The sequence below is a fragment of the Lissotriton helveticus genome, chromosome 7 (assembly GCF_964261635.1).
Source record: "Lissotriton helveticus chromosome 7, aLisHel1.1, whole genome shotgun sequence".
Classification (NCBI taxonomy): Eukaryota; Metazoa; Chordata; class Amphibia; order Caudata; family Salamandridae; genus Lissotriton; species Lissotriton helveticus.
Genome location: NC_136068.1, coordinates 1,930,418,986 through 1,930,563,164, shown reverse-complemented (window position 1 = coordinate 1,930,563,164; position 144,179 = coordinate 1,930,418,986). Strand labels below are relative to the sequence as shown.

The window sequence follows — 144,179 nt, the reverse complement described above, 5'->3', positions numbered from 1 at the left end:
GAGCGCTGGCTCCACCCCCTGCTGGGTGTCTGGACACCATCATCCCGGCACCTCGGACCCCCAGGCGAGAGGGTCCGGACATCAAAGGACTCCAGACCTATATCTGGGCCAGCCCCGGAGTAGGACGGCAGTTGTATCCCAGAGTCGAGAAGCCCTGCTGATGCTGTCGGGGCTGACCCCGAGACAAACTCACCTTGCTGTTCTACTTGGAGCCTGCTGGCGCTGCCGCGGTCCACACTCGCTGAACCATCTTGGAACCTGCTGGCGCTGCCGCGGTCCACACTCGCTGAACCATCTTGGAACCTGCTGGTGCTGCCGCGGTCCACACTCGCTAAACCATCTTGGAACCTGCTGGCGCTGCCGCGGTCCACACTCGCTGAACCATCTTGGAACCTGCTGGCGCTGCCGCGGTCCACCCTCGCTGAACCATCTTGGAACCTGCTGGCGCTGCCGCGGTCCACCCTCGCTGAACCATCTTGGAACCTGCTGGCGCTGCCGCGGTCCACACTCGCTGAACCATCTTGGAACCTGCTGGCGCTGCCGCGGTCCACACTCGCTGAACCATCTTGGAAGCTGCTGGCGCTGCCGCGGTCCACACTCGCTGAACCATCTTGGAACATGCTGGCGCTGCCGCGGTCCACACTCGCTGAACCATCTTGGAACCTGCTGGCTCTGCCGCGGTCAACACTCGCTGAACCATCTTGGAGCCTGCTGGCGCTACCGCGGCCCAACCTTCCGGAACCCCCCAGCTCGAGGATTGAGAGCTGTGCGTAGGGTCTCCTTGCTACCGACCATCTATAAGACTGTCCCGCTACCTTGCCCCTTGTCACGAGACTTTCCAGATCTCGGGATCTGCTTTATATATTGAAACGATACTTATTGCCAGATAAAGATTGAAAACTCTATCTACGTGTGGTGTACATTTGTAGTGGTGTGGTTACTCTGCTGTACGATTCTAGGAGAGGGCCCTCACGTCGGAGGCCTCTCGACATCGCTCGGTCCCTTCTCTGAAGGAGGGGTAGACCTAGGGGTGGTCAGTCAGACACCTTCTGCCTCCCCCGGGTTCGCCTTTCTAACAATTACAAGTCAAGATATCCAATGATGTTCTCAATGACAAAACACTCTTTGGTTGAAGAATATATCCATTTTGTCATTGATCAAGCCAGACCGCCATCTTTCCCACTGGAAGCTATCACTTCGGCTACTGCAAAAGATGTCACTATCCAGGATGTAGAACGTCATCTTAGAACAAGCTTGTGGAGACATCTCAATGTTCACTAGGGTGATAAGAGGATTGACACCTGTGAGCTGGCTACTTTTCGACAAGTCAAAGATAAACTAACGATCGCTGACAGTGGATTTTTAGTCTAAGATAAATGGATTTTTATACTAAAAAAACAGCATCAAGGACTAGTCAACCTGGCACATGAAGAGCGCGGGCATGATGGCCACGAAAAGGGTGCTACGGGAATGAGTCTGGTTCCCCTCTCTTGAGCTGATGTTTGAAGCCACACTCTAAGATTGCCCTCAATGTCAACTGGTTGGTCAAGAAGAACCACCGTCATCACAACACGTCTGACTTACCGAATGACGTATGACAAAATGCGGCTATTGACTACATTGGTCCCCTACTGTCTGTGAAATATATCATCATCATAATGGATGAGTACTCATGGTTCCCACACTGTTCGTCAGCCCTCTGATCATGTAAAGCTGGCGGAGTTAGACAGAAACAAGAAAGCCAAGATGAAGGGAAGTACGGATGCTCACTGGAAAGCAAGAACATCTTCTGTCCAGGAAGGAGACTGGGTGTCGGACAAAAACAAAAGAAAAAGACTGACAGCCGGTACTATAAACATCCAGTACAAGTAACTAGCCTTAAAGGAGCAATGGTCACAGCTGCTTCTGATGATAAGAGAGTCAAGTGAAACATGTCTCACTTCAAGAAGTGAGATCCCGAAAACACATAGCTGGTGGATGATTAAGAAAATGATACTGAAGAAAAGAGTCATGAACCTACCAGCAGTGATAGATTGCACGTCTCTTCGGATCTGACATAACCAAGCCCACTATGCCGATCACCGCGAACACGTCGGCGACCCACTCGGCTTATTGAAGAACCGTAAGACTTATATCTCGCTGAGAATACATTTGCCCGGATGTGATTTTGTAGTTGCATTCAAATTCCCCGGGCACTTGGACCATGTTGTTAAGAGAACTGTTGAGAGCAGGAAGGCAGCAGGAGGATCCTGAAAGGGAGAAGCCAGGAGGGTGGAAAGGAGATCAGTGGGGAGTAGTATGAGGAAGGCTCGGGTGAGCTCCCATGTGAACGTGGAAATAAAAAGGTATTTTCCACGAATATCCAGTGTCTGTCGTTATTGCACACATAAGACACGACGAGTAATTGTTTCTTTTTCATTCAGCACTCTATGGGAGTGCAAGTGTTTTCTTGCTCTATCTCCCCCCGAAGTGCTGCTACCCTGACCCCATATGTTTCTCCCTACGCCTCTAAACGTCTCCGTAGGAGGTCAGCAACAGGTATATTTTTGCCAGGGTTTGACTAAAGAGCAGACTTAAGGTTGGTTTTATCTCCTGCATCCCATATGTTCCATGAAAGCTCAGGCCTTAGCACACAGGGGCATCACCCTGCCTGAAATCCTGTGTATTGGAGTGTTCTCCAACGCACTTGTAGCATTCCTGTTTGCATTTGTACTGCACCCTATACTAAAATCTTCTATTAAATCCCCAGAATGCCCCTGAATTAGTTGATACTGTGTTCTCTTGAAACCAACTCCTGCCCATATTGGGAGTGTGTACAGCTGAGGCAGGCAAGGTAAGTACCATCCTTTGCAGCCGGGGGTCGCCATGATCTTCCCCCCAAGTCTTATCAGCGGTCATTCTCATTCTGACCCTAAACCTCTTCGTCTTAAAGCAGCTAAGCCTGCTCCTTCGCCAAAACAGAACTGGGCTTTTAATGAACTCTATGCAGTTAAAAAAGTTGAACATCTCTCAGAATACTTCTCACAGCGGATGTGAGCATAACATTTAAGATAGTCATCTAGGTCTTGGTTACCTGGCACCCCTGGAGAGGTGCACCCATTGGTATTGTCCTCCTTAAATCCCTCTTATGCTTGTATTTCCATATGTAGCAATTTATACGTCTATAAACCCCCTGTTGTATATCTTTTCCTTAGTAGTGGACAACCAACGAGTCTGCGGCGACTGTGATCCCCATGTATGCAGTCTTTTTTTACGCTCGCTCCTAGCCTCCGTGACATTTTTCTTTTTATCATACCTCTTGACTTCTCCAACTTACCTCCATCCACACTGGCTCTTTTCCTGCTCTTCCCTCTAGTCGCCCCTCTTAGCGAAACCTTCACAGCTTCCTCGCCTTGTTTTGTCCCATCTGTCGTAACTGCCTCTGTTCCCTCGCTGTGTCCACAATCCCACTACCAGTGCCGGAAATCTTCAGTTTGTGTCTAAGTGAACCTTCTCCCACACCTATCTATTTTAATCAACCCCCTTTACATTCCCAGTCCGCCATCATCCTGATATACCTTGTGGTAGCCTGATTTCTCCCCCCTCTGACTGTGTCCTTTCTGACCTCATCCTGTCTGTCTCAAGTAGCTTGAGCGAGCAGTCCAAACTTGCATCAGGAGTAGATTTGCGACTCTGATACATCCAGACACACTAATCACACCCCTTAACCCCTTCACTGCGGCGGCTATTCCGCCGCAGTGCTAAGGGGGCGGGGCGGAAACACGGCGGGCGCATGCTGATGACGGAACCGCTCCATCACCAGCGTCGGTTGCGCTGTGCTTGTGACGGAGCGGTTCCGTCATGGCCCGCCCCGCTCAATAGAACGCTCAGCGCAGGCACGGAATCCGCGCCGTGCAGGCGTGCCGGGCGGGCCGACGGCACCGCTCCGTCATCAGCACAGCGCAACCGACGCTGGTGACGGAGCGGTTCCGTCATCAGCATGCAACGGGTTAAAATCAATATCCTGCCAGAGATGTATATTTTCAAAATATCAGATCTATATTTAGAGAACAGCATTTAAAGTAAAAAAAAAAGATTACAGCAGCTTGTGGGGATGTGGTATGACCCCCAAAAGCTATTAAATTGCTTATGTGCTGAGGTGTTGTAGCCAGTGCCCTGCGCAGTGTTTACCTCCTAGGAGTAATCACAAAGACTTACCAGCTTTCGAATCCCTTTGGGTATCTTTGTTTCATTTTAGGTTTCGGGCTGTACTCTCTACTGGGAGAACTCTGGGTGCCAGGTGCGGTTAGAAAGGTTTAGAGGGCTTTGATACAGTGTCAAAGTTTCTCTTTTTCAGTTCTCTAGCATTTAGACTAACACTGAGTAAATTTACCCTCCGTGTGGAACTGCGGATCCTCAATCCACTGGAACGAGTGTTAAGGGATTGGTACAAGAAACCGGGCACGTTCCAAGCCAGGCGGCGACTGGCAGAGCGGGGCCTCCTGGGTGCAGCATCTGTAGCCGGGGCTGCTGGATACCACGTAGCGACCCAGTGGGGGGATCAGGGTGCTCACAGGTGCAGATACATTGAATATCACTTCATTGATGGCATCAAAGGAGTCAAAAACCTCCCAGGTCCTGTGTCTTGGAGCTGATCAGATTTGAGGTGTCAGTGACTCCGAACAGTCCATGGGTAGGCTGGCACCAGGCAGGAACGAGTAAGAGTGTCATAATGTGGGGCTACGTATGAAGAAAGGCGTAAACAGGATATCCTAGGAAGCATCATGGGTGGTTCCGCTGATACGAGGTCAGCACTTGAACGGGGGGATCCCTGGTGTTCTTCTGGGCTCCAAATCAGGCGAGGCAGGCAGCTCAGAAACGGAAGGTGGTGAAGTGACCCTTTCAATGTTCCGCTTCCCTCTCCAGGGAGTGCAGGGCTCAGACACTCCACTTGAGCGTTCGCAGGTGTAGATTTGGGCCATGTTGAGGAGGCATTGGGTGCGTACTGGAGATTCCTCTATGGCACAACCACAACCCTTCGGGTTGATGAGCAGGTTAAAGCGTTGCTCTAAGTTTTCAGATCAGTTTCATCCGGATGCTGTTGCTGGATAGGTCTCTAGACCCGGCAAGACATGTTAGTGTATTCCCCATCCCTGCATGAGGAGCACAGGCAGGGTCTCTGAGGGGCAGGCCCCAGCTCTTGCAACAAGCAGGTAGAACCAAGCTAATCTGAGGGAAACCTTGCCCATTGTGCCCCTTTTGCTGTGTCTCTGGAGAAGTCCACGGACTCTCCCCCTTGTGTCCCCTGAGCACAGCGCTTCTGCGGCACATGATCTCCCACTCGCTCGCCAGATGAGCCCAACACTTGTGCCACGCAACCCTAACCACAAACTCTATAATGGGGCCACACATGAACTGTCACACGTGTGCCGCAAGAGCCCGATAGTTGTGCCACACATGATCGCCTACATTTGTGCCACCCAAGCCCAACAAGTGTGCCACACATGGACTCCCACGCTTGTGCCACGCAAGCCTAACAATTGTGCCACACATGTACGTCCACACTTGTCATACGAGCCGAACACTTGTGCCACACACGGTCTCCCCCAGTAGTGCCACGTGAGCCCAACAGTTGTTCCACAGATGGATTCCCACACTTGTGCCCAACCACAGATCTTGCACTTCAGCAGTGTAGACACCCGGGTACAGTGGACTGGCTAGATTATAACAAGAAGTTAACTCACGCCTCTCCCTTAAGGTAGAGGGAAGTGCCCTTCGCTTCTCCCTACCTTCCATAGCGTTTTTCACCAGAAGTCCAGCTTACGATCACCTGACCCAAGAGCAGAAGCCACTCTCAACTTCTTATGCAGCTGTGTGTGATTTGGTGGTACGACACGAAAATATCACAGAACTACCTATATTTAGATTCTGCCAGTTATTTTTGTTTTTGTATTTTCTTATTGCTTAGTTTTTATATAGTTGTTACAAGTAAATTAAAGGAAAGGTTGGGTTTTCCTTTGTAGAGAGTCTGAAGTGAAGCCCAAGGACCTTTCTGTTTTTTAAGTTTTTCCTTAACATTGCATCAATACCCTATTGTGTTAGAAGACTTTCCATAATGTAAGTTGTCTCTTTCCAGATTATGCTTCACTAGTAGGTGTTTCTGTTAAGCTTTGTTTTCTTTCTCTTCTCAGGTTTCTTGTCATCAGGATTTTGCCACTTCCTTTGAGAGCCTCCAGTTTCCCTCCAAGGTAGGTTCTTATAATTAGTCTTGTGTTTTCCTTTAGCAAGTGAGTTACTATCATTAATTTTGCCATACTTGTTATTTTACATCGAAATGAGTATACAACCTTGAATTACTCCTGGAGGTATCACTAGACGTGGGAAGCGCTGGATATTAGAGGGATTAGGGATTGTTAAACAGCTTACATATGTAGTTTTGACCAAAATTGCTTCCTTCTAATGACCAGTGGTCGTTGTGCATCCGTTGGGCCGCAAGGAGGAGAAATGGTGCCTGGTCGTGTCTGCGTTTTCCATTCCAACCTTTTAATGGTCCATGAAAAGGCCAAGCTTGTCTTTACCTGTGGTGTCTTTTGTTCCCTCTTTTCCAACAGCGTGACAGGTTTCTTCTTGAAATCCCCTAGGTTCTTTTGCCTTATAGAAAGCGTGGAATCATAATCATAGTTCTTTTTTCTATACTCCTCTAGTTGGGGCTTACTCTCCTGTTTGTCCTCTTCTCTCAGTTGTCTGTTCCCAAGGGTTTTTATTCTTCCGAACACCTCACTTGCTCCTTGTGGTTTTGTTTTGTAGATTCAATGGATGTATGACGGTACAACGCGTGGTATTACCACGCGTACCGTTACAACGCGTTTTTACAACGCAAGTCATTACCACGACTTGCGCTGTAGGGGTGCTGGACTTAGAATAGTTAAATTTACTATTCCAACACCAGCCTACGTACAGTAGGGAAGGTGTTGGAATAGTATATCTACTATTCCTTGTCCTTGAGCGCCCTCCAGCGCAAGTCGTGGTTACGACTTGTGTTGTAAAAGACGCGTCGTAACTGTAGTGCGGGGTAATATCCGCGTTGTAAAGGATGTTCCCCAGATTCAATTTACAACTTCCAGGACTCTATGAATCAGTTTTTGGAACAGAGCGATGTTCCTTACTGGTGATACTAGGACTCCGTTGCACCATGGACCTGCTGAGAATAGTGCTATTGCATGACCGGTTCCTGCCTTACAGGTTCTCCCCTTCACACATCCTGAATCTTTCTCCTTGTCTTGCCTTTGACTCTCTTTCACTTCTGTTCAGTAACTCTTCCTAGCTGGGACTCATTTGTGTACAAATATTTCCAGAGCTCTGAGGGTTCATCGTCATTATTGCAGTATTGTTCTACCTTTAGGTATTTTGGTTCCTGATGGTGACACCGGCTGACAGTCGTTCTGCTGCCTCTTGTACCACCGCTGGTTCTTCTCCAGGGAAGGTCTGGCGCTTCAGTTCCTCTTCCTGCTTTGTGAAGTTAGCGCTGCTGTTCATTCATCGTGAGATCCACCTTGATCTATCTGAGGTCCTGATCACATTGTTGATGTGTTCGGTCTTCTGCTGCTTTTCACGCCTGTCTGTGTAACGTTCATGATCCCTATCATATTGTGGATGGTACTGGATTTGGACATTGATTGTCTGTCTTACGCTCATACATTGTCATCATAGCCTGGGCAGCAAGATCCCTCCCTGGTTCACTACAACCAGGACATGTCCTTGAGAAAATGTTCTGCTCACTCAAATGCAACCCGGAGAGTTTTATTTAGAAACCGAATCAACAACAGCCATCGCGTGATAGACACACTGTGACGTTGAGGCAAGATGGAGGACAGTGTCAACACAAGCTAATGTTAGCACAAGCTCAAGTCATAATGCTCTTTTTATTGACAGAAAATCGACGCTCACACCCTGCTCCTTTGACTGCAGTTATTTCTAAATGATATATGGCCCATGTCACTTCTTCTTGTGCCCTTTATTTAAGCTCACTTTTCAAAGCACCTCTATTTAGGTCCCGTCCTTTGATTTATTTACTTACGCACGCGGCTTTTCGGACCCTTCTCCAAGAACATAACCTACATGTTTATTTCAGGTAAAATGGGGTTGCCTTATCCTATTCCATCTTTAGCGCAAACATTTTTTTCAAAGTAAAGATAAATAGGGAACAATTTCTGACCAGGGCAGTCTGTCAGTTCTCCCACAGCATTCCTCCTCCAATGCATCTGGCCTGAAGCTTCACTAAATGCAGGACACTACACTCTCCGTCGCTATTAGGAGAGTAGACGGGGACAAGGTACTTCCTTCCCTTCCTTTAGGTCATGAGTGTCCATCATTGGCCCACGAGGCCAAGCGTCAAATGCATAATCTTTTTATCTTGGACATTGTCCCTGTCGTGTATTTCCTAAAAATCTATATAGGATCTGCATGTTTAGACAAACTGATCGGTGTCCAGACTGATTGCAGACACCCCCACCGGATATGTCGCCGGTACACCAGCTAGCTCACAGTGCCACTATGAACTCCTCTTACCCAAGAGCGAATGGTTTTTGGCAACTATTGAACATGACAACCCACCCCCTCGGAGATCGTGGAAACCGTACAGTACTTTTCGCTCAGTCACTCGTGCTCACGTTGCCTCAGAGAGATACACAGAATAAACTATGGGGACGTTTTCAATAAGCATTTGTTGAACCAGCGTCATTCTCGTGTAGATTACGTGTGGCGCAACAGCCATAAAACAGAAACAGATATATATAAATGATTATGAGCACCAACACAGTAAAAGGATGGTAGATTTCTACCTTCGTGCTAAAACAGTGAATATATGCAGGTATATGAATACATGACAGTAATAATGCATACTCCTGTGATCCTAACCCTAACTAGATGTACCTAAATGTACCTAGCATGTATAGCCAAGAATTGGATATGACCAACCCCATTACCTGCTGTGAGAGAATGAAGGACCCCGTCTTCGTCTCGAGATGGACACCCCGTGAGGGATGTCAGACCACTGCGTGCTGGAGTGTCTACGTGCAGGAACCTCAGCGTCTCGCATCAGTGTCTCAGCATGGAAGTCTTTCTCCTCTGCCTGCCCCAGCTAAAATATGGTGCTTATATACCCAAAATGGACCCTTGGGCGTTCTACCTTGCTGTGTCATATTGGCCGAGGATGACGAAAGGGAGGACCCTTATGCATAGTTATTATGCATACGATGTAGGTGATGGTAGTCCCGCTGTGATTCTGAGAATCCTCGTGCATAATAAGTGAGGCTAGTTTTCTGGGGAAACCACAGATCATTTATGCAGTACCTAACTAGGTAAAAGGTCAGCACAAACCCGTTATGTAGTACAATGGTACGGTAAATGTAGGTGAAAGGTTAGGGGACTACCCAAGCCTATATTGGGGTACATTATGAATCATAACACCCCTTTTGTTTATTTCTTTTTCCCCACACTTTTGCTTCAAGTGCATGTCCTTAACATTGATTTTTTGTTTCTGTTGCATTTTGTAATGTGATGTGGGAAATAAAAATCCGCATTACAGCACAAATGACGGTACAGCACTAACAAACAGATTTAGAAAATAAATTGTTGGTGCAGCTAAGGAAAGGCAAAGCGTTTATTGCTCTTTCACTCACCCATGCTTGTGAAATTCGTGCAAGCAATGACCACAAATGCCTTCATGTCTCTTAGCTTTTGTTTTTAGATTTATGCGCCTTTATGTTGCTGTTCTTTCTGTTTCTTTTCCTAGCAGAGTCCTAATTTTCCAGGACACACTCCCTGCAGGTCCCTGTTTTGATTTTACACCTGCCTACCTACTCAGGATTATCTTTATTTTGGACATTGCCTCTCTGCTTTTTCACTGCTTGGTTTGTTTATTTTATTTTCCAATATACGTGTGTCCTTTAGATGTATTTTTAGGACAAAGCCTACTATCTTGATTGCTAATGACATCTTGGGGACATTCAGAAAGTTTCCCTGAGAATGCATTCCACCCGTTGCCTACCATTGGATTTGTGGTTTGTAACTCACATTTCTGGCTATCTATTTGTTTCAGGCTGTCCAGCCTGAGTTTGTCCCTCCCAAGGAGCAAAGCCTTATTACACTACCTCTCCTTGTATTCTTCGACTAGTGCTCCTTTCTGTAGACAGGCCTGTAAATTGTGTTCTTATCTTGTCACTGTTGCTGTCCATTCAAAGACAAAGGTCAAATGTCAGGCTCTGTCTTCCGAGAGAGCTTGGTGTTTACTTTTCTTTCTCTGACTTTAAAGTGAGAGGATTTATGTGGCAATCTTGCTGGATACTATGGAAGGAAAGGTATTTTTTCTAGCACACAACAACATTTAAATGAACTGTGCAAGTATTTAGAAAAACTATCAGAATTAGGAAAGCACAAACAAAGCAATTTTTTGTTAATTCTGAAGTGTGTTGAAAACAAATACTTTATTATGATCAAAACAAATCAGTACTCTAGGTGGTGACATTTCCACACCTCGTTTGTGTTCTGTTTAGGTTTATTAGTAAAATCGTGTGTCTGTGCAAATGTAATGGTCATTTCAATTGAAAATGTGCTGTCTGAAATAGCAGTGCACTACTGCAACATGCAGAATTCACTCCACCCTACCCCATTCCACTCTGCTCTGTACCACTCAATGCCACTGCACTCTACACTGCACCACTCCACTTGAGGCCATGGTATGCTACCCCACTGCACTATATGCCACTTCACTCTACACCTCTCTACTCTACCCTGCACTACTCTACTCCAATGCACCCTATGCCACTCTACTCTACACCACTGCACTCTGCACCACTCCAGTCTGGGCCACGCCACTGTACTCTGCACAACTCTACTTTGTGCCACTACACTCGACTCTGTACCAGTCGACTGTATGCCAGTACACTGTACACTACTTTAGTCTACTCTACAACACTGTACGCTATGCCATTACACTCTACTCCGCACCACTCCACTTTATGCCACTTCACTCTACTCTGAAACAATCTACTTTGCGCCACTCCACTCAAAACCACTGCACTCTACGTTACTGTTCTCTGTCACTGCACTCTACAATGCTCCACTGTACTCGACACCACGGTTCTCTACGCCCCTCTATGCTACACCCCTGCACTCTACACCGATGCACTCTACACCGCTGCACCCTATGACACTCTACACTGCTCTACTGCATTTTACACTAGTGCACCTCTATCTCACTCTACTATGCATCACTTCACTCTTTGCCTCTCAACTAGGCACCACTCTGCACTCCACCTCACTGCACTCTTTTGTGCACCACTCTAAACTATGCCACTCCATTCTACGATGCTGTATTGTACACCGCTGAATTGTATGCTGCTACAATCTACGCCTCTCTACTCTACACCACTGCACTCTTCTCCACTCTACGCCACTGCACTCTGCAATACTCTACTCTACAACATTGCACTCTACAACACTGAACTCTGTCACTCTACTTTGTACTACTGCATTCTTTGCCACTGCCCTGTTCTGCACTCTGCACCATTCCACTCTACGCCAATGCACTGTGCAGTACTCCACTCTGCACCATTGAAATCTATGCCTCTGTGCTCTACAGCAGTATACTCTATGCCACTATACCCTGCACCGCTGCATATTAGGCTAGTGCACTTTACTATGAACACTCTAGTCTATGCCACTCCGTTCTACGATGCTGCATTGTACACCACTGAATTCTAAGCCAATGTACTCTACACCAGTTCATTCTAGTCAGCGCCTCGCCACCCTACATGACTCAACTCTATGCAAATCCAATACACCTCACTCTGTGCCACTCCACTCTAAGACACTCAGCTCTACTGTTTGTCATTTCACTCAATGCCACTTCACACCACTCTCCTCTGTGCAACCAGCTTTTAGCCATGCTGAACAGCAGCCACGCTGATGTACAACATGGCTAAAACACATTGGCAAAGCCAATAGCTCTTGCATTGGCGAGACCTATTGGCTTTGCCAATGCTTGTTATTATTATGACCCTTTATGTACATGTTTTTTCCGTTGCTTTTCATAGCCGTTTCATTATGCCCTCTCTCCCATGTTCCTCTGTTGTTGTTTGCCCCTGTCCCCCCGCCTCCTCCAACGTTCCATTGTTGCTTGCCCTCCATCCCTTGCGAGTATACCTGGGTGCTTTATTTCCCCCAAAATGAGCCTTGAAGAGGAGAGAATCCACTTCCCGGTGTGCTTGAACACAAGTGATCAGTCTTTTGGTGAAGGCTGGGCAAAAGTACCACAAAGTCATGGACAGGCATGCCTTACCATCCTCGTCGCCAATGTAACGATAGTCAGCACACTCGTGAATTAGATAAACAGATCCATCTTTATTTAAGATTTATCGTACACCTCAGCATCCTTCCCCCCTCCTAGGAGCAGAGTCCCATATTACCAAGCGGCCCCATGTTGTGTGACATTCGTTGCCAGTCCTGCCTTTTGAATTTCACTTCAGAACTACAAGTTCAGGAAGGAAGAGTGCAGCTGGAGCGGCTGAAGGGCTCTCCCCTGACGTAGCACAATCACCTCTCAAAGATGGGTAGAGTCAATGAAATGCACACAGTTACTCCTGCAAGGTTGGCAAGGCCAAGGATTAATAATGTACGAGCAAGGGTTACCAGGAAAAGGGCAGTCGGGCTGGTTAAGTGTCATTCTCTTGACACGTTTGTCTCTGGACAGCTGCTCGGTCTGTTTTAGATCCAGGTTCATCTCTGATAGACAGGTGGGCCGGAGCAGAATCGCGTTGGTCTTGATGTGAACAGGTGACAGAGTTGTGGCAAAGGTAGTCCTGTCACACTCTTACACATCTGACTGGTGTTGCCAAAGCACGACTATTATATAAATAAACTTGCAATACTTTTTGCAAATAAAAAAAATCCTTTAACAAAATATCTGAAAAGCAGGTCTCGTGGAGGAAACCTAACGTCCACTTGTTTAAAGGTGCATTCTTGTTATATGTGTGGTATTTACTATGTATTATGGTATTGGGTTTCTGATCTTTTCTATGTACGTTGCTCTGATACCCTTGGGTCATGTTCGCTCTATATAAAACCCTTAAATGAATAAATAAAATGTGCAATAATCAAATGCATGCACACATTTGAAATTCGGATCAAGGAAACACCCACAGAGTAGTAAGTTATTGCTGAATGACAGAGGTCGGTGAATGTATATCCACACCTTCTCTGGACAACTGCTTTACACTCACACCATAAGTAGTACACTTAGGGCCTGATATAGAGCTCGGCAGACGGGTTACTCCGTCACAACCGTGACGGATATCCCGTCCGCCGAAATATAAATCCCATAGGATATAATGAAGTTTGTTTTTTGGCGGATAGGATATCTGTAGGCTGTCCGAAATTCGGTTAAAACCGACTCTCCCCGACAGTAGACCTCCGGATGAAAATCAGGTGTCCCGGTTTAAACCGAGTGTCACTGATTTTCATATCTGACGTGGGGGAGAGGAGCTGTTGTGGTCTGCCGTCTGTTTTACTGCTGCCGCACCCAGTACTTCACAGGTCTTTAAAAAGATCATTCACTTAATGAGGCTTTGTTGTTCTGTCGCCCCTTCTCAGAGTCCCTGGGGGCGGGTCTGAGCACAGAAACAGTCTTCATTGCTTGCGGTTTTGTCACGTCTGGCAGCCGGCCTTGCACCAGGGAGCTTGGAAGCAGAAACCTATTGGGCGCAAACGGGCTTCAGTCCCGTCCCCCCTCCCACCTCCTCCTCTCGTAGTGTGTCAGCCCTGGCTGAGCAGCCTCCAAGGCACACACAAAGACACGTTTTTGATCTGCCAGCCACACCCGAGTACTTCACAGGTCTTTAAGACCATTGACTTGTTAATGATACTTTGTCCGCAGCCTCCAGTGACTTTCCACAAGAGGTGGCTAGCGGCGTGCCAAAGCCCTCATTCGTAAGGATGTGTCAGTGTCCATGTGATGTTTTGAAGGTCGGCTCGCATTTCCATCACAGCTCGGAAGCAAGGATGGAAAACAGAATAGCGGGTGATGGCTGTAGGAGAGGAAACTGGGGTCGAGGGTGATGCAACAGATGCACCTGTGAGAAAGTGGGTGCATTCTGTGACAAGCCGGTGTCCCTAGAAAGACATGTGGGCTGGGGCAGGATCAGTCACGTGCCATTTAGTTCCTTACAGTTTATTTGATCTCAGAAGTGAAGGAGTGTGAGGGGATGTTGGGGGGAGAGGAGGGAACGACAATGAGCAGTGAAGGATGAAACTAACTCTGCACAGAAGTTTGGGGTACTTAGGTGGGGGCGGGGGAGCCAGCCAGGCTGCAACTGTTCATTATACCACCAAGGATTAAAAGTACATTTCTAGCCCCTAAACTCTGGAATGCTTCCCTCTCTCTCCGAGGGACCTATAAAACCATCTTGAGGCCATCCAGAGAACGCAGGAATGGTCTCTCTAAGCTAAGGGGGAGCAGAGACCTATAGACGTTGATGTGCATGTTTTTTTTTATTCTGTAGCACAGAGTGCTTTCCGCGCTACAGGAGAACACACCAACAAGGTTAACACATGGCTGGTAGCACCATGCTATGGTAGTGATATCACTACCATAGCATAGTGCTCTTGCTGGTGTGTTCTCCTGTAGCTCGGAAAGCACTCTGTGCTACAGAGTTAAAAAAACATAAGTGCAGGGTTACGTTTCCATCTTTATTTACTACTTGAGCTAATTCACTTGTAACCATTCAAAGTAGGTTGTTAGTTCAGGAAGGCATTCTCTCACGGCTCCAGAACCACAGGTCTATCTAGTTAAAAATTCGGTAATGGTGACTTGTTTGAGTAAGTGTCTGGCATTTCCATAATTTCATTATTACGTACAGCACGCTAATTATTTGAAGTGTGCTTATTACTAAGGAGAAATCGCACACTAATAAAGATAAAATTGTCTTTCTCTGGGCTAATTGCAGAGCACCCGGCCATCCTTCACGCCGAGAGTGGTGCTGATGTCCAGCAGGCGGGGTCTGGGGTAGATGAGGGGAGCAGGAGTTTGATTTATAGTAGTGCTTCTTTCTGCTCGCACTTTGCTGGTACTCTTCGGTTGTATTTATCTGATCATGTTGATAGGCACCTACGGCTGAAATAGCAAACCAGTTATCATTCTTTAACAAAACATGTTTTTGTAATCAGTGTGATGCTGCAATGGCAAGATTTCAACTTCACAAACTCAAACACTTAAAGCATAGACTCTTCCATAAACCTTGAAAATAACAGCAGCAGAGGATGTAGTCTAATGGTTAGGGCGGTGGACCTTAAATCTGGCGAACGGGGTTCGAGTCTCGGCAATGACGCTCAACATCCTGTGATTCTGGGCAAATCACTTAATCTACCCGTCCCTAACAAAAATGAATGTGCTCTTGTGTAAGGCAACAGGTGCTCATGTGAAGCGCTTCAATACCTTCAGGTCGAATTAGCACTATATAAATCTGAGGGGGAAAAATAGCAGTGAAAACCAGCCTAGCTTTACTCAGAGCCGTGCCATCATGCTACGTGATTTGTGAGGAGTGCCCAAAACCATGAACATGCCACACAGCTCTCACTTTCTTCAAATGACAACACATTGATTCTAAATGAACTATGAGAACTGCCTGCCATGCCTACAATGCCCAACGCCCAGAAATCTCTCATTTCCAAAAAGTTCTCTCTCTACCCAGTTCAAGACGTGTGCCTTGCACAGAGCCTCCCTTGTCAGGCAAATTTCTGAAAGTGCTGACTTAAACTTCGACTTGTAAAAATGTATTTGGACCTCATATACACTGTACATAGACTGTCTATATACCATGCATCAATGAAGAAAGCAAGCAATAATAAAAGCAATGCGTTCCATAAACACCGGTAAAACACCATTTCAATTGTTTTATATGGTGCAAAAATGAGTAACCACTGAAAAGCACTGTTTTTGGAGGTATTGAAATCACTGGAAAACACTGAAAAAACACCACCAAAATTTACCAAAAATATAAACTGAAAACAGGAAAGCCTAGATATCTGTCATCATTGTGCCGAGTAACCAGTCCGCCGAGGTCTAAATCCAGTAGGATATAATGAAGTTTATATTTCGGTGGATGGGATATCCTTCACCATTGTAACAAGTAAACAAGTCCTCCGAGATCTAAATCCTGTAGCATATAATGAAGTTTATATTTCAGCGGACAGGATATCCGTCACCATTGTGCTGAGTAACCCGTCCGCCTAGATGTAAATTCAGTAGGATATAATGAAGTTTATATTTCGGCGGACAGGATATCCGTCACCATTGTGCCGACATCTAATTCCTATAGGATATAATGAAGTTTATATTTCGGTGGACGGGATATCTGTCACCATTGTGACAAGTAAACTCGCCCACCAAGCTCTAAATCCTTTAGAACATAATGAAGTTTATATTTCGGTGGACAGGATATCCGTCACCATTGTGCCGAGTAACCCGTCCGCCGAGATCTAAATCAGGCCCTAAGTATGGGAATGTGTCGTACAGTGTCCAGTTTACACTTTGTTGGGAAAGGACCATGTGCAAGAAAGTAGGCACAGGTGAAAAGGGAACAGATTGACATGTGAATACACTTCACCTGTTTTCAGATCCTTGGGCACGTGCAGGTTTGTGGACCAGCATTTTGGCAAAAGAGGTAACCGCAAAGGAGGCACATTTTGCGGTTATCGTTTAGGAGCCCCACTTTCCTCTGAGTGTACCTAGAAGGTAACTGCACAGCTAAATACAAAATCATGCTATATGTTGTAAACCGAAACATTTGTATCCATTTCCGTTGTATTCATTGTAGTTTTGGAAATTGTAACTCATTGACCAATCCCCAGTGCTTAATTTTCAAAACATACGCCTAAGGAAGGCACTGCAGCTTGCACCACCCATTGCCCCTACCACTACCAGTAACAACACAGCTCCTAACCATTACCTGCCTAGAAGTGTGAAAGTTCAGACTAGTCCAGGCCCCTAAAGCTATAAGAATGGCTTGGGCTTCAGGGTTAAGTATTTTTTTTTTATTTTTCATTTCAAATCATCTTTATTGAAAAATGAAAAATGAAAACAGTAACATAAAATAAAGAATAAGGCATACATACATCAATACAACAACCGATTCTGATGCAATTAAATAAAGAAATACACAGTAAATAATGAGAAAATGAGAGAAATAATCAAATACAAGGTATACAATGCAAAATGCAGACTAGAAAGTATAGGATGCACATCAAATACCAAGGGAAATGACTAATATGCAGGCGTTACATGGAAGTGGATTGGTATGCACATATGATATCCTCTAGGGGCCAGGGCTGAATTTATCGCTGTTAACTAGCACCTCAATAACCAATTTGGAGCGAGCGCCCCAGGTCAGTGTTCTGTTGTATATTCCTCGCTGAAATAGACAGTTATTATTGTATCAGTAGCGTAATGCCTATATTGTGGTTTGGTATTCATGGGGGATCAAAGGAAAAAGATGAGGCATCAAGGGTTTTCCAAAGTTTCTTATTTGTGGAGCGCCAGACCTAATCTGTGAATTAATGTCACATGGAATAGCATCTCACCATTATCACTTGCAGTCACGTGGTGACACCTGATATCAGATGAATTGTCTGTCTCTCTATGCGATCGGCGAGCATGCAATAGCCAATAGCAATGAAAGATGCCTAGCATTTTATCAAAATAGCCAACAATAGTACAGCTATGCAGCCTAATAACGTAAAATGGAGAGCATACATATCCACAAAACCGTTTAAAGTTTACACAAGTAAAGGATACTCATTTACGTCCAGAAGCAGACATCCCAGATGCCCCCGCTTCTTCTGCCTGTGAAGTGTCCATAGACAGATCTCCCGCGCCATTAAGGAGCCGTTTGAGTCTATTGGGGTCTGTGTAGATTTGAGAGTTTCCTTGGATAGTCACCCTGAACTTATTTGGTCCCACAAAACCAAATTGGTGTCCCAGCGATCTCAGTTGCGGTCTCAGGGCAAGGAAGGCCTTCCTCACCTCTACGGCTTCCTTGCTGTAGTCTTGTGAGATATATACTTTGTTTTTCACAGGACGTGCTTGTTCTTCCGCACGAAGGCGAGTATCTGTTCCACATGTTGGTACCTTAGGGGTTTGCATATTATGGCTCTAGGACCTTTTTGGTCTTTCATTATCCTCCCCGGTACTCTGGGTGCCCTGTCAAATTCGAGCGGTTGGGTGAAGGTCATGTTAGTTGCTTTTGTAAACCACGCTTCTAGGAATGAGACACACGATTCATAGGCTTCTTCTGACCCTTCCGGTATGCCAAAAATTCGAAGGTTGCTCCTGTTCCAATACTCCAACTCAGACAGCTTTCTCATCATCTGGTCTGAGGTTATAGTGAAGCACTTGAGATCCCTGCATGTTGTAACTTCCGCGTCTTCCAGCCGACTAATCCTTGATTCCGTTTCTGATAGTCGGGCGTTAGTGTCTCTTATATTTTGTCGAATGGCTATGATTTCTTCTTTGGTGGACTTAGCTAGGTCACGTACCTCATCAAGTCTGCTTAGTATAATGTCTATGGCCTCGTTGACCTCTTTTTTACCCTTTATTGGTGATACGGGGTTTGGTGGGTCAGCCTTAAGTCCTATGAGATTTTTCAGGGTTTCCTTCTCCCCCATGATGTTTTGATGCTCTTGGCGCGAGCGTGCGATAAGTGATGCTTCGGTCTTAGAAGAGGCTGAGGAAACCAGTTGGATGCAGATGTGTTCGAGTGAGTATACCCACCTAGGCGTACCTATTTAGTGTTGTCGGGTTAGTGTGAGGTGCGTCACGGTTGGCGTATTACTATCACCGTGAGCCGCCCATCTCCAAAGTGATCTATCTATTGTTATTGAGCTTATTCAGTACTATTCAGTGATATCCCTTGCATGGTCATAAAGCACGTCGATTATCCACCTTCGCTATACGTGTATCTTCTGCCCGCAGTTAGTGTCCGTGGAATATAGGTAAGTTCGTCTTGCGCCACTATGTGTCCAGCCAGTGTTCCACCTTGATTGCTGTTCGCCACTTGTAAACTTTTATGCTTTTATGTTAGAGGATTCGCTGTTACACTCCAACTACTGTCATAGTGTATAGTGTACACTCTCTCATTCCCGCACGATCATTGGCATGCGCAGCGCTTACCACTCTTCCTCCATTAGGCGCCCCAGTATCTTTCGGTTTGTCATTCAGATTGTGTACTGCTTACAGCGTCAGTACATGTCTAATCTACCCATTTCCTAGGATTGAGATAGGGTGGCTAGGGTGGTTATGTGTGTCGTAGGCTTCCTTCCCAGTCGGCTTTCATTTCAGGATGATTGCGCCCGCCATTTTGTAGGTCCCCGGGGCTCCGTGATAATTACTGTAATGCACCCTTCGTGTATAGATCGTGTCGGTCAGCAGCGTTGATCTCACTGAAGCCCACAGACTCCCAGGATGCAATGAATGCGGGGGGTTGGCATTAAAGTTGTCTGTGTGTTCTACTTGCTCCGTTCTATCTGAATCTTAAAGCCGATCGGGTGCGCCCGCCATTTTGTTCGTGCCACTCGCGAATTGTTTATTTATAGCATTGGCTTAATGGAGCCGCGCTGTACTCACTCGGTATTCCTGGGTAGCAGCTGCTTCCATGGGCATTTGTATTGTGGACGTTGATGCCTCTATTAGCCGCAGTTTGTTTGTCCCGGGGACCGTCTGCGTCTCCGAGCTCCGGATTCCGTCTCTGTTAGACTTGGCAAGGGCGACTCACATTTTTCCCCGATTGCCACGGTTGTACTCAGTCCGGGTACAACCCTCAGGTCGTTCCCCTCTTCCGATCGACAAATCTTCCCTTGGATCCGGTTTTCAGTGGGGGAAAGTGTCCCAAAAGTCACGTATGATCGACATCCACGGGAGGAGAGGTGCTCTTACGCCGCCATTACTCCCGGCGTCCAAACCTCGCCCCATCAGGGTTAAGTAATTTTTTATGTATATTGAATTAATAAATAACTGTTGTGCTGATCTCCAAATTAGACGAACAGTGCCACCATGTCATATGTGCTGTTGTTGTCAAGTAAGTGCCGGTGATAAATGCCGGAAACCACTGACTCAAATTAAGCACTGCCAATCCCGCTCTTTTACCAAAAAATGTGTATGGTGCCATTTTCAAAACCTGTGCATAGCAGCAATAAATCTAAAAGGCATGGCTTCCTGCATCACAGGCTCCCTACATAAACTCGGCATGGAGTTTGTGAATACTGCACACATGTGGGCATACTGTCCAAATTACTTTACACATATGTATGTACAAAAGGTATATGACTGTCCAAAGCAGCCATAAACATTACACACACCACATTTTACACACAAAGTATGCCTACCTTTGTGAATTTCCACAGTCTTTGTACAATAGGCTAAAATGCTGTGACAGCGGCGGGCCATGACTTCCAGACACAAAGAAGCACTCCCCAAATGGAAATTATGATCTTTTGGATCAATATTGGATCCAAAAACTTGTGGAAGGGAGCTCTTGTCTACCGCCCACCAGGGCCAAGTACTAACTTCGCACTCTCTCTAGTGGAGGCATTGGCCCCGCATTTTAAAACTGGAACCGACTTCCTCCTCTTAGGTGATTTTAATGTGCATTGGGAGCTCTCTAATAATCCCGAGACACTATCCTTCTTCACAGATCTGTCACTATTAGGGCTTATACAGCATAATAAAGGCCCTACTCATCTAGAAGGCCATACTCTAGATATGATCTTTTCTAACACATCCAAGATCGTATGCCATCCCTCCACCCAGGTGAACTGGTCAGATCTTTTTGTCATTGATTTCTCCCTATTAGGGTTGGACAAGCCCAGAAAAAGGTCTTTCCTCCCCTCATTGTGGCGTAGGCAATGGCATGAAGTTACCCCAGAGGACTTTCAGAGAACTCTAGTTGAACCTTCCATAACTGCCTCTGACAATATCGAAGTGGCTTTATCCAAATTGAGTTCAGCCATCTCAACTGTAGTCAATACTCTGGCCCCTCTGAAATTATGCAAACAGCGCCCTCCTTCTCGTCATGAAATGAGGTACATTGACCAACTGCGCTCAGAGAAGCAGGCCTGTAGGAAACTAGAAAAAACATGGAGGAAAAGTCACCTGGAAGCAGACAAAAAGGGCTACTATGCTATCCTGTCCACGTACCATAACAACATTAGATCAGCCAGGAAAAATCACATAGCCTTGCAATTAGCAGAAGCGGGCAACTCCTCAAAGGCCCTTTACCAGATTCTACAAGCCTTTACCAAACCTACGGCTTGTGAAAGCCTGGATGTTTTCTCACAACCCCTATGTGATGACATCTCTCTCTTCTTTAAAGATAAGATAGAGCTGATCTACGACAAAATTATCAAGACAACCTGTCTTATGAACTCCCTTCCTACAGCCCCCCCCCCCCCCCAGTCCCGGGTCATGGACACTGAGACACTCACAATCTTTCCAGCTGCCAACTTAAGTGACATTGAGGCACTTATTGGTCATATTAAGACAGGGTCTCCGCTTGATCTCATTCCGGCCAGAACTGTTTCCACCTTGGGCAACTCCCTTGGGCCTTTGATCCAAACTCTGGTGAATTACTCTATTGCTGAAGGCCAGGTACCACAGGATTGGAAGAAGGCCATTGTAAACCCAATCCGGAAGAACTCAGCTCTCCCCTGGTCGGATTTATCCAACCTCCGCCCTATATCGCTCCTTCCCTACCTGAGTAAGATGACGGAAAAACACATCAACACCCACCTGTCGAGGTTCATCGAGCGGTCTGGTGGCTTAGACCGCTCCCAATCCGGATTTAGGCCCAACTACAGCACGGAATCAGCACTCCTATCTGTGACAGATACCATCAGAATGTCACAGGATAGTGGGAGCTCTGTGATTCTAGTGCTGTTGGACCTCTCCGCGGCCTTCGACATGGTATCGCATGAAATCTTACTCAGTCGACTGAAGGAGATTGAGGTTGGGGGTTTGGCATGGTCCTGGCTGAAGAGTTTCTTATCGGGCTGCTCACAGAGTGTCAACCTGGGCACCTTTCGCTCAGCCCCGATAGAGCTCACTAGGGGGGTACCACAGGGCTCATGCCTAAGCCCCACACTCTTCAATGTGTATGTGGCCCCCTTAGCGGATCTCATGAGAGATCTTATGGATTCATCCCCGTCTCATACGCGGATGATACCCAGCTGCTCTTCCCTTTCAAAACCGTGACAGCTGCTGTTAAACACTCCTTCTCGGAAGGGATGAGGGCTGTGTCCCAATGGATGGCCGCAAACTTCCTGCAATGCAATGTAGGGAAGACTGAGGTCATGCTATTTGGAGACGCACCCCTGCTATGGTCACCAGACTGGTGGCCATTAGATCTGGGCCCCGTCCCTAGCCACAAGCAGACTGTAAAAAACCTGGGGGTTCGACTAGATCAGGGACTATCACTTAAGGATCATGTCAACCAGACAGCAGGATCCTGCCTGCATGTAATTGGACTTCTTAGATGAGTGTTCCCCCTGCTGCCGGATACATTCAGAAAGACTCTAGTCCAGGCCCTAGTGTTTAGTCGCCTGGACTACTGTAATGGGTTATTGATAACATCCACGGATAACTCATTGGATAGGCTTCAGGTGGTCCAGAACACCGCTGCTAGGCTGGTTCTCAATGCCGCTCCGAGAACTCCCTCGCGCCCTCTTCTGGATAAATTGCACAGGCTACCGATTCGGCCACGCGTGCAATTTAAAACCTGCTGCATAATCCACAAGGGTATTTATGGCTCGTATCCTCCGTACTTAGCTGAGAAATTTGTCCCATACAACCCAGTACGTACTCTCCGCTCCAGCAACCAATACCTACTTCAGGTTCCCTCAATAAGGAGGGCAAGACTGGGTGGAAGAGCTCTTTCATTTTTAGGTCCCACCCTTTGGAACAAACTACCTCTCACCCTCAGACAGTGTACCAGCCACTTAGCCTTTAGAAAAATGCTGAATACCTTTTTGTTTTGATTCCATCTCTGTCTTCAATTTGGCGAGTACCTCACCTGTACCTGTAGGGCGAACAAAGCGCAGAGATAGTCCTTCGGGAGTCGAGTCCGGCGCTATATAAGCCTATAAATAAATAAATATAAGGAACAGGCTTAATAATGTAATATCTCTCTAGAATGTTTTTGTTTGTTTGATCTGTTTATTAGTTGATTTTCATAAAACAGTTACAGCAGGTAAGTGAGCTGGATAGTAATACAGGGGTGTCCACAAATGATTGTGAAATATAAACATCTGAGTAAACCAGCATTTCAGATTAAACATGCATCATCATGGTACGTAACTTAGTGAGCATATACAACTTACAATGGGGGTGAAGTACAATCCGCAAGAGACCGGGCAGAAAGAGTAGGAGTTAAAGATTGCTGTATAATCTGCTAAATACCATGTTAATAACATCAAACATACATACTCAAATCAAACAAGTGAAATTAGAGATAGCAACAAGGAGTAAACAAAAGAAAGGTTCGCTGACGCTCAATGCATTATCCGTTCGCTACATATTAAATACCAACATTACATTACATTTCTGGTTTGCCTAACTCCACATATCTCAGTGTGTGCACTCAGGAATATTGAAGCCATGGCCTATGGGTATGTTCTTTCCAAGCACGGAACATACCTCATAAGTGTCATCTGCGTCTCCTTCAGGACGCAATGCCAGTTAGAGGGCCATTATGATCGCGTCCCAACTGGACGAGATAGAAATTTGCGCAGACCCAGAGTATCCTCCCTGCGGACAGACACTCCTTCCGCTCTAGCCCAGTTGAGTTTAGAGTGCGTCCAGGCCAGCAGGGACGGCGGGTCACCGGATCTCCAGCGTATTGTGATGAGGAGTTTAGCCATCACTAAGCCAATGTTCAAGAATCTTGTAGTAGCTCTGTGTTTCTTGTCTCTTGTGAATATACCCAATATACAAACTTCAGTGCATTCGAACAGGTGCTGCGTCACCCCCTCCCAGTAGTGTTGCAGTTTAAGGCACAACTACAGCATATGTATAGTGTCAGCATCATGATGACTTTTTTCGGGAGCAGCAGTTCGCATCCTGTCTGTGAAAGTATCGAATAATTTGCCCTATGTATTATTTAATACTGAGTGAATCTGAACCTGGGTTTGCGGGTACAAAGGTAAGGCTCACCATTATCATATCCCATTCCTTGGGTGTGCATGGACAACCCAATTCTGTTTCCCAGCGATTTCCCAGGGGTGCCAAATCCGTTGCAGTCTGCATGCGGAGTGCACTTGCAAACTTCTTTCTAGAATAGGCTAGCATACTTGCTTATATGTATTTTTTTAGACATCAGACCACTTGCAGCCTCTTTGATGGAAAAATTCCTTGGTCCCTAATTAGCTACATTGTTTTAGACTTCTGTTCTTGACCTTGATACAGTTCGCAATATAGTTTTCTTTTGATCCTAACTCTAAATTGCAGTTTCTGTTTCAATGCTACTTCTCTGCTCTGTTGTACATGTGTAATTCTTAACCATCTCTTGTTTTGGTTCAGCAGATAATGAAACTATAAACACAGAAATCAGTGATGGACATTTTGGAAGACTCACTGAGAAGAATCACCTGCTCTAAGCCTACCTGTGAAAAGGAAAAGTGAATGCATCGCAGAGTCCTGATAAGCAAACGTACACTTCAAGAAAGATGTGAATCGAAAGTAATCGGGAAATTGGAGCAGAGGAAATGGATATGTGTGAAAGCAGTGTCAAGACCTCATCACATTCCAATTTGTATCACTTTTTACCAAAAATGAATGTATTGATGATCAGAAGCAATATCGAATTTGTAAAACTTTTGAAATATCACCAAGCCACACACCCAGAGACGATTCCATATATTTGCCCCGTGTGCCAGAAATCCTTCTGCCTAAAGACGACTCTTACAAAGCATCTAAGAACACATGCCACGTTGGGACCATCTCCTTGCCCTAAATCTGAAAACATCAGCATAAAGACTTGCGTAGACCACCTCACAAGATACCGGGGTGATGAACTTCCTCACCCTACGAAATGTGAAAAAAGCATTACTACAAGAAGACGTTTCATTAGCCACAAAGCACATCATGCTAGCCACGGATGTTTTCAGTGTACCCAATATGAGCAGAGTGTGGTTCGAAAGAAGAATGTGAATAGACTTCAGAAAACCCATTCAGATGGCGGCTCTTTTCAATGTTCTGAATGTGAGAAAAGCTTCAATCAGAAGGGACTTCTTAGGAGACATCAGAGAGTGCATTCAGAGGAGAACTCGTATCATTGCAATGAATGTGGGAAGAGCTACGCTTGGGAGAAGGATCTGAAACGTCATCAAAGAACGCACACTGGGAAGAGTGCAGTGACGAAGGGAGAAAGACGTCAGCAGAGTGGGACACGTTTCAGTGCACAAAGTCCCTGTAATGATCAATTCGAAGAAAGCGAGACTCTTTGCAGTGACTGTGCCAAAACCTTAAGACAGATCAATGTTCATATTAAACGTCACAGAGGTTGTAAAGGGAAGAAACCTTATCGTTGCATTGAGTGCGAGAACCTATTTGCTCAAAACACGCAGCATATAACACAAGAGAAACAAAACCGCACAGCAGAAGGAATCGGAAAAACACACATGATTATTGCCAGACTCTTGGAAGTGTCTGCCCCCAATGAATACTTCATCCTTCAACAGGAAGAGGACAAAAATATTGAAATTCTAGAAGATGCAATTAGAGAAAAATTGAGTATAAAGTGAATATTGAACTGATTGTTGTCTACAGTGTTCGGCCATGTACCCGAAGAGAGACTTGACTAGTACAGCAGACCTAGTTTCACAATAATGGCCCTGTATTCAGAGGTTTCAGGGTCTGCCACCAATTGCAACTGCAGCGTATGAACACTAGCTGGGTACAGTGTGCATATCTGCTTATACCAACACAGTCTAGTGTGTTTCCACCTTCCTTCGTTGTACGCCTAGCCATGGGTGCCCACATCTGCCTGTCCTCCGACCCCTTACCTACATCATGCTCTCACGTCGGCAAGGTCCGGCTTCTCCAATTACCACATGGTCATGCACCATAAGAGCAGAACGCTGCTGCCTGTGCTGCCAAGACACAACACTCCAACCCGATTAACAATGGCTCGTCAGAACTAACATTTCTTACGGGTTGGGAGGGAGGGTATAATACAGAATCACTTCTTTAAAGTTTTTGTTGAAAGTTATTCAAGCTGCAAACCTAACTAAAGCCAGTCTTGTAAATCTGCAAAGACAGAAAAAGGAGTGAAAGGCAGGCAGTACCTCACAGCAAACTTGTGCTAGGTTACCAGACAACCCACCCTCTGTCCTGTCAGTCAAGGATTGGCTGGTGAGGAGAGGTGTGAACATGGACAGGGCAATCTGTGAATGAGCTGCCATAAGCCAATCAGAAGGGTGTAACAGAGACCTCATCTAATTGTCAGCCACTCAGAATTGCTGAAACAGCTTGCTACAGTGTGCCAATCAAATCTCTGTCTCTGTATAATACACTTCTGATTGGCTTATAACAGCCCATTCAGAACAACATGGCCAGCCCGCTACTCTCTGGACTGCTTTAGAGCTCACAGTGGCACAGTCAGCGCAAATACAAGTAATCTGCCCTTTTTCCCGTCCACCCCTGAAAGGTTTTAGGTTGATACTATAGCCGCGATGTTCTCCATAAGCCAGCAAAACAGGTTGATTTCTCCTGTTTAGCATTTTGGTGATAACTCTCAGCTACTAAGGAGTAGAGAACAAACTGTGAAAATGAAATCTACAAAGTTCTCCATCTTCCTATGTTTTATTAATTTGTCAAACAGAAGATATGTTTCCAGTCGATAAATAGGAAACAGGAATGATTGTAAAAAGCCAAAACTCCCCTTAAGGAGTAATCGATTCAGAAATGCAATTCATTTAACTTAAAACCTGAATATTATCAAATGCAACTGTTTTATATTTCTTTCAAATCAATACTTAACAAATGAAATCGGCATTAATGGCTCGTGCTAAATAGTGTCCGCACACATGGTTCACAGCTGAAACCGTGTTAAAACTAGAAACTAAACGTAAGCTATGCTTTTCCTCCCCAAGTGTGCAGAGATGCGTCCGGGCATCGAATTGCACCAAAGAACCAGGTACCAAGACCCAAAGTATGAGTAGGCCATGAAATGGGACTGTGTGTTCCTCCCCTGGAGTTATTGATGCAGTGGTACTAGTATCTCCGGGGTAAGGGTAAACTTGGTGTGTTCTGATGAGGACCCTGAGGGTCTGCCAGAAGTGAGGCGCTTCTGGGAGAATCGATCATTCTAGGTCCAGTTCAACAGTTAATTCCGCATTTCAACTCTGACCTTCACCCGCAGATGTTGATGTTGACAGCTTGTAGCAGCTGAAATCTCTGGTGAAAGTAAATAGATCTGCTGTTTGCTTGTGCATCTCATAATACTGATAGACCGGCCCACTTTGACCGTTGAGGGGATTCTGGTATGTTCTGAATACATACTATAATATATCAGGTGCATTGACTAGATGGGTAGGGGCTTCTCCCTCCTATGCACAGAAAACACAAGTATCACAGATAATTCCCTGTTTTGGGTTGTTACTGCAGTGTTGTGTGGATCAACCTTCGATTGACGTGCGTAACCCAGATACTAACTTCAGATGACTTCAAAAGTGCTCGTACTGGAACCATGACCGCTCTCATGGGTCTCCTTGAGTACAGAAAGCGACTGCTCAGTGGCCTGCGGTCCATACCCCCGTAACTACTGTTTCTCTAGTTGCCTCTTGTCGTTGAACCTCTAATGGGCAGGCCAGCTTTCTCGCTCTGCCTTTGAAGGTCCAAAATAAGGCCTTGAACAGCCAAATAGGCATGTACCAAACATCTTTAGGGGCGGTCTATGGCCAGGGCCAGTCTGGGTGCAACCCACCAGAGCCATGCTAGCATGGCACTCTGTAACCCAGCGATACCAGTTTCTGTGTCAAAACCCGAGAGGAGGAGGGCATATATGAAGGACTATATGAATGTACATTCTGTAATTTCTTGCATTTTCAAAACCTGAACACATTAGCCTATTTGGTTGCATTTACGAGTCAGGATGTTTTGGTGTATTGATGGGGCTTCATGTTTGAGATTTAGAAATTAGCCTAACTGTTTGTACACCTCAGTGGCAGCTGGTATCTGGTGGGAAATTCGTTTTTTTTTATCTGTTAAACAAAATCTATGGTGTCAGTTTGAGTTCCGGAAATGTCTTGAGTGAGTGTTGGTTGAGATGGACCTCCCCTGAGCTCCTCCAAACATATAGTACAACAGAGAGGAAATCAGCCGTTGGTATCGCAGATGGTCAAACTCTTGATCCGTTTGGACAGATACGTACGGCCTTATTTAGATTTCGGTGGACTGGTTGCTGCCTCACAACAGTGATGGATAACCCGTAATCTGAAATATCAATCCCATATGGTATTATGAAATTTATATTTTGGCAGATATGGAATTTATATTTCGGCAGACTGGATATTCGTCACCGTTTTTACGGTGTAACCCATCCGCTGAGATCTAATTCAGGCCCTTAGTTGTCATTAAACCAAGAAGCACATTTGGGAGGGGGGGGTAAGCCCTGTTAAACAGTTATAAAGATATCTAACAGTTCAAACCCACCATTCATGCGTTAGAACTTTGTAAAGGGTATTTGCATAGTCAAGTCTTGAGTTAACTCCTGACCAGTGATGATACGGCACAATTTAGCAGACAGCGTTTGTCATTTTCTTTTTTAACCCCTTCCGTGCGGCGAACGTTCAGCGGACGTCGCGTGCACTACCTCGGCAGTGCTGGGCACGTCCGCTGAACGTTCCGGCCCCGCCCGCGCAATAGAACGTTCCGCACCAGCGTGGAACGTTTGGCGCAGCAGAGGGGTTAAATGTGAAAATTGAAAGGACTTGTTTTGGTGACATGTGGTCATTGCTTGAAAAGAGCTTTGACTTCATCAAGGAAGATTGTTTTGCTTTTTGATTCATAAGATGCGTAATGTATTGATCCAAAAACCTCAGGACTAAATGAATGTCGCAGGCCTTGTGTGATGTACCTAAGTGCCAAAAACATCACCACCCTTTTACATGTGGCTCTTATTTTCACTTGTTTGCACTTTTGTACTACAGGTTCTACTGAAATGAGTGTTATATTTTTAATGTTTTCTATGTCATGTTTACTAAGACCATGTTGGTTGCATAGTTGTTAAGTTTCTGGAACATTCTACAGTGTGGGAGGGGCTACGGATAGAGTGACTGGAGGATAAAGTGTTGCGTTGAGGGGTATTTATAAAGAGTTATGGGTAATTAATGCTAGCCTCTGTCTTGCCATAAAATCCTAGCCTCCAGTTGAAGAAGGAAGCGCTGGGATACCACTCGACGCAGCAGAGGCCGCACTTGACGGAAGACCCGGGTGAGGCTGCTCTCGGTTCACTAGCGGGTAATTGTGCAGGATATGACATATCCTCACTGAAGCCCACAGTGCGGCTCAGAGAGGAGCTGTGAACGGTCATATCTATGTCTACGACGGAGTCCAGGGGTGTGGTGGCTCTGCCTGCATGAAGCCACAGTGGCTCAATGGGAGATGCTGCTGAATGTATGAGGCTTGAATGGGGTTTGAGCGACTGAGGTGCAGTCGCATCCGTCGCTAAGCCTGAGCTCCACACAAGCTGGTGGGATCCTGCTCCTGAGTGAACGTAGGGAGTACTTAGGGCTTGAAGGAGGTGCTGTACTGGCACCATTTGAGGAGATTAGCGTTGCCTGAGTCTGTTCCAGGAGAAGTGTCCGTTTTACTTGTTGGAATTTCTTAATGTAATTCATTGATAAAAGAATTATTTGTTTTCACAATAAATGAGAGTACTTCTGTTTCCAGTGTGGTCCTCTGTTTACTGGGAGGAGATGCTTGCAAAGGTTGTGTCCGTTTAGGTGCCGCACCGCACATGATAGAAGAACCCGGCCCACTGGCCTCTCTTATGTACTAAGAGGAGAGCTCGAGCAGGTTCTCTTCTTTAACCAGCGGTACTCTCTCATTTACAGCAGCGCTTCATTTCAGCCAGTGGTTGCCTGTGGGGCCCACTGGCCCTCATGTTTGGGGATCACTTATTTTTTCTCATTAGATATTGACCCTGAGCAAGAAAGGGAAAAACACAAAGTTAAAAGAGGGGAAGAGAAAGACGGAAAAACAGACACAAAGGGGCCCATTAGGATGGCGGGCGGACTTCCATCCTCCCGCCTCCCTAGTGGTGCTGGGACCGGCCGCCAGTGGTGCGGCAGTCCCGCACCGGCGAATAGGATGCTCACAGCACACCCGCCACAATGCTGGAAATGCAACTGCTGCGAGAGACAACTGCCTGCTCCCTGCGAGTACTCTAACAAGGGAGACGACCATTACAACGCGGTCTTTACACCGCACTACCATTACGACGCGGTCATCACAACGCAAGTCATTACGACTTTCGCTGGATGGCGCTATATACTAAGGAATAGTATGATTTACTATTCCAACACCTACCCTACTGTTACGTGGGCTGGAGTTGGAATAGTAAATCATACTATTCCTAAGTCCAGCGCCTACAGCGCAAGTCGTAGTAACGACTTGCGTTGTGATAACTGCGTTGTAATGGTAGCGCGGTGTAAACACCGCGTCGTAATGACGTACATCCCTCTAACAATAATCCTAAGGGAGGCTCTGATGAGACAGCGGAGTTTGTACAATGAACAACAAATGGGGCTTTCCTGATTTAGGGCTCAGGAAGAGCCTTGTGCGCTGCGCGATTAATCTGTTCCATGCTGTGCTCATACTCAAGGCCACGGGAATTATGCAGCAGGAAAGGGACATAACTATGCGACAGGGTTGACTAAATTATGCGGCAAGAAAAGCCAAATTGTGCGGCGTAATGCGACTCATTATCTGATAGTACTACTTCATTATTTTGTCATTTTTACACTTGTTACCACTGTCTGGGCATAAGTTGCTCCTCGGTTTAATACCTAAATATAGCAATAAGCCATAGAATGGTAATGCAACCTTTCCAAAGGACTTTTGACTATGCAGCAACACGTATCACTGCGGTTTTAGTAACTTTTGAACCGTTGGAGCTAGTAACAAATGTTGTTTTTGTTAAAATCTGCAGATTATGCAGTTGATAGATTGTGCGGCAAATCCATAATTAGGTGAAAAAACGCTGCAGCCGCCCAATCGCATCATTCCAGTGGCCTTGCCCCATCTCTCCCAGTCGCTGGCCACTACGCACTGCCACCCAATTAGAACCTGCTACATTTTCAGAATGACTTCCCTGAACTACAACACACACTACTTAACTAATCTGCTGGCCATCTCACTCTGGACCACTGCAGAAGGAGGTGCTTTGCATGGATCTGTTCATAGACCAGAAGATTCAGATCTCAAGAGAATGTGCCCTAATCACAAAAAACTAAAAAGTGTAAGGCCAGCGATTTACATCTCCGTATGAACTGATGTTTCTTTTTTTGCAATTAGCAAACCTTCTCAGAAGTCCACCTGGAAAGCTGCACCAGGCACAGGTTTCCTGGCACACCTCTGCACATATCATGGGACTCCTGTTCTCCCTGGATGGAGTTGTTCACAGCAGAGTTGTCTGCACATTGGCACTTTTTATTTGAACTAATACATGTCACTTCCTAAATGAGGAGCTTTGAATTCTCTCCCTAAAATTTGCGACAAGCGTACTGGTCTTTCCCTCACCACTACCCTTAGAAAGCAGACACAGTAGTGGGAGTCGACCACCCTACTGTTTAAACCTACAAAGCCTTCAACAGTGTGCCTCTGCCTTCTCACCCATCCATGGGTTGCTCCTGACGAGAAAACTCTGCTTGAAACAGGAAGTATTGGGAGTCCTGACGGAGGGTAAAACATGCATGTAAGCTTGCGAGGAGTAAAGACCGCACAGATACGCCATGACATGTCCTTGTCAGATTCAGCTTAGCAGACAATTACAGCAATGTCCATTTGTTACACTGGTATCATGTAGTGGATATATGGACAAGGCACGGGATGTACGCGGGGCATTGGTAATATGCATAACTAACACTGAATTAATTGTGCATGTCGTAATCTATGTTGGCACTTTACTGGAACAAATTGACATTATTTTCTGTCATACGCACACACATCCAGCTGGAGATTCTAAGTGATTGTTATAATCTGGGATATGTCCACACATATGAATTATATATTGCCATTGGATACTGAGATTTTATTGTACATACCTAACATCAATCGTTATTGCCTACTGTCATATGCACTCGTTACAGATATAAGAACGTGGCTGTCAATAGCTGTGATACGCTCACACATATGGAAATATTTAATTATTCTGTGAGGCGCACACAATAAATGTATAGTTGTAAATGTACAAATTGCATGCATGTCAACTTCTGTGATATATATACACAACTAAACATGAAATATTCTGGGACACTTGTTTAGGCTCATTCTCTGCACTTTTTGTTTGCATTCACGTTTTGTGAAAAAACTGCTGTGTTACTTATCTACCGTCATGCAATTTGTTCCTAACCCCACGTTTTTACAGCAAGAAGGGGAACAACAAGACCATGGAAAAAATGGAAGGAGGAGTTTTACGACATTTGTATGCAATAGAAGGTGACAAAATGTCATTGGATGGACTCAACAACATTATTTTGCATTGCTTAGGGTCTATGGGGCAGGAATTATTCAGGACTGTACTACTCTTTTTACCTAGCAAGGGTCAAGGTGAGATTAATGCATTTCATGAGGCCATGACACATATGGAAACATATGTTCGAGGCATATGAGCTGCAGATTGTACACTTAGCAATCGATCGCCACCTGGTGTTGGGCTCGGATGATTGCAGGTTGTTGTCTTCTTGGAAGAAGTCTTTGTAGTCCCGAGATAGGTGACTCCTCCCTTGGACAATACTGCGCATGGTCATCGACTCCATCCTCAGATTGTTTTTTTCCGCCACTGGGTTCGGATGAAAGTTTTCCGCTCCGGCTAGAAAGCACTTTTCTGCATTTTCGAAGCGTGAAACTTTAGATAAACTTCTTCGACATTGAATAGACTTTTCGACATCACCAGCTATCGGCACCGTACGGCCTACGCCTCATGGACAGAACTCCATTCAAAAGATGCCCGGTATGTCGAGCAAAATTCACTCATAGCTACCATCACGAGGTTTGCAACCGCTGTCTCTCGCCAGAACACGACGAGTCGACCTGCACAGCCTGTGCCTCCTTCCGATCGAAGAAGAGCATTCGGGTTCGGATGGCCCGTCGACACGAGATGAGGAGATCAGCGCCAGCACCGGAGGCCATCTTTGAGGAGGAGATCGTCGAAGAAGACGTCTCCGAGGACGAAGATCCACTCGAAGATATCTCCGAGGACGAGGCTCCACTCGTCACCGAGGAAGACTCTCCTGATCTCCAGATCATATCGGGAGCAGAGGACTCGGACGATTCGATTCCATCTCGACAACCCGTGAGTACCCCTGCCCCTGCATGACAGACACTACCCAAACAAAAGGCAACGGTCAGCACTCCGCCCATGGGGCCCAGTCGAGACCGAAATTTACCCTCTAACGCCCCGCCTTCGGGCTCGGCTCCGAGGAAACAGACTACGCCTTCCGGTGCCTTGGCACCGAAAAAACCACATGTGCCAATTCCACCTCCTCCATTGGAACTGAAACATCCTTCGACACCGAAGGACTCGTCGACACCGAAGCCAAAACGCCCTTCGGTGCCCAAAGACAAAGACCCTTCGGCACCCGAACTAAAATACACATCGGTGCCGAAGCCAAGAACCGTACCGGACCCGAAAGCTTCGACTCCGAAACCTTCCGGTTCCAAAAATAAAGAAGGGAAGCCATATTCCGGCGCCGCATGCCCAACAAAACCTGTCTCCACGCCGAAACCTTCAATATCGGTACCAAAGACTCCAGACAAGCCTAAACCACCTTCGGCACCGAAAAAATTGCCACAGGACTCAATTACTCCTCCTAAGGCAAAGAACACTAAGCAACCCCTGTCGGCACCGAAATAATCGACGCCGAAGAAGATTATAGAAGAGGAAGATCTGTTTAGACCAGATCCTAGACAGAAAAAAGTCCATATAAATCCAAAAACTGGACATGTGGAAGCAATTCCTTATAAAAAAAGACCAGCAGACACACCACTTTCACCTGTGGTTCCTGCCAAAAAGGATTGTGCAACTTCTCCAATGCACCCTTCCTCTCCTATTATCCATATATTGAACCTATAACTTCTCCTGTTCAATCTCCTGCATCATCACACCACACTGACGAGAAGTATGATTTAGGTGGGGGATGACGTACCAGAGCCACATACATACCCTTTAGATGAGGATGTCAACCCAGAATATCCCAAGGATGACGATGCATATAATTTTCCACCAAACAATGCACCAGACATCCCTGATCCTCGGTACTACCCAACAAAACCTTCCCCTCCAGAGGATAGTATTGGGTTTAATCATTTATTAAACAGAGCTGCACTTTACCATGGGGTTTCCATGCACTCTGATGCCATTGAGGAGGATTTCTTATTAGACACTTTTGAACAGTCACAAAGGTCTACTCAAATATTACCCATGATCAAAGGAGTCATTAAACATGCTCCAGAGATTTTTAAAGATCCAGTATGGTGTAGGGTGCTAATTCCCAGAATAGAGAAAAAGTATAGACCAGCACCAGCTGATCCAGTCTACATTAAGGGACATCTGCCACTAGACTCTCTGGTAGTGTCAAATGCACGCAAAAGAGCAAATTCTCAAACTTCTGGTGACACCCCCCCACCTGACAAAGAATCCAAGATTATTGATGCGTCAGGGAAACGAATTGCTGCACAAGCAACAAACATATGGCGCATAGCAAACACACAAGCCTTACTCTCACGCTACAACAGGGCTCATTACGACCAACTAGAAAAGTTAATGGAACACCTACCAGATCAACACAAAGATCTGGCAGCAGAGCTTACAGGAAGGCAAGCTAATATCTAATGCCTCAATTAAATGCGCACTAGATGTAGCTGACACAGCAGCCAGAGCAGTTAACACTAGTGTTATTCTCAGACGTCATGCATGGTTACGCATTTCAGGTTTCAAACCAGAAGTACAAACTACCATCCTGAACCAGCCCTTCAATCAGAACCAGTCGTTCGGGCCGGAAGTAGATAACACACTGGAAAAGATGAAGAAAGACACAGACACCGCTAAGTCTATGGGTGCATTACAATCCACCCAAACTAGAGGTTCTTTTCGCCGCTCCTCTTATAGAGGAAGCTCCAAGCAAACCGGCACAGATACCACATCATCTTTTAAGACACACACACAAACCTCCTCTAATAAAGGCTACTTTAGAGGAGGATACAGAGGCAATAACAACAAGGGAAGAGGTAGAGGTAATAACAACAACCGCTCCTCTTCCACTTCCAAACAGTGACTTCCCTCTGCCTCCCCTACAGCATTCCACTCCTGTGGGGGGCAGACTATCACAGTTCCTACCTGTCTGGAATTCCATCACAACAGACAAGTGGGTAAAACAGATTATCCAACATGCTACTGCCTAGAACTCCCAGCAACCCCCCCAAACATACCACCCAGGCAGCGTCCAATGTCCGCAGAACACATAACTCTGCTTCAACAGGAAGTTCTAGCACTTCTAGAAAAAGATGCTATTCAAGTGGTCCCTTTACAAGAACAAGGAACAGGAGTCTACTCACTGTACTTCTTAATCCCCAAAAAGGATGGGACACTGAGACCAATTCTCGACCTCAGGCCCCTCAACCACTACATACAATCAGATCATTTTCACATGATCACTTTACAACAAGTACTCCCATTACTAGAACAGGGAGATTTTCTTTCAACACTAGACCTAAAGGACGCCTATTTTCATGTTCCTATACATCCTGCGCACAGGAAGTATCGAAGATTTGTCATACAAGGACAACACTATCAGTTCAAAGTCCTTCCATTCGGAGTCACAACAGCACCACGAGTGTTTACAAAGTGCTTAGCAGTAGTAGCAGCACATCTCAGAAGACAACAGATACATGTCTTCCCTTACCTCGACGACTGGCTCATAAAAGCAAGATCGTTCAACCAGTGTGTACAACACACAAAACAAACGATTCAAACATTACACGACTTAGGGTTTACGATAAACTACACCAAGTCGCACCTAGAGCCTTCGCACGCTCATCAATATCTAGGAGCTACCATAGACACATCGGTAGCTCTAGCGTATCCCAGTCCAGCCAGGATTCAAAGCATTCAGAGCTTAGTCTCCCTTTTTCAATGCCAGCACTCTCTTCAAGCCAGAGTGTTCATGAAACTAATAGGCATGATGGTGTCTTGCATCTTCATAGTTCCACATGCAAGACTGCAAATGCGCCCACTACAAGAATGTCTAGCACAACAGTGGAATCAGGCTCAAGGTCAGCTCACAGACCTGGTGTTGGTGGACAGCCGTACATATCGCTCCCTGCAATGGTGGAACACCCAAAACTTGACAAAGGGACGGCTGTTCCTAGACCCTATTCCACAAATAGTGCTCACGACAGATGCATCCCTCACAGGATGGGGAGCCCATCTCTTGCATTATACCACACAAGGCCAATGGAACAACCAACAGAAACAGTTCCACATCAACCATTTAGAGCTGCTAGCAATTTTCCTAGCACTCAAAACCTTTCAAGTACAAGTACAAAACAAAGCTGTTCTAATCCGGACGGACAATATGACAGCCATGTATTATGTACAAAAACAGGGGGGATACACTCTCTGCAACTGTCCCAGCTTGCAAAGAACATTTGGAGTTGGCCCACCCCCAAAACATACACCTGACAGTAGAACACCTTCCAGGAATTCACAATCAGATAGCAGATCTGTTGAGTCGTCAGTCACAACAGATTCACGAATGGGAGCTGCACCCACAAGTTCTCCAACCATTCTTCCAAAGGTGGGGGCATCCACAGATAGATCTGTTTGCCACCCACGAAAATGCGAAATGCCCAAGCTTCGCCGCCAGGTTTCCACACCCACAATCGGAGGGAAATGCGATATGGATGAACTGGTCAGGCAGATTTGCGTACGCTTTTCCGCCTCTCCCACTCATTCCACTAGTAGTACACAAGCTCAGACAACAGTCTCTCAAACTAATACTAGTGGCCCCCACATGGGCACGTCAGCCGTGGTTCACCACGCTACTGGATCTCTTCTCACTGGTTCCACATCAAAAATTACGGCTCACGCCATCCCTGTTAACACAGAACCATGGAGAAATAAGGCACCCAGACCCAAACCAACTGAATTTGGCGATCTGGCTCCTGAGGTCTTAGAGTTTGGCTACTTAAACCTACCCCAAGACTGTATGAACATAATTAAAGAAGCTAGAAGACCCACTACCAGAGCATGTTATGCAGTTAAGTGGAAAAGATTTGCAATATATTGTAACAACAATCACATTGACCCACTGGATGTTTCCATCCAAAATATTATTTGCTACCTTCTACACCTGCAAAGGTCCAACTTGGCTTATTCTTCCATACGCCTGCATCTGGCAGCAATAGCAGCCTATTTACAGAATAGACAACATCTATCTCTATTCAGAGTACCTGCGATCAAAGCTTTTATGGAAGGATTAAATGAAATGAAAATGAAAAATTGCACTTGTATAGCGCGTAACTACCCGGAGGCCTCGCAGCGCTTGTGACTGATTGCTTAGCGCGGGCTCAGGGTAGTTCAGTAGGCTTTAGCAAACAAGTGCGTTTTCAAAGCTTTCCTAAAGGACATATAATTGCTGTTTCCTCGGATAGGGAAAGGGAGGGAGTTCCAGAGTCTGGCCGCAGAATGAGAGAAAGAGCGGCCGCCCCAGCGGGCTCTGTTGACTTTAAAGGAGGTTGCCAACTGGAGGGTGCCAGAGCGAAGGGGGCGAGATGGAACATAAGGCGTGACTATGGAATGTAGGATTGCCGGGCCTGCTCGGTGAAAGGATTTGTGCAGAATGCACATGGCTTCGAATTGCACTCTTGCGGCCATTGGGAGCCAATGGAGTTCCCTTAGGGCCTTCTTTGCTGACTGCCAGCGAGGCAGGTTGTATAGTAGGCGGGCCGCACTATTTTGGGTAACCTGAAGCTTCTGTATAACGGAAGCCGGGGCTCCCATATAGAGGGCGTTCCCATAATCCAGACGGGAGAGTATCAGGGCCTGGACCATGACCCTCCTCGCCTGGAATGGGAGCAGAGGAAGCACCTTGCGGAGCATCCTCATTAGCCCGAAGCAGGTGGCGGCAGTCTTGGTGGCTTGGACCGAAAAGTCGAGTGATTTGTCGAGCCAAATCCCAAGGCTCTTTATCTGGGGCTTAGGGACAGGGGGCAGGCCCAAACATGGTGGCCAGATGGATGCAAGGGTAGAGGGGGGGATTACCCAGTAGAATGATGTCTGTCTTCTCCCCGTTGAGTTTCAAACAGGAAGATTGCATCCAACTGGCGACAGCCTCTAGACAGGGACCTAGGGTGTTAGACGATCCCTCCGAGTGGTCTAAAGAGACCACCAGTTGGGTATCGTCCGCGTAGGTGACAATACGCACACCAAAGGGATGGACTATCCTGTCTAGGGGTTCCATGTAGGCATTAAAAAGGGTAGGACTTAGGGAGGAGCCCTGGGGGACCCCGCACCTAAGTGGGTGTTTGGGAGAAGCCACCTCACCCTCAAAGACCTGAAAGAATCGTTCGTTCAGGAAGGATGTCAGCCATTCCAGGGCCGCGCCGCCACGCCCATGCCCGCCAGTCGTTGTAATAGCGTGGCATGGTTAACCGTGTCGAACGCGGCGCTGAGGTCCAATAAGATAATGGCGACCTTCCCTCCCTGATCCAACACGGCTCTTGCTTCTTCCGTTACCGCTAGAAGGGCGGTTTCGGTTCCGTGCTGAGGACGAAATCCTGTCTCGGAGGCACGCAACAGACTATTGGATTCCAAATAGTCCGTTAAGGTGTTATTAACGTGCCTCTCAAGCAGTTTACTCAGCCACGGAAGTAAAGAAATAGGGCGGTAGTTGGCCAGGTTGCTCTGGTACAGGGTGGGCTTTTTCAGCAATGCCTTCACACTTCCATGAGGGTGGGACGGATTTAGAGATGATGGAAGTATTGAGAACGTCTAAGATGACCGGACGAATAACGTCCAAGACCTTGATAAGGGTCTGAGGAGGTGCTGGGTCGTTGGGCGACCCAGAGGTGATCTTAGGAATTAATCTGTCTAGACCATATGCATCAAGAAGTGGAATTGTGTCAAGCCCACAAGGGACCGAGGGATCATGGGTTGTGGGAGCGGTGAGTCTCGTATCGTTCTTAGGATTGCTGAATGAGGAGTATATGGTCTGGATTTTTTGGGAGAAAAAAACGGCCAGATCATTACAGCGGTTTTGAGCGCCTTCAGCAGAAGGACGCTCAGCAAGAGGTGAGATAAGGGACTTTGCTATCTTAAAAATTTCCTTAGGGGCGTTAGCGGCTGCGTTAATTTTCCCTTCATAAAAAAGAACTTGTGCCGCCTTGATCTCTATTTTATAAAGCTTTATAGCAGCCCTATATTCAACCTTTCTAAGCTGGGAGTGGTCCTTCCTCCAGGCTCTCTCAAGTTTACGACACTCTAGTTTCATAGATCTAAGGGCAGGTGTATACCATGGGGCAACTTTGAGTCTTCTTATAGAATTACGGGGGCATTTAGGAAGAACCTGGTCGAGGGTACTAGAGATCCAGTTATCAAAATTATTAGTGGCCATGAAGGAATTAGTTGCCTTCCTAGGTGGATCTCGGGCAAGAACAGCTACCCAGTCGGGGAGGGAGAGTGAGGGCCATTTCCTTCCCAGGTGCTTGGCAAAATTTTGAGAGGAAGAGGGGGAATTGGTGAGCCAGGTGAAAGGTATCAAAAAATGGTCGGTCCAGGGTAGTGGGATAGGAGTCTCCACGATAAGATCGTCTATATTGCTGTAAATGTGATCAAGAAGATGTCCCCTATTATGGGTTGCCTGGTGGCCCCTTTGGCAAAGATCAATGGCTTGCAAGTTGGAACGGAGGTTGTTGGCTGACGTGTCGAGGGGGTCATCAAGATGTAGGTTAAAGTCCCTGAGCAAAGTAAGATTGGGCGAGGTCAGCACGACACTTGCAGTGAGATCTGTTATCTTAGTAATAAAGTTATTAAGGGTGCCAGGTGGGCGGTAGACCAGGATACCCGAGAAAGTGGTGGTGGGAGAAAATTCTAACGAGAAGTGAAGGCTCTCGCAGGCCGGTGAGGTGGTTGGAGTAACACGGCACCCAAAACTGTCTCTATATATTATGGCCAATCCACCACCTCTCCCGGTCTGACGATCAAGTCGTTTGAGGGTATATCCTTGAGGGGTGACCCACGCTGTAGTCGGGTCATTATCTATCTGGAGCCAGGTTTCTGTTAAGAAAAGAGCATCAGGATTGAGCTCTTCAATCAACATATGCAGCTCAGTATGATGTTTCGGTAGAGACCGGCAATTCAGGAGATACATCCTCCATTTCGGTACAGGGGGGGAGAGGCAGCTATGTGAAGAAGAAGTGCACCAGTCGCAATATTTACAATAGTACTCTGTGTTGGTAGGAGGAATCGAGTGACGGCAAGAAGGATTGGTGGGAGGTCGTAGAGCAAGTAGCGAAGAGGAGTTATAAAATAAACGCTCCCCTGCCATGGTAGAAGTCGAGTCCGAGGGCCAGCGGGAAGCGTCTGGACGCGGACTGGCGCAGACTGGCTTCTCTTTGGCGCCTCTTCGGCGCGTGTACGGCGCTACCGCTGCGCGTCACCGCTGCGCGGAGAAATGAGGGATCATATAGATTAGGCGAAGGTGGAGACTAGCACGTCAACCTCCAAAGATGGCCGCCCTAAGTGGAGCAACCAGGAAGTGGTGCCGCTTTACCTCCCTCCACAAACGAATAATTCCACCTAGGTTACCACCTGCCCCAGTATGGAACCTAAACGTGGTCCTTACAAGACTTATGGGTCCCCCTTTTGAGCCTTTACACAAGTGTGAACTGCAATTCCTAACATGGAAAACTGCCTTCCTTGTTGCTATCACCTCTCTCAGAAGAGTGAGTGAAATACAAGCATTCACAATAGAAGAACCATTTTTTCAAATACACCCTAACAAAGTGGTTCTTAGACCCAATCCAAAATTCCTGCCAAAAGTCATTACTCCTTTTCACCTTAACCAATCAGTAGAGTTATCAGTGTTTTTTCAAAAACGGACTCTGTTGCAGAAAGGGCTTTACACACCTTAGATGTTAGAAGAGCTCTACTATACTACACAGACAGGACAAAATCCTTCAGAAAGACAAAACAACTATTTGTATCTTTCTCTACCCCACACAAAGGCAATCCCATCTCTAAAGGAGGAATTGCCAGATGGATTGTAAAGTGTATTCAAATATGCTATCAAAAAGCTAAACGTACACTGACAGTTCCTCCTAGAGCGCACTCCACTCGCAAACTAGGAGCCTCTATGGCTTTCTTAGGAAACATACCATTAGAGGACATATGCAAGGCAGCAACATGGTCTACAATACACACCTTCACTAAACACTATTGTGTTGATGTGCAAGCCAAGCAGCAAGCTGCAGTAGGCCAAGCTGTCCTTAAAACACTATTTCAGTATGCTGCAACGGATACAAGCGACCACCGCTAGGGGAGACACTGCTGCACAATCGTTGCTAAGTGTACAATCTGCAGCTCATATGCCTCGAACGGAATATGCTACTTACCAGTATGCATCTGTTCTTGGCATGTAGAGCTGCAGAGTTGTACACGCCCTCCCGCCTCCCCGGGACTTGTATCCATTCCAGTACTCATCTTACTTAGATGCACACGCATGGACATCCTTTTCTCTTTACTTCTACTAACTCCATAATTTCCCATCATGGCGAAAAACAATCTGAGGATGGAGTCGATGACCATGCGCAGTATTGTCCAAGGGAGGAGTCACCTATCTCGTGACTACAAAGACTTCTTCCAAGAAGACAACAACCTGCAATCATCCGAGCCCAACACCAGGTGGCGATCTATTGCTAAGTGTACAACTCTGCAGCTCTACATGCCAAGAACAGATGCATACTGGTAAGTAGCATATTCCTTTACACCCATGCTCAGAGAGAGGGTGATTTCTTTGATGAGTTTATGACAAGTTTAAGGAACTTGTCCCTGTGTTGTTATTATGGAGTAATATCATATGATGATAAGAGATTTGATTATAGCCACTGTAAGAAGCCGTAAAATCCAAGAACAGCGTTGGGTGCTTGGTGATCCCTCACTTCAGGATGCAATTACTACTGCATAAGCCATTGAGTTGTTGGAATCCTGGACGAGCCAGAGAATGGGGACAAAATGGACAGAAAGTACAGTGAATTATGAAGTGCAGGGGGGCATGGCCAAGCCAGCCAAGATGGCGGAGGCACTCCTTTAGTGCTCCGATCGGCTACCCACCCAAGCATGACATAGCCTTGGCAAAAATGCCTGAACCTCGGCGAAATTCAACGCAGTGAGCGCTTGAGCCCGCAGTGATCCCAGTGGCGCTCAAAGTCACGGTCCAACTGGTGCGGGTGCTGAGATACGGGACCGGCCTGCCGATTTCAGCGCCAATCTAAAATGTCGGTGCCCTACGGCTGACGGTGAGCTGGGGGAGAGGAATCTAACGAACCCGCGCTCCACTAAATGGAGAGACGGTCATGGCGCCATTGTGGAGGAGACACCAGAGCGGGGTCCAAGACAATTGGAAGCCGCAGTGAGTACTCTTGGAGGAGCTCTGAGGGCCCGCATATACACTACTGTGACCCCGGTCCGATGCCAAGCCCGAGACTTCCCTGCTTGGATGTGGGGCTGCCTGAGCGCAGTGGGCGGCCCCTCCCCCCCTGATTTGATCGGTGCAGGGACCTGAGGTGCTGGGACCCAAGGCGCAGGGGGGGGGGTGAGTCTGGAGGGGCACCCAGCGAAAGACTACCACAGTGGTGCCGGGGCAGGGGGGGCTTCACGCTAAAAAGAAGCGCTAGCACGTACCTCAGTCCAGGTCCAACTGGAATCCCCGCAGGACTAAGAACCTGGATCGACGGCCCCGGCCCCGAACAAAATGGCGGCGCTCGACGGCTGGTAGCGATGGAGAAGAGGAGTACATAAATCGCCACTGTGGTGAGAGAAGCGTGAACCCACCAGGACAGGAGGGAGTGGGTGCCCCAATCTCCCCTCGGCCCAGCCACGTGATTCTTGACTGCAGCGGGCGCGGACTGCACATAGAGGGAGCCGGACCCAAGGGTTGTAGCTGAGGGGAGTGTGGGGCCTGAGGCCCCCAATGTATTGTCGGGTTTTGATAGGACGACAAACCAGCAGCAGTTGTGGAAGGGCACAGGAGCTGGGACAAAAGGACACTTGCAGGAAGCAGTCGGCCCCGTTGGCCTCCCCCAAACACGGGGACTGAGTCCGGGAGTTACAGGGCACAGGAAAGGACTTAAGAGACACACACTCATAGTGGTGGGATCCCGTGGTACGCTCTCGAGTAATTTTGAGTCAGGAGACAACAGGGGAGGCCACGGGAAGAGTGTTACCAACGCCATCTGGTCACTGAACCCCCGCCCAACGCAGTGTCTTTGAAGTCTGGTAACCCTGGGACCCGACGGCGCGGGGAGACAGCTAAGCGAGCCTGCACAGAACGCATCCGAGAGCGGCAACAGTAGAATTCACCAATAATCGAACCTTTGCAGAGGTGTCCTCATGCTACACAAAACAGAAGGGTCCACTGAGAGAGAAAGAAGAGGCGGAACGCGCTGCCATCTAAAAGATAATCACAAGCTTGCTGCACAGGGACCACAACGAGGGAACAACATCCGACCAGCACGAACATGGGGAGACAACGGATCACAGGCACAACGCCGGGCCCAGCGGCGGGGAGGCAGTCCTCCCCAGGCCCCTCGGAGGCAAGGCAGAATGGGGAACCCCCGCACTCTGACTCCATTTCCGCTAAGCTCGACAAAGTCCTGGCTGCAATAGAACAGTCCCGGGTGACCATGGAGTGCAAATTCGGTGAACTCGCCACGGACCTCAACCTGCTGCGGGACGACCATAGAAAACTGGTGGATAGAGTCAAGCAGGGAGAAAGGACATTACAGACCGTGGAACCACAAATCCAGTCACATCAGGAGGCCATCAAAGATCTACAGACCAAAGTGAAATTCCTGGAGCGCAAGACAGATGACCTGGAGGGCCGCTCCGCCAGAGCAATATCCGGGTTCTTAATCTGCCGGAGGGAGTGGAGGGGGCGGACTCCATACGGTACGTAGAAGCATGAATCAGAACTTTCACCCAAGCGCAGGACCTATCACCATTCTTCTCGGTAGAAAGAGCGCACAGGATTCCGGCCCGGAAGACACCTCCAGGTTCTCCACCCAGGCTTTTTCTACTCAAATTGCTTCACTACCAGGACAGAGATACAGTGCTACGAGCTGCCAGGCAAGCGAGAACACTCAGAGTCGAGGACAAACCGGTGATGCTATTTCCAGACTTCTCTCAAGCAGTTCAACGACAACGAGCCACGTTCCTCACGGTGAAACGCACCTTACGTCCCGCCTTAAGATCATTCATGGAGGGGGGGCGTGGCTAGCCGGGCAGCGAAATGGCCGCCTCTTGAGCGAGCTCCGCCGGCCGGGGCTTTTATCCTGAATTAATCCTGCTTATTCCGCGACTGAATGACACCAAAACGCTAGCAGTTGGAGGCGGAGGCTGAGATACACCTGCTGGCAAAAGCACAAGACCTGACCTGTTTCATACGGCTTGCTGCGATCATCCGAATTACAACCGGGTGACCCTGCTTTGAGCGCTGAAGATAGCGGTAACCTGCCCTGCTACGCGCTGCTACTTGAGCCCGAGGCTGCAGAGGCCCAGCGCGATTCCACTCGCTGGGAGCGCAACGACTGCGGGAGGTGCCGCGCGCCACCTGCGAAGCTGCCCGGAACCAACACCGCCGCGAGGATGCTGTCCTGTAATACCAAGGGCTGGACTAGTAGGTGAGAGGCTCCGTGGCGCTGGACTTTGTACCCGTCCCAGCGCAACGCCATTTTCAGACGTGACCCACGCCACCTGCACGGAGGCGGAGAACAAACTATGACACGGGGCTGAGAGGGTCTCGTATAATTGGGCTGTGTTGATGTTGGCTGGTGGCGGTCAAACTTCCGTGATCTACAACATCCACTCACCGGTGGGGTGCGTATGGGGCTTGGACTAGGAGAGGTGTCTCCGCCCCCCCCCCCCCGGCATTGCTCCTGAGCAGAAACGATATACGGCGAAGAGGTAAGGGGCAGCGAGGAGGCCCCTAATTAATCCATAACACCGAGCCCGGGCGTCGTCTTGATCTCTGCGGAACCGCTCTCAAGTCAGGTGGGGTTAGCATTTGCGTGACAGTCACACGAAAAGTGGAACCACACTAAATTGTGCCGCGCGGAGCCCGAGAACTGACTGGTGTGGCGTGGCCCGCTCCTTCCTTCGAGATCCCCCTCTATGCGCACCGTCGCCGTGGTAGGTGACTGGGTGGAGTGGACACTTGAGCAGCTGCTGGCCCTATTTACAACAGCCCTACCCACCGGGCGGGAGAGCGGACAATCTGGGATTTATTTACAATACCCTTGGCAGTTGCGTCCCTATCCTGCTGAGGAGCGTGATACGGGCAGGTGCTTAGCTACCAGACACCGTAACCAGCAAGAAGGGCACATTACACACGGGCCAAAATGGGAAAAGCTGAAAACCACCAGCCCAAGCTTACGTTTGAAAACAAGCGCCTACCGAAGCACAGCGACCCAAATCAAGACGCTGAACCGGTGGATACACAAAGGGAGAGTCAAGATGACGACCTCAAGGCACTAATGGTGGAAGTGCGCAGCAGCCTTAAGAGCATTGATACCAAACTGGACGCCATAACAGCTAGACTGGAAGAAGTACGCTCCCAGGTCACAACGCACGAAACGAGGCTGGACTGTCTAGAAAACCGGCATGTTGAAGAACGTGAGTTTCAGAAGGAAACTAAGGAGCACATCTCGGCCATGGATAAGCAGTTGGAAATCTTGCGAGTGAAAGCAGATGATTTGGAAGCACGTTCTAGGAGGGGGAACATCAGAATAACCGGAATTCCGGAGACGACGGCCATCGGGAAAATGGAAGTATTTATTTCTGATTTATTGCACGAAGTCTTTGACCCGCACCTATCCCCTATATTTACTGTAGAACGTGCACACAGAGCACTTGGCCAGAAGCCCCCGGTGGGGAGCACACCTAGACCTATACTGGCCAAGTCAAGACAGGGACGTGATTCTACGGTTGGCCAGAGAAAAAGGTCGAATTACACACAAAGGGAACTCGATATCCTTTTACCCTGATTTCACGCCACTGGTACATGCTGCTCGCCGTGAGTTCTTGCCAGCTAAGCGTCTTCTCTTTCAGGCGGAGATTCCCTACTCTTTGTTATACCCCGCGAAACTTAAAGTATCACATGATGGTTCTGCACATTATTTTACTGACACTAAATCAGCACTCAAGTTTGCCAAACACGTCTGTGGTTCCAAGGCGACACGTAAAGGCGCTGCAGGTGGTAATGTAGAAGGCCAAATGAGCGACAACGACTGATAATAGGCGCCTAGTTTGTATATAAGCATGTGTTGCATGTAGCACTCCTGATGTCACTGTTACTTACGCCTGTACATTGTTGTTCTTTTTTTGTGCTCAGGGATGGTTGCTGGGTGCCACATGTCCAACTTCTAGTTGACACTAGAGATACCTTTAATGGAACATTCGTCCTATAATTAGATACGGTCGATTTATTAGCAAACCACTGCTGTGTCTTTGCGGAAATGAATCACCACCCCTCGGCCACCCTGTGGAAAGGGGGGTGTATGCGCGGGCTGCCGCGCCTCCGGGGGGAATCTCCCAATGGTTACAATTTCTGTTAACTTTCACGCTTTGCGTGTTTCTGGGGGGGTCATGTCACAACCTGTTTGGGGGGTTGGTGAGGGTGGGGGGAGGCGAGGAACAGTTGGGGGTTCGGTAGGATGTCAGTACCTATGGAATTTGTTGTATGTCACCCTGCAAAACTGTCCTGATGGGGGGCTGTGTGATACTATGCGCATGAAGATTGACCATTCTAGCTGGGTATGACTAAGATCCTGACGTGGAACATTCGAGGTTTGAACGACGGCAGGAAGGCGAGGTTAATGCATACATATTTACAGAGGCATAACATAGATGTCTGTTTCTTACAAGAAACGCACATAAACACCCAGCAATCATCGAAATTCAAACACAGCAGATGGGGTGCTACATACTCTGCTATATATTCGAATTATGCTCGAGGAGTGGCAATACTAATACGTAGGGGACTGGACTGGAGTGAGCGCAAACTATGCATAGACGCGGATGGGCGCTTTGTTGTTGTCAGTGGTGTGCTAAGTGGCAAAATGGCTGTAATGGCAGCTGTGTACGGGCCGAACATAGATGAACCAGAATTTTTTAGAGCTGTTTGGGCTACGATAATTATGATGGACTGTGCTACCATTATTTGGGGTGGAGATTTCAACGTGGTTCTGAATGATTCCCTTGATCGCAGAGGTATGGCTAGGGCATTGCACCCGCACGCTAACCAAGCTTTACATGATATCATGCTGGAGGGGGATCCGACAGATATCTGGAGAGTAAGACACCCGCATAAGCGCGAAGGCACATGTATCTCCAGTCACCATGCCGACTGGTCGAGACTAGATTTTTGGCTGGTCTCCCCTGATGTGGCCACCTGGACGGCGAGTGTTGGAGGCCTGGCCCGTTCGTTATCAGATCATGCCACTTGTCTTTTGGAATTGAAAATCCCTGATGCCCCTTCCCGTGCCTTTAATTGGCGCCTACCACCCCACGCGCTGCTTGATGAAGCTTTTAAAGAAGAAATCAGAAAAGACATCACAAATTATTTTGACATTAAATCAGGCTCGGTGTCCACTGAATCAGTGCTATGGGATGCCTTCAAGGTAGTCATAAGGGGACAGTGCATCGCAAGGCAGGCGGGAGTCCTTAAGGCCATTAGAAGTACTATTAGTACCATAGAGGGGGATATAAAAGAGCTAGAAAACCTATTTTGCACAGACCCCAAGCCTGAAATAGCAGCAGAACTGAAAGTGAAGCTACTAGACTTTGCTGAAGAAGCACAACGGGAACTGAAATTCCTAGGTAAACAAGCTGAAGCTAGGCGCTATGGGGAAGGGGATAGACCAAGCCGTACACTAGCAAGGCTTGTTAACACTGTCAAACCTAACACATACATACACACGATAAATAGCCCTACAGGTGCTACGATTGTGGGTCAAAGTGAAATTCTGCAAGAATTCCGAAATTTCTATTCCACGCTATACACATCTAAACACACTACAACTCCAGAACACTTCGAAAGCTTTTTAGAATCCATAGCGCTGGTTTGGTTCAACGATGCACATCGGAAATACATGGATCTCCCAGTGACGGTTGAAGATATCGCAAAAGTGATTAAAGGCTTACCGTTAAATAAGGCACCGGGCCCAGATGGGCTTATCACAGTGTTCTATAAAACATATGTGGAGGAATTAGCGCCAAAATTGCACGCAGTTTTTGCGGAATCACTAGAACTTGAACTCCTGCCAGCATCCATGCGGGAGGCGTTGATTATCACACTACTGAAGCCAGATAAAGATAGTCAGTCACTGGACTCCTATAGGCCCCTTTCGCTCATAAATGTGGACGTGAAAATTTACGCGAAAATCATAGCTGACAGGCTGCAACCTTTACTCCCAATGGTGGCCCTCCCGGACCAATCGGGATTCATACCTGGGCGCTCCACATCCCACAACCTCAGAACTATATTCTCGGTATTGCACTATCTTGACCCCACTGTACGAGCTGCGGCAATTTTTTTAGATGCCACGAAGGCATTCGACTCTCTTGAATGGCCCTACTTGTTTCGCATATTGAAACGCATGGGATTCAGTACACTATTTATTAACCAGATATGGCTGCTATACACCAAGCCGATGGCGCGAGTGAAAGTCAATCGCATGATATCAGACCCATTCTAGATCTCCCGAGGAACTAGGCAGGGATGCCCCCTATCTCCTTATTATTCGCCATTGCTATGGAACCACTCGCGGCCAGAATAAGACAACATCATACTGCGAGGGGGATAAGCTTCAGCACACGCAGCCTGTTGATCTTATATGCTGATGATGTCACCCTCTACGTCCTTAACCCAGCTGAAAATTTGAACCCTCTACTAATGAGTTTATACTCTTTGAAGGCCTAACTGGAGTATCAATAAACTGGTCTAAATCTGTAATATTTCCCCTAACAGATGGCACACCCGAGGTGCAATCAGAATTTCCACTACGATGGGAGGCAGATGAAGTAAAGTACCTAGGTGTATGGATAATCCGCAACCTCCAAAGTATTTGGTCCTTAAATTTTGGTAGAGCTATAAATTGGCTTGAGGGTAAGGTGGCGATCTGGTCGCAGTTACCCCTTTCTATTGCTGGAAAAGTGGCACTGGCAAAAATGGTAATCCTGCCCAAGTTCCTGTATTTGTTTACAAACATCCCGATTCCCCTCACGAAACAATTTTTTACTTGCCTAAGATCTTGCCTGTTGTCATTGGTATGGGCCGGCACTCAAGCTAGAATCTCCTGGGCGTTACTGACCCTACCGCTTTGACAGGGAGGCCTGGGTGCTCCAGACATGCACCTATACGCCCTATGTGCGCAAGCTCAATTCCTACATTTCTGGTCCTACCCAACACCCTATCAACCGCATGTGGCGGTTGAGCTCGACTCGGTGGCTCCACTGCCTTTGAGTGTGGCTCTCTATCATAGAGTTCCAAGACCCACTTCTGATGTGAACTCGGTCGATACATTACGATGGGCGCGGCGGGAGTTGCAGAAGCGTGCTCACCTCCCGCTGCTATACGCACCGGCCATTCCGCTGAAATACAACCCAATGATCCCCTGCCTGGCGGAAAGTGGAGGTGAAAGAGCATTAACTGGCACTTCGTTACAAACATTCGCTGATATATACACAGATGGTGTGTTCAAAGATCTACAGTTGGGGGTGGAGGGTTCAGACGTGTCGTTCCAGGACGCATTCACATATCATAAACTGAAATCATCATGTCGAGCATTCTGGGGGGGATTTCCGGATGAGCCTCCGACACTACTTGCACTCCAAAATGTTTTAGCTCGTGCTTCACCGAAAAAACTAGTAACTCGCTTGTACACTACTATGCAAGAGCAAGCCCCGATTATAATACCAAACTCAATGCAACTTTGGAATAGAGAACTAAACCCACCACTGAGCAAAGACCAATGGTCCTTTTGCTGTAGACAACTGCTAGAACTTTCACCAAACTACAAACTGCGCCTAATACATTTTAAATTCCTGCATAAATACTATCGCACTCCTGTTGGCCTCCACCGAATGGGGTTAAGGGACAATGCTAGATGCTGGAGATGTGGTAGGGATGAGGCTACGTTCTTGCATGTGGCTTGGAGTTGTTCTTTCCTTACTAATTATTGGACTGAAATTTTCGACGCTATCAATCAAATAGTTGGTCGATCTGACGATCCCTCTCCAAAACTAGGACTCCTGGGTTTGATAACTGACACTGTCCCAGCCAGACGCAAATTACATGCCCTTTTACTGTTGTATGCCAGGCGCCAGGTAGCGGTCAGATGGGGCCGTAGAGTTCTGCCCACATTTAAAGCCTGGGTATCGGATGTAACATGCGGACACACACAACTGGGCACATACTGGGAGTTGATGCCTACAGCATCTAGACCCCGTGATATATGGGAACCGTTTGTAAACTGGGCACGGACTAGGGTATATTCCCCTGCACCCGCCCAGACTGTGTCTGGAATGGTAGGACAGAATGACCCAATAGTTGTGCATACTCCGAGCCCAGAAAGAGAGGTTGAGCTACCTTAAATGTCTATAAGAAAGTATGTCCTGTAACCTGTTAGTTTGTAATAGGACTATAACCTCGTACGCTGCCGGAACATGTATACTTACTCAGTTTACTGCTTATCATTTGAAATGTGTGTTGTGTCATGCTGCCCACTTACCATAGAAATAGCATGTTGCTTAATCTGAGACTGGGTGTCTGTAATGCATAAGATGCATGATATTCATTCTGCCAAAATGGAAAGTACTGACTACTACATGTTTTTGTTGTTATGAATCTGGACATTACGGAATATCTTGTGTATAACTCGGTCATATTGAACAGCTGTTTGTCAATTACATTTGCTATCCCTGATGAGCCGTATACACTGTAATTACCTGTAAAATTCAATAAACAAATGTAAAAAAAAAAAGGATCATTCATGGAGGATCCACACACTTTTTCGCTGATCCGGCAAAGGGGAGGAATTGGGTGGAACAACACATTGGAGAACAGCCGACACACTGATATGATGAACATGATGAAATCGGAAGACGCAGGAGTGGAGGGGGGGTCACCCCCCGTCCCAGTCCACGCCATCGAGTCCACCAACACACGCCAGACACAAGAGGTCACGTCACAACAGTATCCAGAGCGCTCCACGATGTCGCCAGCCGCCGGATGTCACGAAAAGCAGAAAAGAGAAACAGACATTAGCAGGCATATACACTTCTACAACATGGATGGGCAGCTATGGCACTGACCCCCAGTGACGACGCCTAGCCACCCCCACACGTAACGAACTAGAGACAGTACGAGATGTACAGTTTGGACTTGTGTGCTCTACTATTAACTTTTAAGTTACTCCTCTGTTGTGCCATTTGTTTTAAAATATCACTTGTCACGCTGCTAAAAATCGCTGGATTTTAAATACCTAACCCGCATCTGGTCGGTGCTCAGCCGAGTTAGGTGCTGAGTTTCACGGACCCGGGGCGGTGGAACATTGGAGCGGCCATCTTTGGGGGAGGCCATCAGGTTAGCAGTCTAGTCGCCAGCATAAAAGCAGACGGACATGCCTCCGCGCAGTGGACGCGATCAGCGGGCGCGCCGTTTTCCCGCCGGAGTCACGCCTGAGTCCAGCCCGTCCGCGCTGAGGATGCGCCAGGGGCCAGGGAAGCTGGCCTCAGTCCTAGCCACGCCTTAGTAAGCCCTCTTTATTCCATGGACGAGCTACAGGCGTTAAAACCCCTTTGGCAGCCCTGTCATCATGCTTCCCCTCCTGAGGCGCTTCTTGATGCTCTTAACTGCAGCTGTCTGACTTTAGGAGGCCGGCCTGCTATTCCTGACCCTATAAAAAAGCAGCCCACTATAGAGATGAAAAAATCCCCCTCATTGGGTAAGGAAACTGGTTTCCTTATTAACGCAAGGTCCCTAGTCAAAAACCACATTGCGTTTAGGGATTTCATCTCCAATAGGAAGCCCTCGTGGGCCTTTATTACAGAAACCTGGGCATCGGAATCTACTGATCCTGAGCTTGTAAATGCCATTCCAGAGGGATATGCCCTGACACGAATGGATAGAATTGGACGTAGGGGAGGTGGACTGGGGATATTATATAAGAGCTCTTTAAAGTGTCGCACCGAGCTTCTCCCCTCCTTTTCTGACTCCTCCCAGGCCATGTATTTTTCCCTTAACTCCTCTCCCACTGTTTCCTTCTCTGGCCTCCTGATCTATAGGCCCCCGGGCCCTAGGTCCACTTTCAGTCACAATTTATTGAAAATTCTGGAACCCTATATTGACAGACCCAACATGACTATCCTAGGAGACTTTCATTTTCATGTCAAAAATATAAACTCTAGCGACACTTCTCTTCTGGTAGACTCCCTGGCCTCCTGTGGACTACTGCAACGTGTAGGGAGCCCCACCCATACTGCCGGGCATACACTGGATGGTGTTTTTTCAAATGATCCCAGACTAGTAATAGGTTCCCCCCTTCCCCTTTCATGGTCAGATCACATGGCCGTTCCACTTGAACTTACACTTCTCCATCCTTCCTTGTCCTCTTCTGATCTTGGGAAGGGGGATCTGAAAAGGAACTATAGGGGGATCAAAAATGAGACCCTTGCACCATTTCTGTCCAGTTTTAGGTCCCCTGTGTCGAGGGATACTAACTCTTCTGCCCTCGATTTTTTCAACACTATTGCAAACGCAGTGGACACTCTGGCTCCTGCAAAACCACACTATTCTGCCAGAAAGCGACCTTCCGCTCCCTGGTTTTCTGATACACTCAGACTGCTAAGGAAGGGCTGCAGAAAACAAGAGAGACGCTGACGGTCGCACCTTGACCCAAACGAGAAAGAAAAACATAAACGTCTCCTTAAGGGGTATAAAGCAGCGGTGATTGGGGAAAAGAAGGCCCACTTTGTCAAGTTGACAACTTCCCTCAGCTCCCCCAGGGAATTGTTTAAGATTATAGATTCCCTGTCCACCCTCCAGTCACCAGATCCCATAGTGGGATCTCAGGAACTGTGTGACCAGATCTCATCTTTCTTTCATACTAAGATAGTGGATATCTATACTGCCCTGGAATCTCTAAACCAAGAACTAGAGGCCTCGGCTCTCCCGGTGGCTCTCCTAGATAAAGGCCAGGCTAATGGTCCCTGCAGTGTCCTTTCTAATTTTCCGCCTCTTACCCTCGAGCAAATCAATTTGCTCCTGGATAAAACAAAATCTGGTTCCCCTTTGGATCCCTGTCCTCTCAAGATTTTTAAAGAATGCAGGGAGGTAGTTCTGCCTCCGCTTCTTGAGGTGATGAATCTAGCAATCTCTGAAGGCACCTTCCCCGCCGCAGGGAAAATGGCGGTGGTTAAGCCCCTCCTAAAAAAGGCTACTCTAGATCCCTGGATCCTTAAGAATTTTCGCCCAATTTCTTTGCTCCCCGCTCCTGCTAAGATGCTTGAGGCTCATCTTAACTATCATCTGAGTGCCTTCTTGGACAACTCCGGCCTGCTAGATCATTCCCAGCATGGCTTCCGGTGGGCACATAGTACTGAGTCTGCCCTCACAGTGGTTATCAATAACATTCGCGCTAAGGTCGATAGGGGCCAGACTACCCTTGTGGTCCTGCTCGACCTGATAGCTGCTTTTGATACCCGTCCCCCTCCATTTTGGCTGCACGCCTTAGGGATATGGGAGTGGACGGCTCAGCGCTGAGCCTCTTAACGTCCTTTCTTAACCAGCGTGAACAGAGGGTCAAGCTGGGTGACTTCCTTTCTCCCGTTAAACCTGTGCACTCTGGGGTTCCTCAAGGCTCGTCTTTGAGCCCCACGCTTTTTAACATATATGTGGCCCCACTTGCCAGGTTAGTAAGGTCTTTCGGTCTGGAAGTGTTGTCATATGCTGACGACACCCAGATTACGGTCTCCCTCTCCCAAGCTCTTAATTTCAGGAACTGCATGGAAGCAGTCTTGCGTTGGATGATTCAAATTAAATAATTTGATATTATATAAAATTATATATAAAAAAAAATAAAAAATTAAACGGTGAAAAAACTGAGGTTTTGATCTTCGGGGGTAGACAGGACATCTGGTCGACCGAATGGTGGCCCCCTGCTCTTGGAGCTTGCCCTCTGCCTTCCCAATCCACCCGTAACCTGGGTGTGATGCTGGATACCGCGCTTTCTTTTGACAAGCAAGTTAGTCGGACGGTCTCAACTTGCTGTGGCGCTATCAGAATATTGAGAAAGATTACTCACTATCTTTCCCCCGAAGCGCGGAAGCAGGTTACAGTGGCCCTTGTCTTATCAAGACTGGACTACTGCAACGCACTTTACCTAGGCACAAATAAAAATCTGGTTCAGCGCCTCCAGACAGTGCAAAATGCGGCGGCCAGGTTTGTTGTGGATGCCCCTAGACTTACCTCAGCTTCCCTAATCAGGAAAGATCTGCACTGGCTGCCTATTCAGTCTAGGATCAACTTCAAGATCCTATGTCTCACTTACGGCGCTTACGGCGCCCTTCATGGACTAGGCGCAGAAGACATTAGGTCCCTTTTATCCCCCTATGTCCCTAGTAGAGCATTACGCTCCTCTAACAAAAACCTTCTGTCCATCCCTCGTGTCTTCAAAGCCAGATGGGGAGGGAGGACCTTCTCCTCCCTCGCCCCACGACTGTGGAACACGCTTCCTGCTGAACTGAAAGGGCAAACATCGCTCGCACTTTTTCGTACAGCACTAAAAACCCTGCTCTTTGCAGAAGCTTACCTGTAGCCGGGCACCCCTCACACCACAAGCAGTTGTACCATCTTTTTAGGCGCCTTGATGCCCATGGGCTAAGTCGCGCGATATAAATCCTCATTCATTCATTCATTCATTGTTGTTTCGAGCAATAGGCCCTTTAAGTTGGGAATGTTTCCCGAAGTATGTTTTCAGGTTCCCCCTTTAAACCACCTCCCTAGAACCCCTGTGGGAGCGAACGACTGTGACAATATAAAGGATGTGGAGGGGGGGCGCTAGAGGGCGCACTACGGAATGGCTGCCTGACCAGACCGCTCCGTCGGACGGGTTTTGAAAAACGTAATATGACCCGCTAAAGACCACCAAAGCCGACATTCCATGCCACCAGCTGATAGGGGATGATACCAGGCACCTAAGGAACGGATGAGCCAGCCAAGGAGGACAACGAGTGCGAAGTAATCACGCCCTACGCCTTGGAGCGCTCACTGACGGGCATCGGGTAAGATGGAGGCTGCTGCTCCCCGGTGCCTAGCTCCACTGCAGCTTGGCGTGATATGATCTGCGCTCCTGCCACAGACACAGAGACATAAGCTCTGAACACGCTCCCTACCAGGAACCTCTCCTTGTCACTGATGCAGCAACTTTTGCGAGCAACGCTGGACGATATGACAGCCAAGATCGCTGCTCCCACTCGGAGCACTGACCTACGCACGGAACTGCCCTAAGCAATTACCAGACTCCTTACGTTGCCTGGTGCTCTGCGAATCTATACCCTTCGCATTGGTCAGCAGCGCGCGCCCCTGCGGCCAACACAAAGCGCTCGGACCGCCCGCGACATTAGGCGCGAAACAACAGCGACAAAATGGCGGCGCCCATTAGAGCCCACCGGGACGATTGAGATACCGCGAACATCCAGACTGATGGCATCGGCTGCTTTGGGACACTGCATACCCATACATGCGCTGAGTCTACTTACTGCTAGACGGCAGGCAGCCCCAACTTATGAACTACGATTCACTCGGCGGAATTCTCGGCAGCAGTAGCTGTTCCCCGTGTACTCGCGGCGATATCCTATTTGGCTCCAGCGAGGATCCGTAAGCCCAGCTCCATGGCTCTATGACGGGGGAGCAGCTTGGAGGTATTTACCGCTCTGCAGGGCCGAACCAGTGCTGCTGACTGCACGTCGCTTATGACCACGCACCAAATCTAATTCTGCGACGTGGTGGCTAGAGCGCTGCGAGTGACTGGTGCCTGCTGGCGGCCTCAGCGGCACGATCCTCCGTCCTGCTGCCAATACTGCACGCCCAACGGCACCAACGCGAGGAGCCTGTCTGTGGATCGAGTGGGAGACTACATTGAATAGGCGAAGATCTGACTCTTATCCCGCGCCAGTGTGCCTACACCAGGTGCGCCCACTGACATAACTGCTGGGCTAGGCGGCAGTGCCCCATCCCACTGGTTAGTGCTCCGACCAGGACTCAAACATGGGCAAACCGGACAGGCAGCAGCCTAAGCTCAATTTTGAACAGCGTAGGACAGCACGTGGCCCTATATCCCAATCGGATACAGAGACAGATGCTACAGCAGAGGCGACGCATGGGATGGAGTCTATTCTCCAGGCTATCTAGTCCAGCTTGCAGGACATAAACGGGAAATTAGACCATCTAACCTGCCGAGTAGACAATATGGCGGCCAAACTGGACAAGCACGGCGAGAGGCTGGATGAGGCGGAGAACAGAATAGCGGCAGTGGAAGATGAAGCGCGTGCCAGTACATCCAAATGCACGGGCTTTGAGAAAATTCTGGATGTCATACGGTCCAAGGCGGAGGATTTGGAAGCTAGATCAAGACGCAACAACGTGCGCATCGCGGGAGTGCCCGAATCTACAAACATTGGCAAAATGGAACTATATGTTGAGGAGCTCTGCCTGGCGCTCTTTGGCAAGGAAGCACTGTCACCAATCTTTATTGTAGAAAGGGCGCACCGTACCCTGGCACCGCCGCCCCCACCGGGCACACCGCCACGTCCCATTGTGGCACGCATCTTAAATTGCAGAGACCGGGATGCGATACTGCGACTAGCACGGGAGCGCAAAGAACTCGTCTTCCAGAACAATCGCTTAGAGTTCTACCCTGATCATACAATAGCGGTACAACAGGCACGCAAAGAATTCAACCCAGCCAAGGCAAAACTGCGGGACTTGAAGGTGGACTACGCGATGCTGTATCCTGCACGACTAAAGGTGACCTGGGAGGGCAAATCAACGGTCTTGTCTACACCCAAGGCGATGGAGCCCTTGGCGATGCGCCTGAGACGGGAGGGCGAGGAATGGGGAGTTCCACTAGCGGACAAAATGCATTGTGTGTCTGTATACACGGACGACCTATTAATCTATGTTCGTGACGCCACTCCAGACCTAACATCTATCTAGAGGGCACTCGGAGACTTCGTGGATGCCTCGGGCCTCAAAGTGAACTGGGAGAAATCCACAATATACCCGCTGAACCCCCACTTGGCCCCATTTGAAGTACATATTGGATCTCAGTTACTTATTTTTTTTTTTAAACTTTTTATTAAATATAAAGTTACAAAAAACAGAAACAGAAACAAAAAACAAACACAAGACAGTACTATCATCACAGAGTTACTGCGTGTGGGGGGGGGAAAGCACATGTCAAAGAGGAGGTAGAGACATTTCGTAAGTGCGGGGGGCAGAGGGACCAGAAGCAATCAAATATGTCTAAGTCTGCGTGGAGGAAACATCGGGTTGGGGAGACGGCGGGTCAATATCAAGCTCTGGAAGGGGGGGAGTACATATCGCACCACGATACACATTCCATTGAGTCCATACCTTCCCCCATTTCCGGGGCGTACCCCGGGAGATATACACCATTTTTTCCCTGAACAAACACCAGTCCAAGTCCTGTTTCCAGAGCTGAACTGTCATGCACACGAGACCAATATTGCATCACTACAGGACACTCCCAAATGATATGGAGAAACGTTCCCACGAGACCACAGCCTGCACAGTCCATCAACAGAAAAGCCCATGCGTACTAGACGAGGACCGGTCACATACACCCTGTGTAGAATCTTAAGCTGGACGAACCGGAGACGTGCCGGGATCGCCACTTCCTTAGGGGAGGAGATCGCAGCCTGCCAATCTTCATCATCAAGTTCCAGCCCATCGCTAGTCCACACCTCTCGAAGGTGACATAAGAGATCAGCCCTGGAGTTGATCAATTTTTTATATATAAGCGAGATCGTGCTATCAGGAACGTACCCATCCAGTATCCTATCTTCGAGCGGGGACACCTCCGGTACATCCGTACCCGAGGGAAAGACTGAGATTACCGCGTGTCGAATTTGCAAGTACCGAAAAAATTCCCTATCATTCAAATCATATTCAGTTCTCAACTCATCAAAAGTCTTAACTCTCTCCTTGGTCCACACGTCATTCACCTTGCTAATACCAATCACATCCCACCTGTCAAAACCCTTCGACCGCCAAAGGGACCCAAGTTTATCCGATGCGTACAACGGAGTCGCACGGGTCAACCTATCAGCCCAACCTAGAGCCACCGTAGCGCGATGCCAGACCTGGACTGCCGTCCTAGTCGGGCCCGTGAGAGTCCTACCGGCAGATCTAGAATAGAGAGCCCTATTGTAATCTCCGCCAGGCAGTAGCCACTTATCCATCTCAAAGGCCGGATTCGGCAAAGGAGCATAGGTACAGTGATTAATAGCCCCTAACTGAGACGCCCAGTAGTATCGGCGAATATCAGGGAGTGCGACACCGCCATCGTACCACGGAAGCGTCAATTTCGCAATAGCAATACGTGAGCGCCCCCCCCCCATACCAATTGTCTCTGTAAAGTTTCAATCTCTTGAAAATAACTAGCAGGCACGGCGTCTAATGTATTCTGCAACGCGTAGAGGAAACGGGGTAGTGACATCATCTTGAACGAGGGGAGAGAGAGGGAGTCTACCCCAAGCAAGGACAGGCACGGAGGCGCTGGAGAGGAGGTAGCAAATTGCGTTCATATCGAAGTCCTGGGTCCAGGGTAATAAAGATTCCCAGATATTTAAATCCCTCCCGCACTACTGTAATGGGACAGCGGCGGGGCAAAGTAGGAGCGTCTCCCGAAAGGACATAGACACAAGACTTCGACCAGTTAATGACAAGGCCAGAGTTCTTGCGGAACGATGTCAAAACGTCAAAGAGGACTAACAGTGATTTTCGCGGTGAAGTAAGATATAGCAGAATATCATCCGCATATAGGGATATGCGATCTTCAAATTCTGGAGTCCATCTAATGCCCTTCAAGGACGGCTCCCACCTCAACCAGGCCGCCAGTGGCTCCAAGGCAAGGGCAAACAAAAGAGGAGACAAAGGACAGCCCTGGCGCGTGCCCCTACCAAGCGCAAAGGAAGCAGAGACTCGACCGTTCACAACCACTTGAGCCAAGGGGTCGGTGTAAAGCAGTTTCACCCAGTCAATGAAGGCCGAACCGAAACCAAATTTAGCAAGGACCGCCCATAAGTATGGCCATTCTAGCGTATCAAACGCCATAGTGGCATCTAAAGACGCCAAAATGGCCGGTTCACGCAACGTTCCCGCTCGCGCGAGAACGCCATGCAATCGCCGGAGGTTAAGCGCAGTGTTGCGACGCGGTATAAAGCCGGATTGGTCCGGATGAACCAGGTTGCTTATAACAGTGACCAATCTATTAGCAAGCAATTTAGCCAGGATCTTCGGTTCAGCGTTGATCAAAGATATAGGTCGGAAGGAGGCGCAGCGATCACGAGGCTTACCCTCCTTAGGAATCACCACTATAGACGCCAGTCTCTGGTCAGGAGGGAGGGAACCTGTCTCCAGTGATTCTAGAAACATCGAGCGTAAATGTGGGGCTATCGTATCTGGGCGGAGTTTGTAGAGCTCAATAGGAAGCCCGTTGGGGCCTGCGGCTTTCCCGGAACGAACAGAGCGGATAGCAGTCGCAACCTCCTCCACCGTAGGCGGCGCATCAAGAAGTTCCCTTTCGGGATCAGACAGACAGGGCAGCGCAATATCGCGCAAAAGCAAGCGGGAATCCTGTTCAGGTCTATCGGACACAGGGGAATACACTTCCCGGAAATAATCAGCAAAACATTCAACTATTGCAACCGGCTCAGTGTGACTCACACCATTCACATCCACAATAACAGGAACCACTCGACTCGCACTCTCCCTTTTATCCAGCCAGGCAAGCAGCTTCCCCGCTTTATCACCAACATCATACAGGCGTCCCCGCTGTTCCCTGCTCATCACTTTCGCAGCATCCATGACCAACGCTCTATATTCAAATTGTTTAAGACCCAATAGGTGTAATCCATCTGGGGTGACCTCGGACTCCAGTTCTCCCTCCAGAGCAGTAATTTCACCCTCAATACGGACGATGTCCTCTCGACTACTCCTCTTAACGTTACTAATCAGGGAGAGGGCCTGGCCCCGGATAACAGCTTTATACGCCTCCCATAATGAAACCGAGGAGGATACAGATCCGACATTGTCCGCAAAATAATGGTCGAGCGTCTTGATCAATTCTACTCTAACTTTGGGATCACGGAGGTACCAGGGGTTAATCGGGGCCAAACGGCCCTCCGTCCCCAGCTGCGCGTCTACCACCAACCAGATCGGAGAGTGATCTGATATACCTCTAGCAAGATGCTTTACCTCCCGTATTGCGGAGGCCTGGGCAGAGGGCATCAGAACATAGTCGAGTCTCGAGAGACTACCGTGTGCCCCAGAATAAAAGGTGTACTGCGAAGTCCCCGGGTGAAGCAATCGCCAACAATCAGTGAGCCCCAGAGTCTCGAGAAAGTCGCTTAACCATGATTGAGCCTTCGTAAGTTCCCGGGGAGGATAGCGATCACACATCCCCGAAACTACAGAATTAAAGTCCCCGCCCACCACCAACAAACCCTCTGGGACTCCCAGGATAACCCTTCCCAGGTCAGCATAGGTAGTAGTCTGGAGGCCAGGTGGTATGTAGACAGAGAGCAGGGTTATCACCTTCCCCTCCCAACGCCCAACAATGGCGGCATATCGTCCCCTATCGTCAAGGATGGTCTCATCAATAGCAAGAGGGAGGGAGTTCCGGACCAGAATGCCCGCCCCCCCTGGATCCAGAAGTGAAACCCGAGTGCGCCAGGAGACGATAGCCACGCCTATTCAGCGCATGGCACGCATTACCAAGCAAGTGCGTCTCCTGGAGCAGAACAACATCAGGGGATAGACGTCTCAACAGTTGCAACACCACTCCCCGTTTAATCCTATCCCCCAACCTGTTGACGTTCCAACACAACAATCGAAGTCCCCTACCCCCCATCCCAGTGTGCAGCCCCGCCCACATCCCACACCCAGCGCAACGCTGTACAAGAAAAGCTCGACATTACTGTGCCTTGTGAATAAACATGAAACCTAAACTTCAACCCTCCTTCCCCCAAAAAACCCCCATACATCTCACCCCCCTCCCCGCACCCCTGCGTGAGACTAAAAAGCCACCCCAACTTGCAGTGTGCCTGTCGCCCAAGTACCCAACTAATCTACGAAAAGAACCCCAGAGGAGGAAGGGTCACCCCCCCCCCCGCCCACCCCCAAAAGGAAGAAACGTTTGCAAGCAATAATATCGTGGCATCAAACCACAGCTGAAAGTCAAGTCCATGGAAAGGGGGCCGATCTCGATCTCTATTCTTGTTCCACCGGGCCGCCTTCTGCACCACCGGAATGTCCAAAGTTCTCAGAATGTTCCTGCCCCGTAGGCAGGGAGTCCAGCCAGTCACTTGCGGCCTCAGGATGGTCAAAGAAGAACGTCCGCTCTTTATACACCACACGTAGACGGGCCGGGAAAAGCATAGCATATTTCATATCTCTGTCCCTCAGCCTCTTCTTCACTCCTTGGAAACCAAGTCGCTGTTTCTGGACCTGCTGGGTAAAGTCCGGGTAGAAACTAACTGTAGTATTCTCGAAAGCAGTCGGACCCGACTGGCGTGACGCTTGCAGGATCGCGTCCCTGTCCCGAAAATTAAAAATCCGAGCGATGATGGGACGCGGAGCGGCACCCGACTTAGGCGCGCCTCCAGGGATCCTATGCGCACGTTCCACAGCAAAGAACTTACTAAGGCCCTTGGGTGCTAGATGGTTCAATACAACGTCTTCCACCAGTAAGTCCACCGGAGAGGCCCCCAACGTTTCCAGGACACCAATCAGGCGGACGTTGTTCCGCCGGGCCCTGCTCTCGAAATCCTCCAGGTGTCGAGAAAAGTAGGCCTGGGCAGTCCGTAGGTTACCGACCTCAGCCTGTAGATCGGAGACGTCGGTCGTGAGGCTAGATGTCTTAAGATCAAGGGACTTGACCCTTTCATTGGTCTTTGCAAGGTCAGCCCTGATCAAGTTAACATCAATAGCGACAGTGTCCAGTTTGTGGGACAGGGCCTCATATTGTTGTCCCACTGTGGCCTTCATCGCAGAAATGGCGCCCATGACGTCTCGTAGCGACAGGTCCTCACCAATCGAGGAGTCGTCTGCAGCAATAGTCGGGGATTTAGTCGGTCCTCCAGGAGAGCCCTTAGTGAGGGTGTATCTATCCATGATATTCGATTGCACGGAATTACCCCGGACACCCGGCTTGGTCTTGCGTTTTTCACCCTCAGGCTTGGTGGCCATTTTAGATCTGGAGCCCCGGAGGGAAGCCTGATACCGGGTAAAAATGGCTACAACCAAGTCGCCCGCAGCAATGAGAAGAAGGAAATACGGGCCCCTCACCAGGCAGTGAGCCAAATGAACTAGAGGCACCGTTCTGAGAAGTAATAAGGTGGGAGGCAGTCGGAACAGGCCACTCAGGCAGAGTCAATGAGGCCCCTGGGTGAGAAACGAAACCGAAAGTAGACGACCGATCCGAGATGACTCGGGTGGTCCGTTGTTGTTCAATTGCCGTCCGGCTGGCAGAGAAACAGAGCCCGGGGCAGTGCCATGGAGCAGGCCTGAAAGAGTCAGAGATCCATATTTTCGGCTCCCAAAGTCCAAATCAAAGTCTGTAAACAGATAATTGATCAGCGGGGCTGTGCCAGTAACAACCCGTCGTCCAAATCAGGATAGAAGTCAGGATAGTTGGTGGAGGTGGCGAGGGTCCGGGAGCCCTGTGCTCACGCGACCATCTTGGTTGCGCGCGAAGCTCCTCCGGATCTCAGTTACTTGTGTGGAACGCGGAGGCTCCTAAATATCTGGGAGTGAGATTGTTCCACACCCCCGAGGATTTATATGATGGGAATCATCGTAAGGCATTGGCAGGGATTCGATCGGCGGTGGGATTCTGGAAAACATTGCCCCTAGCCCCTATAGGACGAGTGGCACTGGCGAAAATTATAATGGTCTCCCGACTACTGTATCACTTCACTAACTTCCCAGTTATACCTCCATGTTCCTTCTTTAAGGAATTAGGATAGTCTTCTTACCGAGCTGATATGGGGGGGAAGTCGACACAGGGTTGCGCTTTCAGCACTATACTTACCTACGACGGAAGGGGGATTGGGAGCACCGTCATTTGAGGCCTACTTTCTGGCGGCCCAGCTACAGTTGCTGTCATACTGGACAGCAGGGCGCCATACAGGGGAGACCGTCACCACATAGGGCCACACACCACTGCCGGCACTTCATAGGTTGTTGCTACCGGGCACTAAACCCATGCGTACTCGACCACTACAGGTGTCTATAGCCCGCACCTGCATGATGAGAATACATTGCATGTCTAAGGGTAGGCCTCCGTACTCACCCCTGCTACCGCTGGTGGGCTTCCCCAAAGGAGAGACATACTACATGGCAGGTGCCCTCCAGGTATGGACTGACCTGGCAGTCACAGAGGTGGAATCCCTGTTTGAGGAGGGGCAGCTCAAAACGTATGTCCAGATGATCGAGTAATACGATCTCCCGTCTGGGCAATTTTTAATGCATAGACAACCGGTACTGGAACCCCAACATAGGGGAACCTCCAACGTACCCAGTGATACATACCATTTTACACATGGGGTTGGGGTGCCATCTGGTCACCTGGCTCTACAAAGCTGTTCAGGAACTGAGCCTCCCATCCCTTCAGCCCTTACGTCAAAAATGGTAAACGGACATAGAAAGGGTAGTTAATGACAAAGAATGGAAGACAGCCTTAGAGTACCCCAAAAAGGTTTCCAGGAATGCGCGGTTTCGGAGCATACAGTTCAATATCCTCCACAGAGCTTATCTCACGCCACACCGTCTCCATCAGTTCTTCCCAGACACATAGTTTGCATGCCCCCGTTGTCAAGCCCCTGATGCGGACTTCAAACATGTTTTGGGACTGCCCCACTATTCACGATTACTGGGACATGGTACATCGGACACTCAGGGCAACAACCAACATCATGACTATGTCCACATGGGAGGCATGTGCTCTCGGTAACTTCCGCAGGCGGAAGACCGAGAAAGTGCAGTGCTGCTTTATGTCCCTAGCCATCCTACTAGCAAAAAAAGGGGAATAGTCATGCACTGGAGATCCCCCATGGGCCCCCAGAAGCAGCCTGGATAGGAGCTATGAAAAAATGGGGAAAGCAGAGGAAGAGACACTCAGGGAGGAAGAACTAAAGGGAACCCGTAAACACCCTGTCTACTTAGACTGGGCGCAATTAATACATACGTTTACACATGAAACAAACCAGCCGGAGGCACCCACCGGTCCCTTCAGCTAGTTCTAACGCAGAAGTGCCACAAGAGAATCCGCCACTCCAGAGTTAATCCTGGGAAGTAGCCACACAGAGAACTCCCCCCTAGACAACACAGGAGATACCGCAGAGGCTTACATCCCCGACCCTTCCTCTCCACACACGCTACCATGCCTTCACACCCTACTGAAGGAATAATACCATCAACCCGAACGATTCCATTAATTGTTGGTTGGAAAGCGCCCTCCCCTCTCTTCTCCCTATAGTTTACCCCAACAGTTGAAAAGTTCGCAAGTTTGTGTTGGCGGACGACTCCGCCAACAATTTATTGGAAACGCATATAGGCAAGATTAGACAAGACAACACCGGGAACTCCACACAACAGCGAACAATTCACGTACGCCCAGGGGCGGCAAACTCCACCCGACCAGGACACAGAGTCGCTGATGAGTTAAGACCAACATGTAGACTCCCCCCTGACAGTTTTTTACCACAGGCTATACAGTACTCACATTGGGAGACAGCAGAATGTACGTAGGCACGGACTAAACAGTTATAAAATCGCCAAACAGCAAAATGTACGTTGAGGATCACGAGTACTTGCACTTCCGTGTAACTGTGTTTTAAAACATTGCACTAATGTACTGAGTCAAAATGTCATAACAATTGTTAAAACCCAATAAACAAATTTAAACAAAAAAAAGAATTATGAAGTGCAACAAACTGTGTAAAGAAGAATACCAAATTTAAATACAATGTATGCTATAAGTGTAGAAGTTTGTCAAACATGCACACATATAAATTCTGACCTAGTATGGGAAAAGATTGCAAAATTGTGGGAGGTATAGGCATTTTTTTAGGATGTGCAAAATGTTTAGAAGCGACAAATCAGTGATAACTTGTGTGAAAGATATCCATGAGAAGCGAGATCTTAATAGTGACAAGTAGGAACAAGTTTTTGTTTAGGCTTTTATCTGATGGGGAAACTATCCACTATTTATCCAATTCTGATGCTGCGATCTAAAAACCCACCAAAATGTCAAGTGCAAATCTTGGTAAAGGATATCATATTAATGAAAGACTGGCTCTCCATGGACTATAGTTACCAAGGAAATATTTGTAAATGCTTTCTGTAGTAGGTTACATTTAAAAGACTTAGAAGAATCAGACAGAAGGCCTGAAGCATTCAAGGTCCAAACCATTTACATGGTGGATTTTTGTAGTGTGGGATGAATCTTCATGGGCAGAGCTGCAGCTATTAGGTTATATGCAAACGTAATAGGAGTTGATTTCCTTGGATGTAGAGATCATTGGGAAGGCCATAGTTTTTAGTCCCTGATCCAAAGAACTAGTCCTGTGTGTTAATAGATAATATTTTTTTTTAATCTGTTTATTGATTTTCAAAACAGGTAAGTACAACCATCAGAAATGGTAATACAACAATACCAGTACATTCCCGCATCCGTCATCCCAACATGTAAGATAACAATTAGACATCACTATAATCTGTACAGTATACCTGGTAATATGGAGTTAGTGCACAAACATATCATGTTAAACCTGAGAGAAGTGGTGCTAGTGACATTAGAGTTCACGGAGATTCCGAGTTGTCCATAGTCTGCAAGTAGTTCGTTAAATAAGTCCAATAGTCTTTCGGTCTAGACCTTGCCGGTAGCTCTTCTTCATATGTCAGTAATTGAGACTTGCAGTGTGCCAGGTCTTTTAGCCATTGTTTCGTGTTTGGTACTCTTGTGCCGCCCCAACATTGTGATATTTGCCTTTTGGCTAACAACAAAGAAATTGCACAGTATTTACGTTTCCCCGCTTTTGTCCCCTGCAGCAGGCCCAGCAGACACACCTGGATAGTGCAGTCAATCTCCACTCCCACCATTATCCGAAGAATTGCGATCACTTGCCCCCAATAGTCTTGTATCTTCGGGCATGACCAGGCCAGGTGAATGAAATCTGCGTCCTGCTCCCCACATCTTTTACATTTGGCATCCTCCCGCAGCCCATACCTGTGTAGACGTGAGGGGGTGTGGTATGATTGATGGAGGTACTTTAGGTGTAGAATGCGTAAATTGCCATTAGGGGTGAGTAGCTTGATCAGAGTGCATGCGGTGTACCATTCTTTTTCAGTCAGCGGATCTGACAGGGACTCATTCCAGCGTGCCCATGCTTTAGTGGACGTGAATGGGATCTCGCTTTGAGCCTGTTTGTATAGTCGGGAAACTAGATGTGCTGAATTTGAGGATGTGAGGACGCACTGCAGTGTGTCCAAGCAGGGGGGTTCAGTCGGGTAGTTCGAGTATAGATCACGAACCGCTCTTTGTAACCTGTAATACGTGAAGCGGAACAGGGCGGTTTGATTGCTGATATATGATAGGTCGTCTATATTCCTGAATACGCCATCATGATAGAGATCTCCAAATGTGTCAATACCGGCCTGTTTTAGAAGCCCCATTCCTACTTGTTCATTAGTGACAGAAATCTGGGGGTGGTAGTGTAACGGCATCGCCGGTGCATAGAGGGGTGTTTTGTGCGTTAGGCGGCCAATGGAGCTCCAAGCGGCTACCGTTGTGTCCACTGTGTTAATATCCGCCGCGTGTAGCGGTGGGCGCTTATGCGTGATCACCGCGGTAAGTGGTGTCGGAAAGGCGTCCCCTTCCTCCACCGCCGTGTGTGTTAAATAGGGAACTGTATGATACCAGTATGTGATATACTGTGCCTGGGCACAGAGGTAGTACAAGTAAAAGTCAGGAACACAGAAGCCACCTTTTTCATAGGGCAAAGTTAAAGTTCGCAAATCTATGCGCGCCTGTCTACCCGCCCAGATGAGTCTTAGGACCAACGATGTTATATTTTTGAACACCGCTTTCGGGGGTGTGATTGGTATGTTGTTAAACCCGTATAGGAGCTTGGGGAGGACATTCATCTTGACTATGGCGACACGGTCAGCTAGTGAAAGCGGCAGCTGTATCCAACGGTCAACTTGCCCGTTCAGTTTATCCAATACTCTGCCATAGTTTGTGCGGATAACTTCTTCAGGGTTTCTGCTGTACCAAATCCCTAAATATCGGACCGGATCTGTCTGCCAATCCAATGGAAAATCTGTGAGGTGTCGTGTCGTGGTGTCTGTAAGCGGGATTATTATTGATTTGTCCCAATTAATCTGCAAACCAGAATGTCTGCCAAATTTGATATATTCACGTAGAATCGGGTTCATATTTTGTTCGGGGTCCCTAATGTATAGCAGCATGTCATCCGCATACATTGAAATATGTAATGGTCGACCCGGAAAATGTAAAGCGGAGTGGTTATAAGATTGTCTGATGATGCATGCCAGTGGTTCCAGCGCGAGCGCAAATAACAGTGGGGACAGCGGACAGCCTTGTCTTGTGCCACGACCGATTCGGAAGGGGCTTGAAATATAACCGTTTACTCGGACCCTGGCTACAGGGTCGGTATACAGGAGCTGCACCCATGTTGTGAACCTTGGTGGAAAGCCCATGCGCTGGAGTATGGTAAGTAAGTATGGCCATTCAATGGCGTCGAATGCCTTGGCAGCATCAAGCATGACCGCTACTGCCCTAGTGTCAAGGGACAAATAGTGGGACAGTGCGAACAGTGTTCTCGTATTGTGTGAGGTTGCTCTTGTGGGTATAAACCCAGCCTGGTCTGGCAATATCAAATTAGTCATCAAGGGTTGCAGTCTTACCGCCAGTAATTTGGCCAGAATTTTCGAGTCTACGTTCAGCAATGATAGAGGGCGGTAGGAGTCACAGCAGTCAGGATCTTTGTTGGGTTTTAATAGTGTTATTAGGACCGCTTCTCGTAGTGATGGTGGGAGTGTGGCCTGATCAAACGCATTCCCGTACATGGCCACGAGGTGTGGTGCTAAGGTGTCTGCATACGTCTTATAAAATTCGCAGGTAAATCCGTCTGGGCCGGGTGCTTTGCCATTAGGTAAGGAGCGAATGACGTCCGTTACCTCTTCTACTGTAATTGGCATTGCAAGGTATTCTCGTTGTCTGTCCGATAACCAGGCAATGGCTGTGTCGTTTAAATAGTTCAATGTTTCTGCCTGGGGCGGTGTGAGTTTGGAAGTGTACAATGCGCTGTAATTATCTACAAAGCTTCGTAGTATGTCTTCAGGTTGTGTCAGAGGGGTGCCTGTGGTGTCTCTAATCTGTGTTATTGATTGAGGAGGTTTCCCTTCACAAATTTTCGATGCAAGTATTCTGCCAGGTCTGCCCCCTTCCCCATATTGTTTGGCCAAAGGACGTTTAGTAACAAATTTCAGTTCATCAGTGGCATATGTTTGATGTTCAGTGAATGCTCTCCTCAGGTCCCCCAACACAGTAACATCCTGCGTCCTATCATATTCCATTTCGAGCGTTCTTATTGTGTCTTCACATTTCTTTATTTGGTCTCTAATGTCTCGCAGTATCCCCACTTTGGTGCTAATACAAACCCCTCTCAGTGTCACTTTAAAAGCTTCCCATAGTGTGCCCGGATCCTCGACCGATGCCACGTTGAATTGGAAGTATTCCGTGACAGCTGTCGCTATTTTGTCCGCATATAGGGGGTCTAAAAGTGCTTTGGCATTAAAGCGCCAACTGAAAGGCGGTGGTGTGTAGTGTGGGATCCGAACCTGTAGCCTGATCGGATTGTGGTCCGATACAGTCCTGGGGAGTATTGAGATGTTGTCCGTCCACAGCAGTGCCCTATTGGACCCCAACCAATAGTCTATCCTGGACCAGCTGCCGTACATTGCATTAATGTGAGTGGCTGCAGTCATATCCGGGTTCCTGGTTCTCCAGATATCATGCAATGGGAAAGTGGTCATCATGTCATGTATCTTGCCTCTAGCGTGTTTGTGTGGTTCTATGGAGGTACCCGAGCGGTCAAGGGTGTCATTCAGTGCGACATTGAGATCCCCACCCCAGATGATGGTCGTGTTAGTGAATTCCACCAGTCTATTCCAAAGTTCCTGAAAGAATTCGGGGGAGTCTACATTGGGACCGTAAACATTCACCAGTGTGAGGAGTTGACCACGTAATAGCCCAGATACGATTACATATCTGCCGTTGGGGTCTGATATGGACCTGTCAATTCTGTAGTTAACCCCTTTTCTGATCAGTGTCATTACTCCCCTGGAGTAGGATGAGTATGTGGATGAATGGCATGACTCAGCCCACCGGGACCCAATCTTCCTATACATAGTTGGAGCTATATGTGTTTCTTGCAGTAATGCAACGTCTATGTGGTGTCTGACCAGACTCGCGAATATTTGTCTAGTTTTTTTTGGGTTAACAATTCCCCGTACATTCCAGGTCAACAGGTTTAGCTCATTATTTCTAGCCATTATACAACAGTGAAATGATACATAACCATATACGTTCCAGCTGAAAATCAGGAAGTGTATAACTCGATACCAGACATTGAGTGATATTGATGTCACACGTTTTGAAATTACTACGGGAATCAGCAATGCATCTCAAACATACTGGCACTGTCAGTTTAACTAAACCCCAACTGGTCCCACACCCACCCACATCAGCAACCCAAATTTGCCGAAGCCATATCCCCTGAGTAACTTCTCCGATAACCATAACTTTTTGGGGATCTCCCATGAAGAGGTCCGCCGGAGGCGCACAAACACCATCCTATGAAAAGGATGGGGTCAGATCACATTCTAGAGATGCAGAATTTAGGTTGAAAGTATCGCAAATAATCCATTAACAAATAGATAATGTGCTGTCTGTCTAATGCTGATTACATATTCTCGAACAGTGAGCGCGGGAAGAGTTTTCCAGCCCCTGGCTATGCTATCATATCAAACATGTGGCATTGTGTCAGAGCAGCCGTAGTCACATATCAGGTAAACCGTGAGTCTGGCGACATGAACTGGGCACATAGTTCAGCGCAGTATGATGATGTGTCCCATAGGTCCCAGCTAGCATAGCATTGTTCATGCGTGCGTAGTCTCTGAGTGTGCAGGGGTCTGTGGGCTAGTTGACCCTTTTCTGGGGGGGTCACGTCGTAAGGCAACCAGTGACCGGTATAGTACATATCTAATTATTTAGTACAGCAGTTCGTCACCTTACCTTACTCCGCCTCTGGTGAGTTCGCTCTTTGGTTCACCTTTTTACTTTTGGCTGCCACCTTTTTAATGAAATTCATGGCCGCCCTGGGGGTCGTCAGGAAGATCGGTTTCTCCTCCCACGTGACTTTAAGACGCGCTGGATAGAGCATGGCATATGGTATCTGCAATTCCCGCAGCTTGTCCTTGGCGGTGTTGAATTCTTTTCTTGCTTGTTGCACTGCATAGGTGTGGTCCGGGTAAAAGTCCAATTTATTACCTTGATGGGTGATGGTGCCTTTTTCCCTCGCTAGTCGCAGGATGGTATCCCTATCTCTGTAGTTTAGGACCCGGGCGATTACAGGCCGAGGAGTTGCACCAGTCGGTGGTTTCGGCGCCAGCGATCGGTGCGCCCTTTCGACGATGAATACAGAGGACATAGAATTCTCACCAAAGATATCTTTGCATAACTGTTCGATATAAGTCTCCATGCGTCCCGTGTTGGTCGTTTCGGGAAGGCCCGCTATACGTATGTTGTTTCGACGCAAGCGCGCTTCCAATTCCTCCGCCTTTGCTTTGATCACCTCCAGGACCTTCTCCATGCCTGTGCATTTAGTGGCGGTGACATGCGCGTCATCTTCTACTGTGGATATACGCTTCTCCGCGTCATCCAGTCTCTCCCCCTGTTGCTCCATTTTTGCATGCATTCTGTCCATGCGACCTGTCAGATTGTCGAGTTTACCGTTAATATCTTGAAGGTTGGTTTTGATGGCCTTAAGAATGTACACCATGTTGCTCTCTTCCGAGTTACCATTCGCCGCGTCCTCATCCACCGTCTCAGGTTGGCCCTTTGGGGCCTTGCGTGCCTCAAAGGTGATTTTTGATTGCTGTGAGAAGTTGGCCTGATGTGCAGTGCTCACTATTCTAGTGATCACTATATATCAGTCCAAACAACCCTTATTGATGATTGGTTGTAAGTCAACCTTATAGACCAGCTATCCTAGTAGCATGGATACGAGCAGTCTAAGGCTAAGACTCTAGAGGGCGTGTTAAGCCAGCTGTTTTACCATCACATTACCCCTTGAACACCAAGTGAAAGGACACCACACAAGTTGTTATGAAAATAAACAGTATATTTATTTATAACAAGACTACCCTGGCTCTTTATGAGACAGGGAGCTAAGCACACAACAAAACTCTTATAAAAATACTTCAAGTTGCACAATTTACACAGATGCCCGAGGGGCACGAAAAACCATATACTACAAAAGTGGAATGCGAATTACTAGCAGGTAAGTAACGATTCTCAGAGGCTTTAGAAACGCTAGGCCTACAATACTGAACACTCAGGTTAGGAGCAGGAGGCCTAGGGACGCCACGTGCAGAGTGGGAACTCTCACGCGTAAGGCGGGAAAAAGTCTATGGAAGCTAGAATTCACAAAGTTACTGTTCTCGGGCGAACCCGACTAGCTGGGACGAAAACGGGAGTGGATCCGAACACTTGGAGTGTTGGACTATGCTGGAGCACCGGAGTGCTGGATTTACCTAGCCCAGGGGCTGCGGCTGCATAGGGTTCAAGTTGCGTCGGAAACCCTCGTTGACGGACCAGGAGCCTGAAGAAGAAGTTGCTGGCAGGCGGCCAGTGAAGAAAAGTTTGAAGAGATCCAAGCCTGGATCAGGGAAGAAGAAAACCTGAAAGCAGAGGGGACCAAGTTCTGAATCACTAGCCAGTGTTTAAGTGGGCACCAGGATGGCACCTGGCGAAGTCACCGCAGTCAGGTGAGTGGGCGCTGCTGGGCTCTGCAGTCTCTCGGACCAGGAGGCGTTGTCGGCGACCAGGATGGAGGTGCGAGCTGTCCCACGAAGGTTCTTGCTGTCGACGTCGCTGGACCCAGGATTGGGGCAACAAGTCTTGGTAAATGCAAGGCCCACGCGGTGGACCTAAAATGGCGTCTTGAGTGGACCAGGAGTGTCCAGGGTGCTTCTCTGAAGAAGGGAAGCAAGGGCCAGTCTGGAGCAACCAGACCAGCAGTGTTTGTTGTCGTGGAGCGTCGTGAAGGGGCCACTAGCCAACGGGCAAGCGACCTGGACAACGCGGTGAGCAGCCAAGAGCAGAAGGGCCCCACGCAGATCTCGTGGATGCAAGGGGGCTGGACTTCGGTGCTGGAGCTGCTCCGGGTCGGGGCTTCTCTTACCCCAAAGCACTCGGTCGAGGGTCACTCGGTGGTCGTGCTGGACAAGCGTCGTGCAGTTCAGAAGATGGCCGGTCCCTCGAGGTCTCGTCGCACCCACGGATCACAGCTGGGCTGATGATGTAGGTTGAGGTCAGAGGTGCCAGGGAAGCCGGTTCTCGTCATGCTGAAGCAGTCTTGATCCGAAGGAGAGACTGGCAACAAACCGCGATGCTTGGTTGGTGCCTGCTGCTGCAGGGTGACTACTCCTTAGTCACAAGGGAGAAAATCTTGAGTAGAGTCTTGAGTTCTTCGGGTAGAAGGTCGGTTCAGGATTCAAAGATTGATCTCCTATGGAAGGGGGCCAGGTCCTACCTTTATCCTGAAAAAAGGGGCTGGCACGCGACTAAGTCCTGCCCTATGGGTGGGACTAGGAGGGGGTGGTTACACCCCTCTCCTTTGGCGGGCTTTCCCCAGGCCAGGGGCTGGAGTGCCCCTGAAACTGGTTCCAGCCGGCCTATGCACAGTGAGCACCGGGGTGCCACTTGCAGTCACCTTCCTCTAAAGCCCTGCCTACCTAGAATACACAAAATCCTGTCTGGGACGGTGCTGGCACCGCCCCTGGCAGGAAACCCTTTGTCCTTGCCTCCTGGGCTGGGAGGACTCCCAGCAGCAGGAGGGCAGACTTGTGTCTCGGTGGCAGCATCCATTTTGTGGAGCTAAGGCTCTGTTTGACTTTAACCGGGGTTAGGGGTTACATACATGTCGTGTCCCTCTAGAAGGGTGGAATGCTAACCCCGTCGCCAGAATTGGCGAGGGGTTAGTATTCCAATTCGTATGACACCTTACTCGACATGTTTTGATAAAGCGATACCAGAGTTGGCATATAACCGCGAGGATTATAATGCACTTAAGAGTATATGGTATGCGATATCATGGAAACGGCTAAGGGAGGGATCCCGAAAGCCGCAGACAGGCTCAGCTCATGCCAGAGCACTATCTCACACTATTCCAAGCACTCTGCCTTCAGGATTGTCAAGGCCTGCCATAGGAGTGACTGATAGGAGATCTGTGTGCCCATTTTAGGGTTAGATATAGGTATACTATATCTAAAGCAAGGGGTGATTACACCACCTTGCCCCAGCTGTCAAGCAGCCAGTTGTGTCAGTTTTGGATGGCCAGCCAGGGGTGGCATAATACATGCTTCAGCCCCTGGTAGGCCCTGGGTACACCTATGCCCTGGATACCTAAGGTATACTGTACAGGGTCTGATAAGGTGACTCAGTATCCAATTGGATATGTACCTAGGGTACATGGAATCCATTTTAACAGAGAGAGCAGTGGGCCTGGGGTCCTGAATAGCAGGGCCCCAGGTCAACTAAGTCAGAAAACCAGCAAAACACCAGGCAAAAAGTTGGGGGCAACCATAGTCAGGGATCTACCTTCCTACAATTGCTGTCTATCAGGTTTACCCATGACTGTCGAAGGTGGGGATGCCACGCACTAGGGTGATGGTAAATGTGGACTTGGGTATCACCTGTGGTACTGTGCGAGGTGTGCGGACCAACGCGGAGTTAAGAGTGGCCTAGTGTCACCCACGCAGGAGGTCCTGCAGCCTTTAAAATAAACGATCTAGCCCGATGATGTGCTGGCGCTTTGGGATGGTTCAGGGTGAACGGCCAATCTGTACTTTCTTCGCGGCTATGGGAGAGCAGGGCCCATCACGCGTATGTCATCTGTTCGTGCTCTGTCGTGTGTGGATGCGTGAACATAGCCAGCGGGTGGACCACATGAGTTGCTGGTCAGCGCTGACCTCCCCGCGCCTGCTTGCACCGTTGTTTTTTGGGCAGTATGGAACGACTAAGCGAGCAGTGGGCGAGGGTGCTGTGGCGCGATGGCGGCAGCGCGGCCAGCTTGCCGTTTTCGGGCTTACCAGAGTCTTCACACAGGTCCCTGTGGGTAGCTGGGGTTGAGCGTCCGGCGTCCGGATGCGCGTGCAGACAGGAGTACTGGGAAATCAGTGGAAGCGGCAGGACCTTATCTATCAATCTATCAGGTCATTTGTAGAGCGCACTACTCACCCGTAGGGTCTCAAGGCGCTGGGAGGGGGGGGGGTGCCGCTACTGCTCGAACAGCCAGGTCTTGAGCTTCTTCCTGAAGGAGAGGTGGTCTTGGGTCAGGCGTAGATTGGTCGGAAGTGAGTTCCAGGTCTTGGCTGCCAGGTAGGAGAAGGATCTTCCTCCTGTTGTCGCTCTTCGGATGCGGGGGACGGCGGCGAGGGCGAGGTTGGTTGATCTGAGGAGGCGCTTGGGAGTGTAGAAGCTGATCCGGTTGTTGAGGTAGCTCGGGCCTTGGTCGTGTAGGGCTTTGTGCGCGTGGGTGAGGAGCCGGAAGGTGATTCTCTTGTTGACCGGGAGCCAGTGCAGATCTCTCAGGTGTCCGGTGATGTGGCTGCGTCGGGGGATGTCGAGGATGAGTCTCGCCGAGGCGTTCTGGATCCGCTGGAGTCTCTTCTGGAGTTTGGCCGTGGTTCCGGCGTAGAGGACCTTGTTTGTAGCGTCATGAGCACACTTTGAACACCTCCCTAGGATGTCGTGGGGGGAGGGGTAAAGGTGCACCACCAGTAGCGCGGTCAGCCTGCTGTTGCGGTGCCAGTCTTAGAGTGTCCCACTCCCTCGAGTGTAGGTGCGCATACTGTCCAGTGTTCACAGCCGCATTGCACTGGAGACGGCGCGCAGGTTCATCATCTGCCACCAATTCGATGTCCGTGTAGTGGGCGCCGCCATCTTGTGTGTACACACTGATACTCAGCAACTATTCAATATAGCGTCTTAGGCTTGGTATAGGCGCCGAGGAAGAACATGCCCCCATATGTCGCCAGCGAGCGATAAGTCAGGAGCGGTACCTGCAGTTGCGGGGCTCTGAGTCCTCAATGGTATCACTCGGCAAACTCCGCTACGACCCACATGGCGTCGCCATTTTGTTCGTTAGGTCTCCGATAAAGGTGCCCCCTTGTAGATTGGAAGCGACAGCTCCCCGGATGACGGTCAGCGTTGGTCGTATTGATGGCCTCCCTTGCCGCACACTGTCCCGGTATGTGACACAGCCTGTGTAGTTGTTTGTGCGGGGGTCCGTCAGTCAGCGCCAGTGCATGGGTTACAGCCCGGAGAGGCGAGCGGGCGCCATGATAGCGTCAGGCGCCCTCTGTTTACCGGCTATGTTTTTGTCCAGGGGAGGGCTCGCCGCGTTCACCGAAGTCGTGTCGATTGTTCCCACGGTGCTCACGCATCCTATTAAATGCTTCAGAGTTTCAGACATGCAGAATTATCAACCCTTAAACGCGGTTACATGATCCTCCCGGCGGAGCTGCTCAATCAAGCAGCCATTCCGCTGTGCGCCCCCTAGCGCCTCCGTTAATAGATAATAATTACATTGAGTGGATTGAGAAATTCCAAATGTTTTCACAAACAGGCTACGTGAGGTACAGTATTTTTCACATCACTTAAACATGGGGTCATTTCAATTAAACAGAAGTTGAGAAGAGTTTCTGTGAGTTTGAGAATGGAGTTAGAAGAAATTTTGAAAGACTGATGCAGGAGGATATAGTTGAGGAGGTCAACTCCTCAGATTGGTTGTTCCCTATAGTTTTGGCAAATAAACAGAGCAACACCTTGAGACTGTGTGTCGACCTATGGGCTCTTAACGCTAATGTTGTTATGGACTGCCACCCTCTTCCTAGAATTAATTAACTAAACACTAGCTTAGATGGAGCCAATATCTTTCCCACATTGGCTTTAAGGTCTGCCTACCACCAGATAGCACAGAATTCCTGATTCTAGTTCTTTAACTGATTTTATCACACCTCCTTTTGGCTTGTGCCAGTTTAAGAGAATGTTGTTCCTCCTAGCCTCTGCAGCCTATGTCTTTCAAATGGCAACATATACCATATTTAAAGACATGGGCTGTTCCGTGAGGTGTTTCCAAAATTATATTTTCATTGGATGCAAAAAATGAAGAACAGCACCAAGAAAATATTAAAAAGATGTGTGAAAGACTGAAAGGGAATGGTTTAACTCTTAAGAAAAAGAAATGTAAGCTAGTCTGTAAAGAACTGGCGTATTGGAGTGACACCATTTCTGGTGAAGGTATTGCACCACAGAAACCTATTGCTGATGCAATACAAAATGCTCCTCCGCCAGTTACGAAGGGAAATCTGTTGGCTTTTGCAGGTTTGCGCAAGTACTACAGCAAGTTTGTAGAAAATCTTGCCTGAGAAAATGGAACTAGGAAACTGGTTAGAAAAGAAAGAATTTGTATGAGCAGAAGAATAACAATTAGGATTTGTCAAGATTAAGGATGGCATATGCAAAACACCTAATCTTGTACCGTTCTGCATGAGTAGAAAATGTGTGATAACAGTGGATGCAAGTATGTATGCTCTAAGAGCCATTCTGCCTTAATGGTGGAATGATGAGTGGAACCTAGCTTTTGTTTTGTGCATTTTGAATGCTACGGAGAGAAGGTATATTGTCGTAGAAAAGGAGTTGTTGGCATGTATTCAGAGGGAATAATAAAGCTTAAGTGATAAACATTCTTTTATTGTTTTATATACTTTGCATCCTTCATAACTCAGTTCTTTTTTATCCTCCTATTTATCTACTCATAAGTTATAGTTTTATTACTTTATATATTAGGGGTCAATGGTTGGTTCTCTTACATTGCCATGATCAGTGTATGTGTTTTCTTTACTATTTCAGATGTTTCTCTAAGAGACAGTAGTTCTTCTATCCATATCACTTCATAGTGACTGGGCCTGGGGTGCCCTATATTTTGGCAGCAATGAGCAACATATGTGTATAAAACAAAACGGCAAGAAAAATCAGTGGAACACAAGTTCGTATAGATTTTTCCAAATGAGTGCTAGAATTTGATATGACAAAGAGGATATATTAATTAGCTTTAATGCAGTGGTTTACAGGACAGTAGAATCGCACCTCGACCTCGCGGATTGACAAGAAAGAACTGCAGCGATCGGCTGGTTTTTAAATTGTGTTACGAGCGGTTGTGCTCTTTTTAATTTAATTTTGCTGCTATTGTGTTTTCTGCTCTGAATACTAGACGGAACACATCCACTTATTCGCACCTTAAAATTACTTCCTTGCACCCGCCGTTTGAGCGGGAACAAACACTCTCCACACTTGGCCACGCCATCTTGGCTGAGGAAGGCAGGCACTCGCTCATTAGTTGCCGCCATTTTGGGGAGGCGCTCTAGTGGCTGGGCAGGGCTCTCAGCCCACCGTATTTAATCAGGGAAATGCAAGCGCGCAGCGCCCGCACCGGTGGCGCGCCAGAGGCAAGCCCGTCTGCGCCCGTCCGCACCAGGACGGGGCCAGGGGCAGGAACCCCTGGCCGAATTTTTCCTGGGTAACATCTGCTACAGCAGGGATGCATTGTTGACGTACAGAGATAATCCAAGGGATGTCTGTATGCATGTAATGTCATTGGAGGAGGAAGGTAATTACTGTCCTCACTGTCCATTTTGCACCTTCACACTTGTACCTCCTGAATCTCCTCCCTCGGTTACTAGAGAGACCAAATCCTTTTCCCTCCTGCATCTCAACTGTCGATCCCTGCCCAAGCATGCTAATGAAATCCATCTGCTGCTAGAGGACAGATGCCCTGACGTTCTCTTTCTTACCAAGACTTGGACAAATTCGGCCTCTGATGCAGATGTGGTCCAGGCTCTCCCTTCTAACTATACCTTGGCCAGACAGGATCGGGAGTTTGGTCGGGGAGGCGGAATTGCTATTATATTTAAAAATATCTATAGCTGCAGATCGACTAAGGGCTCTTTGGCGGACTGCGAGAGCCTTTCCTTTGCCATTTGCTTCGCTCCCACCTGCACCTTCCCAGGCATCCTCCTTTATCGCCCTCCTGGAGGACACACTCATTTTTGTAATGACCTCCCAGGTACTGCTATGAATCTGGCTAGCCACACCCCTAACTTCTCAATTCTTGGTGACTTTAATATTCACCTAGATGAACTAGACTCTCCTCCCTCTCAAGACCTCGTGGCAGGCCTTGAAGCCTTTCACTTCAGACAAATCGTAACTGGTCCCACCCACAAAGCTGGCCACTTACTCGATCCTTTTTTTACTAATTTAGATAACATTACCTTGAACTACACCATTTTAGTACCCTGGTCAGACCACTCTTTACTTTCCTTTGTCTGGACTCCCGGGGCTCTCCCTCAATCCTCTACAAAATCTAATAAGCTGGGCCGGACATGGTCTAAACTCTCAGTGGAAGAGTGGGCAATGAATCTTAACAACACCATCCCCGCACCTTGCACCAATCCCATCAAGGCCAATGATGATTTCAATAGTTGGCTGGAGTCTTCCTTAGATCTTACCCTACCGAAGAAACAATTCTGTCATCGAGTTTGCTCCAACAAAAAAGCTTGGTATACTCCCGAACTCAGAATACTTAAACAATCCTGTAAGCAGTCTGAACGGAAATGGAGGAAAGATTTCTCTGAATCAAGTAGGGCGAACTACAGAACGGCACTGAGATTGTACAAAGACGAAATAAAGGCTGCCCAATCCAGCTATTATCAGGAAAAGATTATGCTGGCCTCTAACACTCCGAGGGAAATGTAAAAAAAATTTAAATCCCTTATTACTCCTCCTAGCCCTCTTCCTGACCCTTCGAATATACAAGAGCGTTGTGACGAAATCGCTAATTTCTTTGCTACTAAGGTGGCTAACATTGATTCGCAATTCCCACAATTGGATGCTGATATGCAACTCTCCACCCCTCTCCCATATGCCAGGCTGGAAGTTTTCGCCCCCCTTACTCTATCTGACTCACAGTGTCTCCTGGAGAACCTTAAGTCGGGATCCCCAGCTGATGTCGCGCCCCCCTCCATTCTTAAATTAGTATCAGAGATTGTATCCCCAGTCATCCGGAATGTAATTAATGCCTCACTGGCGGCTGGACGGGTTCCTCCGCTATGGAAGCAAGCAAGAATTAAAGCACTTCTAAAAAAAAAAAACTTAGACCCTGGGTACTGGGCTAGCTACCGCTCAATCTCTTTACTCCCTGGCATTAGCAAATTGGCTGAAAAACATGTTAACTCTATATTGGCAGCCTATGTGGAGAACAATAATGCTTTACACCCCACTCAGACCGGATTCAGAAGTAAGCAGGGCACGGAGACGGCCCTTCTTGCTGTGGTGGAAGAAGCAAGGAAAATTGTAGATACCGGAGGCTGCGCTGCCATCATTTTGCTAGATCTCAGCGCAGCCTTCGATACGGTAAATCACCGCATTCTGATTCAAAGACTGAGAGAGGTGGGGGTAGCGGGGACTGCCCCTAAGTGGCTGCAGTCCTTCCTCTCCGATAGATCATTCATGGTCTTTGAAGATGAGGCTCTTTCAAGACAGACCCCTTTACAGTATGGTGTCCCCGAGAGATCTCCCTTAAGCCCCACCATGTTCAACATCTACATGCGGTCCCTTGCGGACATTGTGCTTCCCTGGGGGGTCCAGCTGGTCATTTATGCTGACGATACCCAGCTGGCGGTGTCCCTCAGCCAGCATGATGTGAATGATAAAAATCTGAAATCCTGTCTGGTTAACGTAGTTGAGTGGATGGATTCTTCCTTTCTCAAACTTAATGGTTCTAAGACCGAAGTCATGATATTAGGACATGCTGCTCCCCCCAACCTAGATCCTTGGTGGCCAAGCTGTCTAGGCCCCCCCCTCTACCAAAGAAACAAATTAAGAGTCTGGGTGTTTGGCTGGACTCCAATCTTAGTTTCTCTGTACAATCGCGCAAAGTGGCCGCCACCTGCTATGGCCTGATTAGACTGTTGTGGAAGATCTTGCCACTTCTTCCCTTTGACGCTAGACGTCTGCTGGTGCAAGCCCTTATTCTATCGCGACTTGATTACTCTAATGCGATCTATCTGGGTGCTCCACAAGGGACTATCAAGATCTTACAAGTTGTCCAGAATTGTGCTGCGTGACTTTTACTGAATGTTCTGAGGCGCACCGCAGCTAAGTCAGCACTCTGTCAGTTGCACTGGCTCCCAGTGCAACAAAGAATCTGGTTTAAAGCCATGTGCACTGTACACAAATCCATCACCGGCAACGGACCCTCACTGATCCTGCCGATGATTCAACTTCATCAGGTCTCTCGGACACTCAGATCCAACAATAAAAAGTTTCTGTTAGTTCCTAGGATTTGTCGTGCACGTATGGGTGGTTGAAGATTCACGCTCCATGCGGCAAAACTGTGGAACCGACTCCACGATTCCATCCATCTTTAACCCAATTATCTCCACTTCAGGAAATTGCTGAAGACCTTCCTTTTCCCATGAGAAGTGGTGAAGCTCTAGCTGTCCTAAATGCGCTGGGATGCCCTAGGGTAGCCATGTGCAATATAAATGCGTACTCATTCATAGGGAATAGAAGTAAAAAAAAGGTTATAATAACAGAGGATTTGGGTGTATTATGTGGTATAGACGTGTGACCTTACCATGTAATACACTCGCAAAAACTGTGTTGGATTCAGTCAGTCTCGTTAACAAAACATTTGGTTCAACCCTGGTTAGCTGTGACTTCGAGCAGCAAGGCTTAAACAAAGGAACTAGTGTAAACCATTTAAAAGCACCAAACAACACAATAAGAAAGTCACACAACACAAAAGAAATCGGACACCAATTTATAAAAATAGATCATATATTTATTTTTTGAGTACAAGATGAACAAAATCCAGCAGAGGATTCCGGAGATATAGATTTCCAAAGATTATGTAAATCTCGGTTCTTTGAGTCATAACCACAAACAAGCATTGGTAACTGTAAAGTTTAGAAACTTTTGAACAGTTTGTAAGAGATGTGTTTAGTTCCTTTGGCCCGACTGCGGGGACCAAATTCAGCAGGGAGACGGTCAGGTTGGGCCACTGAGGAGTATTTGGGCAGTTACCTGTCACTAAAGCATTCTCCAGTCCAGTTCTGAACTTTACATCACTACCGCTATAGACTTCAACGGAGTGGTTTTGATGTTGGGGATGCAGGTGAAGGAGAATGCTCAAGGTTGCTCTGGGTGCTGTGGGGTGACAAGGATGTCCTTGCGGTTACTCCTAAGTTTATGGGTCTCGTGGGGTGACTTTGGCCACAGAGGTTGAGGACCAATGAAGTCCTCTTTGAGCCTGTAGAAGGCATGCTGCTGCTGTGATTCCAGTCTCTGTCCACAGCGGTCCCAGCTGAATCCTTTAGTGGAGGCTGGTGTCCCTTTTGGGGGACCAATCAAAACTCAGATGACACTCCTGAGTCCGGCGGACACGGTGCAACTTTTGGCTGTCGCGTATAGGTCTCTTGGGGCACCTAGTGGCGATTCTCAAGAACTGGCTACTGACTTGCCGAGTTGGGCTATTTCAGCTTTGATGCCCTGGTGCTGGTTCCAGGGGTTCAGCCGACAAACCCTCGGAATCACTTCTTTTGTCTTGGGCGCAGGAGCGGGTTTCTTCGAGCCAGGAGCCACGGGCACAGTCCTCTCTTTGCTAGCCCAAGGTACGGCAGGTGCAGTCCGGGCAGATGGTGCAGCCTTTTTTTTCCAGTTTCATTGTGATCTGAGGTTCAGGGTGCCAGGCATGCCCTGTTTATGCCCAGAATGTACCCTGGGGAGTATGCTGTCACTAGCCAATGGGCTACCAGGATCCCTGCCGCCCTGTGATGACTGCGACTATGTGTGGCATCTAGCAATCCCAGGGTGCACTATTCTGCCCACTCCCAAGATGTCTGAACCCTTCCTTGGATATTTGGAGCTTGTGGCCCACCCTAAAGGTGTGGCTACCTGTGGGCTACACGCCCATGAAAAAACTGGTCTGGGCGCTGGTCTTCTCTCTCTGTCCCCGCCTCTCTACCTGAACAAAGAGGAAACCCCTCAGGAGTGGACTGCCATTTTCCCGAAGGGAGCTTTGCCTTTAGGGCCAAAACTCTGAGTGGCTTCCTGCAAGGGGGAGGTAACACCTCTCCCTGTAGCAGACTGCTATTGTTCCTGAGCTTGGGAGTCGCTCACACTACTCCCCAGGAGGGCAGAAGGCTGTCTCTGGTGGCCACTGGACAAACCGGGTAACAGAGGGGCTGCATTCTAAACGTTGCCTTTCCTTAAGGCGACATTAAATTTGATTTGGGCATTGTTAGACTTGGCGTGTTTCCTCTGACTTTTTTGCTTTCTGACCTCCCGGTTTTTACTCTATTTTTGCTGGCGTAACGTTTCTGCGCACTTTTCGCACTGCTGATCAGGTGCTCTGTGTAAATTGTGCTATGGATTGGTGTTTCCATGATTGGATATTTAATTTACTTGTTAGTCCCTAGTAAAGTACACTGAGTTTGCCAGGGCCAGTGAATCAAGTGCTGCTCGTGGGCCTGCAGTACTGATTAGGTCACCCCCGTGAGTAGCCCTGAAAAGGTACCTCAGACCTGCCATTGCAGAGTCTGCGCGCAGTTTGTAACTGCCATGTCGACTTGGCCAGTGCACACACTTGCCTGTCCCCAACCCTCCCTTTTCTTACACGTCAGGCACCCTAAGGTAGGCCCAAGGTACCCCTGTGGGCAGGGTGCATTGTATGTGAAAGGTAGGACATGACCTGGTGTGTGGCATGTCCTAATAGTGAATTATAGCCCATTCGTTTTTCACTATTGCAAAGCTACCTGTTCCCCCATAGGACAGAATGGGAGGTTTGTTTATAACATCTTATAAACATAACTGGCCCAGGGAAATCGGTAAGAAAGTAAAATGTAGTATGCCTGAAATCAGAATCTAAAGATGTATCTTTTAGGGAAGGTGATTTTTACATTCTGCCTTGGAAAATACCACTTTTAGAAAGTGGGTATTTTCTTGCTCAGTCATCCTGTGTCGCTCTGCTTGAATGTGGATTGCCCGTCTGGGTTTTGGATGACAAAAGGCGGGGGCCAGAGGGGCTCCAGATAGTCTAGGTAGGTCAGGATAGGGCTGAATAGACCTAGGCTACGATGGGGGAAGAGGGAGGAGATTTCCTTGCACATCAAAGGGCCTGGTCTGCTTCTGACAAATGCCGTCTCCACCTCCTGTCAGGAATTCACACCAGAGAAGGCGCAACTGGTTCTGGCTGGGCACAGACACCCTCTGCCTGAAAGATCAAAGGATTTTGTGAAATAAATACTGGGTCCCAGACCCCTGAACTTTAGAACTCATCTGGATCAAGAAGACTGCCAAGAAGAAGAGCCGGAGAAGCTGTGAAGCTGTGAAAAGAAACAACTGCTTTGCTGGGTGCTTTGCTGGGCTGACCTGCAGTGGCTGCTTCTGTCTTGGGCAGTGAAAGGCCTGAACTGGACTTTCTGCAACCTAAATTGTGAGTCTCTCCAAGGGCTTGAGGTAGAGCTTGTCCCCTGTTCACAAAGTCTCAGGAACAGCAAAGACTTCAAGTTCTTCGACTCTCAGCACTGGGGACTGTGTGTTTTGTGCTGCAACCCTAAGAACACCAACTTGACGACGCCACTGCCAACTCTGTGTCCTGAAGGCATCGCAGAAGGCACTGCCACAGCGCTGCACCGCAACCCTGGTCTCACCGATGACGCCTATTGATGCCACCACTGAGCCGCTGCTTGCACCGTGACCTGTGGGTACGGCACTCCGCACCGCCTCGCTTCATGCCGTAGGTTTGGCACCGCAGAGGGCACCACCGCAACGCGCCCCTGGTCTCACCGATGACGCCTGTTGATGCCGCCACGAGCCGCTGCTCGCAATGCGACCTGTGGGCACCCCACTCCGCACCGCCTTGCTTCATGAGGACGCCCTGGCCGGCCTGACGCCGCCTCTTCCTGCCGAAATCAACGCCGCTGCTTGCACCGTGGTTCGAGGGCCCCGCTCATAAGTCACACGACACACCGCCCTCATCCCGCACCGGAGCCTAGGCCTACCGACACCGGTGCCATAGTCTCCAGTTCGTCAGCCGACGGCAACGCCGCTGCTTGCACCGTGACCTGCTAGCACCGTGACAAGGATTGCCTTCATCTCACACCGCGACCCTGGTCTCACCGACGACATCATCTGACGCCGCCACCGAACCTCTGCTCGCACCGCAACCTGAGGGCACCGCACGCCGCACCGCAGCACCCAAAGCCGGCCGGCGCCAGCTCTCCTGATTCCACCTAGATGAGCTCGACCTGCAACGCAAGTGACTTCAAGGGCCTCCACGCCCTGCATTTCTCACAGGTACTGGTTTGCGGATCTTCCCAACACAGTCGCTGGCCCGCGACCAGCCAGAACTGTTGGATTTTGTTGTTCATGACGCCGTGGTAGCCAGGACGGGGCTATCCCCACAAGGAACTCTTTTTAATCAGCGTATTTTTGGAACTGTGAACTTTTAAGTGTAGTAGTGTGGATTTTTATCGTTTTTGGTCTTGTCTCAATTATATAAAAATATTGGATATTTTTCTAAACTGGTCTGGTGTCCTTTTGTAGTGCATCCACTGTATTACTGTTGGTTATGTGCAAATGCTTTACACACTGCCTCTAGGATAAGCCTGGCTGCTCGTGCTAAGCTACCAAGGGGGTGAGCAGAGGTTATTTTAGCAGTGTAACTCCCTCATCGTGACTAGAGTGGTGGTTTCTGCCTGGCTTTGGCCCACGCCCTAGCCTACCAAAAATCTTTTTTCTAAATGGCATCAAGTCGGATGTAATGCCATGATTAATTAGATACCGCAACATACCTATTTTAGTTGTCCCGTTCAGAAGTTATCTGGTCTGAGGGGTCAGCCGGTAACTCTTTGTTAGTCAATGGGGTTACTAACTCTTGCAAAGCAAAAACTACATATTTGGAAGCTTTACTGTTAAGACATGTTAAAAATATATGTACTGCTTAACAATATACATCTCTCTGCCTTTGGGCTCAGTAGGTCTTCCTTAGGGGAGACCTGACATACATTGTTAATTTAAGTGGGGGCTTTGCCATTGGTTTAAATGGCAAAGTTTGAAGTAGCAGTTTTAAAAGTGCTCTTCCAGGCTGCAGTGTCAGGCTGGGAGCCATTTTGTACATTGTCCCACACCGGGTGCCACAACCAGTGCTGCAGCCCTGGGGGGAAACTCTGTCTTACATGACCTGGGTACAATATTGTAGGAAGTTATAAGTAAGTCAGTCTATGCCATTTGGAGATAGCCAGTTGAACATACTTTTTCTTAATTGGTTAGAACTCTGGCACTGAGGTCTGGTTAGCTCAGCCGGCCTCAGTGCACTCTCAGAGTCAGAAAACCAGCAGCATCAGTCCAAGATTGGGGGGAGGGTGACCATACAAAAAGAGGCCTCTCCTTACAGTAACATGTACAATAACAACCTAGTCAACGCAGTTTGCAATTTATTTTTTCTGCATTGCAAATGTTATTGTCGATAGGCGAGTTGGGTATTCCTTCTCATAGGAATTTTGGATGGATTTGGTTGCATTGTGTAGCAAGTAGGTCTAGCCCAAGTGGGCAACACATTGCAAGATTTAAAAGTGAAGGAAAACGTAGCGGAAAATGGCACCTTTCGTAGGCCCTTATGCAGCGATATTGCTCAATGCATCTACCACTTTATAGAGGGAGTAGGGAGTTAACACTAAGCATATTATTGGAGGGGTTAAGAGGCAAATGGTTCATTTAAAGAACATGGTCTTTATTTGGGGACATTTAGCAAATGGTGCATTTGTAAGCCTTTTAGTGACTTTGCTTATATCTTATAAGGATGTAAATATTGCTGTGACACATTTTAGTGACACTATATACATTTTACCACACAAAGCTAGTAAAAATGGCCAAGAAGTGTTACAATTTGTATACAGTGAAATAATGATCATGAAATATAGCTGCAGATGGTTTACTAAGCACCTGTACTCAAGGTCCTTGCTTACAACATTGTGGCACTTTTAGAAGAGCTGTAGGAGTTATCCCTACAAGGAACTTTGGGCGCACAGTGGACAATAAGGTCATTATGCCAATACCATTAGTTAAGACCTTGTGTGATATAACCCCCTCTCCTCGGAGTGATTCAGAGCTATCCACCAAGGGTTGGTGTGCAGATGTGTGTGCGCAGATGTGTCTGTGAGCAGATATATCTGTGTACCAATGTTGTACTTCTTAACTGATTGTGTCAGTAACATTGGCCACTAATTTGTGAATTGGATGTTTGCCAGTAAATCACTGAATAATTGTGTTGCATTTAAAGCTGGGAGGCCTTCCATGGGGGGAGTGTGGGCGTTTATCATAAATTAACCTATGGATGTTAGCGCTTTCCCAAATTTACTAAAGCTAGTAAACCTGGAAATAAGTCAAATTACTACGCCTTCCCCAGTGAGATGTAATGAGGAGAAACATCTTTATTTGTCCTCTTTCCGCATCACATATAGAAAGGTAAAGGCCCCTAAGGAGTGTCTTTGAGCAGGAACGTGTCCCTTCCAGCACTAGAACAAACCTGCTCGTAACGCAGGCACTAGGCAGCAGACGTTGCACCCGCGCTATGCGAGAGCAGGGGGCGCCGTATCTTTGTCAATATGGAGCGTTTCTTCTCTCCCTTCCACACAATGCAGTGTTAATATTGATGTCGATGTACGCAATGATACAGGCATGCATAAAAACGCCATCAAATCACTGTTGTTGAAATCACCCATGATGACCTCTCCATTAACTCCGAGTCAGTAATCCATTGTCAGCCAGGCCCTGCGACCGAGGCCTGAGGCAGCTGATTGACAGATCACAGGTGGGCTGACACGTAACCAGCAGAACAAACGCGTGAACAGGAAAAACCCAGATACGTCCCACAGATAGGCAGCGACACCACAATGTTCACAGGGAGATTGTCCCAAATAAAACGCACATGGCCAGAATGGTGCATGTTCCTAAACATCATAAAGTTCGATGCCACATGAAGTTAGGAACACTCAGCCAATCAGGACACAGCACACACAGCACATGCAGTGATCACATGCTCCCATATACTGGACATCTGGACACGTTACCCACTGGCCCGCATTGCGTCCACGCAAGGTCGAGGCCATCCTGCCTTTGTCATCAGGTAGGAGTGATTTATGGCTCCATGAGTAGGCCCAGATTCCACTCCCTGAACAGGATCTATGAACTGTTTTATGATGCTCCCAGAAATGTATATAAAGGCGCTCAAAACAATTATACTTTGGGACAGTCCTCAGACCCGTTTCTATATGCTGTTCTCCCGACCACAGTGTTTAATTAAACCAACTGTTCCTGTTTTGCCAAATACCTTTTGTCTTTGTTTTTTCACAGTAAATTCATATTCAAGCGACAGCAGCACAGCACCTTTCCTTTCAGCCCTGCGTGATAGATTAGTAAATATGCCCCTATATTCTTTTGCTCTATAGATAGATAGATAGATTAATTGGAAAAATAGATAGATAGATAGTGTGTGAAAGTGCCCTTTTTCTGCATGGTTGCCGCCACTTTTTGCTGAATTGCTGATGTGCTTTGACTGAGTGTGCCCTGGGCTCCTGCCAATCAGGTATCCAGGGCCTGTGTTCCTTCCCTAAAACTGCACTGAAGCTGAAACCCAATTGGCATCTCTGACCACATGTCAGTCCCTGGTAAATGGTACCCTAGGTACTCAGGGCATTGTGACCAGGGAAGACCACTAAGGACTGCAGCACTTATTGTGCCACCCTCAGGGGCCCTGTACCCTGGCAACCACACACTGCCTTCGCAGGCTGAGTGTCCTGGTGCAGAACTAAATAAAGAGTCGACATGGCACACATCCCTGTGTGCCATGCCCACAACACACTGCCCTGGCATACTTCAGTCACCCCTCTAGCTGGGTGCCCTATCCCCGTGGTGTGGACACAGGTGCATGAGCCCTGTACCCCTCCAGTACCCAGGGCCATTCCTGGGCACTGTAAGTGCAGTGCTGCCATTAAGAGTATATGGGGCTGGGAGTTTGTCATTAAGAACTCCTCAGCACCATGATAGCTACACTGGAGACTGAGAAGTTTGATATCAAACTTCTCAGCACATTAAACCCACACTGATGCCAGCGTGGGATTTAATGAAAAATGCACACATAAGGCATGAGTGAACTAAAGAATGGTGATGGATTAAACCCAGATCAGTTGACTGGGGGTGAGTGTTTGATTTGTACAAACGCTCCGTCCATCATCCCCTTTTGTATCGCTTTGTTCGCCGTAAGTGTGGCAGGGTATGCTCAGACGTGAGTCCCTTGTTCACTTGGCCACTGGATTCAAGATAGCCTGGCTGATGAGGATTATGAATCCAAAACCGGTCCCAGGATGCTTGTTTCCGGTCCAGGGAAGACATGGCTTGGCAGTTCGGGCTGGACTGTTCCCAGGAGGCACAGGGTCAGACTGATTTGCATATAGCCATGTCTGAACTGGGGTGGCTGAGTGAACTAAAGAATGGTGATCGATTAAACCCAGATCAGTTGACTGGGGGTGAGTGTTTGATTTGTACAAACGCTCCGTCCATCATCCCCTTTTGTATCGCTTTGTTCGCCCTAAGTGTGGCAGGGTATGCTCAGACGTGAGTCCCTTGTTCACTTGGCCACTGGATTCAAGATAGCCTGGCTGATGAGGATTATGAATCCGAAACCGGTCCCAGGATGCTTGTTTCCGGTCCAGGGAAGACATGGCTTGGCAGTTCGGGCTGGACTGTTCCCAGGAGGCACAGGGTCAGACTGATTTGCATATAGCCATGTCTGAACTAGGGTGGCTGAGTGAACTAAAGAATGGTGATGGATTAAACCCAGATCAGTTGACTGGGGGTGAGTGTTTGATTTGTACAAACGCTCCGTCCATCATCCCCTTTTGTATCGCTTTGTTCGCCCTAAGTGTGGCAGGGTATGCTCAGACGTGAGTCCCTTGTTCACTTGGCCACTGGATTCAAGATAGCCTGGCTGATGAGGATTATGAATCCGAAACCGGTCCCAGGATGCTTGTTTCCGGTCCAGGGAAGACATGGCTTGGCAGTTCGGGCTGGACTGTTCCCAGGAGGCACAGGGTCAGACTGATTTGCATATAGCCATGTCTGAACTGGGGTGGCTGAGTGAACTAAAGAATGGTGATGGATTAAACCCAGATCAGTTGACCTCTGTCCCTCTGGGCCGGTCACCCCCACGCACCTCGCACACTCCTCGTGAGTGCGACCAGGCTGCCCTTGTTCCCTCTAGTGCCGCCGCTGCCCGCAGCCGGGACCCTGCCTGCTGTGACCCTGTGACCCGCTGATTGTGCTCCTGCCCCGCCTGCGCCGCGCTGGTATTGAGCTCCATTGTCTCTCCTTTGTGCTTTCTGCTCCTGGTAAGGGTGTACCTCTGTCGTTGTATCCCCTGGTGTACTGTCAGCCCCCCTGCTTTATTCTGTATATCCCCGTTCTGTTAGTATTGTAGTTTGTAGTATAGTATTATTGTTCCCCTGTGTTTTCAGCGCCCCCAGCCCCTGCCGCGCTTCCCGCCACCTCCCCGCTCCCCGCCCCTCACCTCTGCTGCCCTCCCCATTCGCCGCCCCGCTCCCCGCCTCCCAGCTGCCCCTCCCTCCCACGGGACCATATAGGACGAGGAGGGCGAGGCGGTGAGCAGTGACCTCTGTCCCTCTGGGCCGGTCACCCCCACGCACCTCGCACACTCCTCGTGAGTGCGACCAGGCTGCCCTTGTTCCCTCTAGTGCCGCCGCTGCCCGCAGCCGGGACCCTGCCTGCTGTGACCCTGTGACCCGCTGATTGTGCTCCTGCCCCGCCTGCGCCGCGCTGGTATTGAGCTCCATTGTCTCTCCTTTGTGCTTTCTGCTCCTGGTAAGGGTGTACCTCTGTCGTTGTATCCCCTGGTGTACTGTCAGCCCCCCTGCTTTATTCTGTATATCCCCGTTCTGTTAGTATTGTAGTTTGTAGTATAGTATTATTGTTCCCCTGTGTTTTCAGCGCCCCCGGCCCCTGCCGCGCTTCCCGCCACCTCCCCGCTCCCCGCCCCTCACCTCTGCTGCCCTCCCCATTCGCCGCCCCGCTCCCCGCCTCCCAGCTGCCCCTCCCTCGCCCCGCCCCCCCCACTCTCCACATATGGCAGAGTGGCCTACGCGCAGCGTTGACGCGCAGCGGGCGCGCCGAAGGTGCGCCAAAGGTAAGCCCGTCTGCGCCCGTCCGCGCCTGGACCGCGCCCAGTGCCAGGTCCCCTGGCCCCCACCGACGGAAGCCGACCCGACGGACCTACGACGCCACCGAACTCAACGCTCTCAACACCGGCCGAATCCCGGGATGCTACCGAGCAACACCGAGACGCACCCACGGACCCTTCAGCTGCCACTCCTGCAAGTTCACCTGCAACCGGAACCGGACCCACGCTACACCAGCACCCACCAAGCCGAACTCCAGCACCACCCACCTGAAGTGCATCCTGCTCAACACCCGCTCCGTCCACAGACACGCCGTCGAGCTCTGGAACCTGCTCGACACCACAGCCCCAGACGTCGCCTTCCTCACGGAAACCTGGATGAATGCCTCCTCAGCGCCCGACATCGCCATCCCAGACGGCTACAAGATCATCCGGAGGGACCGCATCAACCAGACCGGAGGAGGCATCGCCATCATCCACAGGAACACCATTCGCATCTCGACTAACACCGACGACACCCTCGCACCCACCGAACACCTGCACTTCCAGATCCTCGTCAACCCCAAGACCACCCTCAGAGGCACCCTCATCTACAGACCCCCGGGACCACGCACACAATTCAGCGAAGACATCGCCGACTTCATCAGCCCGCAAGCCCTCCCCTCCACTGACTACATCCTCCTCGGAGACCTCAACTTCCACCTGGAGAACAACAACGACCGCAACACCACCATCCTGCTGGACAACCTCGCCAACCTCGGACTCAAGCAGCTGGTCAACACCCCCACCCACTACGCTGGACACACGCTCGACCCGGTCTTCTCTTCCAGCAAGGACATCGCCTTCAGCCACGCCACGGGACTCCACTGGACGGACCACAGCTGCGTCCACTTCAGCTTCAGAAGGACCACGCTCCACCATCACCAGCTACAGGTTCCCCGCAGAAGCTGGAACAAGATCACCACAGACCAGCTCGCTACTGCCCTGAGCAAGAACCCCCCCACCAGCACAACGAACCCCAGCCAAGCGGCCACCAACCTCACGAAATGGATCAGCAACTGCGCAGACGATCTCGCCCCTCTGAAGACCCCGCCCAGCAGACCCAGCAGCAAGAAAGCCCCATGGTTCAACGACGAACTCAAGAGCTCCAAGAAGAACTGCAGAGCACTCGAGAAAACCTGGCGCAGAAACCCAACACCAGACAACATGACTGCCCTCAAGCTCGCCACCCAAAAACACCACCAACTGATCCACGCCACCAAGAGAACCGCATTCAAGGAACGACTTGACAACAACGCACACAACAGCAAGGAACTCTTCAACATCGTGAAAGAGCTCTCCAACCCCAACGCCGGAAACAACGACATCACCCCTTCGCAAGACCTCTGCAACTCCCTCGCCTCCTACTTCCACAACAAGATCGCGGACATACACAACAGCTTCAGCACTCAACCGACGCACACCACGACCGAACCACCGCCCCCCACAACCACCCTCCGCGCCTGGACCCCGATCAGCACCGAAGACACCGTCCACACGATGAACTCCATCCACTCCGGTTCTCCGACAGACCCCTGCCCTCACCACGTCTTCAACAAGGCCGACGCTGTCATCGCACCCCACCTACGGGACATCATCAACACCTCCTTCGACACCGCGACCTTCCCGGAGAGCTGGAAGCACGCCGAACTCAGCGCTCTACTCAAGAAACCATCAGCCGACCCCACCGACCTCAAGAACTACCGCCCCATCTCGCTGCTCCCGTTTCCGGCAAAAGTCATCGAGAAGACCGTCAACAAGCAGCTGGCCGCCTTCCTCGAGACGAACGGATCCCTCGACCTCTCGCAGTCTGGCTTCCGGGCCAACCACAGCACCGAGACCGCCCTGATCGCAGCTACCGATGACATCCGAGCTCTGCTCGACAACGGAGAAACAGCGGCTCTCATTCTCCTGGACCTCTCCGCGGCCTTCGACACTGTCTGCCACCGTACCCAAGTACAGCGCCTCAGCAACGTCGGAATCCAGGAGAAGGCACTGGAATGGATCACCTCCTTCCTCGCCGGAAGGACACAGAGAGTCCGCCTCCCCCCGTTCAGATCGGAGGCCACCGAAGTCATCTGCGGCGTTCCTCAAGGCTCCTCGCTCAGCCCAACACTCTTCAACGTCTACATGAGCCCCCTCGCAGCCATCGCACGCCAGCACAACCTCAGCATCATCTCCTACGCCGACGACACCCAGCTGATCCTCTCCCTCACCAACGACCCCGCCACCGCCAGAGCCAACCTCCACGAAGGGATGTCAGACGTAGCCAAATGGATGTCGAACAGCCGCCTGAAACTGAACTCGGACAAGACGGAAGTCCTCATCCTGGGATCATCACCCTCCGCCTGGGACGACTCCTGGTGGCCCCCCGCCCTAGGCAGCGCACCCAAACCAACAGACCACGCACGCAACCTGGGATTCATCCTGGACTCCTCCCTCTCCATGACCAGACAAGTCAACGCCGTCTCCTCGTCGTGCTTCAACATCCTGTGCATGCTACGTAAGATCTTCCTGTGGATCCCCACCGAGACCAGGAAGACGGTCACCCAGGCCCTCGTCACCAGCCGTCTGGACTACGGCAACTCCCTCTATGCTGGAACCACCGCCAAACTCCAGAAGAGACTCCAGCGGATCCAGAACACCTCAGCACGACTCATCCTGAACATCCCACGCCGCAGCCACATCTCCGGACACCTGAGAGACCTGCACTGGCTCCCGGTCAACAAAAGAATCACCTTCCGGCTCCTCACCCACGCACACAAAGCCCTACACAACCAAGGCCCAGGATACCTCAACAGCCGCCTCAACTTCTACGCTCCCAAACGCCAGCTTCGATCGACCAGCCACGCCCTCGCCGCCGTCCCCCGCATCCGAAGAGTCACCACAGGAGGAAGGTCCTTCTCCTACCTGGCCGCCAAGACTTGGAACTCCCTTCCGACCCACCTCCGCCTGACCCAGGACCACCTCGCCTTCAGGAAGCAGCTCAAGACCTGGCTGTTCGAGCAGTAGCGACCCCCTCCCCCCAGCGCCTTGAGACCCTCCGGGTGAGTAGTGCGCTATATAAATGCTTTGATTGATTGATTGATAGTGTTTGATTTGTACAAACGCTCTGTCCATCATCCCCTTTTGTATCGCTTTGTTCGCCCTAAGTGTGGCAGGGTATGCTCAGACGTGAGTCCCTTGTTCACTTGGCCACTGGATTCAAGATAGCCTGGCTGATGAGGATTATGAATCCGAAACCGGTCCCAGGATGCTTGTTTCCGGTCCAGGGAAGACATGGCTTGGCAGTTCGGGCTGGACTGTTCCCAGGAGGCACAGGGTCAGACTGATTTGCATATAGCCATGTCTGAACTGGGGTGGCTGAGTGAACTAAAGAATGGTGATGGATTAAACCCAGATCAGTTGAATGGGGGTGAGTGTTTGATTTGTACAAACGCTCCGTCCATCATCCCCTTTTGAATCGCTTTTTTCGCCCTAAGTGTGGCAGGGTATGCTCAGACGTGAGTCCCTTGTTCACTTGGCCACTGGATTCAAGATAGCCTGGCTGATGAGGATTATGAAACCGAAACCGGTCCCAGGATGCTTGTTTCCGGCCCAGGGAAGACATGGCTTGGCAGTTCGGGCTGGACTGTTCCCAGGAGGCACAGGGTCAGACTGATTTGCATATAGCCATGTCTGAACTGGGGTGGCTGAGTGAACTAAAGAAAGGTGATGGATTAAACCCAGATCAGTTGAATGGGGGTGAGTGTTTGATTTGTACAAACGCTCCGTCCATCATCCCCTTTTGAATCGCTTTTTTCGCCCTAAGTGTGGCAGGGTATGCTCAGACGTGAGTCCCTTGTTCACTTGGCCACTGGATTCAAGATAGCCTGGCTGATGAGGATTATGAATCTGAAACCGGTCCCAGGATGCTTGTTTCCGGCCCAGGGAAGACATGGCTTGGCAGTTCGGGCTGGACTGTTCCCAGGAGGCACAGGGTCAGACTGATTTGCATATAGCCATGTCTGAACTGGGGTGGCTGAGTGAACTAAAGAATGGTGATGGATTAAACCCAGATCAGTTGACTGGGGGTGAGTGTTTGATTTGTACAAACGCTCCGTCCATCATCCCCTTTTGTATCGCTTTGTTCGCCCTAAGTGTGGCAGGGTATGCTCAGACGTGAGTCCCTTGTTCACTTGGCCACTGAATTCAAGATAGCCTGGCTGATGAGGATTATGAATCCGAAACCGGTCCCAGGATGCTTGTTTCCGGTCCAGGGAAGACATGGCTTGGCAGTTCGGGCTGGACTGTTCCCAGGAGGCACAGGGTCAGACTGATTTGCATATAGCCATGTCTGAACTGGGGTGGCTGAGTGAACTAAAGAATGGTGATGGATTAAACCCAGATCAGTTGACTGGGGGTGAGTGTTTGATTTGTACAAACGCTCCGTCCATCATCCCCTTTTGTATCGCTTTGTTCGCCCTAAGTGTGGCAGGGTATGCTCAGACGTGAGTCCCTTGTTCACTTGGCCACTGGATTCAAGATAGCCTGGCTGATGAGGATTATGAATCCGAAACCGGTCCCAGGATGCTTGTTTCCGGTCCAGGGAAGACATGGCTTGGCAGTTCGGGCTGGACTGTTCCCAGGAGGCACAGGGTCAGACTGATTTGCATATAGCCATGTCTGAACTGGGGTGGCTGAGTGAACTAAGGAATGGTGATGGATTAAACCCAGATCAGTTGACTGGGGGTGAGTGTTTGATTTGTACAAACGCTCCGTCCATCATCCCCTTTTGTATCATCTTAAAGATGCCCCCTGAAAAATGACCTACCACTAGTGTCCAGACTGAGTAGCTGCTCCCCAGCTGCCAGCACCAGACATGTTTCTGGACCCCTGGGTCGAGAGCCTGCTGCTCTCGGGGGCCTGAAACAATGCACATCCTAGGACGAGGTGCCAAGCCTTCTCCACCAGGATGGGCAGGGTTCACGAATGGGGAAGCTTCAAAGGCTTGCTGCCTTTCTGAGCCTCTCCAGGCCTGTTGCTGCCTTCGGGAACTGGCCCCCACCAGTTCTGACCCCCACTTTGGGTGGGAGAATCGGCGGTAAAAACAAGTGAGGAAGGGAGGTGTGCCCACCTCTGCCAACTCCACCCCTCAGTTGGGGGAGGCGAGGTGAAGCACAACTCTCAGTCACCGCAATTTTCAGATGGAGAGACCCAGCCAACAAGAGTAAGACATATGCCTCCGTCTCGCAGGAGGGTGGCATAATAGGGGGTGTACCCACCCCAAGGAAGGGACCCATTGGTCCCAACCTTTTACTTACCTGTAACACCCCTAAATCGAGTTTTTAGGGGCACCCCTGAACCTTGCCTCCTCAGAGAATAAACCACAAGAAGAAAAGAAGAAGAAGGACCAAACAGCCGTGCCGAAGATAAACAGAGGAGGACGCTCACTGACTTGGCCCCAGCCCTACCAGCCTGTCCCCGCCTTGAATCTACAGAATCGAAACTCCGGTGTGTATTGCAGCCAGCAGCGTCAAGAACCCCGAGGACCTGACCTGCCTTCCCAAGAAAAGACTCAAGAAAAGAAAAGCGATCTCGGCTGGTCATCCTCATGTGGGAGAACAGAACTTAGTACGCGAAGTAGTGAGAGGTATTAGATTGGTGAAACCTCCTACACGCTGATATTCCACTTTGTGGGACGTGGAAGTGGTTCTAAGCTTTTTGAGGAATTGGCCAACGAATGAGGGTCTTTTCCGCAAGAAGTTATAGGTGAAACGTACTCTATTATTGTGTCTAATCTTCTGTAGGCGAGTCTCGGGTGTTCATGCATTGGATTTGGCAGGTAGAGTAGTTACTCCTTCGGGAGTTTCATTTACAGTCTCAAAAAGGACAAAGACTAATTCCAGATGTGTGACATATCCTGCTTTTCCACACCACACCACGTTATGTGTTGTTCAATGCTAGAAGTGTCACGAGGATTGTACTTGTGAGTTTAGAAATGACGTAGCAGGACAAATAATAATCTCTTTGCAGAAACCTTTTCACCCAGTCTCTTCCGCGACTTTAGCCAGGTGGATCACTTGGTGGTTAAGTCAAGCTGGTGTTGATACTTCTGTCTTTGGAGCTCACTCTGTCAGGGGAGCTGCGGCTTCTAAAGCCCTTTTAACAGGTTCTTGCTTGGAGGACATCATGAGTGCGGCGGATTGGTCTTCTGATTCGACATATAAAACGTTTTATCATAAACCAATTGTTGATGTAGCATCTCGGATAATTGCACAACTTTAAACTAGCATAATCAGAAGCCTCCGTGTACTGATATAGAAATTTAAAAATCTAGCTGATGCGTGGAGAATTTTTGATTCCATTAAGGACACGGAGGCGAGGATTATCCCACCCAGAGAGTTCATATACTGAATGTTAATAATCAATGTTGTTGATTGATATTGTATAGTACGATACCCACCGATTGTTGGAAATGTCTCTTTAGACTCAAGATATTATGGCTTGTATTTCTGTCTAGGTTTGGAGAACAAGACGACCTGAAGGATCCTAAAGAACAAGATGAAGTATGGTCGGGTAGTTTTCCACCGTTGGAAGTTCTGGCGACGAGAAATGCTGACGAAGAACAGAAGTTTTGGAGTTATTGTTATGGTTGAGAACTGTTTGCAACGACAGAGGACGGACGCTGCTGTCTTGTTTTCGTCTGTCAGATTCCTTCTGACAGTGGTGAGTTTTTGGATACCGAGGCAGTAGCCTCATTACTCCACAATCATTTTGAATTTTTTAGTCGCTGTTTAGGTTGTCTTATTGATGTGTGACGCTTTGTCACAGTTGAGGTTGCATCACACGTTATGGCATTATATACCCTGTGTGGGACTCTGTGATTGGTGCAGTGATGTCATAGCAGGCATCATGGGTTATGTAGTTTGAATTTTATTTGCTGCTGATTTTGCTTCAGTAAAGAAAGAGGAGTATATTCAGAAGGCTCTGTGTACTTAACAGAATCAAAACTTATTGACGCGTCAGCTAGAATTTTTTTTAGCCTCCATTCTAGATGTTATTCCAGCTGTTAGTGGTGCCCAGTGAGACTCCACAGAGGGATTTGGCCGAGTCACAGCCTCTGGTCTAGGGTTTATAGGGCTCTTTGGTCCTTTTATATCCTCGAAACCTGTCAAGAACGAGTGCGCATTTATCTGCTAAATAAATGAGGAAATATACTAGTTTCTGATTAATTTCTTTCGCAGAACCCAAAACAAATAAAGAAGAAATTGCAAAAAAAATGGATAAATACAGACGGAAAAGTAAATAAAAAAATACAATAAAACTGAGATTCCTACTCATAAAGCGCTTTGATACCCAGGCACACGGGGGTTAATAGTGCTATGAATATTAAATAACCCCTGGATGCTCGTTTTAGAGAGTCTCTCCCCTCCATCACCTCTGGTAATAAACAGCATCTTGCACTCTGCACATCTGGGCGTGCGCCCAGACTGACTACTTGCCTGCTGTAAGTAGCTTCTGAGAGCTTTACAGAGTCTGGAAGTTATCAAACTGCATAAATATATATATTTAAAAAAAAGCGAGACGGAAGGAGCCTCTCGGTGCGGAGGTCCGTGGATCCGCCCTCTGAGTCCAGTCCAGTCCACCATCCCTTAGTTTCTGTTTCTTGGTCTCTGGGCCGGGGGGAGGAGTCTGCTCCGGGCATGTGCCGAGAGCTAGTGTCTCGGCCTCTGGGCGCTAGCAGCAGCGCTGGGTCTTTAAACACTGATTCTGCCCAGGATCACACAACTCGCAGAGAAGCGCAGGCCGCAGCAGCAGCATGTTCCAGCCGGCGCCGGGAGCGGTGAGTCAGTGTGCTGGTTTATGGGGTCACCTCAAGGCCTCCCTCTCTTCTTCTCCTCCTCCCCTTCCTTCCCCTGGGGGGTGGGGGGGGTGTCTTTAAGCACTGATTCTGCTCAGGATCACACAACTCGCAAAGAAGCACAGGCCGCAGCAGCAGCATGTTCCAGCCGGCGCCGGGAGCGGTGAGTGTGCTGGTGTATGGGGGGTTGTGGGGTCACCCCAAGGCCTCCTTCTCTTCTCTGCCCCCGGGTGGGGGGGTCAGGGGTAGAGTTGGACTCAGAGCAGGTTTCCTGCTCACATCATCTCTTCGCAGCTGGAGGAAGGTTCGCGTTTCTTGGGCACACTTTAAGGGTCACAGTATGTAAATAAAGTGAAAAGGCCGCCCTTATTCTGGTGTAAGGTGAACTTCCGGCGGCAGAGAAACCCCCAAACCCGGTGACCTCTGGAAGGAGGCATTTTCTAAACACTATAGTCTTTTTAATAACATATTTTTAGCCCCCAGGAGGGACAACATTAATCAGTCGATGCCACCGCGACAACGGGGGAGTTCTCTGCCCCTCAGCCTAGTGTTGGGGCTCTAACAAGAAGTCCTGCACCCCTCCCCCCCCATTCCTCCCCCCCAGCGGCCTGGGGTTCCCTTACCCTGTGAGGGCTTCACCCATTTACATTTAATTTCACCAAAGAAGACCTCGAGGGCAATAAAACCAGATTTTCAGTGCACACAGTCCCTGTTGCAAACTTCGGGCCAGATTTGCAATAGTTTGCGTTGCTTTTATTTTTTAATTTGTATTTTACGGAGTTTTAGATAGCTTGAACTTGACCGAATCGGGCGTCAGAGCGCTGTACATAGCACCAGTGGCGTCACATGAGGACACACATTCATTTTTGTGAGGCGCGGGGAGGTGGAGTGATTTGCCCAGAATCACAGGGTGTTGTGTGTCCCTGCCGAGACTCGAACCCGGGTACCCAGGTTGGAGGTCGACCGACCCAGCCATTTTTCCCTAAAAACAGGGGGCCCTGAAATGGACGGACTTCTCTGGGGAGTTTATTCCAGGTCTTTGGGCCAAGGACCGAGGACCATCTTCACCTGTTCTTGCCCAGCAAGTTTTGGGAGTCCCGACTAAAAAGGTGTGTGAGGAGCGCAGTTCTCTGAGGGGGGATAATTTAATTTAATTGCGGGTTTATATAGCGCTAGGAATCGACTCCCGGAGGAGTATCTCCACGCTTCGACCGCTGGGGAACCCGTCCTGGCTCACCCTGAGAGATGGTCCCAGATGGGTATCTCTAAGGTGCGACCAAGCATCCCCGGCGATCTGGGGGGGCCGTTGTGAAGATGAGGCAAGCTAATGCCCAGAGTTGCCGCGTGTGGTCTCTGACTGGAGTAGGCACCGAGACGAGAATTATCGAGTCCGCTGACCCTGGTCCACGACCCTGCCGCGTCGGGAATCGAACCCTGGTCCCGGGCCATTCTTTGCTTATGGGTCTGCCGCCTCTAACCAGTGAGCCACCACTTCTCCACCAAGAATATGTCCCCCTCCTCAGATAAAGCGCCCCTTTCCCATAGAGAGCTTTATGTGCCAGGACCAAAGTCCTGAAAAAAATAATTCTACTTTTTTTTTTTTAATAACCTATTTTATTTGGTTATTCCAGTGAGATTTGGGCCATAGCCCTACAAGTACCTGTAAGGAAAGCAGATGAATCGAAAAGAATCCTCTTTTTGACTGGCCTTCAACCGAGGAGTCCTGGGCGTTCTTGCAGCCACATTAAAATTGAATCTAGCGCACGCATTTTTTACCAATTGAAAACGACTGAGTAAGCAGTCTGGGAGGCCCAAGTAGAGAGCATTTCCATAGTCCAGCCTCGCGTGATCAGAGCTTGAATCAATGTTTTCCTCGTCTCAAATGACAGAAAAGGGAGGCATTTCTTTATGGAGCGCAGGATCCCGAAGCAGCGGCCACCAATGACTGGATGCAGGACCGGACTGGCCGTAGCGGGCACACGGCGTTTCCCCGGTGGGCCGCCGGGGTGGGGTGTGTTTTTGTTACCGGGGTTCGGTAATATCAGCCCCATGTAACAAAATCGGTCGAACCCGGCCCTCACAAACTGCTCGGCTGCACCCCCCCTCACCCCAGGGGGTCCGGCCGAGCAGTTTGATGGGGGAGTATCGTGGCCACCACGTTCTGCATATTTCGGGGGACATGTCCTAGAACAACAGGATCTCAGTTTTATGGGGGTTGCATTCAAGTTGGTTGAATGATAACCATTTGAACACATTGGATAGACCGTATTTAGTGACCTTTCCATCAAATTCCTTTCCTTTTCACAGGTAAAAAGCAGCTGCGTGTCGTCTGCATATGATATTACTTTCGTCCCCTGAGCTTCTGCCGCACCAGCTAGGAGAGTTAGATATTAGTTAAATAATGCGGGACTCGGTGCCGATCCCGGAGGCGCTCCTACGGATAGTTCTCGAATAGCGGCTGCATCTGGAGGCGTTCATGTTTCTTGACTCGTTATTTAGGAATGAGCTAAGCCACTTCAAGGATAGACCTTCGAATCCTATATCCTGTCGGCAGGCCAGTAGTCCTCCATATGGCACGCTATCGAACGCTGCCGATAAATACAGCAGTATCAGGGCAGCCTTGCCTCCCCTGGTCTAGTGTGTCTTTAATGTGTTAAATTATTTCTAGCAAGGCTGTTTCCTTGCGAGTTGGCTTTAAAACCCAATTGACTTAGGTAGAGGAGATTATAATTAGGGCTCCCGGTTTTCCGTTTAAACAGATTTTTACATATAAATACAGACCGAAAACAATTTTTCAGTTGTCTGTATTTATATGTAAAAACGGCAAAATACTAGAAAATTTTGCCGGGCAGGTGTGCTCGAATCCAGAGTTATTTCGCCACGCCACATTCCTTCTGCTAGAAATTCTTTCCTGGGCATACACACAGCTGCACCCGAGTACTTCACAGGTCTTTTGAAAGAACATTTACTTGTTAACGAGGCTTTATTATTCTTTCACCACATACCGTAGCCTCCCCCAACGCCCCTGACTCCTCCTGTCCCAGGCCCCATACAGCTGCCCAGCTCTGCCCACTGATGCCTTTAGCCCACTCACCCCCAAGACAGATGCCTGCACGATTTAACTCTGATCGATTACTAACTAGCCCGGTTTAGAAATTCTCATCATCTGGCCACTGTATTGTCTGTTTTATTTTGAAACACACAACCCTGGCTGCATCCCCCAGTTGTGTGCGTGCTTACTTGTGAATATTTTATTAACTATTTTTGATTCATTCGTTTTTTTCTTTACTACTTCTTCTTCATCGTTTACGTCATCAGCCAACTAACACTATGATATAAACTGCTTCGTTATCATTCTGTATAAATACAGTATATTGATAAAAATGTAAATGTATTGCGACTTATATAGCGCACGTATCACCCGAAGGCATCAAGGCGCTTGCCTTGGGAACCCGTCCTGGCTTTTTCCAGTGAGATAACCCCTACTGGGTATCCCCAGGGTGAAAGCCAGGCATCCCGCAGCGGGTGGGCCGCCATAGTGGAGATTAAGCAACTATTGCTCAGAGTTGCAGCGTGGGACCCCATGATTAGAATAGGCACCGAGTCGAGAATTATCGAGTCCGTGGACATTTTGGGCTCAGGTTAAAGGCAAATGCAATGTACTCCTAAGTGTAGAAGCAAAGGCACAGTTTCTGCGGCCACCAAGTGAAAGCTTTAGATGGTTTGTTTAACCTCCATTCAGCTGCGTGAAAGTGAGAAAACTCCCTGCCCCGATTTTTCTGCTGTTTCACTCCAAGAGAAATACCGAATGCACTTTATATTGAAACTGAACGGTGCGCTTTATGCGTTTAGAGGTGGACTGAGTAGAAACTTATATTTTTATTCGTAAAAATAGCTCGTGCAGCGGCATTCTTGTTAAAATATGTCCGCTTATACCCTCGATTAACAAAAGCCCTGCTTTTCAAACCACTTCCTTTGAGAATGATGAGTGTCTGAATGGAGCAGCAGGGCCCAAGGCGCCGAAACCCAAGAATTGTGGGATAGCAATGAATGGCGCGGTACTCTATCCTAAAGTGTTTTTATTGCAGAACTGAGACGCACAGGTACTCTCCATTTCACATTACTCAGTACTAGACCATTTAAAGCACTGCTAAAGCCACAACAAATCGCTAGTTTAAGTGAGCGCATGTGTGCATTGTCAATTTTAAATAAATGTGGAAAAATACTAGCTGTAGCGTCGTCTTTTGCTTGTGGCAAACATAAATGTGGATAAATACAGAAAAAATTCCCCAAAAATTAATATGGATAAATACAGACAGAAATGGCGAAAAAATAAATACCGTTATACCGGGAGCCCTAATTATAATTCTCAAGGTAACTTGAGATGTGCGAGTTAACATGCTTCTCTAAGATTTTAGAGCATGCTGGAAGAAGCGAGATCGGCCTATATCTAAAGTAACGGAAGCCCGTAAGTGGTATTTACTAAGCCACACCCCTTGCGTGGCTCTGCGTGGTTTAGTAAATCTAAGGTACCTCAAGGCAGTCCAATGTTTCAGGAAACAGGAGCACAGGCACTTGCAATGGCAGAAGTATTGATTTTCAGCGTGAGCTCGGGTAGCACTCCTTGCTTTGAGTCTCCTTCCCTTTCAGTCGATGAAACACGTCTGGCTCCTCTAGCAGCTTTTGGATAACGCTGGATCACCGCGTTGAACTTACAGTGATCTCACAAAAACTAGAAGGTGCTTACATGTGCCTGGTGTTTCAGCTCGAGAGTCCTGCAAAGGGTTAATTTCTACCTGACTTCTCAAGGTCGTACTCTATTGTCGGTTTTGGTCTACATTCACACCTTCACCGCAGTAGCGGCAGGGAGCAAATGGGCTTATGGCAACCACTGAACATGGCAACCCTGACCCCTCAGGGATCGTGGAAACCGTACAGTACTTTTCGCTCAGTCACTCGTGCTCTCTTATTCTCAGAGAAATATACAGAGAATACACAGTCGGACGTTTTCAATAATATTTAATGAACCAATGATATTCTTGCATTAAAATACGTGTGCTGCAATGATTAGTAGCCAGAAGCCGATACACGCGATTACAAGCACCAAAAGCGTAAATAACAGATGGAGTTGTACCACGGTGCTAAAACAATGTATATATACAGGCATATGAACAAGGCAGTAATCAGGTGTACTCCTACTATGCAACCCCCTACTCTAAGTGTACCTAGAGTGTGTGTAGGTGTAGAGCCAAGAATTACCCCAAGGGATGACCCATCTCCATTACCTGTTGGGAGAGAATGAAGGACCCTGTCTTGGTTACAAACTGGACACCCCTCACAAGATGTTAGACAGGTGCGTGGTGATTTCTCAGCAGGTAAGGACCTCGGTGTCAGCGGAAGAGCCTCTTCTACTAATCTATCGGGATGTTCATCTTTTATAACAGAAAGCAGCCTTACGATGTGCGTATAGATTGGTGCTGTTATGTATATGTAGATATCCCTGTCACCCTGTGGAAGATGATAGTGGTGACATTTGTAAATAATGGGAAACGAGACTTTGTACATGATGTTCAGGGCGTAAAGGTAATGATGTGCGAAGCTAGATGTAATAACAAGATTAGTTTCAGAGAAACAAATCCACTATTGTTGTGCATGCAAATATGTGCAGAGGGTCACAGCTGGAAATGTTATTTGTGAGGACAATGTAAGAAATCAGCTGCTTCACTACATGGGCCTAACTCAGGAATATAACAAAACTGAAATTAAACGCAGTTGACGCACCCAAAATTTGATGTTGCATCAAACTGTGAATATTTTGCCACTTTATAGAGCTGTTCATGTGACACGAGCAGATATGTTGGAATTGAGAGGGGAAAAGTTCTTATTTAAATGAATGGTTATGCTTTTTTACTTTATTTTCTTGGCGGGAGTTGCTAAATAAGTGGTGTCCCTTTTTCGCTTCCAGGTTTCCTTCCATGATGTTTCCGCCTACTTCTCCGAAGACGAGTGGAAGCATCTAAAGCAATGGCAGAAGACCCTTTACAGGAACGTGATGAAGGAAATCCACCAGGCCTTGGTCTCACTCGGTAAAACTGTGCATTCTCTGAATGTTTTCTGTTTACTTCAGGATTCTCAGAATGCATCTGATTTGTCTACCTTTGAGTGACCTTAAAATATAGAAAGTGCTTCTAATACTCATCCTTACAGATCTGTTGACATGGGCGAGTAACCTGGACAGCCCACCATATCAGCTAAAGCCTTTGGCCTCACCCCATGGAATGACCGCATATATTTGAGTACCACCCACAAACTGGGAATGAAAGGATGAAATGTAAGAGTGATGTTAAATTACAGGATAATTGGGTTCTTGGATGTATTCCTTAAGAACCCATTTTTAGGTCTCGCCTAGGCAGCACACGTGTTGTCTCTTCAAGACATGCTGTATCTACTCTGCGGGCTTACAGCCCGCCCATCGCTTTTAATTGGTTGCTTTGCTTGTCCTTCGCACAGCATACTCTGCCACAAGCACAGCGGTGAACCCTGTCCCTTAAACTGGCAGTCTGTCTCCTCTATCTGGAGTTGGTACGCCCACCATGGTTCCCACAGCAGTGCCCCTGCTGTTCCTGCTGGCGGAAACTCTACATTGGGCCCTCAGTGTTAGTGCGTCGCACCATCTGCCCTATTAGGTGCTGATGGACTTTTTTCTGTTGAGGCCTTTCAGGGAAACACCTGAAAAAAACACTCCTTAGTGTCACTAGTATTTTGTTTTTCGAAAGCAAAGAGAAGCAACACGTTTGTTGAGGGGCCACATGAGACGTGGTAGCCTTTCAGCAAAGTTTCAGTACTTTCTGAGGAGCCGCGGCGACTCTGAAGACTTAGAAATCTGCACAGAGCCAGCAGAGGTCTCTACATATGGTGGGCAGCAGACCGGCCAGTGTGGCGGAGACAGTGGCCTCCAGCACCATGATGGACGGCGGTGCCACATGCAAAGCTCTGAATAAGGCCCTAGGAGTGGCATTTCGGGCTGGACTGTTCCCATTGGGTGCAGGGCCAAGACTGATTTGCATATGGCTGGGTTCAAACTGGAATGGTATGGGGAGCAAAAAAACAATGGTTTTAGGCCCAGATCTCTGTACTGGGGTGAATGTATGACATTGTTCTGCATTCTGTCCTTCAACTGTTGTTTTTGCCTAGGAGTGGAAATGGCATTTGGTCCTCCACAGTGTTAGTTCTATCCTTGGCTGGTACGACCCATAGTCTTATCCGGTTATATCTTTCATAAGTCATCTGATTAATATGTTATTTACTGATTTGTACATTTCTTTCCTTAGGTTGACATGTGTATGCCACTTCATCTCTGTAGTTCGTCTGCAGTATTCCTTTGCTCTCTCTGTTGGAAGTTGCCACGTCACTGCATTCCATGTTTCATTTTCGATCTTGCGTTTGATAAGTTTTATTTTTGGGGGTTCTCTGCCATCTCTCGTCTGGACTGATTTGATTGGCTGCACTTTTTGCGAGTGTTTCATACCCCAGGACAGTCTTTGCACGACTGTGGAGTCTGTTAGTTCTAGTTAACTCTGTGCGCCCTGGGTGTTCTAGACAATGACATGGCAAGGTTGTTTACCCCAGCGTGTTGTTGCAGAGTTCAAGTCTGTCATTTAACACGTTCTACATAATTTCCTAACATTAGGTTAGTTGTTTCCCTTCTTTTTGATTTAGTTTTTAGCGCCAAGAACCCGTTGCTAGCTGCTACGCATCATAATTAAATCATCATCAAACTGTGCCACAGGGTCAATATGATTCTTATTCGTTACATTGGGACCATTTGAAAAACGAAATGTTTTATTTTCTTTTTATTACCAGGTCCTCTTATTGAAAACACAGTAATTTCACTGAGTAATAAAGAAAAGGTGTGTTACCAAGACGATGAGGAGTTCAATAGTACAAATGGTATGTATACCTTCATCCCAAGTTGGAATTGGATCGGGGCACCTGGCAGGGTCATTTAGGCATATCCTTAAAGAGAACGTACAAAAACAACGCAAACGCATGCACACACGCGCACACAGGTCTTACTTTGTTTTGACCTCAGTCTGAGTTCTGCAGCGATGAGACTTAGGGCTTGATTTTGATCTTGGCGGATGTGTTATTCTAGCACAACGGTGATAGATATCCCATCCGCCGAAATATAAATACCATAGGATGATATAATTGTATTAATATTTTGACAGACGGGATACCCGTCACTGTTGTGACAGAGTAACCCCTCCACCGAGATCTAAATCCAGCCCTTAGTGTTCACCAGGATGAGGACCTGAAGTAGGCTCATCCCCATCAGAGAGTGTCCTCCAATTATCGGGAACATAGAAACCTGTGGGGAAAGTTTAGGCCTGATTAGGGGTCGCCGGACAGGTTTGTGACAGATATCCAGTCTGCCGGATTACAAATGCTATTGGATATCATGCACGTGTAATACAGCGGATGGAATAACCGTCATGTTTGTGAATGCGTAACCCACCCGTACAGCTCTAAATCAGGCCTTTTGTCTGTTGCTTGTTGACCGCAGAAACAATAAGTAAAGGTCAACTATATTGGCTTACAGTTCCTCCATATCTACATGATATCATATTACATATTTATTTATTCATTTAGTTATTCAGTGTTTTGTATAGCGCAAACTTGACCCCGTAGGGCATCAGAGCGATTCACAGTTTAGGACATGGTAACTTTTCCGGTACAGAGTTCTGTATAGCATTAAAAAAAATCTACTCCAGTTCAAAGTTGTCACAGCTACATCTTTTGATAACTGCTTTAGTACATTTACAGGCTGTAAGACTAGAGGGACCATGTCCTCAAGGGAAGCAAGTCCCTGTAAGGAAAAATTACTTTAGCTCAGGGTAAAAAGAGCGAGAGTATTTGGGCGAGCCATATATGGATGCTCTGAATGTTTACGGTAGGAATTTACTCATTAGGAAGATCTTGGTTTCTTTCTTGAATCTTGCATGGCTGGGTAGCCTTCAGATGTCTGGAGGTAGCAAGTTCCATATTCTTTGTGCGGCACCTAAGAACGCTCTGTTGTAAGTTTGTTTTTTTTGCGGAAAATCCGTGGTTTCAGCACCAGGTCTCTGGCGCTCCTTGATTGTCTGTTTCCCCCAGTAACCAAATTACAATGCTTGGGTCATCTTTTGGGTATAATATTCTTGAAATACATTTCAGTTTTTATAATAATCCATACTTTTATTGTTCCTCAAACGCAATACAATAATTTACTTTTTCTGCAGGATTTTCACTCCCCACAGCTGACACATGGGTGAAGAAAGATACAATATTAATTTCGGATAATCATCTGAGTACGGAATTTGGAAACTGCAGCAAAGACCACAGTCTAAGTGAGTATCTCATTTTCTGAACTGTAGCAAAGCTGGTTTTCGTGGTGTGATGAGTTATGTGGCCCCCGGCTTGGTTCATTGCCTTTGTTTCTTAATAAATGTACCACTTCCAGCGTCTTTTCCCAGCTGCTCAGGAGTTGTGCCCTTTCTTCAAAGTTGCGTCTGTTGGCTTAGTGGACTAATGTGTCCACTGTAGGGGCCTGTGTTTGACCTCATGTTCACAGATTTAAATCCCAGTGGGTCCACTCCGCCCTTCATCCTTCTGAGGTCAATAAAATGAGTACCATTGAGTTGGGTAACAATAAACCTCTGTTATTCAGTGCCAAGACACCCACAAGTGAACGTGCGCTTTCAAAAACACGTCATGTTATCCATCATCACCTCAGATAGTTTACACATGCGCTCTGGTATTTAATCTGGATTGATGACCTACAGGGTTGGTGGTAGTTATATGCAATAGCAATAACCAACTGAACTAGGGTCTACTAAACTCAATGCCACCAAGTGCCTCAAACTACTAAAAACAGAGATGTAAAAGCAAAGAAACAGGAGTATCTTGAAAGAAAGGAAATCATTGAGCAAAGCTTGGATTCCCATCAATTGTTAACGTGATCAATCGTATCATCTGGTTATCCACCCATACGGATGATATGTCTCTTGATCATAGAGACTAACTTCCCGGAAGGGATTCGCTCAATTGAGTCAGTTAAAGAGCACCAGAGAGAAAAAAGACAGATTATACGTCTTTGGATCCATGACCACATGGGAATTAAGTGCAGTGCAAAAAAAACCAGTGAGTGTAGTGTTTAAAATAGAGTTATGAGGAGAGAAACAAAGTTTATTGGAGAGATCGCCTCACACTCTAATTTAAAATCCGAACAGTGAAAGAAGCAGTTTTAACAAATGACTGCTAAATTATCAAGGCCGACATGTTTCAGCCAATGTGGTAAAAGTGCCCAAAGCTTTCTTCAGGACCTCTGTTCTTAAGATTTGCTACTACATGAATATATGTACAAAAAATGTGTCAAAAGAATTAAGTGAAAAGTTAACACCACAGTAAGGCTGGAATAAATACAACCTACTTATACCGATCTTCCGCTTCAAGGGATGCAGACGGCATCTAAAAGAAACATTTCAACAATACTCCTGGTTAATTCAATTATAAGAGAATAGCAAATAATCTCTATTGAGTACCATGCATTCAACTTCCAAGATCTTGTGTCTAGTAGTCTGCATAATCACTGAAAATGTACAAAATTTAATTTCTCACCGTCTTGACCGGGGACTGGACCTCACCTCACCTGGACCTAACTCAGGATAACAAGGCCCGCTCTGGGAAAGGAAAAAAGGAGAAGAAAAAAATGGTAGAGAGGTTTGCCTAACCACGGTCAGTCCTTGCCCTCTCATCTACATTCACTCACCCATATCTTAATCCTCTCCCGGCTGTAAATAATCAAAATACAGTAATGCCTAGTGATTCCCCTCCACAGCATCTCTGCTCTGTATAATATGTCTTTTTTCTCTCTGGTGACTCCATTGAGCGAATCCCTTCCGGGAAGTTAGTCTCTATGATCAAGAGACATATCATCCATACGGGTGGATAACCAGATGATACGATTGATCAAGTAGACAATTGATGGGAATCCAAGCTTTGCTCAATGATTTCCTTTCTTTCACGATACTCCTGTTTCTTTGCTTTTTCATCTCTGTTTTTAGTAGTTTGAGGCACTTGGTGGCATTGAGTTTAGTAGACCCCAGTTCAGTAGGTTATTATTTCTGTGTATATTTGGGATTGGAACTGTGGCAGGTCGTTAAAATATCCCTTTGACCCTATCTTTATCTGTTGTGTTTTTGGTAGTTATATGCATGCAGGGTCGCATTTCTGGTTACCTCCACCTGTGGGACGCTACATGGGGAATGATGGTTGGTTGTCGTTATATGTATACAGGGTCGCATGTCTGTTTACCTCCACCTGTGGGATGATACGGGGAGAATGATACTTAGTGGTAGTTATATGCATGCAGGGGTGGGTGTCTGTTTACTTCCACCTAAGGGGTGCTACGGGAGAATGATGGTTGAGATAGTTATTTGCTTGAAGGGGCACGAGTCTGTTATATCTCCTAGATTGCTGAAATCAGTTCAGTCGCCTGTCATGGGGGGTTCCTCCACCTGCCCCAGGCTGTGTGGTGCTGTTACATGTGACCAGTATTGAATATGAAGACTGCACACCATATGATTGGGCCCTGGCTTCCCACGAGTGCCCACACGATTACCTTAATTTCCGTCCGCCCTCTGAAGGCAGAAACATACACAGACATTGACTTCAGGGGGAAGCTGTGCACTTAGAGAATGACCTGCCAGGAACAGGACAACCTGACTGGGTGCTCCTCAAGGCATGACTGAGCTTAGGGTCAGAAGCGGAGCGCGGAGATACTCCCTCGGGAGTCTATTCAAGCGCTCTACAAACCCGCAAAATAAAAATAAATAAAGAAGGGGGGTGGGTGCTGCCAGTGGTTGAACATAAAGTGCTAGACTGCGCGGTGTGCACAGGAGCCGCTGTGACCAAGAGAAGGCGCGTCCAAGGCCCTGCCCAATGAGCACTCCATGGAGGGCTGGCTCAAGAGAAGAGACTGCCCCCGAGCCGCAAGGATCCGGGCCCAGCTGACCTCTACCGAACCCGATGCCCATCTGCAGCCAGTGACTGTCGAGGAAGTGCCAGAGACTCTTTAGGACTGCACCTGCCAGCAAGGCTGCATGACCACACTGGCCTGACCCACCTCTTCACTGGCCCTACAGCCCAATGGTGTGCACCTGGGTCTGTGACCCAGTGTTAGACAGGGACTGTGGCCCTGATGGTTTAAAACAACCCCATGTGACTTTAGATGTACTAGTATCTCCCATTTGCATACTTATTGCACCCCCTCTTTTATCTAGGATTACTGGGGGGTGCTTTGGTGTACATGGCCATGTGCACTAAATGCAGGGCTGTTGCAGCTGATATATACTCTTTGGGTGCATGAGTCATTGCAGGTTAAAGGTTTTGTTTTCACCTAATCCTAAGTGGGTGAGCTCATAGGATGTCCTACAGACAACAAACCCAGTGATTGCTCTATTACTGACATAAAGTATGCTTCTCAAACCTTTTAGTGCCTACTGTGAGGTGCTGTCTATCGTTCAGCACCACTTGGCATTTTTTAGCTTGGACTAGAGCAAACCTGAATGTTCACTGGGCCCGATGAGCTTTGTTCGTGAACCATCTATACAGACACCAGAGTCCTGGAACAACAGACACTCGATTACAGGAGACAAGGTCCTGTTTCTTTCCTCCGGCTGAGACATTAGAACCTTCGGTCAGACCTTATTTCTCTTGACTTGTACATGGTGATCGACTGGTCAGGACCTGTACGTTTATAACACAGCCCTTCGGTAGACTTGCACATGGTAATCGACTGGTCACGACCTGTAAGTTTATAACACAGCCCTTCTGTAGACTTGTACATGGTGATCAACTGGTCACGACCTGTACGTTCATAACACAGCCCTTCGGTAGACTTGTACATGATGATTGGCTGGTCACGACCTGTACGTTGATAACACATCACGACCTGTACGTTTATAACACTGCCCTTCGGTGGACTTGTACATGATGATTGACTGGTCACGACCTGTACGTTTATAACACAGCCCTTCGATAGACTAGTACATGGTGATCGACTGGTCACGACCTGTACGTTTATAACACAGCCCTTCGGTAAACTTGTACATGGTGATCGACTGGTCACGACTTGTAAGTTTATAGCAGCCCTTCTGTAGACTTGTACATGGTGATCAACTGGTCAAGACCTGTACGTTCATACCAAGCCCTTCGGTAGACTTGTACATGATGATTGACTGGTCACGACCTGTACGTTCATAACACAGCCCTTCGGTAGACTTGTACATGATGATTGACTGGTCACGACCTGTACGTTCATAACACAGCCCTTCAGTATACTAGTACATGGTGATCGACCGGTCACGACTTGTACGTTGATAACACATCACGACCTGTACGTTTATAACACAGCCCTTCGGTTGACTTGTACATGATGATTGACTGGTCACGACCTGTACGTTTATAACACAGCCCTTCGATAGACTAGTACATGGTGATCGACTGGTCACGACCTGTACGTTTATAACACAGCCCTTCGGTAAACTTGTACATGGTGATCGACTGGTCACAATGTGTACGTTTATAACAGAGGCCTTCGGTAGACTTGCGCTTGTCTCCAGATCTCCCCTCTGGTCCTGGCTATCGAAAATCAACACTTTGGTAGGAGCATAAATGTTAAAGTCGGCTCATCTCATGTATAGCTAACACTGATGTGTAATATATAACCCTTTAGGTTCTGATATTACACCTGCATTTGTTTCTCTTTGCAACAGGCGATGATCTTATCTCATTTGGCATTAAGGAGGAGGAAGAGTTTGATTGTTCAGAACATCAGGGCCACCAAAGACTGAACGGTGCTGACCAAGTTGACGGTGAGTTAAAAGTGCTTGGAATCAGAGTCACTCGGTGAATAGAGCCCACTTTTCACCTGGATTAGCAGAGGAATTAAGCATGGCCTTTCTGTCAGTTTTGTCTTCCCTTCTGCTCTTAAGTGTTGTCTTTGTATTCTCTGATAAACCCATTTGTGCTTGAACAAGCATCTTCATGTGTGCAAAACGACGTCACGGGTCTGACACCGCTTCCTGGATGCTCACAGTGGTCCAGGTGAGCTCAAGCCACTGCACAAAAGTAACTTGGTGTTCCCTCTATAATATATGAAGATGTTAACAGGACTCATATTTTTTAACGTGGATCCCTTGACTCTGCATCTGGTACCCGTTTGATGCCCCTGTTGTCAACCCTTAAGGATGGTGTTGTTTGAACAGTTATGAGGACTAGAAATATTAACAAGTCAGGCCCTCTTAACTCAAAGGTCATTAGCTGCCATTAGAGGCCCCAGGCAAATTCAGAGCAGAGTAGTGAAGAGTGTGGATTACTTACAAGAGTGGTTGGTTTTCTCTCCCACCTCCCCTTTTTGTGTTTTAATGAGCTAATGGTGACGCCAAGCACAAATCGTGATTTAAAGTAAAGGCAACATCTGTAGTTTGCGGGGAACTGGGGCTACGCTTACTGTGGCAAAAAGGTTCCCTGGAGGAAAATCAATGGAATAAACAGACAAATAAATAAGGACTGTGAATGGAGGAATGGTAATTACTCAAAGCCTCTGGTCACTAATTACTGCCATTGTTCAATATTTATAAATTGGTACCCAAGAGGTTGATAAATGTTATGTTGAGCTTAGCTGCCTCTAGAGTTGAGATCTTTGTCCTGTGGCGACATTCTGACCTACCTGGGGTTGTCAACACCATCAATCAATCAATCAATCAGAGCATTTGTATAGCGCACTACTCACCCGGAGGGTCTCAAGGCGCTTGGGGGAGGGGGGTCCGCTACTGCTCGAACAGCCAGGTCTTGAGCTGCTTCCTGAAGGCGAGGTGGTCTTGGGTCAGGCGGAGGTGGGTCGGGAGGGAGTTCCAAGTCTTGGCGGCCAGGTAGGAGAAGGACCTTCCTCCTGTGGTGGCTCTTCGGATGCGGGGGACGGCGGCGAGGGCGTGGCTGGTCGATCGAAGCTGGCGCGTGGGAGTGTAGAAGTTGAGGCGGCTGTTGAGGTATCCTGGTCCTTGGTTGTGTAAGGCTTTGTGTGCGTGGGTGAGGAGCCGGAAGGTGATTCTCTTGTTGACCGGGAGCCAGTGCAGGTCTCTCAGGTGTCCGGAGATGTGGCTGCGGCGGGGGATGTCCAGGATGAGTCGTGCTGAGGTGTTCTGGATCCGCTGGAGTCTCTTCTGGAGTTTGGCGGTGGTTCCGGCGTAGAGGGAGTTGCCGTAGTCCAGACGGCTGGTGACGAGGGCCTGGGTGACCGTCTTCCTGGTCTCGGTGGGGATCCATCGGAAGATCTTGCGTAGCATTTGCAGGATGTGGAAGCACGACGAGGAGACGGCGTTGACTTGTCTGGTCATGGAGAGGGAGGAGTCCAGGATGAAGCCCAGGTTGCGTGCGTGGTCAGTTGGTTTGGGTGCGCTGCCCAGGGCGGGGGGCCACCAGGAGTCGTCCCAGGCGGAGGGTGAGGATCCCAGGATGAGGACTTCCGTCTTGTCTGAGTTCAGTTTCAGGCGGCTGTTCGACATCCATTTGGCTACTTCTGTTATCCCTTCGTGCAGGTTGGCTCTGGCGGTGGCGGGGTCGTTGGTGAGGGAGAGGATCAGCTGGGTGTCGTCGGCCTAGGAGATGATGTACAGGTTGTGCTGGCGTGCGATGGCTGGGAGGGGGCTCATGTAGACGTTGAAGAGAGTTGGGCTGAGCGAGGAGCCTTGAGGGACGCCGCAGATGACTTTGGTGGCCTCCGATCTGAACGGGGGGAGGCGAACTCTCTGTGTCCTTCCGGTGAGGAAGGAGGTGATCCACTCCAGTGCCTTCTCCTGGATTCCGACGTTGCTGAGGCGCTGTACTAGGGTGCGGTGGCAGACAGTGTCGAAGGCCGCGGAGAGGTCCAGGAGGATGAGGGCCGCTGTTTCTCCGTTGTCGAGCAGGGCTCGGATGTCGTCTGTGGCTGCGATCAGGGCGGTCTCGGTGCTGTGGTTGGCCCGGAAGCCAGACTGCGAGAGGTCGAGGGAGCCGTTCGTCTCGAGGAAGGCGGCCAGTTGCTTGTTGACGGTCTTCTCGATGACTTTGGCCGGAAACGGGAGCAGCGAGATGGGGCGGTAATTCTTGAGGTCGGTAGGGTCTGCTGATGGTTTCTTGAGTAGAGCGCTGAGTTCGGCGTGCTTCCAGCTCTCCGGGAAGGTGGCGATGTCGAAGGAGGTGTTGATGATGTCCCGCAGGTGGGGTGCGATGACAGTGTCGGCCTTGTTGAAGACGTGGTGAGGGCAGGGGTCTGTCGGAGATCCGGAGTGGATGGAGTTCATCGTGCGGATGGTGTCTTCGGTGCTGATCGGGGTCCAGGCGCGGAGGGTGGTGGTGGGGGGCGGTGGTTCGGTCGTGGCGTGCGTCGGTTGAGTGCTGAAGCTGTTGTGTATGTCCGCGATCTTGTTGTGGAAGTAGGAGGCGAGGGAGTTGCAGAGGTCTTGCGAAGGGGTGATGTCGTTGTTTCCGGCGTTGGGGTTGGAGAGCTCTTTCACGATGTTGAAGAGTTCCTTGCTGTTGTGTGCGTTGTTGTCCAGTCGTTCCTTGAATGCAGTTTTCTTGGTGGCGCGGATCAGCTGGTGGTGTTTTCGGGTGGCGAGCTTGAGGGCAGTCATGTTGTCCGGTGTTGGGTCTGTGCGCCAGGTTTTCTCGAGTGCTCTGCAGTTCTTCTTGGAGCTCTTGAGTTCGTCGTTAAACCATGGGGCTTTCTTGCTGCCGGGTCGGCTCGGCGGGGTCTTCAGCGGGGCGAGTTCGTCTGCGCAGTCGCTGATCCATTTCGTGAAGACAGTGACGTTAACACCTTATGGGGGCACTGCCTATAAATTATAGAGTTCCTAATCTCGACACCATACGTTGGTACTAACTTCAGCACCACAATGAAGCGCCAACATCAACACCACAAGAGGGGCTAGTGTCCGCGCCGGAATAGAAGACGCTTTAGCTTTTTCATAACTGAAAGTTTCATCAACTGACCATAAACAGATACAGCAGGGGTTGCAACAATGCAAGCTTCCTTATGTGTGATTAAAAAAGGTTACGGCATGGGAACATATGTGGCAATTAATATTGTATAGTTTCTCACTTAACCAATTAAAGTTTTTATTAAACGACTGTTATATTATAATTTTGTTACAAATATGATTATAATACCTTCCTCAGCTCCGTCCCAATTCATTTAAGGGAGAAAACGGGAAAAACTCCTGTGGTCGGGGTTACATCCCCCCAGCGATTATTTATTTATTTATTTATTTATTTATATATATATATATATATACATATAGTGACATAATGGGGAGCCATGGCCAACTGCCAATTAGGTTAAGGGAGCCACAGGTCGAAAAAGTTTGGGAACCACTGCGCTAAGGTAAAGCCGGAGTCTTTGATAATTGACACATGTGGCGTAACATAGAGGCTAAACAGCAGTGGACTTAATGCCGATCCCTGGGGGACTCTGCAGGGGTGTAACACAGGCCCCCGCAGCCCACGCGGTGCGGGGGGGCCCCTAGCCCCAAGCGGTGTCCTCGGCACTGAACTCTGGCCGGGAGAGCTCCCGATTGAGCACGGAGGGGGGCCCCCTAAGTACCGTGCAGGGAGGCCCCCTCACTTTTCGTTACGCCACTGGGACTCTGCATTCTTGCTGTCATGTATTTATATACTTACATATATTCATTGTCTTTAGCACTATGGTAGCTACCATCCTTTTAGTCTGTCGGTGCTTATAATCATTTACATCTGTTCCTGTCTTATGGTTGTTTCAAGTCAAAAGGGAAAGGTCTGGGTCCTGTGTCTGTACTTTCCAAGCTGAACGCCGCTACTGAGTGCAACGAACAGATCGTTCTGACTGCTCGTCATTCCCTGGTTCACTAAGATTGGCGAAATAATTGCAGGCAAACACCAACTAAGAGACGCCTGGGCTCGGGTGCTGGCAGCCAGCGTGCCGGTTGGCTCCAGCCCAGTCTGGTCCCGCGGGTTGTCTGGTGACCGCGTATGATCTTCCCCCGCGGTGTACACGTTATCCATTTGAGAAACACGCCACACGAGAGACCCCCAATTATACTGCAACCTCCAATTGAGCTACATCTACCCGAGCGACATTTCAACTATTTACCAGTGACTTATCTGGTCACTTTCAGTTTTGGCATCTGTCCAGTCCACGTCCTGAGGAGAACCCATACTAACGTGGTGGTTCGAAACGCGTTGACATAGAGCCTGGAAAAATAATAAGGGTGCCACTAGGGCTGTTAAAACCCACATTGCGTGTTCCCCAGTGCCGCAACCCTCCAATTAATTTTCTTAATTCTAGGCTCTAGTAAGACAGGCAGGTTTTTCACCTGTAATTTGAGGCCCGCTTGTCTTTCATATCCAACAAAAAGGACTGGTTCCTAATGAGAATGTATCATTAGTTACATGATTGCGTATTGTTTTGTGTTGTCTGTATCAATTTACACATATTTCGTTTGAGCACTTGTACAGTTTACCATTGCACAGAATTGCACATCAGTTGTTTTTATGTAACCTTTTCATTGTTTGATGACTATTTCTGATGACATATATTTTTAATGTGATGAATGCTTTTACAAAAAATCAAAAAAACTAAAATAAAATAGATTACCCCCCAGTACACTTTGACTGCGTGGGAACAGTAAATGAAAAAAATAAAATCTGTCTGGCATCTTTGTTTGTTTAGCAGATTTATGGTTGTTTCAGCACACCTACTTTACAATAGAATGACTCTGGTTCAACAAATGCTTATTGAAAACGTCCTCACCGTTTATTCTGTGTATCTCTCTGAGACAAAGTGAGCACGAGTGACTGAGCGAGAAGTACTGTACTGTTTCCACGATCCCTGATGGGACTGGATTGTCGTGTTCGATAGTTGCCAGAAACTATTCTCTCTTTGGTAAGAGGGGTTTCTAGTGGCACTGTGAGCTAGCTGGTGTACAGGCGAACATGCTCGGTGGCGGTGACTGGAATCAGTCTGGACACCAATCCCACACTCTGTTGTCTAAATGCGCAGATCATATATAGGTTTATAGGAACTACACAACACCATCACCATGTGGAAGTCTGTCGAAGGGTCTCCGTTACGAACTTGCATGTCCTGACTAGTTCATCACCAAGGACAAGTCTACCGAAGGGCTGTGTTACAAACTTGCATGTTGTGACCACTCGATCGCATGTACAAGTCAAGAAAAAGGGCCATATTATGAACAAATTAGGTCTGGCAGAAGGTTTTATGTCTGAGCCAGAGGGAAGACCAGGTCTCCAGTAATCGAGTGTCTGTTGTTCCAGGACTCTGGTGGCTGTATGGATGGTACACGAACAAAGCTCATCGGGCCGAGTGAACATTCAGGTTTGCTCTAGTCCAAGCTAAAAATGCCAAGTGGTGCTGAGTGATAGGACAGAACCTCAACTCACAGAGGGAGCATTGCATAAGGCCAGAGGTCACGCATGGTGAGATGTGGACTCGCAGAGAGAGCATTGCATAAGACCAGAGGTGGTGGTCGAGAGAGCGCGTCAGATCGCTGTGTGTGCATGCTGTTAAATGGGACTATAGTAGGGTACAGGTACACCTAGTGTTTACATGATTTGGCGATTTACTATTCTGTACGTGGTCCATCGGGTCTTGTGCAACACAGGGCTGGGGCCGCCATAATATAAAATCCATTGGAGACCCACTAGGACATTGGGTTCCTGCTCCTCTCCTCCCTGCTGTGCTATGTTCCTCTCTTCACCTGTCTCTGAACTGGAAGAAGCATATTTTGAGTCCCTGCCCTGAAAAAGTGGGGAGACCTCCCTCGCGAGCTTTGGAGGATCACTTCTGTGTAGGAGATCTTTCCTAGTGCCAAGGTGTGGTTTAGAAATAATAAAAAAATAATTGAGGAAGGACTTCCAACTGAGCTCAGGCGCGGACGTGGGCTTTTAGGCACCAATGATCCGGTTAACCAAACAGAGGCCTAAGGGAGTGTGGCGCAGCGGCCAGGGCAGCTGACTCTGGTGCGCGGGGCTTGCGGTTTGATCGCTGGTGGCAGCTCAGCATCATGTGACTCTGGGTAATAGCTCACCTAATCCCCCCGACGGCCCCCATTGCCTTGAGACCCTTATGGATGATTAGTTCCCCTTTACAAATACCTGGTTAGAGAGTTGGATGAAGCGAGCATGTGGCAGAGCGTACGTGAGAGACTTCACTTTAATGGCCAGCCGTCACTGATGCCTCTCATCTGTCCTCTTCATCTTCCTGTCCCGGCCAGCAGCAGGAAGCTCCCGGTCAGACTGGCTCCCCTGAGCCAATCACAATGCTGCATTGTGATTGGTCTGAGCGCCGTGGATTGGCGCTCAGATGGAACAGGCTGTGTAATGCAGCCTGTTGGGAACATGTAAAGTGCGCATGAACTGTTTGGTCGGCCCAAGATGGCTGGCCAGACAGTTCATGCGCACTTGGGGGATGCACACCACTGCTCCCCTGCTCAGGACGGCCCGCCCGCCCCTCACTGCAATAGGGAAAATAAAATGATAATATCTATATGTTTAATAATTTCTATTTTTCCTTTTGAGTAGGCGGGCGATGCTCCGCCGCCTTAGCGGACAAGCTGCCACTGGACAGACCGAGTTTGGCGGAATGAGATAGAGCCGTACAATTTAGAAAAATACAGACTTTTGGCAGTGTCTGCCAGAATCCAGCTGCATACACAGCAAATGCTGAGACCGCTCAATACACTGCAACGTTCTCCCTTTAGATGTAAATACAGTTTTTGCTTTGAGGGGTGATTTGATAAACATGAACGTAAAAGTTAGGAAAACACCACCCGAATCCATGAGAAATAAACACTGAACACCGGAGACCCTACTAATAATCCCAGAGGGTCCTCTTATAAGAAGGCAGCACACTTCTGCACTGACTCTGTTAACTGTCTGACCAGAGTGGGCATCTCTACAAGACTGTCATACCTGGATATGTCTTCACCGGTGCCTCATTGGTCCACTGCTTAACCAATAGGAGCTTGCATTTTGTTTCCAAGAATACTTCTGGGAAGCTGTTCTGCTTTGTTTGTGTTGCCGTTCTGCTTTGTCTGTGTTGCTGTTCTGATCTGGTTGTGTTGCTGTTCTGCTTCTTTGTGTTGCTGTTCTGCTTTGTTTGTGTTGCTGTTCTGCTTCTTTGTGTTGCTGTTCTGCTTTGTTTGTGTTGCTGTTCTGCTTCTTTGTGTTGCTGTTCTGCTTTGTTTGTGTTGCTGTTCTGATCTGTTTGTGTTGCTGTTCTGCTTTGTTTGTGTTGCTGTTCTGATCTGTTTGTGTTGCTGTTCTGCTTTGTTTGTGTTGCTGTTCTGCTTTGTTTGTGTTGCTGTTCTGCTTTGTTTGTGTTGCTGTTCTGCTTTGGTTGTGCTGCTGTTCTGCTTTGTTGGTGTTGCTGCTCTGCTCTGGTTGTGCTGCTGCTGCTCTGCTCTGGTTGTGTTGCTGCTCTGCTTTGGTTGTGTTGCTGTTCTGCTTTGGTTGTGTTGCTGTTCTGATCTGGTTGTGTTGCTGTTCTGCTTTGGTTGTGTTGCTGTTCTGATCTGGTTGTGTTGCTGTTCTGCTTTGTTTGTGTTGCTGCTCTGCTCTGGTTGTGTTGCTGTTCTGATCTGGTTGTGTTGCTGTTCTGATCTGTTTGTGTTGCTGTTCTGCTTTGGTTGTGCTGCTGTTCTGCTTTGTTGGTGTTGCTGCTCTGCTCTGGTTGTGCTGCTGCTGCTCTGCTCTGGTTGTGTTGCTGTTCTGCTCTGGTTGTGTTGCTGTTCTGCTCTGGTTGTGTTGCTGTACAATCAATCTATCAAGAGTCGTTGTGGTACATTCATATATATTGTATCTTCTCTTTCCAGGGGAGCCCATTGCTTCGCCTATGCTGTCACAGGCCTTAAAACAAGAGGCAGACATGTATGCAGAACCGAGAGAAGATGAGGCGAGCATCTCAGGTGATGAATATAACAAGGTGTCACGCAGACTAGAGGTGGCCTGTGTCAAAGGCACTGAGTGGTTGGTTCACTCCTTCTTCCTTTTGCTCGTAGGATGCATAAAGTATTATTTGCTTTCAGGAAATGGATGAAAGGGAGTGTGCTTTGCATGCAACCATAAGAGTCCACAAGCCTTTGGGGTGGGATAAAGGTTCAAACAGAGCAGCCTGTTTGTGATAACAAAGAGGTGCAAACAGAGCTGCCTGTTTGTGATAACAAACAGATGCAAACAGAGCTGCCTGCTTGTGATAACAAAGAGGTGCAAAGAGAGCTGCCTGTTTGTGATAACAAAGAGGTGCAAACAGAGCTGCCGGTTTGTGATAACAAAGAAGTGCACACAGAGCTGCCTGTTTGTGATAACAAAGAGATGCAAAGAGAGCTGCCTGTTTGTGATAACAAAGAGGTGCAAAGAGAGCTGCCTGTTTGTGATAACAAAGAGGTGCACACAAAGCTGCCAGTGTGTGATAACAAAGAAGTGAACACAGAACTGCCTGTTTGTGATAACAAAGAGGTGCAAACAGAGCAGCCTGCTTGTGATAACAAAGAGGTGCAAACAGAGCTGCCGGTTTGTGATAACAAAGAAGTGCAAACAGAGCTGTCTGTTTGTGATAACAAAGAGGTGCACACAAAGCTGCCTGTTTGTGATAACAAAGAGGTGCAAAGAGAGCTGCCTGTTTGGGATAACAAAGAAGTGCACACAGAGCTGCCTGCTTGTGATAACAAAGAGGTGCAAACAGAGCTACCTGTTTGTGATAACAAAGAGGTGGAAACAGAGCTACCTGTTTGTGATAACAAAGAGGTGCAAACAGAGCTGCCGGTTTGTGATAACAAAGAAGTGCACACAGAGCTGCCTGTTTGTGATAACAAAGAGATGCAAAGAGAGCTGCCTGTTTGTGATAACAAAGAGGTGCAAACAGAGCTGCCTGTTTGTGATAACAAAGAGGTGCACACAAAGCTGCCTGTTTGTGATAACAAAGAGGTGCAAAGAGAGCTGCCTGTTTGTGATAACAAAGAGGTGCAAAGAGAGCTGCCTGCTTGTGATAACAAAGAGGTGCAAACAGAGCAGCCTGCTTGTGATAACAAAGAGGTGCAAACAGAGCTGCCGGTTTGTGATAACAAAGAAGTGCACACAGAGCTGACAGTTTGTGATAACAAAGAAATGCAAAGAGAGCAGCCTGTTTGTGATAACAAAGAGGTGCAAACAGAGCTGTCTGTTTGTGATAACAAAGAGGTGCACACAAAGCTGCCTGTTTGTGATAACATAGAGGTGCACACAGAGCTGACAGTTTGTGATAACAAAGAGGTGCAAAGAGAGCTGCCTGTTTGTGATAACAAAGAAGTGCACACAGAGCTGCCTGCTTGTGATAACAAAGAGGTGCAAACAGAGCTACCTGTTTGTGATAACAAAGAGGTGTACACATAGCTGCCTGCTTGTGATAACATAGAGGTGCACACAGAGCTGACAGTTTGTGATAACCAAGAGGTGCAAAGAGAGCTGGCTGTTTGTGATAACAAAGAGGTGCAAACAGAGCTGCCTGTTTGTGATAACAAAGAGGTGCAAACAGAACTGCCTGTTTGTGATAACAAAGAGGTGCACACAGAGCTGCCTGTTTGTGATAACAAAGAGGTGCAAAGCGAGCTGGCTGTTTGTGATAACAAAGAGGTGCAAAGCGAGCTGGCTGTTTGTGATAACAAAGAGGTGCAAACAGAGCTACCTGTTTGTGATAACAAAGAGGTGCAAACATAACTGCCTGTTTGTGATAACAAAGAGGTGCAAACATAGCTGCCTGCTTGTGATAACAAAGAGGTGCAAACAGAGCTGCCTGTTTCTGATAACAAAGAGGTGCAAACGGAGCTTAGTTCCATGTTTCTATTTAGTTTCATTTTCTATAACTCGCATTAAAAACTCAACAGCAATAATACAGCTGTGAGAAGTTTCATGTGCGTATTGTTAGTAAGGCGCACAATTACCCTGAGGAGTTTCTTGGCTCTATATAAAAGATGTATTATTATTACCCAACTCAAGAGTAGTTAGCTACTTGTAGGGGGTGTCTTGTAGAGGAAAAAGGGAGTGTGTGTGTAGCGGCTACAGAGGCCTGGAGGGAAGGTGTACTGTCAAGTCTCTGTTCAAGTGCACCTGGGCTGTGGCATTACAGTGGTGGTGGGGGTAGGGGTGGGGGGGGGGGGGGTGGAAACGCCTGTTGACACCTGACCACCAAAGATGCGTTGGTCTGTCTGTCTGTCTCATGGGATTACCTTCATGGATGGTAAGGCCTGCCGAGTTGTGGTGCTGGTGCCGCACAGTTGTATCTTGTCCTGCAGGGATTTGGGTTCAGCGCCATAGCAGATTTGTACATCAGCGAGAAGTCGATGAACTGTATTTTTGCTTTGTACCGGGGCCAACCGTGTTTGCCTAAGATTGTGGAGACCGGTAAGATGGGCGGCCATGTTTTGTCCTATTTGTAGCCTGTTTATTTTGAGAATAGAGAGGGTTGCACACAGGTCATTGTGGGGGTCATGGTGAATGGCCATCTTGGAGCTTTTCTTTCTGCAGGTTCAGCTGGTGAGATGGACTGACAGGGTTTGCACTATTTACAGCCTGTTGATTTTGTGGGCAGAGAGGACCGCACACAGGTCATTATGGTGGTCCCCGGTGGGGATTTGCGTCTGGTGTTTGAGCGGGTCATGGGCTGCCTTGATCACAGTCGTCATTGGGGAGTTGAGGCTGACTTCTGAGTCCCAAAGAACAACTACCACCGGGTGTTTGGCTTTTCTTTCTCAATAATAAAGTGTGTGGGGAGGAAGCTTAGGGCCTCTGTTCTGCTCGGGAGATGTTGGTGGCTTTGGACCAGTTTTCTGTCTTGGATTTATTTACTTTGAGGCTTTTATACGCGATCCACCCGTAGAAATTATTTAGGCCCAGATGACAAGTTTGGCGGATGGGAGACTCCATCACAAACGTGACGGATTTCCCGGTCAACGTATTACAATTCCATTCTAGCCTATGGGACTTGTAATACGGTGGGCGGGATATCTGTTACGTTTTTGATGGGTATCTGTCACATTTGTGATGAATATCTGTCACATTTGTGATGGAGTATCCTGTCCGCCAAACTCGTAATCAGCTCCTTAGTAATTTCTGACATTATCCAACAGTGCCCTATTCTAGCAGGTAGGGAGGCGGGGGTCTTTGGGGGACACTGCAGATGACTGAGGTGGGTGAGGAGATGGATGTTCCCAATTTTCAGCTCTTCACTCGTAAACTCGTAAAAAGAGCACGCTGGGGTGGGAAAAGTTTAGTGGTAGGTGCTGCAAAGGCGTGGACCAGCTTCCTTTGCATCTGAGGAACAGCACTGATTTGCTGTTATTCAGGAAAATGCTTAAGACCTGGCTGTTTTAGTCTCTTCCTCAGTTTTTTTCTGCATCAGGACAGCAGTTAGCGCCAGGACACCCAAGGGTAACAGTCGCGCTTAATAAAATATATATAACATAACATTCATCTCTTTTGAGGGAATAGATTGGGTGATTTGTCGCTGTATCACAATGTTGTCTTCAATGCACTGAATGCAGTTGAGAGGCAAAGTAAAGTTTGCTTATGGTACAGACTGAGACGGTGCGCTCTGGAGGCCTCATTGAAGATGGAAGCCTGTTCTGGACTCTCCACGATTAAGTGACATGATGTAGACTTGTAGTTCCGGAGCTCTGTTGGATAAAGAGATACTTTTACGAGGATGGTGAGCACAAAGGTACACAAAATTGGATACTGTCCCTCCTAAAGTTTGCTACTGGTGACGTTGATTGTGAGGTGATGAACATGTCTGTTTGCGCACTGGGTATGTCTTTGGGGTATGGAGTCACAGAGTTCATGTACAGCATAAAGCCTGCCTCTACAATCACCTGCTCTCGCTTATTCTCAGGCCATGCATCCATCCATAACTATAAGGAATTTGCAATGTTTTTAATTAATTTTTAAAATGTGATTATTTTCTCAAACTCTCAGATTCAGGCTTGAACATTTTTGTTGAGCGTTTGCCAGCTCGCTGTCTACAAAACGGTGTTTTTATATCTTCATTCAGATATTGTTCTGCGCCTTTCGTCAGGCACCTACATTCCCTCCTTCTTATAAACTGGCTTACAGTGGTACCTTTTATAAGTATTAATTTTGTACTCTGGCCCTGTAAAATTTACAGGCAAAATCCACACATTTCCAAATACACCATGTCAGCCATGTGCTTGGATTTTTTAAAAAGTGTTTACATTTACCTTAAACTAAATGCATTTCTTACTATATCTAGCACATGATGCTAAGAAGCCGTCTTTTGTGTGTTCCCTTGCTCTGTGTTATTTTCCACAGCGTAAAAATTGTGGATTTGGCCTAGTTCCAAAATTAAGAATTTTTTTTGTGTGATTTGAAAATTCAGCTGACAAGATATACAAAAGCATTTCCCTGTTCATGCACTCCTGTCACCTTTTACAAACTAAAATATCTCTGAAACTACTAAACTGAAATACAGAAAACCACCAAACGAACGCTCAATGATTGAAGTTCTACCTCCATACCAAGTTTGGTTAAATCTGTTCAGTGGTTTGTGCTGGAACGGAGAGCAACATTTCTTATGGTAGTTAAAATTGGACACACTTTTTAAATCCCCCCTCTTTAACTTTTTTTTCCCAGTCGAGGGATTCGTACTAAACTTGGTATGCTGACACTTATAGGCCAATGCTAAGCCAACGCCACATTTAATGTTGACTGGTCAACTGGCTCCACAATTGTAGTCAAAACCCCAAATGCCTTTTAATCTGTGTTATGGTTCTCTACTAGGTTATCTCTGGGGTTAATTCAGCTAAGTTTGCACACATGTTGTTTATCAATACAATGATATGCATTCAAATGGAAAATTAATGATAATAGCATTTCTCTGCTGTTAAATGTGTCTGCTTTTTACCAACAGGTTGTCCGCTTCAAAACACGAAAACGACAATGCCAACAGAATTGGAAACACAAGACAACTTACAATTATGCAGAGACAATCTATTTTTAACGGTGGCACATAAATATACTGAGGAAGATAAGACAACGTATCATCATGCCCAAACACAGAGGGAGGAGAAAAACATTTCAATGCAAAACATCCACGTAAACTCAACACAATTAGCAAACATACACACTGTTCATAAAGAAACAAAAGGGTATATAGAAAATACAAGCAATAACAAAGCACAAACACAACACATGAATGCAGTACAACAGAAAAATCTAGCCAGATGGAAGTTTGCAAACAGGCAAGAAAGGAACTCAAACATAAAAACAAAGCACCCATTCTTTGAAATGCGAAAAACACAAAACCACGTAATACAAGCCTCTAAAGGTGACAATGTCACACAGAAACTCAATAGTCCTACAAACATAGACAATGAACACACCATCATTCCAGGAAAATACACAGATGGGGAAACGAGCGAAGGTAATTCTCTGCCAAGAAAAGATATAGAAGAGACAGCAGAGCATGCTAATAATAGACATAACAAAACAGAATTACATATGAGAGTCAACTACACAGTTACAAAACACAAATTACAATCTAATACAACCACAAAAACAGACAATGCTGGTCAACAAAAGAACCCAAATAGCAGCAGAGCAATACTGAAAAGAGGAGGAAAATTTACACAAACTAGATCTTGGGTATGGAACTACTTCACAATCCCATCATACAGTGAGGTCAAGACGGCATCAAACGTGCTATGTATTCTTTGTTCAAAATATATTAAAAGAGGAAACCCAAGCAAATATTGTTTAGGAACCAGTTCAATGACAGCACACCTGAAATTTACTCATAATAAAATTTATAGAGAACACCTTCAAGATATTAACAACAGTAAAAGAAAACATATACAAATAAAAAATGAAGATCTTCACCAAAACTATCCAACAACAGAAAATATTACTGGCCCACTTTTACCACAACAGTTTCAGCAAACAGTATTTCAGACATACCCCTAATCTACATATATCTATTTTGAGCATACATAATTGATTGTTTTAAACAATACTGTTGTACAAAGTATACCTGTTTTATGTATACATATAACAGTCGCCACTATTTTTTCACACATGTAGATCTATCTTGAAAACATATATTTTGCAGTGTAGTAAAAGAAAAATACGTACTAGCACCATGTATAAAAAAATAGTTTACCTCTGTTTCACCTCTACCGAAAGAATTACTGTGACAACAAAAATATTCAAATGCATCTACCCACAACCTTTCAATACATTTTCTTTGATACAAAGTTAAAGCATACCAAGGTGATTACAGTTTTGTTGCATATCTTATTCCCCATACATCTAGACATCGAGTGCATACAAGCCCCAAATACTTCTGTTTCTTCCTTTATAACGTACCATGGCAGAATCGAACACATTTACAGCTTAACTGTGGACACCTTTTAAAAATCTAACCTGAGGATTGGTAATGGAGGAACATCCAATGGAAAACAATTGGCATAACAGTGTATATGTCTAAGAGTTTGCTAGTATCAACAAATATATGTAATTTGTGGGAAAAGTGATAAAATGTCTTCTAAATCTGTTGGGCTTGATTCCCAAACTGCACTTTCTAGTACATTTTGTAATACTACAGCAGTACTGCAAAATCTACTACAACGTGCTATTCACGAACTGCCCTTTTGTAATAAATTACATTTTGGAGTAATGTTACTAGTTTTCAATGTTCGCAAACTGCACTTTTGCAGTAACTTGCACTTTCAGTACCTTACACTTTTGTAGTGAGTCCTTACCTCGATTATTTTCTGTGTAAGGGTGTTGCAGTACCAGTGCTTGGCCCTGTGTAATGCTGGACTTATCACTTAACTGTAAATTACAAAAGTGTAAAGTGCTACAAAATTGTGGTTTGTGAATACCGAAAAGTAGTAAACGTACTCAAAAGCGTACGTTACCTTTGTGAATCAAGCAATTTGTGCCTAATCAAGACAAAATTCTTGTGTTTCAACACATTTTTTTACAAAATTTGTCATATAGCTATTAATGTTTGATGAATGAAACCAAACATTTATTTTTCATTATTATGTGAATGCATTTCATTACCTTAGAATGTTAATGGCTAACGAAATTACATTGTCATATTTGATGTACACTGGGTCGAGTTACAGAAGCAAAGCGGATACAACTTTACAGACTGATTTTTGTGCTTTTTCAAATTGTAGAGATGTGCATTTAACGCTGTTCTTGGGCATTACGGGAGTAGACAATCTTGGTGGAACGCAAAATGCTATTATTTGTAAATAGATATTTTTCCTGCTAAATAAAGAAATGTTTCTTAGAATCTATATTATTTTCTTCGAGATGAGCTGAAAAAATATCAGACATAGTATAGTGTACTATACAAGTACACATCCAGCATTGTAAGCTAATTGTCCCAGTCCAAAACGCCACTTATGACGTGTGGTGCTGGGCACAGATTCTAGTGACTACATTTGCTTTATAATGAGCTACTTGTAAGAAAACTATCTGCAGCTTTGGGAGAGTTCTTTGTAATTTTTACACAATACTTCTTTTAGGAAGATTCAATTAAGTGGGGCTGAAGAATTTACTTTCGCCCTGAAGAAGTTCCATTTAGAACTCAATACTTTGCTTGTGCTGTTTTAAAAAAATAAAGGAGACACTCCGAATTAAGTCACTGCATGAACCTTTCTGTCAACTAGCCGCAAGTATTTCATTGGCTTAGAGGTCACACAGTCCTTTTCAGCCTTTCTCCTGTTTGGGTGAGGGTGCGAGATGAATGTGTTAGTTATGGATTCTGTATTCCTCAGATCAGGTTATACTTTCATCTCCCCCTTTAGTATGAGTTTGAGCTTCCATCCTCCTTTCAAATTTGAATCATGAGAATAGTTCTTCAAAAATTTCTATTTTCTCTGTTGGTTGGATATAAAAGAGTGGTCTGCATACTTGTTTCTCTCTCCTCCTCTTAGATTTTGACCTGGAAGCTATGTAACTTGCAAGTTCTTTAGTGAAGAAGGAACATATAGTTTTGTGCCCGACCTCATAGCATTCGGTGTAGAAAATGAGGTCAGTTTTGGGTGGAATCCGTGAATGGCTATTTATCAGTAATCTTTCTTTAAATGCCCTTTTCATCTTACATCTTTGAGAGTAATGGAAACCTCAGTTTGCGTGCGTCCATGAAAGGGGGGCGGGGGGATACGTTGCTTTCAGAACAGTGGCCCTGTCCCTCTTCAATGGCATTTATATTTCTTATTTGAGAGTTATCATTAACTTTCTGTATGTTAGCATTGATGGTTTGTTTGTGAAGTAGAAGGACTCTTAGGTCTACCCTTTCTATATTTTCTTCAACTTAGTTCCTTAGTTTTCTATTCCTCCCAAATGTTTGTATTTCACTGCATATCTACTTCTAGAAGCTGGAGTTTTCCTTTGATGTCCCATCCCAACCCATAATGTAAGCATTAAGTGCATTATGTATTCAGTTAGTTTAAATGCTGGTTTGTTGCACGTTTTGTGTTTTTAATTTAGAATGCCTCCTCCACCTATCAGTCTGTCTATTGCAGTTGAATATATGACGTTACAACGCATTGAATTACAATGCATGCATTTACAACCCAGTCTTTCCATCGCAACTATCATTACATTGCATGATTTTACAACGCATGCCATTACTACGCATTTTTAAAAACTCCCATTACAACGCATTCCATTACAACGCCTAATAATTTTAGGGCAACAGTAGGGTACGTGTTGGATAGTGTAGGGGTAAACATTACTAATCCAATGTACCCGAAAACCCGTACCCACCTAATACTTAAATAAATCTCCCTTACTTACCTTATGCGCTGTAATGCCATGCGCTGTAGTGCCATGCGCTGTAGTGACATGCGTTGTAGTGACATGCGTTGTAGTGACATGCGTTGTAGTGACATGCGTTGTAGTGACATGCGTTGTAATGACATGCGTAGTAATTTGCATTGTAATGGCATGTGATGTAAAGGCAGTTGCGTTGTAACAGTTGCGTTGTGAAGGTAGGTCGTTGTAATGACTGCGTTGTAATGGATGTTTCCCATTGCAGTTGTGTCCTGGTTCATGTCGGTGGTTTGTTGTGGATGATGTTGCTGTGGTGTTTGACATTTCTGTTCCAGGTAAGGGCTCAGGGCTGGTTATCATTGTATTAGTCTGTGTTTACGTCTCTTCGCCTCTATGTGCGTGGCTTGCCGTACGCGAGTGCTCCTCCTCCACACTTTCTGTGGGCATCCAATTCAAGCACACCTCTATCAGTGTCTGGTGGAAGTGAAACTTCTGCTGTTCTACTGTTGTTCCCCTACACCCCGGAACTACTCCCAGCAGTCTGTTTCCCGTTTGCCTGGGCCATCAGTCAGCATCGCCTTCTTTGGGAATGGATTTACAGCGCATTACGTGTTCTCAGCCCAGCCTCCGCATCAACAGAGGAAAGATGTTACATGTTGAACAGGGAAGAAAGTGTGCACAGTGAAAAACACCTTCTAACTACATCTTTTTTTTTTCTTTCATTAAAAGAAACTAAATCTATTACGTAAACACTTTCCTGCAGGACATTGTTTTCCCCATAGATTCCCACGAAGGACTTCTACTTAGAATAATATATTGCCAGTTTCAAACAGGAACACTTGTGACCAAGGAAGAGATTTCTTTTTGATTAGAAACTGGTGCTCTGTCAACTAAAGCAAAATATAGGATTTTTTTTAAAGTATTGCTTTGCTTGTTTAAGTTAAGATTGCGGTTAGGGGGACAGGATTTTTGTTTTTTTTATGTTTTGTTCAGAACATGTGGGCTAGATCTCCTTTGCTTCCTCCTTGTGTCTCTGGCAGGTTTCGTCCCAGCTGTCACTGCTTTTAGAATTAGAAACTTCAATCTGAGGATCAGACTCTCCTTGAAGAGTCCTTTCCTGCAAATATCATAATTCTAGGCTCACCATTATCACTCTGCCAAGCCAATGTCTTTCTTCAAAAAGCCACCCAGGTGTCATAGTAGTCTACCTTTCGAACGTTGGTGATAACAATATTTTGTGCAGATACGATGGCTCTCTCGTTTTCTTGCCCTTCATTGGAAGTACCACATTTTCCTGTGGTCAAGCGCAAGCATGAAGAAAACTGATGCTTATTTCTACTCATTAGGGGCCAGATGTAGGAGGCCAAATACCAGTCGTTACCGACCGGTATTTGGAGTTTCAGATGGAGGGGGCCTTAAATTTACCGATTCGGTAAATTTACAGATTTTACCGAATCGCAGTTTTGTGATGTAGGTGGCACTGAAAACAGTGCCACAGGCCCTTCAGAATTCATTATTTACCATGACATACTATGTCATGGTAAATAACGAATTCCTGTGTACATGCACATCTGTGCATGTACACCTGTGCCATGTGGCACACATACATGCCCAAGCCCTAATCAAGGGTGCAACAGGGTGTCAAAGTGACACCCTGTCCCCCTTGCAAAATCGGTAATTTTACCGAATCGGTATTTACCGATTCCGTAATTGACATTGATTCCTATGGGCCTTAAGGCCCATAGGAATCTATGGCAATTATCGAATCGGTAAATACCGATTCGGTAATTACCGAATCATACAGATTCGGTAAAAATTACCGATTTTTGTACCTACATCTGATTTACCGAATCTAGAATACCGAATCGGTAAAATTCGGTATTCTACAGTCGGTAAATCAGATTTACCTACGTCGGGCCCCAAATGTTGAGACTTGGGGAGAATTTGTCACTTAATGTGGAATGGAAATTGTGCTTGCCAACCACCTTCCAAAGTGATTACCCACATCCTGGTCAGCCTGTGGTGTGAGATGGGCCTCCATGTTCTTTCATTCTTTTTATGACAATATTTGACTTAAAATGGTCTGAGTCATGAGATTAAATAATGTTTCTGTGTGTGGTTCTTTGCACAATCTCACCATCTTCTTTTTTCACGGATCCACAAATATTTCCACCTTATTGTCTGTAGAGGGCTTCTAGGTGGGCATGTAAATGTGTTCACCAGTTTTTCTTGTGCCTTTGGTGGGATGGGACTAGGGGAGGCCATGTGACCTCAGTTAGTAGTGGAATAAAGTGCCACTTCTCCCGCTTGATGTGGCTTTGGGAGCAGACATCCAGTTGTCTTCCTGCATGATGTGTTTTGACTTTATTGATAAAGTTGGGCGGGTACCCCAGATCTTGGATTCCCGCTCTACTACAATTCCAGTCTTACCGTGTAATGGCTGCATTCTGTGCTCACTCCATTCCAGTATGAAGAGAGGATGTCTGTGTGCCTTTTAAAAGTAGTTCCTAAACTCCAGCTTCATCACATTGCCTGATTATTCTTTTCAGTGACTCCAGCTGTTATACAGCCTTTTAATCTGTTTGCGGTGTAAGTTTGGTGCGTTGTTGTCTCTTGTGACTGTTCCAGGCATCTCTCTACATCTGCCACTGGTTTGGTGCCCAACCAAGAACAAGTTGGATGCTCTGGTTGCCTTAAGCAATAAAATATCTGCCTGTGGTATGTGTTAGACTTTGCTTGAGTTTGGATATTTTTCCTAGGAGCCATAGGGCCAGATGTAGGTAATTCTATTTTACCGATTCATAAATACCGAATTTTACCGATTCGGTAATTATGAATCGGTAAAATAGAAGGGGGGAGATTTAGGTAAAATTGGTAATTGAATTACCGATTCTGTAAAAATCTGTATTTACCGAATCGGTGAATACCGATTCGGTATTGCCCATTGATTCCTATGGGCCTTGAAGCCCATAGGAATCAATGGGCAATACCGAATCGGTATTTACCGATTCGGTAAATACCGAGTCCTGCAAGGGTGCAGGGGGTGTCACTTTGACACCCTCTAGCACCCCGAATTCAGGCACGTGTGACATGTGGCACACAGACATGCCCTAAGGGCATGTCTGTCTGTCACATGGCATAGGTGTGCATGCACACATGTGCATGCACACCTGGATTCGGTATTTTACCACCCAATTGGATTGGGTGGTAAAATACCGAATCTGTAAGGCCTTTGGGACTCAGAAGAGTCCCACCTACATCTGGAAGTTACCGAATCAGTAAAAATACAGATAAGGTAAATTTACTGATTCGGTAAAATAGGGCCCCTACATGCCAATTCCTAAATACCGGTCGGTAGCAGCCGAAATCGGCCGTTACCGATCGGTATTTGGGCTCCTACATCTGGCCCATAATTCCCAGATGTTTCAGCTAGCCTCCAGTCCTGTGACAGAAGCTGAAACCACAGTCTAATGGTTGTATGCGGTATCTGTACAGCGTAAACCTCGTCGAAAGGTGGTGGATGGTTTCGTTGCCTGCTGGGCTTTAGAGGTTGCATAGGATGTTCTTGTTGCCCCTACAACCATTTGTGATTTAAGCTGACAAAACCACTGAAATTCACCAGTTATAGTTATCTCATGTAATTAGAACTCAAGCCCTAAAGTAACTATAACTCATGCCCCCGCCATGCACATTGTTGTCATCAATGATGTAATGTCAGCTGTTGCAGTGATGTTATCATTGATGTCATACAACATGTAATGAGTGATGTAATATGCTAGATAATGAGAAGTGAATAGTGAGAAATAAGGGAAGAACCCTTCTTTCACGTCCAATTGACAATGTTCTGTAGTTTAGTAAAATACACTACACACATTCCTGAGATGAACGCAATGGCACACAGCCTTGGAACCATGATTACCACACAAGTGTGAAAAACGACATCTAAGTGGGTCACCCCTACATTCTATCCTATTCAACAATCTGCAATGCCTCAAAGTCTTCAGCGAAATTCTGGAAATAAACATCCACACCTTATAATGCTCCTTGTTACATAGAATTTGTGTATAGCACTGTATTACAACTGTATAACAGGTGCACTTGCCCAGACATCCACTGGTGGATAATCGATTTTCAACTGAAGCTTTGGCTTTTCTCACATATGTTTTTGAATTCAACTTTATCTTTAAGCAACAACCTACTTTGAAACTCACATCAGGTGCATGCTTAGACTTTCCCTTGTTTAACCGCTTCGCTGCGGACGGAATTCCCCCGCTGTGCGGGACAATTGCATGCGTGCGCGGTTCGGACGACCCCCGGCAGTCCTCGGCACACGCACGCCCACCGTGACGTCAGATGGCCGGGGGCCGTCCGAAGCATAGAAGCGGCTAACATGGAGTACCACTTGCACCCCAAACTATACTAGTTTTTAAATGGTACACCAAATAACTTTCAACATGCACAACCACAGTTGTGACGGTTTTCGGTCCTATACACCTACATGTGTACACCCAGTAATTCTATACCCTTTAAACTTTCTTTTCTAAAATAATGTAAGGGCTTATGGAGTAATGTGAATGGCAGTACCGAGGATGATGTAATTTGAGATGTCATCAGTGATGGATTCAATTATGTAATTTTACATGTCATGAGTGATGTAATATGTGAGGTCATAAGCAGTGCTTGATGGGATGCAAGTAAGTTTGTTCACTAAACTATAACTGGCACATTTCAGTGGTGGTTCATATTTTTTTCTTTTCAAAACAAAATATATTTTTTCGTTTACAGCCACATATGGCCCCTCCGGCCTAATTTACGCATATACAGGTCAATGTACATATGTATGGGAGTAATATCTACGTCAGTACATATCAAAAGCAAAATAGCATTTAATAAAACAACTAAATGTACAATGTATCTGCTGTGCTCCCCAGCTTCCGCCCTCTCGCACCCTAATGTCTCCAATGCCATTAAATCATACAGTGGTACATAACCCAGCCGCCCTATCTCGGTTCATTCTCCACATATAATGCTACTGGGGTCAGAAGCTCCAAATGAAGGCCGCAGGAATCTTCCCATCACTACCAGATCTTAGGGTGTTTCTATGGGCATCCCCTTGCTTTGTATATTGGCAGTTCTAGGCCCATGCAGAAATCTATGCTTTTTTCCCCCCATACACCCAGCATAGGGGGAGATGGAACCTTCCACAATCTGGCTATATCTCATTTCGCATGGGTAAGGTCCAAGAACGGTAGGTATCGTTTATACCTGGTGTCCCCAATTTCGTTGGTGATGTGTTAAAACATTTTTTTCTCTAACATGGGGAGATCCCAGGCTAACACATCGGAAAGGCAAGTCATGACCCCCGCTAGAACTTTGAGAGTGCACTACATAACCAAATTGTGTGTATAAAGGTACCCTCACTGGTGCCACAAAATAGGCATGTATGGGATGCTACCAGGCCGGTCGTCCAGAGCCTATGTCGGGTAAAATATATGAAGTGTAGATATTTGAACTGAATGAGGAGTAGACAAGAAGAAATAGCCGTGCCGCGTGGGGATTCTAGGGCCTCGGCCCAGTTGTTGTCGTCCTCTATCAGACCCAGATCTCCCTGCCAGGTCACTCAGAGGGCATCAAGTGTGGTAGGGCTAATTGTAACGAGAGACTGGTATATCTTAGTGATTTTATGGTCTCTCAGGTCTGCCATGAGCAATTTACCTTCCTGTGGATTCAACTCCGGAAGAGTCTTGAGGTTTTTAATGTATGGAGAAAGGAAGTGATGAAATTTATAAAACAGATTGTGTGGCATAGGAAATTCCCTTTGGAGCTCCTGGAAGGATTTGAGTCTAGCCATGCATTAATACTCCAAATGTGGATATGCCGATATCATCCCACCCTCTGAACCCGGCTAATGTGTCCTTCTGAGGTAGAAGACCTTTATGCCACCGTGGTTTCTCTTGTGTCAGACGACCCCCACCATCCCATTCGACGCAGCGATTGTCTCCAGACCCTGAACACCACTCCTGTCGCGGGTGGCAGGGCCCGAAGCCCGGGCCCATGGTATAGAAATGTGTGGAGAGACGCGTCTCCCATCACCCAGCACTCCACTGCTTATGCAGGATCGCCCCGGTCACCGTACCAGCATTCATTCAGCACTAGAAGGTGAGAGGCGGCATATTATGATTAAATGCCTGCACGTGCAATGCCTCCACAATATATAGACTGGAAATAGATTTGCAGGGCCACTCGGGACGTGCCCCGCCCCATAAGAATTGACCCAATAATGCATTTATGTGCCTAAACCAGGCGCCCAGAATTGGAAATAGGTGATCCTGCAGTTGGTATAGAAGATGGGGAAGGGACACCATCTTAAAGATGGCGACCATCCATATAGCGACAGGGGCAAGTGTGACCAGGACTTCACCTCTACTTGTATCTGTTCCGTCAATGGTGCGAGGTTGTGTTCCCATGAGAAGAGCTGAGAGGCAGACAGGAAAACTCCTAGATATCATAACCCTTCAGTGGCAATGGTCAGATCGGTCAACCATGTACCAAGATCATGTACCCCCCGCAGCGGCCATAGGATAGACTTGCTGGTGTTCATATATAAACGGGTAATCTCTCCAAATATCGACATGATTCGAAGTAACCTAGGGCCAGTTCTTTTTGTGTCGGTAAGGAAAAATAGGACGTCGTCGACATAAAGTTTGATGCAGTTTGCGACCATCTGAAGCCTTGAACAAGGGCGTCCATTCTGACCCAGGGCACTAGTGGCTCCGTGGCCAGGGCAAATAAATATGGGCGCAGGGGACATTCCTGGCGAGTTCCGCGTCGGATAGGAAATCTGGGGGAGATCGAGCCCCCCACTCTCACCGAGGCTGTGAGGTCTGTATATAGCAGACTTATGTATGATAGTAATCTGGCGCCCATATTAAGACGTTGCAGAGTCGAATGCCTTATCTTTGTCAGCTAGTAATAGGGCGGCCCAGGCGATCTACTGCCGCTGTTGCATTATGGGCGTGGCGAATATTGTGGCAGGTAGTGCGACGGGGCATGAAGCCAGCCTGGTCCAGGTGTACTAAATGGGTTATGTGGGGCATGAGTCGGTTGGCCAAGGCTTTGGTGAGTATTTTGCCTTCTATAATCAATAGGAAAATTGGGCGGTATGATAATGGACACTCTGGGGGTCAGCCGGTTTGAGGAACTCCACTACTTCAGCGTGTCTCCTGTCTGAAGGAAGCTGCTTCTCGTCTAAAGCGGTATGAATCATTGTAGATAGTTGGCGCCAAGTTGTGACTGGTATGCTTTAAAAAATTCACAGGGAAACCATTGGGTGCAGCGCTTTGCCTGGGTGTAGGTCGGCCAGGGCAGTACCTAACTCTTCAACTGTAAAGGGGCTATCTAGCAGAACTGACATATCTCCTCGGTGCAACCCCGAGCAGAATGACACATCATCTCTGCTGCGTGGACTTACCAGGAACCAGGTCTCTGCAGTACGGCCTCACAGCTTCTCAGAACCAAGGCATTGCCGGGCTGTGCGGCCCATCCTCGACGTCGGACTTCGCATTCCAAGCCTTAGTTGTCTGGATCCTCAACGATGATGCAGGACCTTGCAGCGCAGCCTCGCTTGCTTTGGTGCTATTTTCTCTAAAGTCTTTAAAATTACATCTCTCTGGTACCACTGATTTGATTTTTGTCATTTTGGTCTGGTTTTTTCTATATATTAAAAATCACTTTTTTCTAATCTGTGTGGGACCTTTTTGAGGACTGTTTTAACATTGTTACTGTTTGACGTGTTGCACAAATACTTTACACATCGCCTCTGAGTTAAGCCTGACTGCCCTGTGCCAAGCTACCAAAGGCTTGGGCACAAATTAATTTATATTTTGCTTCTGACTTCATCCTAAGGTTACTTCTTGAGTAGGGTTTCACCCCCCTCAACCCGTAACACAATTTCTTACAGATGGCTTTTACCAATTTGATTTTAGATGATAATCTACTCTCATCCAACTAATGCCCCAGGTATGCCATACCGTTCACACCAATCTTGCATTTCTCTTATGTGATGGTTAATCCACTTTTCTGCAAGATACTCAACACCTTTTTCAAATCTTATCATCAGTTTCCCTGTTTTTGCCGAAGACAAGAATATTATCTTTTTTATATAAGTCACATTAGACACATCACAGAATCATTGATGTATAGCTATTTGGAAGGTGGATGGCGCCGATGACAAACCAAATGTTATGCAGAGAAACCAGAGATCTGCAAACATTAGCAAATTCCCACTGGCTTTTGAGCCTAAACAATGAGAGACAACCACTCTGACAGTTTAATTTCTTCAATAAACTTCTCATCTCACAACCTACGCAGTTCTTTCTTCAAAGGTTCTCTCATTACAAGAGGTACAGAACGTACCTTGTGGACCTTAGGAATTGCAATGTCCTTCAATGCAGTCATGTTTGTGAAACACCTGAGGAAGCCTAACTCTTTCTTTAAAAATGTCTGGGAATTTCTACTCCCACCTGCCTTCAGTCAAGGCATTCACCTTTGGAACCCGCACTCAAAATTTGGTCTGGGTGATTAGCATCTAAGCATATAGACAGTTCCCTTAGCTGTGCCCAACCCAACAAACTGGATCCACATTTAGCAATATATACTTTTGATTGTTGTCATATGGCACTAGCCAGATGTCCAGCGGGTACAAAATAACCCTGGGCAAAGCACTACGCTATGCTTGCGTAGTTTGCGAAGTTAGCGCAACTTCGCACTACGTGACCTGCACGTAGCACAGTGCAAACACGCGTAGCATAGTGCAGCAGTCATTTTTGGCTTGCTCGCGGTCCCCAACGTCAAGTTGGCGACCGCAAGCAAAATGACATCCTGGTGAGACTTTTTCCTCGTTTGCGATCAGCAACATCAAGTTGGCGATCGCAAGCGTGGAAAATAAACCTCCCGGCGAGATTCTCAATGCGGGGAGGTTAGGTTTCTCATTGCAAGTGGTCGCGTATGCTCGCGACTGCTTGCGATGAGAAACTACCAGTCCGCGTTGAGAAAGCTGCCGCTCGAGTAAAAATCTCCCTGAACGGCAGAAAACTACAGCTCGTACTGTGCAAGATGCCGTTTTCAATGACTGCACAGTGCCGGATGCTTGTCCGCACTGTGCAATCATTGAAAATGGCATCTTGCACAGTGTGAACAGGGTACTATGCAGTCGCGTAGTGCAACACGTAGCTCACGAAGTGCACTTCGCGTAGCTACGCGTAGAGCTACTTCGCGAACTACGCCCAGGGTTAGTACAAAACTTGATTAGGAAATGTAACTAGCTATTTTTCCACAAAGTGTAGCAGGCATCTGAATAAGCCATAACCTGCACTTCCACACAGTTAACAGGTTGTAAAAGGGATTGTCTTTGTTTATGACAGTTCCCAATTTGCTAATTTGTGATAAAATCTCTTCTGGAATGTTGTCTGTGTCATCAACTCCCACTGCTGCAACTGAGCTTTTGAACTTAGCAAACAAAATTCACACTATTACCCTTGTAGATTCTCACAAAATTACCTTTTAACTTGCACCTCCTGCACATTTTTACAACAGCAAGACAAATGGCATCAGATGTGAAATAACCTTTCAACCCACATTTATAACATATTATGTCCTTGTACTGACCTCAACAGACGTATATCCTGCCTGGTTTTGTCTCCTGTGAGAAAATGGGGTTCTGTTGCAGTAACCCCCACCCCACCCCCACCGACACACACTTTATGCTTGGGTTTTAAGCAACTTTGACTGTAGAGTACTGGGTCCCTGCTGTCCAGGTTCCCAGTACCAATGTTCTTTTCCTAATACTGATCCACAATTGGCCCTTCAGGCCCACTGTAAGTCCCAATCAAATTTGGCGCGGAGACACTTTCAGCCTGACCTGATCTTCAGCGGCTTCTTCTTCCTTCACCGCCCACACCTCGCCGCACCCGCTTCGCGGGTGCCGCAGCGCTCTGTGAGGCGCAGGGGAAAACCAGGGAGACTTTCCAGCTGTACGGCGGCTCCGGGTGAGAGGCGCTAGCGGGGCTGCGAGCGTGCAGGGACTCCAGGAACCAGGAGTCCCTGCGAGACCGAACTCCCCCTCCCGGTCCGCTCTCCCTGCTGGCCCGCCCACCGCCCTACTGAGGATTCAAAACCTTCCCTCGCTACCTTCCCAGCGGGACGCAATCAAATTTGGCGCGGAGACACTTTCAGCCTGACCTGATCTTCAGCGGCTTCTTCTTCCTTCACCGCCCACACCTCGCCGCACCCGGCCGCAGCGCTCTGTGAGGCGCAGGGGAAAACCAGGGAGACTTTCCAGCTGTACGGCGGCTCCGGGTGAGAGGCGCTAGCGGGGCTGCGAGCGTGCAGGGACTCCAGGAACCAGGAGTCCCTGCGAGACCGAACTCCACCTCCCGGTCCGCTCTCCCTGCTGGCCCGCCCACCGCCCTCAACGCCCCCTATATCTTACTACAACTCTCCCGCAGCGCGGGACGCAGCTCGGGGCGAAGACCGGGCAAAGAGCGGGCCGTTTGAGGCAGTTCGAGAACGTGAGAGTCCGGTTTGGGCCCTTGCTCTAAGCTCTCGCGGTCTTCAACCTACAGGTATTTACCATCTCCCCGAAGTTCGCCACGACCTACCTTTACCAACAAAAAAAACCTTTGCATATTCCATCTACAGAAAATGAATACGAGAGCAAGTAAGCAAAAAAAACTTTTAAAAAACACTGGAATAGGCGAAAAACTGTTAGGACCAATGGATGACTTTATCTCTAGAGCAAATACATTCATTGATCAAAGTATAAGCCTGATTGAGGGCAGAGTTTCTACTGAACTTGCAATTGCAAGGCGATCCTCAATGGGACCAATAGCAACTGCAAGAACCCCAGAGACACAGTCTGCGCTAATACAAACAACAGTGCCTTCAAACAGACTTAGTCTTCCAAATAACGTAGATCTTTTGGCCTCCCAACTCTCAGTATCACTTTCAGAAAATGAGCTAGAAAAAACTCCAGATATTTTTCCTGATAACACCCCGGAAGAAGTAAGGCAAGCTAGAGGGAGGAGGGAGGGAGCAATAAAGAAAAGGAAGGACAGGGAAAAACCAGATAATAACTCAAACACAAGAATGGGCGGCGACTTAGAGCTGACCGATACTATAATCCCGGAAGCATCATCCCATCACACTGCTGACCCATACAATAATGTGATATCGATCCACTGTTCACCACATAACCTCCGCGATAACACCATCTTAGAATCCCCCCCACCACTTATAACGAGCAAGGAAAGAGAATCATCGAAGCTAATAAAGGAGATAGCTTCCCTCCTAGATTCCTTTATTCGCCCAATAGAGACCAGACTGCTTAATATAGAGGTTCAATTGATTAAAATCGCTAGTTGTCCCAAGACAATCCCTCTACAGGGACCGCCAAAAGTAACTCTAGCTTGCCCACCGCCTAAACAGCAACCCACAGTAAAGGCCCTTATTCCATCAAAGGCTCCCCCTGCACAGAAACCCACGCCCAAGGTCCTTACTATTCCCCCGCAGACCAATATTACACTTAATACATCTAAAGTAAACACGCCAACCACAACCACACCGGCCCCCAAAACTCCTGCCACTAAAAAGCCAAATTCCCCAAATAACAAAGGAGCTTTGAGAGGGACCAATGATAACAGGTACCCTCTAAACATGCCACCTGAGGCAAGTCCCTATGTGGTAGTGATGACGGGGGTGCCCGAATTAACGGGAGAGGGAAAGGAACCCAATTGGTCGCTAAAAAATAAAGTACAGTATTGGCTGAACACACATCGACCTGCTCCGCCAACCTGGAAAAGCACGATAACATCAGTGTGTAGGACCCCTTGGGTGGGGCATAGGAAGAAAAGTATTCGGGGAGACTGTATAGTGATCACTTTCGAAGATCCGAGCATCGCTGACTATATCTGTTCTTGGGAACAAAACAATACAACTGGAGGGATCACTACAAGATCCCTCTCTTACTTCTACCCAAAAAGACATTATAATAACTATGCAAATGAATCTGATAACATCTGGCGAAAAGCAATCCCCCAACCATGGGAATTAGATCTTGCTGGGTCTAAAATATCTCAGCGATATAGTGGTCCTGACAATACTTGGTGGTCAACAAATCAGAATTATCAACAACACGAGGCCCCGTGGCAGACGGTGGGTCCACAAAATAGAGTGAGAAACTGGGAACAATGGGACAGACCTCCCAATCGATCATATAGACCCAATTATAGAGACATGCCATATGGGCAAAATTGGCAAGGCATACCGACTATGAACCGGTTTAATAGCCTGGAAATGGTCGATTGACCACGAGTTAAATCCCCGAATCCCACACATGCAACCGCGATCACCTCAAATGACCCCCCTGTTCTATCACAACCAAAAATGGCAGATACAGAAAAGGAAATCTTACAGCTCCTGGTGATTTTCTGGAACATTGCAGGTCTCCGATCAAAAATAGAGGATGGTTCCGCCGCCAGATTTCTGGAGGATGCCTAAATTATATGCTTACAAGAGACATGGGTTACGATGCCCATACATCTTGTGGGATATAAGACATACTCATCTCCTGCCCTTCCAAGTAGTTCGGGCAGATCTAGGGGGGGGCTGGCAACCTATATAGTGAACACAATAACAGACCTGACTGTAGTAGAGGCAGATCCTTCTCCAAACTTTCAGTTGCTCACTCTCACAACAGGGAAAAAACATACTACTATATTAATTAACCTATACAATAATTTAGATGATGATAACTTTATAAGTACTCTTCTTTTAATTCAAGAAAAAATCACTCATCTTCGGCACCGTTATGAGAGAAAGGGCACCGTTCATATAATTTGGGGAGGGGATTTCAACTTACACCCCTGCATGAACAATCAGACCTGTGGAATGATGGACAAACATGAGAACCCTTTCGTCCACTTCCTCCATTCGCGAACGGGGTCAGCAATGAACGAGATCCTCTCAGAATTGGAACTCTTAATAATAAATCCTACTCTATCACAAGATAACCAATTAGAACCTACCTATCGAGGAAGAGGGCACGAAACCACAGTGGACTACATAATGATCACAGAAGGACTAAGAGACCAAATCAGCAATGTTACAATTCTGGAAAACATTCTAAGTGATCACTCCGCTCTAAGTTTTAACCTACAGATGAAACAACCAAGGTCCCTTATGGTAATAATAGCAAGCACCTTATCACAAAACAGGCTTGAATTAGGAAAAAATAACGGATATACTATAAAATGGGAAAAAGTGGATCCGATCAAGCTTACTAATACTTTGGTAAAGACCGCTTACAACAACATATTGATATGCCTGGATTCCCAATCTGATCCAAAGCAAACCTTGGAAAATTTCCAGTCGATACTAGAACAAGTAAAAACACTTTTGACCAGAGTATCCAAACAAAATAAACCAAGTACCACAGGCTGGTTTAACCAAGAATGTACTAAGGCACAGACCAACCTTAGAAAAGCACTTGGAAAACCAAACAGAAATTCAATAGAGATCCAACAACTCCGGCGAAACTATAACAACACCAGAAGGGCAAGGAAAAAGGAGCTGAAATTGTCCTTGTGGAACGCTCTGCACAAAAGTGCACTATCTAAAGATAGTCAGTCATTTTGGAGAATCGTTAAGTCACCCTTGTTATTGGACTCTAACACCCCACAGATCGATGTGGCCATCGATGAGGAAACCTGGGTGAACCACTTTTCAAAAATATTTCAACTACCATCTTTGACTGAAGAATGTAACTTTAATCTTTCACCCTTAGCATTTCCAATACCCATTGATTTCGAATTACAAGA

General features: G+C 47.6%; 1 protein-coding gene across 4 annotated transcripts; it reads left to right on the top strand.

Moving 5' to 3' along the window:
* Positions 1 to 99,295: 99,295 nt before the first annotated feature.
* Positions 99,296 to 128,818, top strand: LOC144770922 (uncharacterized). Of its 4 annotated transcripts, none has more exons than XM_078655740.1 (7): positions 99,296 to 99,369; positions 105,353 to 105,473; positions 107,251 to 107,337; positions 108,669 to 108,776; positions 113,205 to 113,303; positions 121,341 to 121,433; positions 126,425 to 128,818. In XM_078655740.1, exons 1-7 carry the CDS (start codon positions 99,346 to 99,348, stop codon positions 127,474 to 127,476), a joined length of 1,584 nt encoding a protein of 527 aa, XP_078511866.1. In that variant the 5' UTR covers positions 99,296 to 99,345; the 3' UTR covers positions 127,477 to 128,818. The 4 variants fall into 4 exon arrangements, with proteins under 4 accessions (XP_078511866.1, XP_078511868.1, XP_078511865.1 ...); XM_078655739.1 differs by lacking the exon at positions 99,296 to 99,369 and adding an exon at positions 99,461 to 99,550; XM_078655742.1 differs by lacking the exon at positions 113,205 to 113,303 and having other exon boundaries at positions 99,299 to 99,369.
* Positions 128,819 to 144,179: the final 15,361 nt, after the last annotated feature.

Excerpts from the sequence above, each read along its gene's own strand:
- LOC144770922 (XM_078655740.1), top strand. The coding sequence starts at position 99,346 with ATGTTCCAGCCGGCGCCGGGAGCG. Across the intron at positions 99,370-105,352 it reads TCCAGCCGGCGCCGGGAGCG|GTTTCCTTCCATGATGTTTC; the intron begins GTGAGTCAGTGT and ends TTTCGCTTCCAG. Across the intron at positions 108,777-113,204 it reads CAGCAAAGACCACAGTCTAA|GCGATGATCTTATCTCATTT; the intron begins GTGAGTATCTCA and ends TCTTTGCAACAG.